At 37.2% G+C, this 144,179-nt stretch overlaps 1 protein-coding gene across 1 annotated transcript; it reads left to right on the top strand.

Annotated features, from left to right (window-relative positions):
• The first annotated feature begins 34,605 nt into the window (after nucleotides 1-34,605).
• On the top strand, nucleotides 34,606-81,579 carry PAPSS1 (3'-phosphoadenosine 5'-phosphosulfate synthase 1). The gene is made up of 12 exons (XM_085325672.1): nucleotides 34,606-34,842; nucleotides 41,074-41,188; nucleotides 43,736-43,971; nucleotides 44,424-44,562; nucleotides 46,443-46,561; nucleotides 51,634-51,747; nucleotides 52,512-52,623; nucleotides 54,848-55,053; nucleotides 57,287-57,422; nucleotides 58,857-59,125; nucleotides 65,229-65,458; nucleotides 74,740-81,579. The coding sequence occupies exons 1-12, from the start codon at nucleotides 34,783-34,785 to the stop codon at nucleotides 74,876-74,878; spliced, it is 1,875 nt and encodes a 624-aa protein (XP_085181798.1). The 5' UTR covers nucleotides 34,606-34,782; the 3' UTR covers nucleotides 74,879-81,579.
• Nucleotides 81,580-144,179: the final 62,600 nt, after the last annotated feature.

The raw sequence follows: 144,179 nt of genomic DNA, 5'->3' as shown, positions 1-144,179 counted from the left end.
TCATACATGCTTTAGAAGCTGCAAAATAAAGGGAACTGGTTCAGTTTCTTTAAACCAATTTCTCTTATGACTGAAGCCAAAGACTGACTTTATGTGTGCATACATACAAATCACTCACTCCACCCTCAGAGCTATTTCTACACAACAATGTTGTTTGAAAATACACTTCTCTTATATGCAACAACACTTCAGAACAAAAAGAAAGAGTAGGAGTGCAAGTACTTGACTGAGGGTGTGAAAGGGACACTGGAGACTGAGGAACACAAAAAATCAGTCCTAACTTGTCTTCTAAATCTGCAGGTTTGAAGATCAACATGGTTCGAGGAAACTGCTTCAAGCAAAAGTCTGGAGAATATTCTCAACTGCTTGGAAAAGAGGTAACATTTTTGGAAAGAGCTAGTAGATCAGAAGAATGATGCTAAGCAGCTCAAAATGGTTTATTAAGGCTTTTCTCGAACATCATAAGAATGTCTGGATATGACATTAAATAGATGAAAACTAAGCTGTGTACAGCTATTTTTCATACAGTGAGCTGGCTGCCAAAGTAATTAGCCCATTTGTTTTGCTACTCAGCTTTATCTACTTTATCTTCTCTTCATGCTTCAGAACAGTTTTCCGCTCTAACTTCTCTGATCAAATCTTTGTCACATAGCTTCCTTTTAATTTTCCCCCACTTTAATGGCTTTTTGCAGCAGGCCCAGCTGAAGCAGAACAGTTCTGCTAAAGCTTGGAATAGCCCTTTGAAGATGACTGCTAGCAACCATCCTCTTCGACAAAAAATGTACAGCTTTCCCCCACCCTCTAGTAATGCAAAACAAAAAGCACCTGGATTTTAATGCAAAATAACAGTAACAGAACATGATCTCTTTCTGCCTGTGCATATACGTCTGCTTTATCTAAGAAGGAAAATTTTATTTATCTGAGAAAAGAGAAAAAATAGAAGGAAAAGGAAGTACAGTTGAAATATGAATAGAAATCCCAAACTGTTAAGATTTTCTCCTCCCCATTTAATTTATAAGCAATATAATTTTGATCTCATTACCTTACATTTTAAGATTATATTAGTATGAAGGCTTTTTCTTAGCAAAAATTATTTTTAAACCTAAGCAGCTGACACAATTGCAGGAGGGACAGGTGGCCTACTTTAAAAAAATGTGACTGCTGTTATCACCTGAATGTCAATTCAGTATGAAACATACAGTGAGAACTATCACACTACGATACTCTCTTATCTAAATTGCAGTATGGGCTCTGACAGTAGGCACTGTGAGAAGCCTCAGAGGATATAATGACTATATCAATACAAGCTGGGAAATGGCTAGGAAGGAGTAAAGGCGTTATCTTTCTAGTTCTAGCTGCTGATCTACTTATCTTTCCAAAGCACTAGATTTTCATTTTATTTTTCCTCTGGATAGCATAACAAGAGATGCTTTTTCTTCTTTTAAATAAAAAATTCCAGCACCTAACAAGTAGTGCTTAATAAAGTTATGCACTGAACAACAGAAGATTTCTGCCCTGGGGTCAAAATTTTTATAAACGTGTGATGCTCCTCAAATATGTTAGGAGATCTTAACACAATTCAATGTCCGTTTCTCCAAAAGCTGAAAAGACTTGAGGAAAAATACTAGAAGGTATACAAATAGCCTCAAATGAAAAATTAATATTATTTGGGCTAGACTGTAGAATAAGTTCGACTGTGAAATATAGGCTAAAGTCATCCTGACAGTAAGACATCCTTCAAGTAAAGGAGTGAGTCATGAACCTCAGAGGTCTGAAAAAGCAAAAGACAGAGTTGATTCATGTATTAGTTCTGAATTTCAAATCTGACATACTTCTTTTGATATTCTGCATATTAGGGCAGAATATATAGGGCTTTATCATGTCGCCTTTTTTCTAGAAGGCTCAAAAGATATATGAGTTTGGGGAAAAGATGCATGTAGACCTCTTTCCCCCCTGTATTTGAAATGTACCCAGAAGTAATCCTAAGCTTATTCTTATGCGGTAGCGAAATGGCCTGGTTCTGCTTACTGGAAGTCAGAGCAAAGAGATTTTGTGTAAAGACCCCATTTGAGGAAAAAAGTTGATTAAGGGATGATTTTTTAGACTGAGAAAGTACTTCCTTATGAGTCTGTATGCTGGTTTGTATGATCATCATATGGATGTGACTAGATGGCTTACAGTGGGCATGAAGCCAAAGTAAAGGGATCTGGGTAGTGTTATGTCCTGCCAAATGTGCATGTACTATGGTAAAAATGTGTTCTAAAGTGCCTTCTCCTTTGATTCAAAATTTTTAATTGATTTGAAGGAGGATGCAGAAAGCGTGAATCATAATACATGGAGAAGGGTTCTTGCTATAATCTAATCAGAAAAAAAAACGCAAGAGTAAAGTGTCTTGAGAAGAGGGGCAGATCTCAGAGGAGATGAGGCGGCTGACAGTTTTCCATGAAATGTCTCAGTAGAAATCGCCATAGTATAATCTTGACTTTCAGACTACAAGTTTATATGTAGGGAGACCTTGAAGATGTCTTCACTGTTAATAACAGGGAATTCTTGTTCTGCTCATGTAACTACACAAGGAGTCACAAATATGGTTGTCTCCAAGACTGCACACATTAGGAAAGGCAATTGAAAATAAGATGGCAATGGAAGATGGAATATTCGACAATCTGAAGCTGATAGGACTTTTGTATCTAGTAAGAATATAATCAGTTCTGATTAATTATGCTCTGAGCTAAACTGACATTGTGCCAGTTCACAGATATGCATAATTATATAAAAGTATGAAAAGATCTACAGTCTGGGTAAACTGTGAAGAAGGAAGCAGAAATATAGAACCAGAAATAAGATGTTTCTTAGCTTCCTCTCATAATATGAGGAAAGGCAAAGAGTATTGCGCTTTGGCTGGAGACTAGTGCTCATTTCTGAGTCAGCAATAACTAAGTAACTTGCGGAAACGCTGCTGATCGTATAATTGCTGTGAGAAAAAGTGTTGGCATCCACAGCCCTGGCAATAATTTCCCTAGTGAGTTACTGACCAAATGTAATTCATGAAGAGAAGCATCTTTTATAACATGTTCCCTGAACAAAAAGTATCCTCTGCTGATCACCTGATAGACATAAATTCAGGCAAGCACTTTTCTAGTCCATCTGGAAGAAAGCCCACAATACTTGTGCTCTTTTATAAGGCACAAAAGGCACTGTAAATATCCAGTATGCCCTGCTCTCTCACTCAAATATCTTATTCTTACTCTATTCAATATTTGGATTTTCTAAACATTATTTTAAATTTGTATTTATTTTGTGAAAAAAAGTTGAGCAAAAGGCTAATCAGAATCACAATAATTATTTCAACAACAGAGAACTATGCTGTAGTGGACAGTCATGGCTAAACTGGATATTGTAGCTGTAGAAAGAAAATAATGACAGTCAATTAGGATCCTCTTCTATGCCCTTCTTCTGGGGCCTGGGACAAATGGAGGCTGTGGGATGACATAATTCACAACACAGTGAAAATGTGTTTTCTCATTGCCTGAAAGTCTTAGTTGTAGTCTGTATAACGATGCTGCAGTGATTATGAAAGTTAGTTAAGATTGTATTTAGAGATAAAGAGATTTCTTTCTCTTTTAAAGTCTCATGTTATTTAATTTGAAGTATCTTTATTTACATCTTTACACATTATTTTGCTGCCATATGGCGGACTAGGAGAGGGATAAAGTGGAGATCCTCTCTAGTACACATATTCTTGGTTAGATTTCTAATGCTTGTTACAGATAGAAAGATGGGTAAAACAGATTATTGAGCAGGCACAGGATACCACCTTCTACAGCAAAAAATATAGAACCTGGGAGGTAAGATAGAAAACAAGTGTTTTGTACCCCTTATGTCTCCAGAATTGCTCTTGCCTAAAAGAGCAACAATGCCTACACTGGGCATCCAGAGATCAAGAGAACTGGAACACACCATTGGCCAATGCTAATCACTTCTATTCCACTTTTTTTCCTATATATCACTACATTCCACATGCTGATGATAATAGCTGTACAGTTATGCAGTTTTTTTGATGCAGATGCCAACTCCTAGGACAATTTTTGCTTCCTGTATACTTCTCTTAAACTATCAGAACATCTAAAAGTCATTAGTACAGTTGTATTTTAGTCTTTATAATGGATTTGTGAAAATTATTTTCTTATATGGTAAAGTTTTTATGCTACTATAATTCTAATAATACCAGACAGATAGGGCAGAAGAGAGATGCATGCAAATATTGCTGACTGAGACCACCCAAAGAGGTTTAAAAGAAAACTGTAGCATGTTCACTAGTTTCCAGTTCAATTACTGGAAAGAAGGTGAACTGCAGTTTGGATACATTTGTTATATTTAGCTATATTTCCCTGGAAAATTGTGCCTTGCCTCGTGGCCTAAACTCTTAAGTAGAGAGTACTGCCTCTTAAGAAGCTGTCCCATTCAGTGCCAGGGTTAGCTGCAAAGGGAATCAGAGAATCCCTCAGGCAGGAAGGGACCGCCGGAGGCCACGTAGTGCAACCCCCTGCTCTAAACAGGGTTGAGGCTGAGTTCAGGCTGGGCTGCCCAGGGCTTTGTCCAGCTGTGTCCTGAAAACTCCTGAGGCGGAGATTCCACCGCCTCTCTGGGTAACCTGCTTCAATGCTTAATTAGTCTCACAGTGAAAACTGTTTTCCATATATCCAGTCAGGACTCCCCTTTCTCAGTTTCTGACTGTTGTCTCTCACTGTCTCGCCTACCCCTCTGTAGGGAGCCTGGCCTTGTCCACTTGGTAACCTTCTGTTAAGTACTGGAAGGCTGCTCCTTGGTCCACACTAAGCCTTCTCCTCTGACAAATTTATTCTCTACTATAACTGACCAACTACTTAAATTTTGTAAAGTGTTTGGGGAGGTACTAGATTAAAAGTTTCTGTTATAATGTAAAACCATGAGGTTCTGCAGGTCACTGACAAAATCCTAGAAATTCCACTGTATTTCTACATGATAAAATATTCTGAAATATTTTTTTGTGGATTTTATTAAAAAAAAAAAAAAAAAAAAAAAAACTTTATTTCAGTCCTTAGGACACAAGTAGGCCTGGAAGTGATGGACCATAAACTCCAGCTCTTCTTTGTATTTACCTAGGAGGAAGTTTCCAAAATCAAATGAAAGAAAAAGCCTTTCTTCTGTAATTTGTGATTAAGCATGAAAAAGGCCAAGACCCACAGCCACTTTTAAAATGTGAGATTGAAAATTGCTAGTTACATCTTATTTATCTAGAATTAAAAGCTATAGAATAAGATATTTGTCTCACATTGGCTTTTCAGTATGTAACTAGTTTTAATTCTGACCAATGGTAGAATTCAAGCCAGTCAGGAGTTACCAAACTCAAGGTATTGAGGCATATCATAGAATCATAGAATCAGTAAGGCTGGAAGGGACCTCTGGAGACCATCTAGTCCAACCTCCCTGCTCAAGCAGGGTCACCTACAGCATGTTAGACAGGGTTGCATCCAGGCGGGCCTCAAATATCTCCAGAGAAGGAGACTCCACAACCTCTCTGGGCAACCTGGTCCAGTGCTCTGTCACTCTCACAGGGAAGAAATTCCCCCTCACATTCAGGCAGAACTTCCTGTGCTTCAATTTCTGCCCATTGCCTCTTGTCCTGCCACACGGGACAACTGAAAAGAGTTTGGCCCCGTCCCCTTGACACCCTCCCTTCAGGTACTTGTACTCATTGATAAGATCCCCCCTCAGTCTTCTCTTCCCCAGGCTGAAGAGGCCCAGCTCTCGCAGCYGTTCCCTATAGAGCAGGTGCTCCAGCCCTCTGATCATCCTCATAGCCCTATGCTGGACTCTCTTCAGTAGCTCCATGTCTGTCTTGTCCTGGGGAACCCAGAACTGGACACAGTACTCGAGATGAGGCCTCACCAGTGACTGCTTCTCTTCTACTCAAATTTGCTATAACTTTCCCTGTTGGTTATTATTTCCATCATTCTCTTCTGTTACTCCTTCCCTGAGCTCAGCAAATTTTCTGATGTTTTCTGTGTATCCTCCCATGTGTTCAAGGTTTGCATGACCTGTCTTCTGTTCTTAATGAGTCCCAAAGTTCTTAAGTGACAAAGAAATTTGGAGTTTGTTGAAGAATAATAATTTAAACATTTAGATCAGTAAGACAATAAAGATATATATACATAACTTTAATATTTTCCATCCTATTTGAAATAATAATATATAATTGGTATAGAGTTGATTCTTCCATACATTCGATTATTAGTAATACAATATTCAATATTTTTCATCCATATGCCTCCAGGGCTTTTTAGAATGGAAGGTATGTATAATTATCCAAATTATCAGATAAAAATAGGATTGAACAGTGATTGCTTTTCCAAGATTCAGCTGCATATCAGTAACAGGATAAGGATTCCTGACTTCAGCTCACTGATCTATATGCTGGAAGTAGACTTCACGAGACTTTCTATCAGTAGGAAGTCTAGTGTGTCTAGAATAAATAAATCTTGGAAAACTGAAATAATCTGAGAATGCAAGTATATTAGCGGTAGAGGGAGTGAGTATGTACACACATACACAGATGCAAGATAGGTTAGGCTTCTGATACAGAAAATCTCAGAAGGAACCTCAGAATCACAAAGGTTAGAAAAATCCTTGTAACATGACTACATGTTGTAACATTGTTCCAAACATGCTACACAGAAAGAAAGCTATGTAAGCCTAGTGTTATAATGAACTTTGTTAGCCTGCCAAAAAGAAAACTGTGCAGAAGATGGGAACCCTGTAAATAGAGTGTTTATCTTAGGATTTTTAAATAGAAGAATGGGATTCTATTTCTAGCTCTGCATTGTGATGTTGGGTAAGCTGCTTTTAGCTAAATTTTATGGGTATTCACTGTTTCTGAGGACCCATTTACAAGGGACCTGAAACCAGCCCCTTTTATTAGAGATTTTTTGAGTTCAGGGCTGTATTTTGAARCACCCAAATAAATTCATAGATACATCTGGAGAAAACGCAAAACAAAACAAAACAACCTCCCCCAATCTTCCTCCCCACTTCTCGGCCTATTTTTTAAATAACTTTGAGATTATCACCAAAAGTGAAAACCTTCTGGAAACCTGGCTGTACCTCTGCACACCTGTTACTGAGTATCAGTGAAAAGTTAAGGTTGTATGTATATATTTATTGACTTTCCAGGGTTTTGTCTGCATGATTATATGCTAAATAGATTGTTCTTCTATACAGGTATATTGCTTTTATTGTTCCAGCTTCTGTATAGATTGTAATCACTTTATCTGCTTGAAACCCTCTTATCAGTTTACAGAATTTAACACTGTAAAGTAAATTGCAGCAGCCCCTTTATGTTTCAACAATATATCCTATACAATTTCTAAAAAGAAAAACCTTGACATGCCTCCTACTAAATGCAAATAATGTCAGTAGTAGCAAAGGGAACAATATGGACTAGAATACTTAACTTTAAATATTTTAACTTTAAAATTCTTAACTTTTAAACTATTTAAATATTTCAGAGGTTTCCATCTGAAGGCTTGTATGGCATGGGGTTGTGTGTATTTCCTAAAATTAGACCGACTGAAGCACTGAAAAAAAAAATTCACCTTGCTAATGACCTCAGGTTTTGTCAAGGTAATAAGCATGAGTAAAAAGGAAGACCTGTTCTCACTATAAACAGGAAAACAAGTTTTACAACAGCAGCATTTGCTAGTACCTCTAAAATTAACTCTAGGCCAGGCTTTCCATGATAAATGTCTTTTTTCAGAGTTAACACAGAGGAACTCAACCTATAAAACAGTACAAGTGGAAACAAAAACATAAATTTATAATAGAAAATGAATACTCTGTATAAATTTTCTGGCATATAGGATTTCCATCTCTTCCTATGATGGAAACATCATAGTAATGTAATTCATAGTAATGTAAATCATAGTAAAAGTAATTTAGGGCACAAACAGATAACTATAAATCATAGCAGAGCTTAGGTTTAGAAGGCACCTCTGGAGGCCATGCAGTCCAATCTCTTATGAAAGCAGGGCTGAATTCAAAGCTGTATTATGTTGCTCAGGGCCTTGTCCCATCAAGTTTTGAACATCTCCAAGGATATAGATTCCATAACTTCTTCAGTCAAGAAGTTCCAGCCCTTAGCAACCTCTTTGGAACATTCTTCACCTTCTATCTATTTGGTCTTTTCCACTTTTACTTCTAAGAGTCACCACTTGTAATCATCACCATAAAATTCCAATGTGAACTAAAACTTATTTTACAACATCTTCCATAGTATTTTATACAAATTCATTTTACTAAAAATTGCAGCAGGCCAGGAACATACACATGCTAAGCTATTGCATTTTTGCTGAATAAGCAGTAAATCCCGTAGACCACACTAACCACTGCCAAATCTCTAGTAAATGCCAGATCAAAACATTAATTGCTTTTGATCATAACCTTGTTCATGCAAAACAGCATAAGAAAACCCCACTGTCAGGTAGCTGAAGTTGAAGAAATAGCTGTGATAGATAGTTTCAACATTTTATAACTGATTTGCTTTCTTATTTAAATTGAAAATATTTGTTTGGATGCAAAGCTTTCCTGAAGTGGCTATACAACAAACACCACAAGAAAATGTTAATATATACTAAAAATATAACTAAAAGTAGATATATAAAAAATTAACTGTATATACTCTGTGTATATTTTGCATGACACATCAAGTGCAGAAAATAATACAGGTAGGGAAAGATGATTTAACTTTTAAAATTGATCAGTTTTAAGAGTAATTTATTACCTTATGTATGTGACCAATATAGTAATTTTTTGGTTTTGATTCTCTCAAGTTTTGTCAGCTTCTGGAGACAAGTTGCATCTCTACAAAGTGGATACAACAGAGCGGTAAAAATGCCTTTATTCTGAAGAAGTAGCATTTTATACCTTCAATTAGGTTTGACATTACAATTTCCCTGATGCCAAAGTCAATTAAACAGGTTCCTGCACCCCTCCTTCATTTTCACCTACATGCTACAATATAATGCTGCCTTTCTTGTGCCAGTACAACTGTTTGTGGCTGTCCTGTAAACTAGTTCAGTGAAATGATCCAGGTTAAAAAAACCTTTTAAACTGGATTTGAAAATAACAGGGTGTAAGAAGAACATTATCTTCATGCCAAATTCCCTTTGTGTGAGAGTGACAGTGGGTAAAAATGAGGGGAAAATGAAGCTCCTTTCTTTAATAAATTGAGGCTATTCTTGTGCCATTCAAGCCAAGTTCACAAAGAGAAGATTCTTATTGCAGAGAACAAGCAACATTACCAGTGCTAATGTCTGTATAAAGTTTCCACATTTCTTTTTCTAAATTACCAACTTCTTTAGTCTTTACTAATACCAATACTTCAGTCTTTACCCTCTTTCTTCCTTTCCTATTCTCTTGACTATTACAAGTAGCGTTTGGATGCTACATGACATTCTTCTGACAGAAATGGTGCCAAAAAAAAAAAAGCACTTTCATTAGGGTTCACTTCATTTCTGAAGCTGAGCTAACATTAGCATTGCATTTTGAAGAAGTATCCAGAATTTTGTTAGGCATTAGAGATATGTTGTGCTATAGTGCCTAAAAACATGGTTTCCTGAGATGCAAATTTGCTTATATTGATATAAAAACACAACGCATCTTAGAATAAAATGGGGCAATATTTTGTAACTAAGTTTAAGCACTGCAAACATGGAAGGGAAATCAAATATGAAAAGATAAAATACATGGACACAAAGGAATCCAGCTTCAAGAGAACTAAAAGATCTATCAGTGTTCTGTACAAGAATTGCCAATTCACTTAATAATGATTTCCCTATTCTTCTTTCATGTACCACTGCAATTAGAAAATGTTAGGAAATTACTTATTCTTGATACTCAAATAACAATACTGAACAAACCTACAGGCACTGTACTTAACTATATTAGTAGAAGGTAGTTTAGCACACTGCAGCAGTAGAGATCATCAATATACTTTGTTATAATTCAAGTGAAATACAAGGAACTTCATAAAAACCTACCAGACTATGGTAGTGTGAATTAAAGACTCTTCTAGTCCTATCACACCTAGTCTTTAAGAATATTCACAGTTGTTCTAGCAGAGCAGCTGTGAAACATCAAAAGATAAAGTTTCTGCTCTATCTTTAGCACAGGAGTTTCTAGTAGGAATTTCTGTGGTACATGCACTGCTGTTGCTTAGTAAGCTCCTTCAAAATGACACAAGCAAAGGGACAAGAGCTGTCACTTCCACTGGTGGCCCTGCTATCACTGCTGCTGTTGCCATAGCTAGCAGTATCTCCAAACCCCTAACAGTAAAAAGGAAATTAACTAATACTTTCCAAAGCTGTGACTTTTCTGCTGATACTGCAAATAAAACTGAACTATTCACAGTGAAGACAGTTTGAGCTTTTTTTATTTTTCTGTCCACTGTAATAGTGGGAGTGGAGAGAGGTAAAATTGACAAGTGATTCGGAAGGATATTTGTAAGTTTTAAAGGAAAAAGTACAAATTAGACACATTCCCAGATCCTAGCAATAGCCTTGCATACTAACTCTCTAGGTTTTAAGACCCTGTACCCTACTGCTGAGTCATTCCAATACTACACAGAACACCCGCTCATAAGGGCAGTTGGGTGATAGTAGTTTTAATGCAGAACACAAAATGCATTTGAAAATCTCCTCGGCACAGAAGGAGTAGAGGAATGTGGTTTAAAACACTGAAAGCAGCCAAGGTCAAATGAAAGTGTAAGTGTGTATTGCTTTATTATTTAATTTTTAACACTAATGGCCATACTTAGGAAAGGGAAAGTTTGTATTATATTCCAAATAACCACATATTGACATTATACCAACAGTTTACCCTAAGGGTAAATCCTGGTTACTTCATCACTGAAAACAAGTTTGTAAATAAAGAACTAGCAAAACCTGTCAGACTCGTAGTTTGGCAAAATTTATGGGTTTGATAATAAACTAAGAGTAATGTCTAAATATTTATTTTCTCCAAGCTTAAAGAGGTCGTAGAAAGATACATTCTATGGTATTTTGGGAACTAGGCAAATCTTGACTATGATGTTATCTTATATTGGTGGGTGGAAAACTCTGCATATATACATTCTAGAATAATTTTTTGAGATTTCACAGTAAAAAMCATGAATGCTGAGTGTGTGGTTGACATAATGTACTTTCAGAAGATGTTGCTGTTTACAGCAACTAACCATATGCGCTGGTCTCTGCACACTTCTTGAGATTAACCAACTAGCTTCCAGTTAGATATCTATGTAAATTTGAAATTTAAGATACATACTGGGGCTTCATGATACCCTAGATTCTCCCAAAACTTGTTAATTATGTACATTGCTTYAGTTACATGAGTTATGTCTCAAATATACTGCTTTTTGAATCAAGTCCAAATCACATAGACAAGTCCAACTGTCATCATTCATATCAATATTAATTTTTAAGGCCTAACTGTAATAGTATAAAGACTGATCTATGCATTTTTCAGAAGTTAGATGTCCACAAATAAATTAATTTCTATGCATATTGCTAATCGTAGAGTCAAATCAGTATAGGCCATCGAAATAACTGCATTTCCTGATGTCCAGTTTTCATTTGTGCTTAGTAAGTACACAAATGCATAAATATGACAATGCATATGAAATATCTCCATTATGGAAACACAAGTCTAACTATCAGCATTGTTYAATATCTTAATTTATCTTATTTTTTCCCAGAAGAAACTTCTAGCTGATAGAGTTTATGGACACAGATTTAAAATGGAAATGAACCATGGGAAAAGAATAGCTGTTACTGTTGCCTAAGCTTAGCATTGAAAAGCAACTTTTTTTTTGATTCTTAACTTTGTAGTTATAAGAAAGATAAAATAGCTAAAAGTGGCTATTAGCCTGTGAATTAGTGGGTAGCTTGTAAGATTTAAAGAAAATAATCTGTATTAAATTGGTACATACGCTTGCAATTTGTTCTTCAAAAAGAACAGCATGGCATTTTGCAATAGCTGGCATATACATAGTGGGTATGTTTTATATCTGTATTGATCCTTTGTGGTGTCTTGTAAAAGAAGCCTGTAAATTATTAATGTCTAAAGCAAATTAGATATTAGGAAAAAAACTTTACTGAAATCCATTTTAAGGGCACCAGAATTGTAATGTCAGCTGGCTTAGCTATAGTGATTTCTAACAATCATTTGGTTGCTAATAATACTTCACCCATCATGTAAAAACTACTTTCAGCCACTGAATATAAAAGCACTGGTGCAAAGTAAGTTCAGATGACAGGCCTCAGAAGGCACCTTAATGGGATATTTGTTTGCCCCAGAAGTGCTAGCCTGTTTATGTCGTTTCAGGGCAGGAAAGAAACCCATGCGGATATTAAATGACCAGTCCTAAAGGCTTGAGACTAGTGTTCAATACAACGAATAGTGTTTTACCATATGCAGAGTACCCTGAATTGGGGCTGCACTGTAAAGCAACTTAGCAAATACTGTGATCTAGGTTTGCAATTTTCAAGGGGAATAGAATCAGGCCTTAAATGGGTTTTAAGTGACTATCGTAGCATATGGAAGGTAGTTCTGAAGAAATTAACAAACCAGTGAAGATGCAATTGAGAAAGATTTTCAAAAGTGATTAGGGATTTTCAGTATTGGGGTATGCATCCTGGAACTATTAAAGGGTTCTGATTTCAAGAGGTAGATGCTTGGCTCCCTTTTAGGACCAGGACTCTTTCAGCTGGGCACTATAAAACAGTATGGCTAAAGTCACTAGTCTAATTGAGCTCCTCAATTTAGCAGCGCACAAACTAAAATAACTCTGTACAGTGATTATCTGAATGATTAATTTGTAAAAATCTTGTTTATAGAAAACATCTAAATACAAGAAAGAGCAATATTCTTTGGATACACTGATAATTAGTCCTCTGTCCTGATTATGAGGGATACTTGAGTTTCGGGAAAGGTACTGACAGCTATAGGCTAGGAATAAGCATCTGTTACAGTCTTTCATCTTGGACTAGGAGATTACTACACTGCCATTTATACATAACTGGTATATATATTTTTTTTTCTTGTTCAGTTCTTGCAAGCACCTAGGCCATCATGCCAGGCACTGTTCAACCAACAGATACAGTTACGCTATATTCTTAGGCTGAGGTCATTCCTGAGTGGCATATAAACTAGGTAGCTAGTACAACTGTTGTAGCACAAGAGCTCAGTGCCAGCAAGTTGTCCAAATATTTACCTACCTTTACAGGCTGATTTTACAGCTGACACTGAAGTGCACGCTGCCATGGCTACACTGCTTCCATTAGCTGACTTAGTTCATCTGAAACTAGCTCTAGCTTCTCTTCAAAGCACCACAGACATAACTTCACAGTTCTACAAAGTATACGGCTTGAGTTACCAATACACATTTTTCTTTTTCTTTTTTTTTTTTTGTTTACTTTCTCTAACATATAGGATGTTGGTGGATCAGCCCAACTATATTAACAAAGGAAAAAGGCTTACACATAAAGCTCAATTACCCCATGACAATTGTGAAGGGATTATATGCTAGAGTATGCAAAACCAACTGGATTTAAAGGTGCTTCTCAAAATGCCTTAACACCCTTAACTTCTCAGGAAATGTCACTGCATTCCAAGATTTTAATCTGTGTTATGGAGAGCCTTTTGGAATTTAGAGTCTACAAGTAAAACCTGCATTGTTTTATTTTTTACCTTCTCGTTATATATTGCTTTAGATCTAGCATAGCCTTTCCTATTTCTTTAAAATATTACAAATCCTGTTGTTACAATTAGAACTGTGCCATTGAACTGGTAAATGAATTACAGGCTGGAAAACGGTGTTCAGCTTTAGACTGTCCGCTTTCAGTTTACTACTCTGTACCAAATTCAAATACACATGTATTTACTCAACCTCCATTTTAGTGCAGCATATCCAAAAAGACATGTAAAGAGGGAGACCAATAAAATGTATTTTAATAATTATAGTACAAACCACTATTTTTCAGTTGCCCACAAATTCTCATGTAACTTGCCTTTCATTCAAATGGATCATATTTATTAAGATAAAAATAGATCTAGCTTATTAAAATAGAGATGGTTTATCATTTGACTTAAATGTCTTACTGCAAACTTTCCTTGGATTGTCTGATTCCACAGGTCCTTGACTAAAACCTCCTGATTATTTAAATATTAAATATTATTTATTACTAAGCATTAAGATATGTATATACATTCATGTAGCCAACTGTTGAAGGATTTTTTCTAAAGCTGTGCTCCAAAATTATTAACGTTTTATAAGAAAGAGATGCAGACAAGTATCCATTTCAGACTATGAAATTCATCTTGTCTAGTTTGAGCTTTCTAAAACTTCAGTATTTACTGTCATGCAGGCTTCCTTTAGACAATCTAAAAAAGAATTTAATACACCTAATCCAAAAGCATCTTGGATAAATCAATCACTTYTCTCTTGCAGCTATAGAAGTAGACTAGATAGCTAGCATAGTTTAGATATGTAACCTTTAGACAACTACAGTTAAATGAGATGAATCCCACACAATCAGGCAGATTTGAATTCTCTGAAGAACATGTTTAATGTAGGTTTAATGTAAGTTTTTTCTGTGTCCTGAAAGAAGTACTGAAGTCTAGCTCCATGTTAAAATAATTTAACACTAAAATTAGCTAACATTAATGAGCACTCTGTCATTTAAAATTTAATCTGATTTTTTCCTCACAGCCTTGGGCACCCACTAAATTGTTGGTTTTGGGTGGAGTCTCTTATAATATGGATTGCTGTCACTGGTGCTTTTCTGAAGAAGGAAATAAAAGCATTTCTCTTGACTGTTTTTAAAGTGGTGCAATCTACAGATATACACCATGTTGTGTTTTGTTGCACTGATTACCATGTTAAGAAGTTTTTAGGCTAGATTACTATCGGCAGGAGTATTACTTGAAATAAGAAACCACAAAAAAGCTATCTAACAAGTAACATTCAAAGATACAAGGACAATATTCCTGAAGCCTTCCTTTCCACTCCATACAGTGTCTTTCTCCTTTCATTTTCACTGCTACAATTGTAAAAACTCAAATATTCTCAAATTATTTTAGAAAGTGAACTGATATGCATGACATACCATAATTCCATTAAACCAGTGTTGACTATAAAATATATGGTGTAAAGAATATGCAATACTATTGGAAAATTCCACTCAGTTCCTTTGAAATTTAGAGCTGCGATGAGAACTGTTATGGGTATGATAAATCATATGGCACACTCACAAATAACCCACACATACGCTCTTGGATAATCTCAGCAAGTTACTCAAGTAATTACAGTTGGCTTGGAGGTTTTAACTGTTTCTAGTATTGTTCCCTTATCTTAAATTATAGATGAGGCAAATTGTGTGCTCTTTGCTAGTTGCAGCGTTCTTTTGCAGAAGCGTTGAACTCCAGGTTAGCATGCCTACAAGTAACTACTTTTAAAATAAATTTGTAGCATGTTCACATAGAACAGACTTTACAACAGTTATCTCACAGCTTATTCTGATGTTTGAGGCACATTATCTATCAATGCTGCTACATGCCTACCTACATAGCACTAAGATTTTGCTTAATTTTTAGATACATGGTACTTAATTGAGGGAAGAATTATTAAAACTGACTAAAGTGAGATGACCTAGCTCCTCTAATATTAGGAATAGATTATAATGTAGTACTGTAGGATTATCACTGAGAATCCCATCCAATGCATAGTAGCCACTTCAGAAAAATGTTTGAAATTTACTAATTTCTGTAGTGTAGTGTCTTACACCAATTGTTTTGTTTTAGCTTTTCACAAATCCTAAGCAGTGAAAATACACGAGATTTCGGCAGATTCTATTCTATGTTTCCTATATAAACTAAATGACTTTCTTATAAATGTAGCAAAGAAGAGAAACTGCATTACATTATTAAGTCCTCTCCTTCTGGAAAAGTTTACCTCTTGTTTCTGAGAAATAAATGTCTTAGACCTTCAGTTAGCACCTGAGGTATTCAGATGCATTAAAACAGTCACGTAAACTTCAGTAGACCCAATTATACGATGAGAGATCTCTGGTCTGACTAAGTATACTGATAATGCTCTAAAGGAAAATCACAATACAGTATGTTTACCTGAAGTGAGAGTACAATTTTGGTTAGGGTGGGGACCTCATAGAGAACTGCAGATACGATGTACTTCAGAAAAAAAGATGCAGTAGTCAACACAACCTGACAAATTTTTAGCACCAAAAAGAATTGGTTTTCAGAAATAATTCCATCAGCTGCATTAGCAGAATCTGGTTCTGGAAGGCATGAGACAGGATAATCCAGATGATGGAGAATTTAAACAAGGAAAGGAAATCTTCCTAATCCCCAGTATTGGTTTACTACATCATTTGGTTAAATTAGATCATCTGTACCAACTGCTACCTTCTATGCAATCCCAAATGAGCACAAATACTAATCCTGATCTGTCTTCCTTTGTGTTTTGTTTGTTTAATGTGATTCACTGTTTAAATTACTTTTTAAAAATGTTTCTTGATAGAATCATAGGAAAAACATTTAGTGGGAGGAAAATAATTAAGAAGAAAACAAGTATATGAGATCAAAGGCTTCCTTCCCCCCTCCCCCCAAAAAATAGATTAAAGCGGATCTTGATTTTATCTTGTAAGTACAAGTCAAAGATAYATTGTTAGCATGATTTTGCTTTCATTTAATGTTTTTGTATTACAATTAACTTGAAAATACATCTCCCTTTAACAATATCTATTTCTGTATAGCAAACATGGATTTTAAAATCTTGGTGAGGGAGTGGTAGGTGGCTAAGTAAATACACAGAAACCTCAGTGTTGTGTCATGTAACAAACTGTAATAGCGCTTCAAAGTTTTGGACAGATTTCCTTATATTATTGGTTTAGGGTGTAGCTGTGTGGAAAATTGTAAATGTTGTCTTTTGGTATTTACTTTACAACCCTTTGTAATCTTCGGTTATATTTATAGTTTACACTGGGAAGAAATCAAAATTAAAGGGGCGTGTTTGAACATCCTTTGTAATTGAGTGTTCTTCCCACTTCTGCTTAAAATAAAGGCAAAGCCTGCGTGTTTGGTTGTCCTAGGAGACCACCCGAAGAGTTGACAAGTCGTGACCTGAAGTGAAATTGGAAGACATCTTTGTGGAAAAGCAGAAGTTTTAGGACAAGGCAAAAAGAAGCCATGGCTAAATTGGCTCGTTTTTGTGAGGGGAAAGGGGGTTATTTTGTTTCGAATTGGGAGATTTAACTAGAAAGAGGAGGGAGAAAGGGAGTTTGTCTTAGCTGGGGATAATATACTAGTGATCAAAGATTTTCCTAAGGCGCTGGGGTTGCCACTCACTCTTACTTCAGCAGCGCAGCGGAGCGGTCCATGCCCATAGCCCACTCCCGGCCAGACGCAGGCAGAGGTTTCGGGCCTCCGGGCAAGGCCGTGGCGGCCCCGGGCCCCTCCGCCGCCGGCTCCTGCTCTGTCCCGGGGCTGCCCGCGCCCGCCACGGCGCTGCCGCGGTGCCGCTCGGCGCAAGTCCCCAACGGCCGCGGCGGCCGCGGCGCGGGACGGGCCCACAGTGCCCTCTGCTGCCCCCCGCGCGCTGCCTCGGCCGCCCAACGGCCGCCCAACGGCCGCCCCGCGCTAACGTGCCGCTCGCGGGAGGCCTCGCAAACGGGCTGGCCGGGGCCCTGTGCGGCGGAGCCCAGGGGCCGCCTCAGCAGCCGCTGCCGCAGGCCCGGCCCCGGTGGAGATGCTGGCCCAAATGAATTCTGCCTGATCCGGCCGTGCCGCGGAGATGGGAGAGAAGGGCGTCCCGGCGTGCTGCAGGAGGTCGCCTGGGTGTCAGCACCGGCATGGCTCCGCCACCGGCGTGAATCCTGTCAGCGGCGGAGGCAGCGCATCTGCAGAAGCCACGCAGAGCCAGAGCTGGGCCTGCAGGCAAACAGGGGCACCAAAACGCAGAGCCCCAAACGGTGTGAAAAATAGGCCTTAAGATACTTTATATTTAGGCTTTGAAAATTGTTTCCACCATAAATAGGACGACCCAAGAACTGCTTTTAGATGTTAACTTTCCTCTGTTACTTACAACATGCTCAGGGAAGACTTACAGAGATGTTTTTATTAGACCAACGACTGTTGCTGACGAAAACAGCTAAACCTTAGGGTAAACGAAAGCTTCAGGTGTGTGCAGCTATGGAAAGGTGTCATAGGTATGTAAGTTATAGGAGCTCCTTCCCATCCTGCCACACACTCTCCAGCTAAGGCTTCAAACTACCTAGGGAGTTCCTTGAGGAACAAAGTGTATTTTAGGGTGGTATATAGGAGCTTTAGTAAAAGAAGTTCCATCTCCATTAGTATGGTGAAAACAAGCCCTCATTTGCTATAGTGGAAACAGAAGTAGAAATGGTCAGATAGAAAAACAAAGATTTACCAGCCATAGCAGCTTTAGAAATGTCCCATAACTGTGTAAGAGCAGCTGAGTACATGGTAAAAGAAACAGAGTAGTCGTGTTTTCTAAAACTTCAAGTGCGTAGACCTTTATCACCAGCTAAACTCCATCCAGATAATCAGGCAGATCACAACTGCATTTCATTTAAATTTTATTCCTTTATATTTGGACCAAATTCTTGTCATTCTCTTTTGCTTCCTTCAAGGCTTAAGCCTTTTCATCTGTTTGATAGAACACAGGATCAGAAAAGGTTTCATGAGCTGTGGAGTCCAGTTCCTTCTTGCAGCAGTTCAAGAGGTCGTATAATCCCATTTGTAAATCTATCAAGCTTTGTCATAAAAACATGTTTCTTTTTTGCCTCCATACTCCAATTGGGAAGCTGTTTTGGTTTCTAATGTCCCAAACAGTTGGAAACAGTTTTCTAATTTCCATGCTGTATTTTCATGGCAATCTTACATTCCTGTGATCTTATGCTAATAATACTTTCTACCTTAAATACCTTTCTTTTCAGTGTTTTTTCTTATTCTCCTTTATCTCCGGTATATTTGCAGAACAATAATACTCCTTTTCTCATTTTTTCCTTACTATACCAAATAAAGTAAACCCCTTTAATCTCCCCTATCAGCAGTCTGCCATGTTACATTATTCTGGAAAGGGACACACTGGAGTCTTACATAATAGATTGCATACTTGCCTGTTTCTAGGAAAACCTTCCTTTTTCATATTTGCATCCTCCTGGTAGCACATAGTTCTGCTTCAATTGATGAATATACTGACTTTTTTACCCAAGTGTTTTTTCTAAACCATGAACTGTTAGTGAATAGCAGAAAATTCCTGGTGCTAATTCCAAAGCATAACCTTGTTCTTTGTGCATTTTAGCTTCATACCCTTTCTGTAACTGAAGTTCAGTGACCTTTATGATACTCTAAGCTAATTTTCTAGTTTGACACTGCCTCTGAACTTTGTAATCAGAAAATGTCGTCAGCACACGCTTATGCTGTGCCAAAATTAGCTATGATACTGTTTACTATTTTTAGTCTCCAAAATAATCCTGGAGAATTCTGCTAGTAACTTTCCTCCAAACATACGCTTTCCCATTCAACACAAGAAGTTGAATCTTTATATCTTTTCCCCAGTAGTGAAGATAATGCACCCAGAAATTTGTGTTTTTCTCTCACTTTGTATGTGATTTAACTCTGATTCCAGTTAACTTCCTACCTGTAAATTCTTACTTTCTCTGACATTGTATGCTTCTTCTCATCGTACATTGATTTTTGATGGGCTAATATATCAAATGCTTTAATAAGCCTTTTAATAGGCTTGTTGGGCTTGCCTTTACTAGAAAAAGATGGGATTGTTCTGTATTTGCCTTATCTGGAAAAAAAAGATTACTAGGTAATTCTCACATTATCCACTTTTGGTTAAAAATCTTACATTCTTCACTATTTCTCAGCTTTCTCTGCTATATCGTTCTTCTTTCATATGGTGTATGTTATAWAACCTTGTAAACTAATACAGTGAGTTTAATCTTACTGTTTACTTGGTTACTTCCTGTTTTCTCCCCACACTCCCATTTGTTAATCTTCAGTAAAATGATACAATACTTGCCTTGTTCCTTTTATTAACCTGCCCTCTGCTTTTCAGTTCACTATTTGAAATCAGGAGCCGCAGTTATGGATTTTTCAGATTTTGTCATTCCAAAAATAAACTCACAGAGAAGTAACCTGCTATTAGAAGCAGAACTGAACTGCCTAAAGGAACAACTGTACAGGCTAGTTATGCCAGCAGATCTAAGAGGAAAGATTACTTTACTTGTAGGTGGTGAGAGAGAAGGAGGAGTAGAGAGAGCAATTGTGTTCTCAGAAAATATTACCTTTTCGTTGTTCATGTTTGGCCTTCTCAGACATATTTTCTAAATAGCACATGCTGGTTTTCCTTGTATCTACACCAAAATAGGAAAGATGCATGATAATTCCTTAGCTGATTCACCCACCACTTGAACACCTTAAGCACTGAACTGGTTTAACATCTAGCAGTCGCTGAACAGGAGAGGTCTGGCTTTCTCTTCTTTCTTTCTCTTTTTCTCCCTCCCATTGCCTCCTCCTTTTCTCCCTCCTCACCTTGCTCAYGGCCAGCTTGTATTTGCTGCTTCCTTGCCCTTGTTCTGGTTCCAACTAGACTCTTCTGTGAGCTGCAGCTGATCACTAACATAGCAAAAATACATCAAGTATGTATTCTCTGCCATACTCCTTCTTGCAGTAGCATGTGTCCACTCTAAGATCCAAGAAATTCACCTTATCTTTATTAAACTAGTTACTGTGTTGGATTTTTTGTGGGAACTTAATTTCAAAATTAGATTAGAAAGACTGGAGAAGGCACGTACCTTACACGTACCTGTTACAAAAACAGTCATTTAAAATTTTGTTAAAGGTAGACTTTCTACTAGTGGTGATGACATTAATGTTTTTAAAATTACTTAGGAACTACTACACTTTATTTAAAACTCATTTGTTCTTTTTGAAAGGAACTCTGTTTAAATCAGTCATGGTAGAAAGGTTACCCTCAGTGAGTGGAAATCAGGAACATAAATAGGACTCATTTGGGATGTCTGCCTAATAATCACCAAACCCACAGAGGGTAGATCTAAACTAGGGAATAAAAGGAGGAGCCTCACTATAACTGTATCTCTTTTAACTTAACCACTGATATGCCTGTTTTTTCTTTGTCATTAGAAGTCACTGTGATTTACCTTAACAATTACTAATCAGTTTAGTCTGAATCATTCTTCCATGTTGTATACTATGTTCTTAAAAGATGTTACTTTTTCAGTGAGGTTATCTTGGCCTTCTCAGATAAAATTTCTAATTAACATTTGATGTTTTTTCTCCTGTGTCTACACCAGAACAGGAAAGATGCATCAGCTGCATGGCATTCTGACTGACCAACATTCTGGAGAATGTTGACAGAATTTGACAATGACACAAGCAAAAAGATCAGGGTATTCCCATAAGGACTGGTACAAATCCAACTGCATAACAGATACTTGAAATGGAATTTTTCCCTGTTGGCAGAGCACTGGAGAACTGAAACTTCTAAGGTCTCTGAAACTATCTCCCTCATAGCCTTTRCTTTACATGAAATATAAAGCCTGTGTTTTAGATTCTCACAGCATCCACCTCAAACTCACTTTWAAAAATACCTTTCCAAGGTGGAACAATATTTTCATTGTTTGTCCTGTGCTGTAGAAAGTAGTCATGAGGGAGAACCGCAAGAATTCCAAGAGAGAATCTGAACTCCTGTTTCTTGAGTAGGGAACCGGATTTTTATTTGCAGTATCCACTGGAAGTGAAGTTGTTTAGCATTCCCAGTAGTGACTCCAGAGAAATGTGATTTCTACTTAGTAAAGAAAGCACTTCAAGCTAGTACTTCAGTAAAGCATGGATTTAAAGTTTGGCTCTCTACCTGGAAATACGGAAGGCCTTCATATTTCCCATTAGGCTCTGACTTTTCCATAATTGTATGTCTTGCTCTCTAACACTCATACAACAAATCCTTGCTTACATTTACTTTGGAGTTGTTTCTCCTGAAGCCAGAGCATCTGAAAAGAAAGAGCAGCCTGTCTGATGCCTTCCTTTTTTAACAGTGATATTTGGAGAGATGCATTAGCTTATTCTTCATCTGTGAAAACAGTGTCTCTTGGTTGCTGTTTTTTTGGTTAATGTCCTCCTTAAATGTAAGTAGATGGTCAATGGGTAGCAAGTCTGGTATTTCAGACATTAAGGCCTCAACTTTCCTAGGCATCAGATAGACTGATGAAAAGGGCCAGAAGCCTGTGCATTCCCTTATTGCCAAAGACTGCATTTTGCTTCAAAATTTTTTAAACCACAATGAATGAAGAGCTTCAAAGACCTCTGAAGGGATTACAGATTCTGAAGAGAGGACTATCTAGATATAACATAAGGGTTACCATAAATACTAGTTCTATAATAGAGTCTTTCAAGCTAGTGGCCTGAAAATTATGGTCTTAGATGGAAAGGGTGAGGCTGAAGTGAGGAGCTAAGGAAATCATCCAAATTTGCCAAAATATATAGATTCTGGTAAGTATGGCATGTAGAGGAGTGTATGTGAGTTGTTTTGTATGGGGACTGTTGATMCTGTGTTTTCATTCACTCAGTAGTTACTTTGCTGTATTATCCCAGAACAAGATGGGTGTCTTTTTTTTTCCTTTGAGCTGCAAACTGTATCCAGTGGGAAGCCATGGAAAACCACCTGATGAATCTCAGCTACATTCTTCTAAGGAAATAACATGAAAAACTTCTATTGTTTGAAGTGCAGGGGAAGGTGGGAAAGTCTAGGAAGAAAAGTTTGTTTGTGTTCTACATGGTGAACAAATTGTTCTTCTGTATGAACAAATTGGCAGCCAACACTGTGCTTTAGGCCTTTCRTGACATAGTATCTGTACATAAGAATCAACTGGTTTTACATTTTCATTTAATATAAGTGTTCAGTTTCTATACCTACATTTCCTCTATATATACAAACAAAGATTGTTTAAAAGACAAGTTTGTAAGTGGCTCATCTCGGCTTTCTTTTCATTTTTCTCTTCTTGTCTTCTATTTTTGACAAGTTAGCCCATCCCTGCTTAGTTACATCTCTGGAAATGACCCAGGGAGCCTACTAAATTCTCTGAGAAAGAACATGTTCTCTRAGCTAAAAAAGATAACATTAAACGGTACTTTTACAATTTCAAATTACCTAGGAAGATTATGGAGGATATAATCATATGTCAAATAAGAATAAAATTTTATAGGGTGCTGTGTAAATATACACAGACTGGTTCTTGATGTGGTTTCCCACTATAGTTGCTCTAGGTTTTCATCTGGTGCAATTTTCACTGACATTAACTACAGGATCCACAAAACCCTTTATTCATTTTAAGCTCTACAAAAAAACAAAACAGAAAAAATCATAAGAGAACAGTCAGTAGCTAAACACAGTCTCAGAAACAAGAACTTTCGCTGCTAAATCTTGTCTCCATACACTGGGGAATGGCCACTATATTTTTTCTGAAAAATTGTATATGTGTAGACAACTATTTAGGACACATGTAGATGAAGATTGTTCCGGGCACATGAGGCAAGGTGAATGTGTGTGTCAGCAAGAAATAAAGAAAKTTTGTGATACAGATCAGTTTAACTAGTTCAAAGGTACTAAACATCTGAAAGATGATTCTGCTCAGGGTCACATGGAGTTACTCCAGCAGCAGGTAGCCATTTGTTCATGTTCAGCTTTGAAACTCTATTCTGAATTAAGTCAAGTAACAAATTTACCAAACTAAGGGACTAAAATCATGTGAGTTGAAACAAAGTCTAATGAATCTGCTGTGAAAATACTATCGTAAATCAAGGAATTTTAGTAAAATGGTCAAGATACCCTAAAGGATAAAGAAAAACTTAATGAGCAGAAATGAAATTATTCAGCTAGAGGGCACTTTATTTCCATCCCTACCTGAATGATATTTTGGGTTAATTAGAGGAGTTTGAGATCAGAAACAGTAATAAAAGAAAGAAAACTGTATTTCCTATCATGACCCTTCCCCAATCATTACAGATTACCTTTCTATTATATGATTCCACAAGACAACCTTTCCCTTGCCCTCCAAAAAAGGGGTTTTTGAAATATGAATAAAATAGTCCTTTTGCAATATTCCACCTTGTTCTAGTAATAAGACTACACACTTCACTCTGCTCTGCTGCCCAGCTCCTGCAAAGAGAAAGTTTTACCTCAAAGTAGTGAATGTAATTATTAGACAAATAAAAGAGGCCAGAACTTTATTTAGAAGCATTTTGGCTTAGAACCTAATCAACTAAAGTCTTATGCTGTTACTCTCCCTATTCTGTAGATTGAATTCAGATAACGATTGATTGATTGATTGCAGATTGAGTATATAGATTGTGTTTATAAGAGYTAAGCTAACTCTAAATGTAACTATTGCTTCTAGTCAAAACAACCACAGTTTTTATTACCCTAAATCATCAGTAACTATTTTAACACTGGAAGTGTTGCAATGATGTTTATGGCGCACTAACACTTGTCTCTAAAATTTACTTGGAAAAAACAAGTTTACTGAGAAGATAGATCTGTATATGAATGGCTTTACATTTCAAGTAATTTCATTTTGATGATCTGCTTTGATTTCCAGATTCATAGAAGAATGAAACGGAAGGCTTTGTATAAGGGAAAATTTGGACGTGAATATGGTGATGATTCTGCCAGAGGTACACTCACTTCACAAAATCAAAGATTGCTTTGTTTTCTACCTGATTTCACTTCTTCCTTTCTGCTTCTTTGTCCTTCCTATCCAAATGTTCTCTTTTTTTCAAATTACTATGGGCTTTATTTTTCTTTCTCTCCTAACATMTTGAAAGATGATTCTGCAGCACCTTTCTCTTGAGAACAAAGGCATACTGTTGAAATGTTCTTTTTGCTGCTTGGCTGTATTTTATATCATTATAATCCAACTCTGAGTAATAATGGTAATATGTAAAATTATTTCTCAAAATAAAAAATCTCCCAAGAGCTCTTTAATTACTATTAGGCATTCTGTTGCACATTACTTGAGTCTTTTGTATGAATTAACATGTAATACATTTTAGATGCTGAACTTGGATTTTCAAGACCTCAGACAAACATAACATTTCTAAGGATTTAGAATTGCCAAACAAACTGCAGTCACATCTGTCCTGACCAAATGAAACAATGCAATAAATGACTTAATGCTGCCACAAACTGGGTCAGTCTGCCCCTTTGGACACTTAACAAATTGTGCCGTTTGCTCCCATCCACTGGGCCTAGTATGCTTTAAGCTTCTGGAGTTTGAAGAGACTCCAGGTGCTTCATCTAAATTTGTATTGTGAATTGCAATGTTTTATTTAATGCTCCCTTCTGAAACTGAACGTACAGTTCCACAAACTGACTCCTGTGCTTGTTGTTGACTCTTCAGATTTCTTTGTTGTTTAAGCACACTTCCAAGAAGAATTCCAGTTACAAGAACATTTTGGGCAACRTTTTAGTTCTTTGAGCATACATAAATGTGAAAGAAAAGAGTGAGCTGCAAAAGAACTAAAATATGATCTCTCCTTACCAAATGTATTGGTTAGAAAACAACATTCAAACRCAACGTGCTTTGTTTTTCACAGCACAAGAAATCTATCTATTCAGTGTGACAGGATTCCTTTCTGCTATTGATCTACCTAGTTTCGGTGAAAATGCCAGAGTAGATGAATTCTTATCCTTTTTAAGCTTTCAGAATCTCTGCCATTAGGCTTCTTCAGCTTTGTCATCAACTTCCACAACTAGGTGATATGTGGCTTAAATGCCACATCCTTTTTCCAAGATTTGAAAAAGTATGCTATATTGCGAGTATCTCCTTGTCCAAAGATAATAGTCAAAATGTTATGATCTTGTGCCAACTTCCCTTGGAATTCTGCTTCAAAATGCAGGTAAAGAAATGTCATACAGACAGAACCAGTGTTTGAACTCTGAGATGAATGCAGTTCATAATCAGACAGATTACTTAAATCTTTGTAATTGTTACATGAGTACTAATGTGTTCCATACAGACACAGTATATTCTTAACAATGTTTAACAATCATCTGATTTATYCAGTCGSATAGAACTGGATAGAATTGGAAGGATTTGGAAAGAAATCTGAGTTTCTTCTTTCACCGCTAAGAGAATGGTAGGATGTAAATATGCCTTTATTTATTGAAGAATTTAAAAATGGCTCTAGGTGGATAGTGAAACTGAAGTTATCAGGCTCCAGCCTTTGGTACTTTGTCTCTTTTCCTCGATATGAAAGTAAGCTATTGCATTTTATGCAAGTTAGCAAATCTGTATTTTTTGCAAAAATCTATGAAGAATGATTAGGCGTTCTAATTTGAAGGCARTGAACTGAAAATGTGCTGTTTCCTAGAAATTTCTGAATGGGAAAAAATTTAAGTTTTGCTTGGCAGACAGGTATTAGCCAGTATTCTTCTCCAAAATGCAAGTTGCTATGCTGGGACCTGCTCTCTGAAGATGTCTGATTTGACCAAAAGGCTATGCTTGCATTGCACTCTGCAACAACTGACTGCTGTCCTCGACCTTATCCCAGTATTGATTGGGTTTTCCATTAAAAAGTTACCCCCTTTTTAAACCTCCAGTGGTGGATGCTCAAACTGTGCAAAGCCAGATACACTATCTGCTCTCCCTGAACGGAATGTGAGATTCTGGCAGCAATCCCATCTGGTCTGCTCTGTCAAATGGAAGAGTTGGCTCGAGAGATTACTCAGTCTATTTCAGACAGTAACAACAATTCCAGACCTTTTTCCAGGGGTGACTCTTGTGATCTCTTGTTTACCTCTATGGGTTGGGACCTCCACTGATTCAAAAGATTAATCCAATCAGACTGCAAAACTCAAAGGGCTTGAAAGATCTATTTCAGAAACCTTTTTCCAACAAAGCTCTCATTCCCTCTCTGTACATTGCTTAGAGTAATAAAAGAGAACTTTTGAGGAGTCAAGAGAGGAGCCTAGGTGACTAGACAAATAGATCTCACCAAATATGTGTCCACAGGGAAGAAGAGCAAAACTCTCTAGCATTTATTTTGTTTTCTACTCTTTCAGCRTTGCTGCTGTGTCTATCAGCATAGTGTATTGTTCTCAAACAACAAAGGGAATGAAAGGAAATAAAAAATTACTCTAGCACTTAGAGATTGATCCTGTTAGCTCCTGGGCTGAAAGCCTCTTAAAAAGGGCTAAAACCTTCAGCTCCTTTTGATTGAATTAACAGCACTAATAATCTGTTCCAACTTAAGTCAGTGAGAGGTCTGGGTACAAGCCCATCCCAGGCCGTGTTCTGTATTGCTCTGACCAAATCCATGCTAAGGTGAAGCTGAGAAAAGCACCTCTGTGAGAAAAGTGCCACTTAGGAAGTAAGGTAGCTGTTAGTTAATTAACCAACRAACTATTGCTGCTACCACCTTTAACATGAAGATGGGCTGCAAGAAGTGACCAGTTCTGGGGGWGAAGTATTACAGAAATGGCTTGCAACAGCAACAGCTGTGCTCATAATCCCAGCTGACAATGAATCTCACTGCAGACTGAGGCAGTTATGCTGGGAAAATACAAATTCCTAAATTTCTTAGAGGTGTCTTAGACAAAGCATTTCAGTTAAAGCTGTTTCAAGCTTACACATCTGGCAAATATTTCCATATTTTTAACCTTCAGGAAAATGTCTGTGGTTTGATTAAATATTTAAGATTAGAGAAGAGTTTAGCCTGTTCTTCACTTGAGCCACTGGCTTTAAGCACCTTATGAGATAAAATGGAAATATGTGTTGAGTCTCTGCCAGCTTTGACCCTTGGGTGTTCCTCACTGAAATGTATTTTATAATGCAATGGTAGTAAATGCCATCATGGTAGAATAACTGTACTTAATGTATATGAAATAGTAATGCATAAGATATATAAGTCTTTGATTTAAAGCATTTTGCTCAAATTAAGTAGATATAAAACAGTAAAAAGTGATTAGTCAAGTAGTAATTTTTGGAGTAAATTTTGGAATAGAGAGTACTCTATTTTTCAAGGATGGTGAGCATCTGCTCACTTTTTTTTAGGAGTTCTGGGTATTGCTCCAAAACTTATGTCAAAAGGTTTGGAACAACAAATAATGGATGCATGATGTATAAATGTCTTTTCCYCACTAATACGCATTTCCCGATGTTTGTCCTGTTTTCTAACAGATAGACCATACTCTTTCTAGAAGCCTTTAATRTACATTATTGGTGATGATTCTTATGAAGCTACCTTTCCAAGTTTAATGATTTTGTAGTAACTCACCAATATATCTTTTAGAACCCAAGTGCTCAACACTTATAGCCTGTAAAACTTTCCATACAGAATGTTTTTTCAATCTTTCAAAGTTATGGGCAACATTCTGTTTATAAATTATCACGAACCTGTTGCTAGTTCCATTTAGAAAAAAGTAATTAGAGCTTGAAAGTCTGTATATTTTCCAAACTGCTAAAAACAGTTGAAATATCTTTTCTGAAAATGTTTTTAGAAGAAATAATATTTGGGATAAATATCAGTTACATTCTTAAAATGTGCCATAGTTGCACTGGTAAACAGATAGTCAGGCTGCTACAGTTGTTTCCAACAGGTAGGTAAGCTTGTGATACAGTCCTCTATTTAGCTGTCCAAAAATCTTTCCAAGATGAGATTGAGATTTTTCTCTTGAACTGTACTTAGCAGACGGATCTGCATATTGATGGATAAATTATTAAAAAGAACTCTAATGGTTCACTTTCTATTTGCAACAAATCAAATGACTGAGGAAGAAATTATATTATGAATATTTTTGAGAAAGGGTTTTCCTCATTAATGAAAATCTTTGTATTTTAAGAGCAAAACTATTATTAAGTTAAATGACATATGTAGTGAGCACCAAGGGGGAAGTGGTAGAATACTTGTACTTGCTGAGAAAGCAACTCAGTAGCACAGAGACATCAGAAAGTATTCTGTAAATCTTCACGTACAAGATACTTTCMTTAGTTAAAAACCATCTGCTAATGGGAGGAACATCCCTTTCAACAATCCTTGTTTCACAAAAACAGTCCTAGAAACATTACATCCTGAGATTGTTGACAAGTRTGAAAGTACTCTGTGGTGTCCTTTTCTGTAAGAAAACAGTTCAAGTTCACTTTGCTTCTCAGCTTGTCTCTCCTACTAGGCGAGATATATATCTGTTATATAGATATCATATAGATAAATAATATTTAAGTTTTGAACATTGGAATTAGGAACAGATTTTTAAGGTTTTTAGGTTTTAAAGTTTTTTTAGATTAATTATCTAAAGACATAGAGAAGCACATAACAGATTCCAGGTCTTTAGGTGTATGCCAAGTTCCCAGTCCAATTATCTATAGCTCTTTTGAAAATGTCTGCAGTCGTTTAAGTGTGTAGAGTCATTTCTTTTTTTTCTTTCCCAGAAAATCCAGTGCTTAGCCTTCTTGGAAAGTTTACTCTTTATCTTGTTAATGAGACAAAACAAAACAAGTAAATCCAAAGCAGAAAAACCCCAAACTGAAGAGCAACAACTTTAAATATTTCTTATTCGTTGAATGACCTCTAGTGGTCATTTTGGATTTTACATCAGTTTAAATGTCTGCTCGGAACATTCTGGAGATGTGTTTTTATTGCAACACGAGGCACAAGAATATCAAATTTTTCAAAACTTTGCATTATGCATTTTTAATCTGCAGCTGGAAGGCTTTCTGGGTTCACCATTAAAATTACATTTTATTCCACTTTTCAAAGGGARCATTCTATTAACTCTGTAACAGTTTAAGTCAGAGGTTTAGTATCTGCACTGCCCCTTGCAGTCTTTCTTTGCAAGCCGATACCAAGCCTGAGGGTAGTCCTCCCTCAGCCTACCTCTCCTGAACTTTGTCAGAGACAGCCTGGGACAGCTGCTGGACAACACAGCACTGCTGTGCAGACTGTTAGCTTGTAAGGCATCTGTACAATTGCTCAGAACATCACTGTTACCTGGCAGCGGTCACCAACCACAGTCTCTCGCTACTGGCCAGAATAGACCACGGCTGACCACTTCATTCTGAACACTGGTGGCATAACCTAGAGCRCAAACTCTGCAGATGGCATACTGGCAACATAATTAGGAAGGGAGTTGTAATCCTCAGTATTGTGGGACATGGAAGAGATCTGAGTTGAACGTTCAGCTGTATTTCAGAAATGCTATTCTCATCACTAAGAATTTTTATTAGCATTTCTGCTGATCTTTCCTTGGCTTCTTTAAGCAGCTGGGCCAGATTATTCTTCTACTGGGATGTATGTGTCAGTTCAAATATCAGAGAATTTATTAAAAGCTTTTGCTAAAGATACCAAATGGGTTTCCAGAAATATCTCCTATATTATGATCTTTCTGAAATAGTGAATTATGCAGGACTTCCTGCATTTGAGTATTTTGTATATAGATGAGCGTATTTTGTTTGCAAACCCAAGTGGCAATGCAAGTGAAGCATCCATACATTAATTTGGTTAATCTCAAGTAACAATTTAGAATTGTTTGTGGCTGCCATCTCTTCCACCATACAAACCTTGTGACAGAACAAAAACAGCTCCTCCAACAGTAGGCCATTGAGTAAGAGATTAWTAGTTAAGAGCTGTTAGAAAGAAATTGCTACATGGTCCCACTTTCAGTGTTGAAAAATATTTGAGAAAAGTTTGAAAAACTGCTTCAGCTGTTTAAAAGGCATTCTGAAGTTCTCACTAACCAGAATGATGTCAGAAGAAAAATGATTTATGTGAGAAATAAAGTTTGGAAACAATCCTTACAGAACAGTCAAGAGCCTTTTCTATATAGGCAACATCATCTACATTAAAGATTATATCTTTCTCAAATGAAATGAAATGGTGCGAACAGCCTGTATGACTGCCTGAAATACGCTGTGTTTTTTTCCCCCAGTAAAAAAGTATTGAATAGATTCATGTTCACATGACCACGACTTGTAATCAGCATTTGATCAGAATGCTTACCAGAGGAACAATTACAATATAAAAAGAATTTCTATCCTAACTGTTCGTTTAGGCGAAAATGGCAACAACAGATGGATTCTACAGAATGTTCCATATACTGTTCTTTTTCACAGAAGTACGGGGCTACGCATCTTGAAGATAATTCTRTGTAAGGGATCTCTGTTTTTTTAAGTCAGTCATCTACAAGAAGACAGTCAATCTTTAACATCAGAATATTTTGACTTAAACTGTAGTCAAGCCTAATCTTGAGAGGCATCTGTAGCTTTTGGTCTCGGTGCATTTTGCTGTCGGTTGTCATTGGATGATATCAACGCTGATACTTCCCCATGTCAAGAGACATCGATGCCTGTTGACTTCCGTACCTATCAATAGGGATCGGTATTGATACCTATCGATACCTAGGCACTGAAGACTATCAACACGGGCTCTTATTGAGAGGCTTTACAGAGTGTCAATTTCCACGCGTATCACTAGAGAACAACATCCATCGATATCAATTTCCACTGATATGCATCGATACCTCTTGATCTCAACCAGATCAATGCCTATTGATTTCCACAGCTATTGACAGGGATTGGTATCTTTAGGTATCAATACTCATCAATCTCAGTGATACCAATCACTGCTGAAAGCTATTGATAGTTCTCAATCTTAACTGGCATCTCTAGCTTTTGCTCTCAAACTGATTTTGCTCTCAGTAGGCATCAACAAATAGCAACATCGACTGTTCTCAATACTGAGAGGCCTTAATGAGTATTGATTTACATACATATCACGATGGAACAATGTCTATAGATATCAAYCCCTTTTTGTAGGCTTCCATACCTCTCAATCTCAAGAGGCATCTACAGCTCTTGGCCACAGGCTGCTTTACCATATAGATAATATTTTAGTATACTATGTACACATATGTATATATACACTGTTTTATAAGTGTAAGCATACTCATGAAAGGTGATYTGTTTCAGGAATGGCTGTTAAGGAATGTTTTTTTTTTTTTTTTATTACTTCTAAGATCACATCATTTGTCTGACCACAAGTATGTGTATCTGCAGTTGTGCTTCATATTTCATGAGTATATGGTCCGTTCATCAGCTTTCTTGCAACGTTTTATGGAAGGAACTATGTAGCAGACTTTGCCAGCAGTCTGTTTTGGCAGTAATGTGTATGCATTTTAATTGAATTTTCTTCTCTTGTGATTCTCCAAACTGTAAATACTTAAGATAATGCCAAAAAATTCCCATGCTAGGTTAGAACTCCTTGCAGTCACACAGCTGACCAAGGCTAAAACTCCTAAGCGACCTTTTAAAAAAAATCCCAGACTGTCTTACTCTAAGTCAATACATAAATATTAGAGGGATAGCAAATGTGTCTATAGGAAGTCATTCACATAGTTTAGCAAGCTGCCTGTGTGTGTTTTTTGATTTAATTTACAAGTCTTGCAAAATACCTTCCTGTTACCAGTGTCTCACAGACTGCAGAACGATTTATACCAATCTGTATTAAATACAATGAGAACAAAATAGCATAGAATTGAAAATAAATGTGCAATGACAAATAAGATACCTAGAATTAATCTGAAGCCATATAAAACGGTATTATTCAAAGCGCAGTTAACCAGCCCTGCTTTAGATATAACTGAATAGTCAACAAAGAGAGGCTTTTAACTCACAGTCCAACAGCAGCATCCTAGTTCTCTTTCCATGCTTGAGAATGTGTGTGCGAGAACAATTTTGCTAATTAAAATCCAGGCCCTGTCTCTGTCACTGTTTGTCATGGTCAGAATGTCCCTATACAACAAGGGATCATCTGTTCAACAGTTCTTTTCAGGATAGCACGCTGTACAACCTTATTCAAGTCAAGCCTAAATAAATAGCTGCAATGGTTGTATTTCTCAAGTTATATTATGTTCATTCTCTCTGAGTTTCAAATTATCTGGGCACATTTCTAATATTCCTTTTCYGCCTTCAGAGAGGTCATCTATGTAGGGGGCAGGTTTAGCTCAGTTGGTACAGCGTGGTGCTGCTAATGCCAAGGTCATGGGTTCAGTCCGCGTATGAGCCACACTGAGGGTTGGACTAGATGATCTCCAGAGGTCCCTTCCAACCTTACCATTCTATGATCTTGCATAAAGGCTTTAAGCTTTTAGCTTGAATACAAAAGAGTACTTTAAACTCAACACCTTTGGAAGGATATCTTTGTGATATAGCAAGGRCAACCATTCAGTTACAACGAATGCATTTTGTTTCCTGGTTGAAATATCTGTGAACAAACAATCCATAAATTGATTACAAATTGGTTAATATTTACACAGTAAATACAACTCATGTTAATCAGTATGGCATCATCTCCGCCTTAAGATTAGCGCATGAATGCTAAAGCAGTTCCTTTCTGGAACTAGGAATCTGAGAACTGCTGATCATAAATTCACATGAAAAGCTATTTCCTGGAACACAACACAGCATTAGCTTAGCGTGTTGGGGAAACCCTTGCAAGGTGGGAGATCTAACTGGAGCAATCCTCGCCTTCCAAGTCACTCCGCGACTCCACCGCCACCATCTCCCGCTCTGCTGCTTCTTGCAGTTTCGTTATCTCCAACTAAAGAGGCACGGCAAAGCCCTGGCTTTCCTCAGAGACTGGGAAGCAGCTCTCGACTTCAGCTAGGTCTTCGGCTCCAAGCTCTGCCAAGGACAAAAGGGACAAACCAGCCACCCCGGGGCTTTTCTGGGTGGCTCCAAGGGTCACGCCGCCTCTCCTTMTGCCGTTGTGAGCTACCTGGCAGGGAGGGGAGCTCGGGGTTACTGGTGCCAGCCGAGCCAGCCGGCGCTAGGAACAAGCACCTGGCTCCGCATTACGGAGCTGTCCTCTGGTGGCCGGAGTGCCATCAGAAGGGCTGCGTGCCCTCCCGGCCCTCCTTGCTCGGCGATTCCCGGGGCTGGCCAGCCCGCAGAGGGCCTTCAAGCGCACGGCTCAACACGGCCAGYGCGTCCTCTGCACGCTGGGTTGCCTGTGTCTTGTTCCCCGCCTGGGAGCTTCCCTGAGCACTGCCGTTTTACCAGGAGSTCTCCGAATAAACACTCGGAGGAGAAGAGGAAACGTTTTTTGTCTTTTAGGCACAACCGGAAGAGAGCTGCCAGGTCTGCATTTTTTTTCCACGGCACCACACGCCAAGTAATAGTGATTTCATGATGCTGCCCAAGCGCAGTGCTGCACCGCAGCGGATGTTGGATGAAAGCGAGTTTTACTCGCACGCAAAACACCCCGAACCTGAGGCAGGGGCTGGCGCCCGCGCCCCCCCGCCCCGGCGGCGGCAGTAGAGAGCGCGCTGAGCCGCCCAGAGCGGCAACGGCGGAAGTGGCTGCGACCCGCGACCACCTCCCACCCTGGCGCGTGCGTCACGGCGCTGCGCAGGCGCGCGGCCCGTTCCCTGTGCGCCGCTCCCCCCGCCCCCGGCTCCGCCTGGGCGTGGCCGCTCGCGGCGCCGCTCTGGGGCGAGCCGGGGCGGGGCGTGCGCTCGGCTCCGCTCTGCGACGGCTTCATCCGCCCGGAGCATCAGCCGGGAAGGCTCGTCCTCGCCCCGCCGCGGCTCCTCCCTCCTCTCGCCGCTCCCGCACCGGCCCCGCGGCCATGGAGGTGCCCCAGAGCCAGTGCAAGAAAGTCAAGCTGAGCAACAGGGCGCCGAGCTGGGTGAGCGGCGGGCGGGGGGCGGCGTGCCTGTGGGCAGGTGGGCGTGCGGGGCGGCCGCGGGGCGTGCGGTGGCGGCGGGAGGGGCTGGAGGAGCGGCCGAGGCTGAGTGATGATGTGGCACAGCGGGCTGCGGTGGGAGACGGGGCTGCTCTGCCCCGCTCCCTGCCCGGAGCCGCCCGGGCGCCCGGGGATGCGGCAGGGCGCGCGCGCGCGCGGGCGGCTGGCGGTTGGCGGCGGCGCGAGACCGACCGTTAACGGAGCGGCCGCGCGGGCTCCCTGAGGCGCGCGTCGCTATGGAGCCCGACCGTTGACGGAGCGGCTGCTCCGCGGCCGCGCTGGCTGTCCTTCGCGGGCCTCGGGGAGCGGGGCTGGGCGGCGGGAAGGGCAGGCATCCTGCCCGGGCGGCGCCGCGGCGCTGGCGGCTTCGTCCGTGCTTCTCGCGCCGTCAGCGCTGCGCTTCCCGAGCTTCGGATCCCGGTCTACAATGTGGCTATTCATAAACCTGAGATGGCCAAACACTGAGGTTCTTTGTGTTACGGGTGTAATGTGGAAAACTGTCGAGGCAGGACTTTAAAAAAATTAACCAAAGCCCTCATTCTTTTTGATAAAGATAGGGGAAGATCAGTTTACAGTGAGGACCAAAATAGAGCTATTTAGAAGACCAGTTGCAGGCCTTTACTAAGAACGTTTGATGTTTTTGGTAAGGTAAAAACAGTTGAATGATTATTTTCAAATGATGCTGAGCAGAAGCAGGTAAGAGATAAAATGCATAAAACATTTGCTATGAAAGTACCAGTGTAAAGCAGTCTTTGAARCCTTGCTGCAAGCAGTACGTGCCACAAGTTTCATATTAATATAAGAAATCTATGAAAGAAAAAGTTTTCATTTTTTACTGCGAAGTGAGGAATTTGATATTATGCTAAAAAGGGTTCAGTAGGTATTGTGCCATTCCAAACCTCTGCCAGTGTGTGCAAGTTCAAACTTGTAAAAGAGTAATTGGTAAGTTTAATCCTTTGCTTTTCTGTGAGAAATCAGATGTTACGAAGAAGATAGTGATATAGGTCGCATTTATGGGACTGATGAAGTGTACTAAAAAGTTATTCTATGTGATCTAATTTGCCGGAAGCAAAGCCGTGATGGTTTTGTCCAAACCAGAGAAATGATATGTTTAAAAATTAATTAATGTTAGCTTGTTTGCTGAGTTTTGTTGAAGCTGACAAGCTCTGTAAGTAATGTTAAGCAATGGAGAAAGTCTTTCACTTCTCCCTTTTTCTGTAGGAGAACTCAGCTGAAGTGCCTTTTTTTTTTTTTACTCAGAACTTTACCAGAAGAAAAATCCTACAGATTCACATGCTCCCCAAACAAATGTTCTGGCTCTTCTGTCTTGATGTCTGTTCATGTGAGAGCAAAGTCAGAGCAACGTTTTTTACCCTGATGGACTCAGCAGCTCCTAACTAGAGCCTTGTTCTCCAAATTTTCTATAGGCATCTAGCACCATTCACAATATACCTGTGTCTGTGGAAACACATGTTTTTTCTGTGCTTGCCAAGCCCACCCAAGCTGCAAATACTGCAATTACATGAGCTTGGTAGGAAGATTCATGGAACATTTTAAAAATTTCTTAGCGTAGCTCAAACTATGGAAGTGCTAGGAAATGATGCAACAAGAACTTGCTCCAGTTTCTGTATCTGCCAGCATATTCATCTGAGGCATTTCTGGCTTTTAATACCATTTCTTATAGTGTGCTGTCGCTGAGCTGCTTGTATCTGCAGTTACTGTAGAAGGTTCTGGCTGCTTTCTGTTGCCATGATTTGTGAAACTGTCCCAGGATTAGAACATCTGGCAAAGAACAGCTAGTTTGTGTAAGTGGCAGGGGAGTGTGCAGTTGGCAGACTRGGTGGTGCTACATGCAAAACCGCTTAGATGATTTATTGCATCAGTATCACTGTAGCAAACTGCTTCTCCAAAGCAGTTGTAAGGATAGAGGTGAGAATTCTCCCTGTTGTAAATATAGGTGGGAGAAAATGTAGTGTTGTAGGCTACTGCAGAATTGGTGATTTGTAACTTTTTCATGACTAGAACATCTTATTATTTGGATATTTTTTCTGGACTTGTCCTTCTTTCCCAAGTGCAGATATCCAAACTGAAGCACAAATCTTCAAACCAGAATTTGATCAGTAGTTACTAGAAAGCATTCTGGGCAGATCTTTTACAAATAGGTCCCAAAACTTCATCTAAATATGTGAGAAAACAGGCTATCAGGTGAAGTGCAGCAGTTCCAATATTCATAGTAGTAGAATTTTATATAAGAATTATGTCTGTTCACCTTCTTCATGTAGACTGGATATTTCCTGCTTCCTGTGTCTATCTGAGTTGCTGTTTGTCTACTGAGGAGAGCAGTTTGAAGGGGGAAAAATCCCCTATACTATCTGGTGKAATTTACATTATTTTTCAGTAATGATAATGTCATGCATTGTCATCAGGGTATTCCTGGCTCATAAGAAACACACGGTGAACAAGTAAGCAAGTGGCCTAGAAAATACCTGTGATGACTGGGAAATGAAGAAGTCATTTGTAACATAGTCTTATCTTTAGTATGACACTCTGTATTGCTATTAGCTTATGGAAGCTTAGCTTGGGGAATAAATACTATGTTATTAGATCTGTGTTGTTAGAATATGAATTTGGTCTCCACTTCTTGAGTATATATGACTTCTGTAGAAATTGTGTCTATTCTTCTCACAGCTTTTTTGCTGATACTTCCTATCTCAAAGCTGTCTTTCATGCGAGTAGCAAGGATGGTATGTCAGCCTTCTTGGCTGTGCTATTACTGCCATAATGCAGCACAGTGGGCTGAAGCAGTATTTAACATGATGAAGAGGGGAAATATTAAAATGCGATGTTTTTGTAAGTACTACAGAAGCACTTGATATGTGAGATGAGGAGGAAAAATTACTTTTTGGGCAAAGCAGAGAGGAAGCTTCCGATAGCTGTGAAAAAGCAGATAAATAGACCTTTGAAATGGATTATTTTTTTTTCATTAGGAAAAGAAATTCACAAAACCTCCCTGCAATGTATGCTTTCAGTAGAGATTATTATAGTGAATGTAATTAGACTGAGAAGAAGTTTAAGTAGTTGAAAATAGCTTGTTTTCTTATAAGTTTTGTTTCTTTTAATGTTGATTATATGGATCTACAAGAGGAGCAGTACTGTGATTATACAGTGTGAAATGAAGCGATTCTTTATTTCATGCTGATCTCCAAATAAAATTTGATATCAGAAYGTTCCACAATATCTGCACTCAGCAAGATAGCTAAGTGTGTGCTATCAGTTATAAGTTCTGTTTCATTCGTCTTTTTGATAATTGTTAATTTCATCAATTGATCCTCATCCAATTTTATGTACAGATTATTTGAAGATTGCCTAAATAACTTAAGAGCACAGCTGGTGTCAACCACTGATTCCTGCTCCTTGATGTTTTTCTGTGCCACTGCAATACTTACAGTGATTGTGTGCATTGGGGACAGTAGATAGAACTTAGCTGTTCAGGATCTAGTGTCCAGTTTCTGCTGCTCTGTGGTGATAGTGAGCAGTCTAGTAGCAAACTGTTCAYGATTAGGAAATATTACTAGTTTTGTTGCAGCAACTGAAGATGACTTGCTAATTTATTAACTCTTCAGAGAACTTTTATAAATAGCTGTTTCCTACTGGAAGATGAGAGATTTTGCTACTTCCTTTCGTGGGAGTAAGGTGGAACTGTCTTGTCTGCATGCCTATGTGCACATACACAAAAGGCTGAGCTGCTGGGAATAGGTGTGTTTTCAATGGATACAGACTGTGTGCGCACTCTGTTAGTGTTTTTTTTCCTAACCATTAGTTCCTAGATGCTTGCTTCTGAAGTACAGCTATATTGTCCCACTGCTGAGCTTGCTGACTGATCTATTGCACTTGTTTCACTTCTGCTCTAGCCATAGATTGGCCTTCTCATTGTGTTTTATAGTCTCTGCTAACTGATGCCTTACCTGATGCTTTTTTCTTTTTTTTAAAACTCAGAATTCCTGAAACTCTTTTCTGTTTATGCAGTGCCTAGTATAATATGGTACAATTGGAATTAATGATGAAACAGCATTGTTGTTAATGCATAAATTTGGATTGTCATTTATGTTTATTATCACAAAGCGAAAACTGTGTGCRTCTCTCTTTCAATTTAAAGTTAAGCCAAAGTGTTGCCTGTTCCCTCTCTCCTTCATTTATGCCTCCAAAATTGGTGAGATTGTCCCGAGTTTCCAGTGATACCTAGCGCAAAGACTTTCTACTTTCTTTAAACGTATGTTTGCAGCAAAAGCATGGGCTGTTGCTCGGTGCTAAAAATGAGTTCTTGGTTCTTTCCCTGAAACCAGTCTTTGCCATGTTTGTCTTCAGAAACCTTATGATTGTGTGCTATGTTTTGGCTCTGAAAACATATGTTCCATTTAAGTTGCTATAAAATGACCATAAAATGGTTGAATTAAAAAGCTTGTTTATGTCATTGTGGTAGGTAAGCAAATTCTGTGTTATTTTTCAATGTTTTCCTTTTGCAGTGCATTTCTAGTATTTTCCTTGTTTTTAATCCCACAGTGCGCATTTATTCACTGAGATCTCTGATCTTACGTAGTACATAATTGCTTCTTTTATAYGGAGAAATGTTTTTTTAACTTTTGGTTTTAGTTGGCTCTATTGTACTGACTTTATCTGCAAAATAGTTTTGTTCTAGGAGACAGGTTGTTCTTGCTGGTTGTGTTATCTTCAAATAACTTTGTTTTATGTGGTTATAACCTGTGTGCAGATGGTGGTTGCTTGTGGGTTGATAGTCAGTCTTCCTGTCATTTTAGATACTGGTCCTTCACCATTGGGTCACAGAGAGTCCATAGTTAAAAATTTGAACATCTGTTTCTAGCTTGAGTTTCTGACTGCATCAGCTACAAGCCCAGCTGTCTATATTAGTTTAGACATGCAATCACTCAAATTCATATATCCCAATTAAATAATGGATAAACTAAATTTTGGGGTTCTAATTTGTAGAAGGAAGATGTATTGTTTTCTCCAGCATTTACCGAAATCATAAGATCATAAGTAGATACTATTCTTTTGTTAACCCTGTTTTGTAATATCTCCTCTTAAAAAACAGTAGCTCTCTGTTAGTACTCTATGGATAGTGCCTTCCTTTCTTTTTTTTTCTGACTGAATGTCATAAATATCTAAGTTTTACTGTGCAAAAAATGCTCTCCTTTCCAGCTGCACTGATACAATGATGGAAGAGCAGGTAACACAAATATATTACAGTATAGTAAGCAGGTAGAATGAAAGCAATGTCATGCATGCAGCTAATCTCTACCCCCTCTTTAAAAAACTTTTTTTTGTATGTTTCATTGCTTATACTCTGTTGTCTGATTATCTAAGATCTTTATCTTAAATGAAAAAAGCTTATATGTCCAAATTCCCATAGCACTTACGGGAAGCTGAGAATGATCTTCCTGTGGATTCCTGGCCTTAGATGGTGAAATTTCAATGATAGCCATGTTGTGTTACTTAAAACGTCTATACGGCAGTTTATTATGCTCAACAAATACTTTAAAAAATGTCCTCAACATAATTTGTTTTTAATAAAATAATCTTACAAAATCCCAGCTTAGTAAGTGTTTTTTAAAAAAGTCACTTAGAAATATTACTTCCTTTAAACACTCAGGACATRTGGTAATTGTCTATATTTTGTTGATTGAAGATACCATGGGTAAAGGCAAAGTAGTTAAAGGTGTGACTGCTGAGCTGAAACTTGGACCACACATGCATAGCTTGCAATGAAAAGGYCTATTTTTATGGCTTAAAAGGAGCCAATGTGTAGCCCTCTTAGAAGCCTTTGCTCTGAGACAAGAATCTATTATCCATTTATTAGATTTAAATGACTTAAATACGAGTTTTAGCAGTTCATCTCAATGGATTGATTTTCTTAAAGCAGTGGTTGACTAAACTGGTAACTCCAAGTTTCAGAGAAACAGCACAACATGTGTGATGTATATTGAGTGGGTTTTTCTAACTCTTTGTGCCTGTTGACTTACGCTGCAGCAAATGGATTAATATTGTCTGTTCTTTAATTGGTCTGTCTCCAAGTGTCTCTTTGTGAATAGGTTTTAGTGGGCTTTGGCAGCTGACCCTTCCAGAAGTCAAAAACCTAATCAACAGTTTCTCTTACAGGGAATGCAGAGGGCAACCAATGTCACCTACCAAGCTCATCATGTCAGCAGAAATAAGAGGGGCCAGGTGGTAGGAACAAGAAGTGGTTTTCGTGGATGCACAGTCTGGTTAACAGGTACAGCCATGGATTTGAGGTTCCTTGTGTCTTGTTTTAGTTTCTTGCTTGAAAAACTGCTGAGCTATAGCTCTTCTGGTTAGCTGAGGAGCTCTGGAGAAGTACAGAAAGGAAATACGTTTTCTATATTTTGAATACCTTTCCCCTCCCTGCAGCTGCGTTCCCTCTCCCCCCCCCCCCCCAATTTCTCCCCTTTTTAAGGGAACTTCATACAAAGTTGAATTTTCARAGTATCCTAGACCTCAATGCTTTTCTCATTGTTATCTTTAGGCAGACTAGTGAGAAATTGCTCTGGGACAGATAGTGACTTTGGAATCTGTTTTGTTCAATTGTATGGGAACATTAAGTTTACTTGGCACTGTCTAGCATGTAGTCCTGTCTGACATTTGGAATGGTGAAATGGTAAGGGTCCCTTCTCTTCAGCTCTTGTCTCCTTGAGTTGAAATATTATTTCAACATAAGCCTATGTGTTTGGATAGCAATTGCAAGCTGAGGCAGTGCATTTGGGATTTTTTTTTTTTAAAAATCAGCACAGTGTTTTTTCCACTGAATTCTTTTGGTTGTGAAAAGAGGTAGGGGGAAGAGTAAATAAATTGAGAGAATTGTTTCATAACAGTGGATTTTGTTCACTCTTTCAAAATGATTTGGAGCTGTAACAGACTCCCTTTAGAGTCTTAAATGAAAATAAAGTGATAAATAAGAGCTATGTTTAAATAGTTTGCAAACCGTTTAGTGCTTTCTTTTATTGAGATACGAAAGATATTTGCAGAGTATTAGAAATTCACTACACTAAAATTTGTGTTAATGAAGGTGTGGTAAAAGAATAATAATTACAACAGCAGTTGATAAAACATTATTGGGAGCCCAGATTTGAACAGAAGCCTGTTGTCATACATTTCTTTGGTAACAGAATGAAGCCCTTTCTCTCCCTGTATCTGTCACATAGCTCTAGCCTGTGTTCTAATTCTCAAATGACTCAGGAGGCTACTTCTGTTTCTCCTGCCAATTCATTACTATCCTTTTAAAAAAAGTGACAATAAAAATGTATTCTCAGCTGTCTACACGATAACATCTTCTAATCATTCTTCTTTTTAAAGAAATGTAGCCTTAATCCACAATTGTCATTTTTAAGGAGAAATAAGGGTGCGAGAAAAGMACAGAAAAGTAGGAAGGCTAGGGTATTAAGAGTATGTTCGGGAAGTTAGATTATTAGAGATGTCTGAAGTGCTAGTGTTAGGAATTGAGAGGAGCCACTGGGGTTAAAATAATGGATACTGGCCATTGTAGAACTGTGCAGACACGATTCTTCAACAACCTTGGTGAATTTTTACAGTGAAAACTGAAATGGTGGTTTATTTCCGTGAAGATTCTCCCCTGGATCAGAAATCGTGGGATATCAGTATATTAGAAAGTTAYCACTCTTCATTTTTAAACTAAGTCTTACTTGAGAGCTAAATTCTAGTGAATGATGTATGCTTTTGAGTCACTGAATCCTAATAGGTAAAACTGAGAAATGTATCAAAATATGGAAAAGCATGACTCTTATGTGTAAGATAATATGCAATTTTGAGGGGATAAATTATTCTAAAAGATTTTTCAGCTAAAATGTTCTTTTTAAAGTTTACTATTATACAATCTTGCCTTTTGTATTTCATTACATAATGAAATGTGTGGAGCCCAGGTGTTGCATAGACAGAATATGCATTTGAGTGAATGGCAGACTAGACACAATGATAAAAGTGCAAACCAAAGGCAGAATCAATGAAAAGTAAATTATGAAATTATTAAAATTCTGAGATGCAGGTACACTTAATTGCTACCAAAAAAAAAAAAAAGTTCTGTTCCCAGCCTTGTTAATCTCTTCCCACCTTGTGCAAACTGTAGTGGTTGCCCGCCCAACCTTGAGATGATTCAACTTGCTAAATCATCAGCAAACTAAACACAATCCAAAAAACAGTGATTAGTGAATTCAATAGACTAATGAGCACCAAAGGTAGTAGAACAGAGGAGGTAGGATGTTGTGAGCAGGGAGAGAGAGGCCAAGAGAGCAGGACCTCCTCTTTTAGCAAGCTGATACTGGCCTAAGTACTGCCATGCAATTTCACATATATATGTTGCCCTCTTCAATGTAGACAGGTAAGTATTCACATGAGAAACTCAAGCTGTCTGAGGAAGAATAGATAATTTTTTTTACATGATAGATCRTTATTCACAACTACTGATTTTTTTCAGAGTTCTAGGTGTGGACCAAACCATACTGAAATCCTTAAGATACGTGGGGTGTTTTTAGATTTTGTTTGTTCTTGGGCTTTTTAGAGATAAGCGTTGGTTTAGTCTCTTGTTGTGTAGGACTCATCCTGGGATATGCATGCCTGGGTAAAAGGCACTTACTTGTATCTCAGCTAGGTATCTCCAGAAAAGCAGAATCATGCATTGCTGCTGATGCTTGTTGCTTTATCTTTTGTACCAACAGTGGTAAGTGTACTACAATTTGCCCTAACTTGTTTCTATGCTTATTCTGTGTATTATTCTTTTAAAATATTTTAGGTCTATCTGGTGCTGGAAAGACTACAGTTAGCATGGCACTGGAGGAGTATTTAGTATGCCATGGCATTCCGTGCTACACGTTGGATGGTGACAATATTCGCCAGGGTCTTAATAAGAATCTGGGTTTCACACCAGAAGATAGAGAAGAAAATGTCCGTCGGATTGCCGAAGTTGCTAAACTGTTTGCAGATGCTGGTTTGGTGTGCATCACTAGTTTCATCTCTCCCTATACTCAGGTAGATGACCTACTGTATTCTGTTCTTGCACTACTGCAGTGCGTGGTAGTGTATGTGCGTTGCAAATGTGAGAAATATCTAGCTAAAGCATGGGAAAATGCAAAAGACAAAACATCACCTAGAACTTAGAATTCCAGGAATCGTTCACAGAACTTAACTGGGGTGAAATACTTATTTGTATTTTATTTGGGACATTTACACTATGTAGAGATAATTCCTCAAACTTCAGAGAAGCTAAACTTAGAGTMTCCACTACTGAAACTTGAACTGCCCATCAGTCTGTTAGGCAGAATTACAGATTAGGAACAAAAGCAAAAGATAGCCCAAGAAAGACTCTAAAATTGGGAAGAAAATAAAATCATGCAGGAATGCATCTTCYCCCCTGGTCTGCCCCCTCCTCCCCCATTGCTGTGAGGGCAGTCTTCCAATATTTTTTTTCTGTATTCCTTCAGGATCGTAATAATGCCAGACGAATTCATGAAGGTGCAAGTTTGCCCTTTTTTGAAGTATTCGTGGATGCTCCATTGCACGTCTGTGAGCAGAGAGACGTTAAAGGACTCTACAAGAAAGCCAGGGCTGGAGAAATTAAAGGTGAACCTCAGTGTGGTCACATCCTTCCTATATAAGCAGGTGTTGTAGTTAAACTTCTCATAAATGGATGCATTGAAGTCTGTGGTGTATCACCTTGAGAAACAGCAAGGACTAGGAACAGGACTGAATAGGAAATCTGTGGCTTTTAGCCAGGGGCAACTGGCTTATTTAACTGCACAGGACAGCAAAAGAGGCAAAAGCATCTATCCTCATGTAGATGCCATGACATCTGCTCAAGCTTGTTCAGTTGCAGGCTCTTATGAATGAAGATTAATCTATTTAGTTTTATGTGTCCATTGATAGAATCAGATTCTTTTTTAAACTAAGGTCTATAAAGGATTGCAATGATAAGAGTTACTAACTCTGTCCTTCCAAGAGATAAAGTTCAGTCACAACTTTCTTGTAAAGACACTAAAGAATACCTTTAAAGATGTCTGACTTTTATTTTGAGATTAAGGTTCTGTATTAGTGTCCACAAATACAATTTATCCATCCCCAACCTCAAACAATGATTTATATAAAGCTTACCCCCCCCAAAAAAAAACCTAAAATGTATGATCACTCAATACTACTATTGTTTTAAGCACTTCTTTGCTATTAATTGTATGTAGTTTGCAGAGGTTGATGACACTAATCTTTACCTGTATTAAAAAGCAATGCAGTTTTGAAAGGAAATGAAGTTTCAGGAATGTTTCATTTTTTTGAATGGAGTTTGCAAGTGTTATAACAATGACGTTGCTGTTAATCAAGGCTGATCTAAAACTCAAGAAATCTAAGATATTCCACATAATTGGTTGTTGGACGTTTCCAGGGCTATCAAATACATAGTGTGAAGAACTAGGAATAAATATAGCTGAGGTGAGGTTTGTTTGGAATCATAGAAGGACAGCTTGAGATGACAAGATTACAAGGATGTWGTGCCTTACAGAATCATTATTGATGCTACGGAGCTTCCTTAACTGTTCTTGTTAATTTTCCAGCCCTGTAATGCGTAACTTAAGAGGTGGTAGTGAGAGATAACATGCCTAGGTAAGTTACAAGGGGATATAGCAGTTGCTGTGTCTTGCAACCTAATTAATCTGTAAAAGAAGAAACTTAAATGACCATGCCTCTTCACAAGGAGTGCCAACAACTGTTATCTTTCTTTCCTATAGGACAGGTAATATGATGCTTTCTGTTCCCCTACTGTCACTCTCCTCCAGTCATTACATATGCTTAAAGCATACAGTTTTGCGGCAGATACTGGCCTTTCTTTATAACATTCAGTATTGCAGCAATTTGATCTTTTATCAKCTGGGGAATTAAGCTACTAATTTAGAGAATATTTAAGTCTCAGGTGCGAAGTTCATACTTTGCTTTCTGCATTTGCAATTGTGAAGGATACAAAAGTTCATTTGCTGCAGCCTAGCTGATGTGTTTAATGCAGATCTGATCCTGTAGTGCGTGTGTGCTTTGCCATTGGTTCCTTGGAATGTGACTGTGGGTTTAATTTTTCCTTTGTGTTTATGCATAGCTAGCTAGAGGAGATTACTAGCTAAATAGGATGAGCAGCTGTCACTCTAGCTTATATGGGCTTATAGAAGTCAGTATGTGATAGATTTACAGAATACTTCTTTAGCTTAACTTGTTACATTAGGATGAGTATACTTGCCAGGCTAATACAATAGCTGATGTAYGTACTGTAGAATGATGAAGCTGGATGCAGTGATGTGACAGGGCTGGCAAATGGCTTGATAAAGCTATTGATTTCCATAGGTTAAAACTCTTTTTTTCTCTGGCCTGTTGTGTTGGATTATATCCAGGAAATTGTRTATGAACAATACTAAGATGCAGTCTGTTTTTTGAGGAAGTGACGTAAGACTTTGTGTTCTGTTTTGTAGGCTTTACTGGGATTGACTCGGAGTATGAAAAACCTGAAGCCCCCGAGCTTGTGCTGAAAACTGATTCTTGTGATGTGAATGATTGCATACAGCAAGTTGTAGAACTTCTTCAAGAGAGGGTGAGCAGGAATGCAACTCTATCTTACATTTTTTTCCCCTGAAGTATTAGTAGCTCACACCTGAATGTACCGGCTGGGAAATGCAGAGTGTTCTGGTTAAAACTTGTACCTCTTTATATTCCATCTTTTAAACTCATCCTATTGTGTGTTTCCTTTTTAAACCTAAACATTGCAAAAACATTGAACAACATTACTGATGTAAGTTTTGGACAAGAGGAGAATTAATTTATATTCATTGTCATAACTGGAATGGTGTCATAGTTGTTACAGAACTGATGGTGAGTGCTGACTTTTAAATTGCTTGCCAGCATTTTTAAGCACCTCAAAATCTTTCATTTATTTGTCCTTATAGCATACATGTGTTAGCAAAATATATTGGAAATGTGAACAGACCACAGATGCAGTTCCACAGGAGTTTGAACTGACCTAAACAGCGATTGCTGTGGTTCTGTCTATTCTCCTTTCTTTATACGGCTTTTCTTGCACTAGTAGAAGTGCTTCTGCAATTGTGTAATGGCCTATTCAGGAAGCTGATCTTCCTGACACGACTGGGTTGAATTAATGGTTTATAGCTTCTATAAAGGTAAGTTCTGTTGTCTGGTAAGTGAATTCAGCTAGTTAATGTAACTGTCTTTTTTTTTTTTTTTTTTTTTCCCTAACTGAAAGAAAGTAGTAATGGAGTGACTTTATCAGTGAAGTTTTGTTTATCAGTGAAGTTTTAAAACATTGTTCTATCATAGGTAATACAATTATTTTGTACTGAGAGTTAGAATTTTTTTATAATACATGCAAGGAACTCTTAAACGCATTTATCAGATCTTTTCCRAAGATGCATCTTTTGATCCTTTATGGAGCAAGGAAGGGTAATCACACTAACAGGAGTAGYAAACAGCTGTTGAATCTGGAAAATTCTTGTGTAACTTGGTTTTGAAGGACAGCTGATTTAGCTTTTCTGCATGTAAATACAGCATGTAAAATATGGAAGTTCTTAGGGACCTAGAATGTGAGTATCTCCTAAAGCTGCTAAGTCTTGTGGAGAGTCATAAACTTCCTCTTTTTAAACTGCTTGAAGTAATACATTAGTATTTGCTTACTCATTTTTTTCAGTCAAAATGGCATATGTGGCTTTTGAGCTTGATAAATTTGGCTCTCAATCTGCTGATATCTTCCAATGGAGTCACACAAGCCTGATGTAGATGTTTGACTGTAGGGATTTCATTGTTTCTTTCTTGTTTCTGCTGTCAATAAATGCAGCTGATCAGCACAAAATTCATACTGTATAGTAATGAAATCCATTCAGTTTTTAACTAGTGAAATATTCTTTGAGGAAATCAAAGCAAATTTCTGAGCAGCCTATTGTAAAGGGACCTGCTTTGAGTAAGAAGTTGGACTAGATGATGTCCAGAGGTCTCTGTGGTTTTGTGATAAGGCTAATAGTGKTTTTTTTTGTGAGAGAATTGGGAAGAACGTGTTCTATGTAAAGAATATGTAAGACTATACTGGTAATTTTATACTTCTACACTGAAGATTTAAACACAGAGTAAATACRTAAGCCAGAGTGAGCAGAGACCAGTGCAAGCTTTAAGTGCTATCAAAAAAACTCAACGTGAAACTTTAGTAATTCCCACATCAATAAAACATGAATTTCTTCTCACGCTTACAAAAGTAAGCAAGCCTTCTGTGTTTTTAAATTTGTGGATTTCCTAATTCTGAGATGTGTGTTTGGATTACAAGTTGTTTTCTTTTGAAAATATACTACTGAATGTAATATAAATCAAATTCARTACCTCAAACTGATTTWTATATATATATATAAAAAGCAGRTATAATTTTGGAGTTATTGTTAAAGAACAAACTTCAGTTACATTGAACTGTATAATTATTAGCTACTGTGGTGGTGGTGCTGCTGCTATATTGTTTCTGGTTTGTTCTCTTGTTTTTTTATCTTCTGTATTCTGGGAAAAAACACAGGTAAACTTTTGAACCACAGCCAGTCTGTTGTTTGCATGGACTCCAGAAAGGAAGCAATCATCCATTTAGATCTGCTGATTATATAGATATTTCCTAGATGATTTCAGTCAAAATGAATTGGCTTGAGTAAGATGTAGTATTTAAGCTGAACGTGGCTTATTTTGACTGAAGCAAATATCTAAAGGATATTTACAGCAGAAAACCAGCAGTGAATAGCTGTGGTCAGAAATTCCTCATAGAGATGCTCCAATTGTGCCAATGGCTTAAGTGAATTTAAAATGAACCAATATGAAGAGAGAGGCCTCAAGATGGAAAACCTTACCCCATATGGCAAAATTGTGACTTGCTCTTCATATTGCAGTTTTTCCCCATACTTAAAATACTGACAAACTTCCCTGCAAGCTGTAGATAAGTTCAGTGGTGATTGTACTCAAGTAAGTACTTTTGGTTTTTTCTTTCCATATATAAGTGAATCAGTGGCTTTGCACCTTACTTAATACAAATTGGTAACATCGTGCACTAATGTAAATTGTATGGTACTTGTGAATGCTTATCTACTGGGAATTTACCTGCCCTTTCTTTACTGACTTTAAGTACATTAGCATCAACAAAGAATGCACCACTGAAGTTCACGTGTTCTCATAAAGCTTCTAGCTTATTTTTTATTGTTTTGCAGTTATTTATATGACTGCACTGAGAAATATTAAGTATTGAGGAGCACTGTTTAACTTAATCTTTGTTGGAATGAACCTTTGAGTAAAGTCACCACTTTAAAGTGGTCAGTAGGTGGCCTGCTAGCATAGCATTTTCTTAAGATTCATATGGTTTCATACCTATGGAATTCATAATATGGATTGATACAAATTCATACCTACAGATTCTTCCTGCAGGCTTTTTTAATCTGAATTGTTTTTCAAAATACTATTTCTATGCCTGCTACGGACCCTAGATTTACTAGTTCTATAAATTGTCTAAATGCTTAGAGAATTAAATGAGCTTGCATGACTTAGTGCTCTGAAATGACTTTCTGTGCTGTCTCTTTAAACCAAACCCTTAGCAACCTCTTTGCACTCTCCCCTCCTGCCCTCTTCCCCTCCAAAAAAGTTTTGTGATTCTAGATCAAAATCCTGTCAAAATGTCTTAGGTTACTATCTATACTGGGGTGAATTACAAATGTTTGTGTGGTCATGGCTGTTGTGGGTTTCTAACCTGATCTTTTAGATAACAATGTAGAGACTTCAGCTGCTTTTCTAGCACAGCTGGGTTTTCTGTTCTGTATTTCTGGTCTGCTTTTCTTTGATGTTGCTAGAACTGTCTTCAGCCTATCCACATCAAAATAATGCAGTAGACAAATTATTGACAGATACTGCATTTTGGAGCTGCAGTTTTCTCTATTGCTTTGCCCATAAATGGGATACTAGAAACAGGCTAGTATTTGACAGGATCTTTGTAACAGCTTAATTCATTTCAAGCTTTTGATGAGTTTTAAAACTAGGACATTATGGCATAGAAATAAACTGGGCTCTGGAGCAGAATCTTCACTGAAGTAGCATGATGCGTACTTAATCGTTACACTTTGCTCGTAGGTCTGCTGTTCTTTACAGCAGGTAATACTTGATTTGATGTCTGGACTTTACTGCTGTGGCAGGAATCTCCTAGAGCTCCCCTGGCCATAATTCTGCTGCTCGGGGAAGGGGGGGGGGAAGAGAAAGAGAGAGAGAATAGAAAATGAGTTTTGCCTTGCTTACTATCAAATAAAATCAATTTTCCAAATGAGCTCTGATAAATAATAGATTGAGCTTTCCTTATGAAACACAATTTCTAAGTTCTGGTTTCAGTTATTCTTTTTTATTTGTCTTTGGAGATATGACTTACCTAACAGCTAGGCTCACCAGCTCCTTTTTACTCCTGCAGTTGTTTTATCACCTATTTATTTACATTATCCTGCTTTCTTTGTTTTACTTTCCGTGAAGGTAGTGCCTTATGACTGATACAGTGCTTTTAAAATGCTTGGACAAACTTTTTGTTTGCTGTGGTTTAGGCATAGCTCTCTCGGTGCTTCATTTACTGGAAAAATAAAGATAACTTCTGTATTTTTATTATGGGTCTGTGTATACCTTACTGTAAGAATAAGCTTTTTTTCCCCAAAAAAGAAAAGCATTACTTTTCAGAAGGATTCAAAAAATCTTTTTAAAACACTTACGCTTTTTAAGAACTGTCAGCTGTTTTTTTTTTGTTTTGTTTTTGTTTGATACTGAATATCAGTGGAATATTTGACTAGCCTTTGGAGGAGACTCTTTAAAGGTTTATTGTGATGGCTTTCTCTTTTAGCAGTCTTTTTGTTCAATGAAGTTGTTCATTTTGTATGTTGGAGTAAGACTGTCTTGTTTAAAACCAAAGTAGGAAATCTGAATTTTTTTCAAATATGCAGTTGATATTCTGGTTATAAAACTAGATTCAGTTCATTGCTTATTTACCTTACATATTTTACATTGCATGTACAAATTACTTCCTGCATTTAAATATGTTTCGCTGAAGTGTTGTTCCACAGATTGGATGTTGGTGTTACGTCATTAGCTGTAGGAAATGTATTCAGTTCATACTTCTGTGTTGAAAAAGTTCTGTTGAGGAGACCTTTACCCTCCCTTTTATCATTGCTGACGTATTTTGTGTAGTCAGTTACTTAGCATCAAATGCTCAGTCTCTAAATGCAAATGTGAAAGAATACAGTATCTTTTTCTGGAATACAGTATCTTTTTCTGCTATCAATAAAGTATACATTAATGACTCATAAAAACTGCACTTAGTTCAACTGTTAATATTTACAGGCTAAATATTTTAAGTGTATGTTGTACTTAAAGCTTGGAGAAAGCTTTTTTTCAGGATATCTCACTCTAATTAGTTACTCAGACAAGCAGTTTAGCTAGCAGTATATCAGAAACTTAGGAAAGTGCTGTATTTTAATTGAATAGAAGTTACCTAATGCATAATCTCTTGCCACAGAACAGTACAACATAAAATTTTACTTATTGACTATGTGTTCAGCAGCTAAGAAGCATTCCAAGCAAGTGTTATATTCTGATTCCTCCTTTTTTTTACAGGATATTGTACCAGTGGATGCCTCTTATGAAGTAAAAGAGCTTTATGTGCCAGAAAATAAGCTTAAGTTGGCCAAAACCGATGCTGAGTCTCTGTTAACCTTGGAAATAAATAAGGTACTGCGTGCTCGGTCATCTCCTATACCCATCGCTTGCTTATTGTCAAGCAAATACATGTTTTAAGCTAGGGAAGAAAATGTGCATTGTAATTGTTTCAGTGTAATTTAAGTAATAAAATTAGTCATTCTCTTTGCAAAAGATCCTTGCACAAGAAAACTCTGTCCTTGCCAAAGACTTCTGACCAAGTCTCGGTAATGCACATGTAGAAATAATAAAAGCCACACACAAAGTCACAGTGTGACAGTTTAAACTCCAAGGGAGGAAATTCCCTGTAAACGAATACTTCTTAAACTAAAATAAATATTCCCAGGAAAACTCCCAGAGTTATCCTATAGTACTTTCTGCAGTAAAAAAAATCCCCTTTCTAATCTTTGTAAGATTAGATCTCTTRTTATTCACCCCCATAATTCTGATAGTCTTGTCATAATTATGTGTTTTCTTTTTCACTTGGTTAGCTCACTGTATTAAAAAACATGCAAGTAGAACTCTCCAATTCTACTAAGTTGAACAGTATCMCACCTTTAGAAACAGAATGTACTTTTTTGGCGCCTGCCAAAACTATATAAGCAGCGAGGAACAAGGTGTTCCTTTTTGTTACTTGAAGAGAGTTTGAACTAACTTGTTATGATTAAAAATTGTAAGAAGTCCTACACCTAGTGTGTCCCACATCTTATGGATACGTATCTATTATGATTAATACCTAATACTTACCGTGGGGTTACTTTTGTCTGCTTTAAGTATTTTCACCATTTCTTTACAAGGTGGACATGCAATGGGTGCAAGTGCTAGCAGAGGGCTGGGCAACACCGCTGAATGGCTTTATGAGGGAGAGAGAATACCTGCAGTGCCTTCACTTTGACTGTCTCCTTGATGGTAAGGTATTTCCATTTGTAAAACTAATCAATGTAATTGTATATTATGAAATGTCATTGATGCTCTGCTTTTTAGTGTTGAACTCTGGTAACATGGTAACACTTTATCAGATTTGTATACAAATCTGAGGTAAGAGAACTGAGTTAAAATTCAGATTAAACTTGATATTTTGTTTTTTAATTCCTACCATCATGTCACAATTTGAAAAATCAATCTTTTTTTGGTTTTACAAATCATAATTTATTTTAGAATGCTCTCATTCACTTTTTAAAAAAGCTGAAACTTAGAATAGACATTCTATTCTTGTTTTGAAGAAGTTGATTCTATTATTCAGAACAGCAATTTAATTGCTATTTAGCTCTGTATGAGGAATGCCAAAAGATTTGTTCTGTAACAGTGGTGGAAGTAAGGACAACAAACTGACTTGAATACTGGAGCTATTGCAAGAATAAAACCAGAATTTGAAGAGGCAGATTGAGTATGGACAGCTTTCATGTGCAATTGGATTACTGACTTTATCTTGTAAGATATTATTTTGGAGCCCAAATGTTGGAAAAGGTCACTTGTGTTCAACCTCTACGATCCAGTCATCTTTCATCCCTCTTACTTTTTTCAGTTCCTTTTTTCATAAATCTTGCAAAAGCTGTCCTGTCCAACAAAATGCAATCTTCCCCTCCCCCCCAGTATATCCAAGTTTGCAGCGTCTTTGGGGGAATGCTAATATTGTTTTCATTACACCTGCCTTTCATTTACTTGTCAAGATGAAATTTATTCCTCAGATGACGTGCTATGTTTTTGACCATTAAAATAGCTTGCAGCTCCTTATATCAACCTTAGTCTTCTGTAAACCTTAGTCTTCTGTAAACCAGAATTTCTTAAAGACTTTTAAGGCCTTGTAAAGGTGAGTGTTTGAGATAAGGCAGTATTTCAAGTTTGTAAACTTCTCTTGCATCTGTTTTCATTACCTCTTAAATACAACAAATAAAATACCAGTTAGGAAAAATGAGAATAGGTAATCTCTCTTATAATTTTCAGGTCTAACCTTGAACAGAGCAGTTGTATATCTTTAAATGTTGCCAGATCTCCTCTCTGCAGGTATCTACTGTGAAATTTATGTACAAGAACACTTTGGTGACATTTTTAGGAGCATGGGTTGACTTAAACCTGCTTTGCTACTTGAGCCAGTAGCAACAGGGTTAAATCAATATAGTGTCCCTCCCTGCATAGTGTATTAGTGCTGCAGTCTAAGAGCAGCAGTTGTTTTCCAGGGTTTTGATTCTAAAGAGAGGGAAATTGTTAAATACCCTCAATGCCTGCCTGCCTTTGGACCTTGAAAGAAATATCCACATTGATTTCTGCATCATAGAGATCAGTGCAAGCGTGTAGTTATTTAAACTTTTCTTAAATGGTCTCAAGCTGACAGTGCTCAGTGTAGCCTAAAGAACTTACTTAACTGCCTTGCCTTGGTTTCCCAGTTSTACAATTGCTGAAAAAAGATGTCAAAGGTATTATATAATTATTATTACTCACTCATGGAATTTTAAAAGCAACCTGATATCCTTTCACAGTTGAAAATTTTCACAGAGTGTTTATCTACTTTGCTCCCAAAGCAAAAGTCTTTTTTTCTTCAAAGGTGTGTGTGTGTGTGTGTGTGTGTGTGTGTGTATGTGTATACATATATATATGTACACACACACACACACCCATGTTTCTTTTTCCTTCTCTGGCTGTTGCCAAACTCAATTTTTGATCTAGTTGGTTTGAGTTCAAGTTTGAACATGCAAGACTGATTTTTTAGAAGAAGATATGCAGCACATCCTTCATTTTGGATTATGAAGGAAGGAGATAGAACGAGTTAGTGGTATTCTAGGTGATCTGTTTAAAAAGATCAGTTGCGTGTTTCTGCTTGCAGTATAGCTTCTTGTTTAAGATTTTCATTGTTTTGGAAACACAAAAATGTAATATAGTCTAAGTATTTGCATGCAACTCCAAGTTTGCTGTTTTTAGTAGTTCCTTTGTTCTTTTTTCTCAGTGGTTGCATAGCCTTATAGCATGTGGAACTTATGCAAGAGTTCTTTCTAAAAGTTGCTTTTAACACTTTGAGATAAATGCTTTAACTACCTGTTGCATGATATAAAGCCTTGGCTGTAACTCGTTAAGAAGGTAGATTTTCATGATCTCGTTGATGGTCATACTAAGAATGAGGGTTGTTTTCACTCTGCAGGAGGAGTTATCAATCTGTCAGTGCCTATAGTGTTAACAGCTACCCAGGAAGACAAGGAAAGGCTGGATGGATGTACGGCAATTGCCCTGGTGTATGAAGGACACCGTGTGGCCATCCTCCGTAACCCTGAATTCTATGAGCACAGGAAGGAGGAACGTTGTGCAAGGCAATGGGGAACGACATGCAAGGAACATCCCTATATCAAGGTGTGCTTTTAAAAGTTGAAGATCTAGTCCTAGTATTTATGCTGTTTATAGAGCTTCAATTTAAGTGGAGATAATGTCAAAGCTGGCACCAGTCCTAGACATAAAGCTTCTTTGAGAAGCTTTCATTTGAGCAGAAACAAAGACGATTTTTTTGTTCCGTGCAGCTGTCGAATAGTCTGCACTTAGTATGAAATTATAATGTCAAGTATGTGCACATGAAATGAATTCAGAGTGTAATGTAGAATCTGTGCAACAGAGGAGAGATCTTTGCCCTCTAGTGTATTTAGGAAATACATCCTTCTGTGGACCCAGGTGGGTCATCAAAGCTCCTTAATCAGCAGATATATGCATTATGAAGACAAGAAAACATTTTCCTTGCATGTGGAGCATGTGAGAATTGTCTAGYTTAGATGCCTTTGAAATAGGCCCGCTTTCTAGAGAGTTCATAATTTAACTTCTTGGGGAGTTATTTCCTCTCCATTGTGTTCAGTCTGTCTTTTTTTTAATCTCGACCTTTTGTGTGTCATGTAAGAATATTCTAATTAAAACATACTCATCATACTGCAGTGTTTGATTTTGAAAACTGATGCAAGTGTTGCATTRTGGCTCTACAGAGAATGTGTTTCTCTTCCTGTTTCTGGTCTTTACTATGCCTTTTTACATCTCTGACTCAAAAATCAGATTAAAAAAATCAAACAAACCTCAAATTGTGAGCTATAAAGAGAAGCCTTTGCGTTTGCGTTCAGAAAGTACCTGTATGACTAATAGCCCTACACATGTGAAAACTGTGTTTCTTGACTTACGAATATTTTTATTGCAATAATATTTTACTAACTGAAGTTGTATTCAGAATATCTGGAATAGGGCATCTCTTGCTAGAGACAAGTAAGTGTATTATGGAAGACTTTCAAAGCCCTTGATGTGTTCCGGGCTGATGAATATACCTTTATTGAAAGCTTACAATAATGCAAATTTAAGAAATTCCAAGAAAATCTAACGCAGCGATAATTTGAGCGACTTGTTATAGTACACAGCAATTACAGAATGACATGGCTGAAACTAATGTAGAAAATGAGGTCATATTCTCTGATCTATAGTGGTGTGTGTAATAGAATCATTACTGTACTTGAATCTGGTGCATTTAAATTCATCAGAAATCTTTCAGTGTTGGAGAATTAAAGTAGTACAGAGTTTTCTCATGTTCCTCCTCCCTTTCTCACACCTTTCCCCCCCCCCTTTGGTAACATGTTAAAATATGGTGTTTTCCTTGTGCGGATGGTGGCTGCAGCATCATCTAACCTCAGCAGGTCTTGTATCTCAAAGGAAAAAGTGCTAATTTAAAATTTTAACAGCTCGACTTGTGGATTTAGTAGCTAACGTTTTTAATGTTATGTCAGTAATGTTTGGTGTAATATTTAAGTTCCTTAAGACTGAAAAATGATCAGAAATTAATTGGTGTGAAGCTTGGATTTGTGCTTCCAACTCCAAAAGCAAATGCATTTTCGGAAATTAACAATTTCTGAGTGATTTCTATGGCCATTGCTGAAGCATGTTAAGTAGCTTGCCATAAATAGGTGGAGTTGTTAATTTTTTTTTTTTTTTTTTGAGGGGAGGTTTGGGCTTTCCTTTTTTTTTGGAGGGGGAGAGCTGGGTTTTTGATATATTTTAAGATGTTACAGGAAGTGAGTGTAGAACACATGTTGCTGTGTTAAAGTGCTACAGTGAAACAAATCCAAAAGTCATCCTATTTCAAAGATTCAAATTTAATTCATAAATTGACTTTGAATGGTCAAAATTTCTTTAATACTTTGTTACTGACTGTACTCTTGTAAATAAACTGCAGAGAGATACTGGAACTGCATTAGATTTCACCAACAACTATAAAGCATGCAGCTTTATTATACTTTATATATATAATCAGGCTTTCCAGCCCTTATATGTTTTTGCCATATAACGATGCTGATTGAGAGTAGTGACTGCTTGTATTTCTATATAGAAATACTCATTTGTGAAAGAAAGACTTTCACCTACTCAAGACTAAATTTGTACATACCATACATATTTGAACTCTGTTCTAGTGATTTTTTTTTTTTAACGTTACTGCTTGACTTAAGACTCTCAAATAAAATTGCCTCAGAACTGACCCTTTGGTAAGGAGATGTCCTAAGTATTCAGAGCACTGCAGTGTGGCACAAGCAGAGAGTCAACACTAACAAGGACTTTCTTTTTCTAGATGGTTATGGAACAAGGGAACTGGCTCGTAGGTGGAGATCTACAGGTCCTTGATCGTATTTATTGGAATGATGGGCTTGATCAATACCGTCTCACTCCTGCTGAACTTAGGCAGAAGTTCAAGGAAATGGATGCTGGTGAGTAAGTTTTTCTTGCTTTATGTCTTTCTGCAAAGATTTATCCAAATGCCTGCTGCCTCAAGATTGCAGGGGCAAGCACTGTTACAGGGATTTTGAATGCTCTCTGTACTTGATGTGTCTTTGTCTTTTACTGGTATTAACATTTTTAATCTTAGACACTGCCTTGCCTAAGCACACAAGAGCAGACTGGTAATCCCTGAGGTCTGATTTTTATCTTTGCATGCACACAAGTCATTTTCACTAATGAATATTCAAGGAACAGGGATAATGTAAATGTGGTAGAATATGATTTGAAAATCGTCTCTGGGTTTGGCTAAAATTGTAGAGGTATGGTTGAGTACTGCAAACACCTCTTCCTAGGCCTCTACTTCTCAGAGGGTCTGTTAAATAAAAAAGGGAAAGCAATTGGTGAATTGAAGTGAGAGTACAAGAACAGCAAGAAAACAAACCTTGAAATAATTCTTTTTTGCTTTCTTAAAAAAAAATAACCACCCCACAACTGTATTTACTAATTCTTTCCATGTCACTTTTATGATGATTCTTTAAAAAAAAAAAAAAAGGTGGAGGGAGAGAAAGAGATATTAATATTGTGCATTCAGTTCTTTGGAATGTTTTTGATATAGTTTTCTGTCATCTTTCATGCTCTTCTAAATAGCCTATTTTATGTTGCTTCTGGGGAGCAAAGCTCATGACAGCCATGCAAGGAAACTGTTGCAAAGTGAAAGATGTTAAAAATTAAAAATTCTGAGCTGGCTGATAGATTTATATTGTAGAAGAAATTAAGGGTGGTGGGTTCTTGTTTTGGGGATTTTGTTTTGGTAAAGCAATTGTGTTAGGCAGATACATAGTTCATCTTAGATTGCAGAAGAAGAGAGACATCCTGGTTGTGCCAGGATTCTTATTTGACTGGTTTGAAATACTTTGGAATAGCAGTTAGCCTTATTTTGTGCTTACTGAGTCGAAGGTCTGGAATGTAGGAAGCGAAGGAGACCTGTTAAGGTACATTAAATTGCCATAAATTGTTTTTATCGGAAATATGTCCATCCGTTCTCCTGGTAATATGCTGAGCCTTTAAGATAAGTGGCAGAATTTGGTTTCCTTGTACAATTTAACTTTACATGCTCAAGCAAGTTTGAAATCTCTGAAGAAATTATAGATATTGGAGAAACTAGAGTAGTCGTGCTGAAATTTCAAAAATGAAGAAAGCTGATATATGTTTCTTTAGTATGTGGGTTTTTTTTTTTTAGTTTTGCCGATTAAATAACAGTGCATAATAATTCATAATCCTTTAATGACCTGTGACTACAGCTAATCTACTTGTTTAGTAGGGTGGAGATGAAAGATCTTACTGTTTGAAGTTTTTCTGTGGTTGTATGACTCCTGCTAAAATAATTTGTTGTATCTTTTTGTCTGTCTGTCTGTTTTCCATAGATGCTGTCTTTGCATTCCAGTTACGCAACCCAGTGCACAATGGGCATGCTCTTTTAATGCAGGATACTCATAAGCAGCTTTTAGAACGTGGCTACCGGCGACCGGTTTTGCTCTTGCATCCACTGGGAGGCTGGACAAAGGAGGACGATGTTCCTCTCATGTGGCGCATGAAGCAACATGCTGCAGTATTGGAGGAGGGAATCTTGAATCCAGAAACAACGGTGGTAGCTATATTCCCTTCCCCCATGATGTATGCTGGACCAACTGAGGTAGATATATCAAGAGTTAAAAACAAATCAAAAAAATGTTTTGTGCTACCCTTAATATGTTTGTGCTTTTTTTTTTTTTTTTTTTTTTTTAACGGACAGAGGTTACTAATATCCATTGGGAAATGAGACTGTAGAGGCTTTCTCTGTGATGAGACAAATCATTCTTCTGTGAAGAAGCTTGTATATTGGAGGGTTTTGTGGAAAAGTCAGGAGATGATACTGTTTTCAAGCATTCATTCCCTTTATGGTTATAAGGGCATGATGATGAATTATTCCTTCCTTTTTTTTTCTTTTTTAACCTTGGAATTAGAAGATTTATTAACATTCAAGACAATTATTCAGTGTTAAGATACTTCTGTTTTTTGACTCAGTTAAGCAGGCTGTATTCTGAGGCCATTGGAAATGCGAAATAAAATCGAGAGAAATTTCTTATTCTATTCAAGATCAGGACTGTGGATTTTGTTGTTTCTTATAAGCTTATGAATCTTAAAGAAATAGAAAATTCCCTATTCAAAAGCAACTTAATTGAGGTATGGTTCTGTTACACCACAGCAGCATGCAACTAAGTAACCACATAATAAAAAAACCTCTTCCTTTAATCACATTTTGTAGGTCATTTAAAAGACATTTATACCAGATATATTGCTGTAACACAAATGATTTATAGAACAACAAACRGCTGTTAATTTGGTATGGTTATCTACAGGATGGATGCGAGTTTCCAGTCTGTAAAGATTTAATAGTCATGTTTCATAAGCTGCAGTTTAGTATTCTGTTTTCCTTCTTTTTAACGTTCCCAGTAGTTAATTTGAAAGAAAAGGAGCAAGTGTAAAAGAGAAAATTCTGCATCAAAATGCAGCAAATTCACCTCCTTTGGAAGGAAACTGTGTTCTGAAGTAGTATGGAGATCCAGAAACTGGACAGGCACTCCTGGTTGTATTCTTGTACCTCAAATATATGGTTTACGTTGTTCTGAATTGTTTGAAAGTTAGTCAAACACCATCACTTACATTTAAAACAGAGTTCTTGCTTGCTGTTACCCAAATGACAACATGAAGCTTTATTTTTCTTAATTATGCTAGAACTGTTTGGGAAAATGTGCTGCCAACTGTAGTGGTATGCTGATATTTCATGTGTATAACTCATTCTGTGCTTACAACATAAATATTTTAATATTAAAATGATAAACACATCAGAATCCAGATGCTTCCACAGCACCCTATTTGCTTGATCAGCAGTGGAGTCTTTTGTGTCATGTCTAGATGTGGTCAAAATGAAGCCTGATACCAACTGTACCCTTGTAACTCATGGCTGGTTCCTGTTTCCGTTATCTGACTACTGCTTTGCAGACCTCTGTTCATATTAACTGCAAAACTCCCTTCTTGAGTGCTCTCTGTCACTGAGGCTAGTTCCTGCTTTGAGAAGTCAGTTTCTGAGCTTCTTAAAGTTTATTAACATAGAACAATATGTGCAGTGACTAAAATACAAAACATTCTGATCTTTTAGATACCTATCTGCATCTTCCAAGTATTTATCATCAGCAGTTAGTTAAACTTAATTTTTTCTTTAGTGGAAGGAAAGTGTATCTACCAATCTATGAGTTTACGAGGTAATAGTAACAAATGTTTGGTAAAAAAATATTTTGTCCTATAATTTGTTTCGCCTCACTTTTTCTTTCCCTTTAGTGCTTATCAGATGTTTTACTGAAGATCATCTAATTACTGTTTAACTTGCCCAGCTAGTTTACACTATCTAGTTGCTAAGTAGACTCTTAATTTTTCTGTGAAGGTAAGGTTGCACATGCAATCAAATGKGGTGACTTTAGGGTTCTTGCTGCTTGGCTGGTCCCGCACTGAGCCTGTAACGGACTGAATGTTCTATTCAGTGATGAACTTGCAAGTATTAGAAGGGAAAAAACTGTGTCCACAGAAATGCTCATGTATATGCATGTGTGTACAATTGTGGATAAATATTTAGTATTTATTGGGGTCTRTTTAAATTTCCTGTCCTGAACTGTGGTAAGAATGAGTAGTACAAATACATATTTTTGCAAATATATGTAAAAATTTCATTAATGTTAAAAAGATGTTCTGTTTTGTCAACATCTTATATTTCAGAGGAAACTTCTGGAGATCTTGTCAAGGTCTATTAAGTAGTCTAGGGAATTACTGCTATATACTTGCTGGTTCTTAAACTCTGCTCTGAGTATTCATTGTCAGACAGTAAGTATTGAGCTATATAGATAGTATGACCATTCTTTTAAAGAATATTTACTACTGTGAGAACAAATTGATATTTCCTGAAATGATCTCTCTTTGTTACTTGAAGTAACATGATTACAACAGTGTAGTTATTTTACCTTTTATATACTGTTCAATAATTAAATTTTCTGCTGAAAGTATTGCATCTAAAAACAAATCAAGAAAATTCACCAACACTCACTTAGTGGATAACAAGTCTAAAAATTGTAGATTATAGGCAGAAAAATTCCAGATTCAGAAAGGACCTTGTTCTGTCTTGGCTGTGATTTGCCCATAGCAAGTTAGATGTTGTCCTGCTTATAGAGAAATGTAGCTACCTGCATTCCAGCCAGTGAAGATAGTGAAAAGTAGCTAAAACCTCTGTTGGAAGTGTTAGACACCTTGCACGTTATGCCATACTAAACATTACTAACAATCTTTTAGAGGAAAAAAAAACTCTCTCCCCTTACTTAAAAAAAAAAAAAAAAAAAAAAAGCATGTTTTTTCTGGATAATTTGGAAGCACTTCTTTGGTTGTAGGCTGCAGATACCTGCATAGCCTGTATGCAGGTTTTCCTCTAAAGTGGATTTTTTTTCTTTTAAAAAAAACTTTCAGTAATAACTGATCTGTAAGGAAGAAGAAGAAAAGTCAACATTAGGATCTTGGCTCTAGAGCAATCATTTTGAAATGTGCAGTAATGTGGGAAAGTCATTTGCTGATATTTAAAATACTTTGAATATTGGGTGAAAGGTAGTTGGCATCCAAGCAAAAGTCCAGTAAAGGTAGATTTTTTTTGATTTTTTACTCTTGTTCCTCCCCATTTCATATAGATACCTTGAGTCAAAAAATTTGAATATGTTCAGGAACAAGATGTCTAAATATTTACCAAAACCCAAGTTACGTTATCGGTTGAAGCCTTCTGGGATTTTGCAGTCATAAAAACAGAGCCTCACAGAAATTATTTACATAAAATAAAATCAAAACTGTATATTTGTTGATTAACTTGGTTTCTTGAATGAGTTGTTAGTTTAGAAGTAGTAAACAGTGGAGAAGGACTAGACAATGGTAGAGTATTTCTAATGTGCATGCAAGTTTAAACAAGATTGGGTATTGACAGCTGGTAAGTGATTATAGCATCTTCAGAGGATTCTGCAGTGCATTCCCAGCACCTCTGTTCTTGCAGTGACAGTGAACAAATAGCAGCAGCTTGGCTGGGGCTTCTGAATGTGAGCTGCACAGCATAGGCATTCTTAGTGCTCAGAGGCCTGTTCTAGCATTCGTGTGCAGTACACGCCAGGTCTGTCCATCCTTTGGCCTGACATACGCTTAAGCGCTGCAACCCTGTTTTGAGCAACATGCTTAGCACCTGCACCAGTATTTGTGGGGAGGAGTTAGCTGGGTCCAGAGGGTTCTGTGGACTGGATAAGAGGGCATATATGTGAGTTTCGTTCAAAGTCTTGAAAATAGATAACCATTTCTCTGCAAAGAGATTTTTTTTTTTTTTAACAGGAAGATATTGCTGCATTGTTCTTCCACTGAGCTGTTAATGTGTGCTCTATAAGCAGGGGATTTTCTTACTCTATCCTTGCAAAATTCTGCATTTTGCTGCTTCATACTAGCAATGAGTGGGCAGAGCTGTTGCTTGGCAAAATAAAAAAAACTATGCATCATACTGTGATCTCTCCAACAGCTTTTCCTCAGCCCAGCAACATCCTCCAGTTATTTTCCAGAACCTGCTTTGAGGCTTCTCCCTGAAGAAATTTGGACACTAGACTGACTGACAGGGACATACATATGTAAATCAAAATAACATTGCCTTTAATTGGTTCCTGGAGTATTTCTGTGATTAAGAACTCTTCAGGTGACCTAAGAGCAGAGTAGAGCAACTTTCTGGATTTCCTGCAGATATGAAAGTGGTGCTGTGAGTGTTATGTGATGGATGAAGAGAAACTTCTAAAGGATCGTATTAGAAGTTCTGCACTTCAATTTATTTCAGTTACAATCCAAAATGAGTAGAACTATTTTCTGTTTCTCTGCTTCATCTGTTTTAATACTTTGTTGACTTAGAGAATGAGATGTTTGAGAAACATGGTGTTTGCTGGCATTTAGCTTTCTTAGCAGTCACTTCTTGTAAGATATGATCAGTTGATAATCTTATCTTCGGGATTACAAATGCTTCCTGATTTACTTGAACCTCCCTCCCAGCATAGTTTGAAAGGCAAAAGGCAAAATCAGACAGAGAAGCTTTTAATTCTAGCTCAGTTTGGATGTGAAAATGCTGAATCTGAGTAATTTCTTTAAATTGTGTAAATTGGTTGATGAGCGCTAGAGTAGCACTTGTGAACACAGTTTTTTAACTAGGCTTTTTTAACATTTTGATATAGGATGTTTGGCAGCTAACTGTTCATCAGGGTGTCTTTTTTAGAGAATAAACGAATGTAATTCAAATAGAGCAATTTAGGGCTATATCACATTTAAGCTTCCCAAAGCGCTTGCTTTGGCATTGATCCTTTTCTATAAAAGGAAGGGGCTGGAGGGTGAAATATCAAGAACAACTGAACTAAAGAATGGAAGAGTAACAGCTTGCTCATCCTCATTGTTTTATAAAATAATACAGATCATCTTATGAATGAGGTTTTGCAGAAGAGTTTTCTAATTTTGATTTTGAACAGTTTTGAGGACCTCACTAAGCATCTATATAGTAAAGATTTCCAATTCCAAATAGGTGCTGAATGAGCATGACCTTACAAGGCAGACACAGGCGAGCATCAGATTTAGCAGAACGTGGGAGAGAGTTCAATACAGAAACATTCACTGCCATTTCCTTTTTATCTACTTGCAAATTGAACGGATGTGTGGCAGTTTATAGCACAGAGCTCCCTACTCACAAGTAAGAAAGTGTCATGTTAATTTAGAGAATAACTCAATTTAATTCAAATGTGGCTAGATCCCACTGAGACAACCCAATTACCTTGAAGTTATCCATATTTTTGTTACTTGTTAGATTACTCAGAATGGTCGGATTAATTTCTGGTTGGTGACTACATGACAATTAACAAAGGATTTTTTTATGTTAAGCACTTACAGGACTTGACAATATTTCTGAAGCTATTTGTTAAGGGGAAAAATGTAAAAGAGGTGATGCTTGAGGCTAAAAGAGGGGGCTTTAATTTTAACATGAAAGTAGGCATAGACATTCATGAACCTGACTGATGTAATATGGCCAACAAAAATTTAAGTGACTAGTTGAAAGCTAAGCTTTCTTGCTCTTTTGTGGTTGTCATGCCTATCTAAGCTGCAATAACTGTTCTCTAGTATTTTTCTAGGGAAAACTTGATTATTTTACTTAAAAATGTCAGACTTGTGGTTGCTGTTTTTCTTCCTCTTAGTGTATAAACAAAGTATTAATTTTTTTAAAGCAACTTTGTGTACATTTGAGAAGTGACTCTTTGTGATGCGTCACAAACAATTACATTATTTGGTATATCAACTTTAAAATGTTAAGTTTAGGGAATGGGGCTTTAAGTTGCAATACCGTGAAATGAAAAGACTTCTTTAATCCTTACTAAACGATTACTAATATTTTAGTGTTGTTAAGGCTGTTTTAGGATGGCTGGCACACTCAAATTATACAGTTCCAAATGCGGTTCTAAAGTAACTTTTTAAAGCATTCTAACGTACAAAAGAAACAGTGGAAAAGTGTGTCTGGACTGTAAATTCAAAGGTGATTATTTTGGTGTGGCTTCATTATAAAACCTATGTTAGTCTGGGGTGGAAAGTGGTAATTATGCAGTGCATGCATATTAATGGTCATATTTCAACTATTTTCTTCTGTTGACTTGCTTTCTCTGTCTGTGTTCTAGGTTCAGTGGCACTGCAGATCACGGATGGTAGCAGGAGCTAACTTCTACATTGTAGGGCGAGATCCGGCAGGAATGCCACACCCTGACACTGGGAAGGATCTGTATGAGCCAACTCATGGTGCCAAAGTGTTGACAATGGCCCCAGGCCTCCGAGCATTGGAAATTGTACCCTTCAGAGTCGCAGCTTATAATAAGAAAAAGAAGTGCATGGACTACTATGACTCTGAGCAGTAAGTTGTATTTAAGTTTTAAAACTTAGTAAGCTTTTTGAGCAATATCATTCCCCCCCCCCCCCAGTCTTACAATGCTTGTTTAGTTTTTAATTAAATTCGTATTGTTCAAGGATATCAGTCTCTAGACATGTCTTCAGATCTCTAAAGCAGCTTGACTGTAGAATGGTATGGGTACAGTTTCACAGCAGAGCTAGCCTGATCCAACATTAGCTGTCACTGAAAGTTATGCTTTTCCTCCCAGGTACAGGAGTTTGGTTCTGGAACAAGTTGGCACAGGCAGCTAAATCCTCCAAAAACTATTAATTTTCTTTTATGGTTAGCATTCTGCTGGATAACCTTCCTAAATGTGCTTGCTGTGGATCAGGTACGCTTAGGATAGGATAGAAGAGACACAATGGGAGAGTGCAGCAGAGAAAAGAAAGTGGAAATGGGAGGGTGACAAATAGCCATTTGATCTGTTTAACAATGATGTGAAATAGTGCCAAAGTTCATTTTATGTCTCAGTTTATACCCATTCTGAGATTATTTTTCACTCCTGCGTGGTATAACCAAGAGCCCAGGATTCGCTCTGTGTTGCTATGGTACCACGAATGCCACTGCAAAGGGAGGTGATTTGTTAGGTTAGTTTAAACCTCTTCTTCAGGTTATTGAAACCATACTCTTGCTTTCTATAAAGCTATAGTTGAAACCATACTCTTGCTTTCTATAAAGCTATAGTTGAAACCCATACTGGAATACAAACTATCAAGTAAGATGCCTTTTAAAAACTTTAGCATATAGTTTTGTTTGGGCATATTTTGACTGTTTCTTCTAACTGAACAAGTGCACCTGTACATCACAGTTCATCTTTGCAAGCTTGGATTCAGCAACAAGGTCAGGGATGGATGGATCTGTAGAAATGAACATGTCTCATCTCTTGGAGGTTGTTCTTCTGTGGCAAGGGTTGAGGAGCAATACCAAATTTCTCTTGTTCTTCAACTGCTCGTGCTACGTTTACATTGTCTATACAGGTCTCCAAAGATGTCAGTGTGAGTTGTGAAAACTGACCAACAAGTTTTATAAGTTTTATTCATCAGCTGGTCTCTTTTTCTTCCCCCCCCCCTTTTTTTTTTAATGATGAGTTACAATTATCAGTGGATAGTGTGCTGGCTTAACCTTGACTGTGAGTTTTATGTAACTTTGCTTTATGTTTCAGCAGCAAATTCCAAGCACCTGAATTGGGCTGTTTTTATTTTTAATAGCTCCTAAGTGATAYTGTCTCTTCCATAACTAAGTAAATTTTATGATATGTTCTTGCATATTTGGAAATAAAGCAACAAGGGCAAATCTGTTGAAAACTGAGAATTAAAAAAGCTCCACTATATATTACTCTAAAATGTCCATATGTGTTTGGAAATGTGACGATTTGCTACACTGCAGATGTTTTAAAATGAAAGTTAATCAGAGAGGCTTATTAGTCAGTTGTAGTTATAATTGCTGATGATGATCGTCTTCCCTTCTGTACAGGCAGCATTCCAACCTGAGGCTTTCTTCAGTGCTGTGGAGCTTCTCTTTGGACAGCATTACAGCCTTCCCCTTCCCCCCCTGCCCAGTTAATCTCTGTTTAATAGCATCAGATTAGACCTATGTGCTCATATAGACAGTACTTTTTTCTTTTTTCCTTTTTAAGGAGGAATAAAACCAAAGTTAGAGGCAAGAGTACTCCTAATGTATGTGACCAGAAGGCTTTTTTCCTACGTTTATTGCCCCTTAGCAAGCTACCTGCTGAACACTTCACTACCTTTGTGTCATCCATTTTTTGAGTTGCTCCTAGACTTTTTGCTGTGCATGGTAACTAGATTCTGATGCTAGCATGTTGTGCAAATTTGTCACCATATACCATATTGCTAAAAAGGCCATTGTAGTAAATATTAAGGGTATTTGTCCTGTTTCTTTATTGTCTAAGAAATTCAACAATTGTTTTAAAAGATAAGTGCATGAAGATTCAGTTAAAAGTTACTGTTGTATCACTTTTTTTTTCCTACTAAGTTGAAATAGTAGGAAATTGAGAAATAGTAGGAAATGTGAGATACCACAATTCCCGTTGTGTGAAACAAACATTTCATGGCAGAATATTAATTCTGTGATCATTGATACTATGCTCTTGGGGGGACAGATTTGGTTTAGATTGAGTGGAGCAAAATTGTACCTCTGTTATTAGCTGGAGCAAATGACAAAAATATCTGTAGAAGGTGCTTTTGTCATAGACTCTATTACATGAACCCTGATGTCCTTTACGGATGTTTTATGGAGGATTTTTATTTTGAGCGTTTTTTCCTTGTCTCTGCCACTACCTTGGAAAAAAGACCCCACTGCTGTTAATATGCCTGGCACTGTCAGAATGCAAGACTACTTCGTGGATTTCTTCCCCAGATTCTGTCTGCAAGCTGTGGGGTGGAATGCAGTGTGACAGCAATCCTCTAGATGGCAATGCAGCCGCATGCAGGCTGCCTGAACAGAGAGCCTTTATTACTGCTGCTCGCCATGGGCATCTCACCATGGTAGGCTCGAAACAGAGTTAGAGCTTGAGTAGGTACAGCAGGTACAGCTGGCTGCATTTCAAGGTAATCTGTGCAGTGATGAAAATGTAAGACTCTTGGGCCCTGTGATGTTAGACTCTGTAAGGAGGAAGATGGGGAGTAGAAGGTTGTTTGGAAACATGAGAGGATCTTTAGTAGATAAGGACTTTCGAGGCACAAAAAAGTGATATTCGTGGAAGTCTTTCTGAGTTTTTCACCTGTTTTCTGAGAAAAACAACATTAAAGTGTGTGGAAGAGGGTTGTATGTATGCATTGCTTGGGTGTTTTTTTGGGGGGGGAGGGCGGGGTGGGGTATACGTAGCTCTTGATTTCTACTATGGCATTCCCAGTGCTTTGAGGCTTGGAGACGTGACAGCCAGCTATGAAGTTCAGAAACTTACATTGCTAACAGATGCATGGGAGATTATGGCCAGCATTTTTTGCATGAATTTTCCCCACTGTTGAGCTATCTGCCCCTGTGGCCTCTTGTTTCTACAAACAGGCCTTTCTGGACCACTGTAGAAGTGAAATTGTGGTTTCTGGTCTGGGAGAGTTCCTGTTTCCTGAGTTTTATGATTTTTGCCTCATGGGAGCCCTGCAAACTGGATCAGTATGATCCTAGTGCCCTGAAGTCAAAATGAGATCAAAAATGCTGCCCTGCAGCCTGATGACTGCGCCTGCCCTGGATAAGTCATTCACCAGTAATCTGGTCATTCATAGTGCTACGCAAGTTACCAACTGAACAAATGCTAAGTGGTGGGTGTTTTTTTTTTCTTTCTTTGGGTGACAAGTGATGAGGCCCCAAGTTCTGTAACTTCTTTGACATTGCTCTGTTCACTGTGACTTGTGCAATGTTGAAATGTCAGGGGACTATGTTTCAGAAGGTTGGGAGCAGGAAGCTGAGTTGGAGATTGCTGTGGGAACAGAACTGTCTTTCTGGTTCCTGGGTTTTCTGAGATCCAGATTGGCTAACACCATGTGTCTTTCATGGTCTAAATTCAACTACCCCAGAAGCAGGGAGCAGGAAGTGGTTATTCTATCACCAGGTGGTTGTCATCTCTACTCTTTCAGGCTTCTGTCTTTCAGCCTGTTTCCTCTGGGAAGGTGCTTGTGAGACAGCGATAGTCATAGAGATACTACCTGATTTCTTTGGTATCTCTCTAACTTGACAGAGTTGGACTCACACCTAGCATGTCAGCAAGGACCTCTAGGGTTTCCTGCAGTTGGGCCCTGTCCCAATTATAGTGAATTTCCATTTTGCTCCTGAAGGCAGGTCCAAGCTGTGGGGAGGAGGGGAGATCAACCTTTGGCTAGTAGTGAGAGGCTACCACCGTCTTGATCTCAGTGCCAGAAAGATCTCTGACAAATTGGGGCTGCAACAATGGCTGTGGCATGCGGTTGCTTTCCTTGTGATACCTCTGAACATTCATGAGCAGTGCTTTGCAAGAAAAGTGTAATGCTTGCAGAATCCATGTGTGTCTCAGGAGCTAGGAGTGCTAGACTGGGACTGGTTAGATATATGTCAGAAGATGCTGGGTAACAGTTTGAGACTTTCCTGAAGTGACCATGAACTGAGGGCAATCCTGGGAAACATCAAAAAGCCTAACACAGCCCTCCACTTAGTAAACTTTCACACTCATTGCGTCTTCCTGAATGCACACTTTCCTTGAAATTTGAGTAGATCCAGTACCTCTGCTTGGGAACAGCCTAGAGAATGTAATTGTTAATTTTACGGGTGTTTGGGCTGCACTCTGCTCTTTGGTGATGTTGGGCTTCTGTGGTGCTGAGTTGGGGCTGAAGTCACCTTGCAGCAGGTGTATCTACGTGTACACCTGTGTATAAGGAAAGGCAGAGATAACCTGGTTGCCTTCAGAGCTAATAATGGAGCATTGTGAGTGAGGACAGGGTGTAAGAAAAGACTGAAAAAGCATTTATGCTAGCTGTGTAGTAATTGCAGTTGCAGTTTGCCCAAAGTTTCATTCTCATGAAAACACATTTTTGAAAAAATTGTGTCTGAAACTAAGATCTAGGAAAAGGAGTTGAAAAATGCATTTTAAGTGATGTGGTATTAGCACAGAGCAAACTGCATTTAATTTTGCCTTTATCCAAACCAGGATAATAAAAAATCTCTTTTATTGCTGCTCAAGTCAAAAAGCAAGCTTAATCTAATCTTCTGTAGGAAGCTTGAGCATTTCCACTTGCATAGAGTTCTGAACAAATAGTACAGTTGGAAACTGTATGTGAATAGTGGTCCCTTCCTTATCCTAGCTTTCACCATTCTAATTTCATAGAAGTTTGGATCAGTAATTGAATGTGGTCAAACAAGATTTGGAAAAATCTACAAAAATAATTTTGTTTACAATAAAGTTCCAAATGAATGTCTTATCTGTGAGCTGCTGGTAGACTGAGGTGTTGAAAAAAACAAAAACCAGAAAAATCCATGCTGAAACTCTTCTTTCTTCCACCCTCAAAGGAAATAAACAGTTTCTGTATTTCTTCATCCAAAAAGGTCTCTCAAACAGGTACCACAGACAAGTGTAATTTGGGATTGATGGCCTAATAGTAATTGTTTGAGTGTGAAGAGTTTCCCAAGACTTTACAGAAACAGTCCTGCGAAATGCAGCCACAGACTACTGCTGAGAAAAAACTCAGTTAAGAAAGGAAATCAATCTGGCAACTAAAAACCCTCAACAGTGTTTGGGAAATTGGATATTTTTTTCTGTCTTGGTAGAAAAAAAAATCCCCAAACTGAGATCATCTTGGCTAAACAAAATCCCTAAGTAGGGTTACTAGAGCAGACTGTTTGTGCTTTCTGTAAAATAGGAACAAAGCATAGGAACAGGAGTGTTTATCGCTTTATTGTTTATTTGAGACCTTTAATATGGTCATCAACGCTGACTTAATACTATCAAGCCTTACTTAGAGGGCAGCTTTTCCAACGAAGAACATTACTTTCAAATATGTTTGATATAATATCTAAATTTAAAGTGATAGTAAGAGACTGAGATGGGCTCATTTGATTGTTCTCCTTGATTTAGTTATGTGAAGTGAGGTTTAACAGCTAATATTATGCATAATTTAGAATATGCTAAAACACTGTAGAAGCTTAAATTTTCCTGCCACTCAGAAAGGAATTTCATTCACAGCAAGTAAAGTATTTGCTTTGCTTAATATCAATATTAAGCACATTGTTATGTTCTGTTTTCACACAAAGTTTGTTTATGGTCAGGTTTTGAACCTAGCTGATACTAGCTAGCTCATTCAGCATGACAGGCACTCTCAAGGCACAATTACAAGGACTGACGCTATATGGGACAGCAATCCATTCCTCTTCTAGGCATTGTACTCTTAAGTTATGACTTGATGCTCTGAAGCAATTTGCAGGACTGAGAGTCGCAGTTAAACTGCGAAGCCAAACTTAAATTCAGTAGAAATCATGAAAAGAATTACAAGGTTAGATTTCACCCCATGTCAGATCCTGTTCAGGGAAGGTCAAGTTGAAGGAGGAAAACTGTTAAAAGATTGAATGCCAGGTAAGGATGTCTGTGAATTGTCCTAGGAATTAACTAGGTCTGAACGTTTGTCAGCTGAGTAGAACATGGTGGTCACCTTAAAGTGAAACCAGAGTGAAGTAATGATGTTATTTTGTATTTCCATATGTTTGTCTCCAAAGCACATTTCCCCCCCCCCAAAGAAATAAGCAACACTATGCATGAACCGTCTGTACTTCTGTACTTAATCTGGTATTTCAGAGTAATTTTTTAAGACCTTGAGGGCATCAAGCATTATCCTCCACAGGAATGAGAATTTCAAGAAGTTCATTTGCAAATATCAAATGCCCTAATATAAGGTCAAGGTCCCCAAGAATTAACTTGTTAGTACTCCATCTAGCTGAAGTGACTGGTGTGAATGTGGATTATACGAAGTGTGAGTTGGGAAGAGAAGTCTTGCATTAAGAAGTGCTCATCAAAGGCCCTTTGGCATGCTGAAGGGCATACCAACAGGCATGTGAAATTTGGGATTCTCTTGAAATTGTGATAGTGATCTGTAGTGCTCCCGAGTGAAAATGAGTTATGTAGAATCATAGAATCAGTAAGGTTGGAAGGGACCTCTGGAAATCATCTAGTCCAACCTCCCTGCTCAGCAGGGTCACCTAGGGTATGTTAGACAGGGTTGCATCCAGGCGGGCCTTGAAGATCTCCAGAGAAGGAGACTCCACAACCTCTCTGGGCAACCTGGTCCAGKGCTCCGTCGCTCTCACAGGGAAGAAATTCCCCCTCACGGTCAGGCAGAACTTCCTGTGCTTCAATTTCTGCCCACTGCCTCTTGTCCTGCCACACGGGACAGCTGAAAAGAGTTTGTCCCTGTCCCCTTGACGCCCTCCCTTCATAAGATGTATTCAGATTAAAGTGGAAGGGAATAACTATTGAAATTTCTTAGTCACTATTAAGGTACCATATTGAGACTTTGGAGATGTGGTAGAGCCAGGAACTGACAGGTTTTCTRTATGTCTGTGGGTGTCTTCATACTGTAGTTTTCCACTTGCAAATTGGAGATAACAGTTCTTATGACCAAAAAAAAAAAAAGTTAGATGCTTGAAACTTTGTTTCAAACGCTGCCTCATCAGTATTTGGGGCATAAAAAAGCATAAAGAGCTTTCTTCATTGCTGGATTTGCTTGTCATATAATAGTATAAATATCTATTGTATGCAAAAAAATAGAAACCCATTTAAAAGGTTAAAATATTAGTCTTTGAGAGGAAGGAAAGAACTGATATATGAATTCTTAGGTTTTTGCACTTAGTTATGTTCTCCTTTCAGAATCTGATGTTCACTTACAGCATGAATAGTTTGAAGAGGAATTGAACAGCACAAAATCATTGTGTTCCTGTGAACAAATCTCTTAAGGTGATTTTATTGAAGCCAAATTACAGGATATGTCTAATTCTTATGTTCTGRTATCTTCATTTCATTTGTAGGGTATGGGAGAACTTCGTGTGTCTTTCTGAAACCTTCTCATCAGAGAGGGCTAATATGTTTTGGTGCTCAGACTTTGGTATTGCTGCCACATTGTAAAAAGCATGGAGAACCTTTATAGCATTTGTTTTACTGTTTTCTCTTCTAGATCAACTGAAGACTTGATTAATTTTAGAGTGAAAATAACATTTCAGGACTCTCACTTCCTCCACATCCTTTATGGAAATAGTTTTCTGCAGCAAAGGCAAAATACCTTCAAGTAGTAGTAGTGACTAGTAGGCATCTTCCTACCAAGGAACAAAATTTACAGGCACTCTTAATGCTAATGACATAACTTCCTCCCAACCCTGGCTTACATCCACTTTTTAAAGTTTTCWTATGTATGTACTTTATGTTTGGCAAAATTGAAGCATAGTATGGGCGGGGTTTTTTTGGCTTGCTGCCACATTTTTAGGAACCCAGAGTCCTGAATTGGGAGCCAGAAGAAGAAAGTACGTATGGCACTGCTGCTGTGTGAATACATACACTCTAAATAAAAAAGTTACAGAGCTGATAGTTTTGTAAAAGGGAACTGTGGAATGCTTTCTACATCTTGCTAATTTCCATACTCTTCTGAGACTATACCAGCACTTAGAGCCAAACTCTGCCCTCTGTGCACACTTGGCTCTCATTTCCATCTCAGTTATATGCATCTGAGATCAGTATTTGGCTTTTATTTCAAACAGACAAGTAAAGAATGAGTAATGGATACGTGTTGCAAATTGAGCAAACGGCATAAATAAAATTGCCATATTTAATTTAAGAATAAATCATTTTTGCTTTGGAACTCTTGGTAGGGTTCTAGTATTCTTGTCTGGGTTTGACTGTTTCACTCCTGTGAGAAGTAGGAGTTTAACTAGATTGGAGCTTTTGCTGCTTGTCTGAGATACCTGAGAAATTAATATTGATTTACATTGTCATGTTAATAAATGATAGTAAGCCTGAGTCAGGTTTATTCKTGCATCTTTCTAACTTAGATATTTTTCCAAAAAGGACAGAATTCAAAGAAGTTGTTTTCATTATTTCTTCTGTTGAACTTGTGCTTTTCTTTATTTTGAACTATCTGTTTTGTAAAGTGTATATATACATGCATGTCAGGTGGCTTGCAGTGACCCAGCTGCAGAAGCTGGGGAGACTGCCCCTAGATTCTGAGGCTTTTCACCTTCTCTTTTTCTCCAGGGAATTTYCCACCTGCTTTGCTGTGCTTTTCCCAGTTCTCTGGTACACCGAAATGAGCTTTTTCAGCCAACATGCAGTGCTGGAGTACTGCCTTGGCAGGAGGAGAAGGGAATGCAGAATAGGATGGCTGTTTGGCACAGGGCTGAGATGGGAGGTGGAAATGGTTCTCCCTTAACAGCAGTTCCCTCTTCCCTCATAGAGGAAAGATAGGCCAGATAGAAACATAGACTAAATTCAGCCCAGAGGACACCAGTTGGACCATGCTGCTAACCTCAGGAATTATCAAAGCTGTATATTGTAGAGGATGTATATTCTAAAGATTTTGTGGTATTGCTAGCCAAATGTCTGGAAATGACAGTTGCTATCTAGCTTTGTACTCCCAAGATGAAGTTTTACTCAAATATCAAAAAAAGGAACAAATATGAGCAAATCTGCCTGCAGATCCAGCTTTAAATATATTCTTTCTTTTCCCCCCCCCACCCCACCCCTTTCACTCTATCTCCTACCCCCACTTCTGCTCTCCCAGGCATGAAGACTTTGAATTTATATCAGGAACTCGCATGCGCAAACTCGCTCGAGAAGGACAGAACCCRCCGGAAGGCTTCATGGCTCCCAAGGCCTGGACTGTGCTGACAGAATACTACAAATCCTTGGAGAAGGCTTAGGCCTCTTATTAACTGCAGATCAACCTTTGACGCCTGATTTCTTAACAAGAAGGGGACCACACAGTCACCATTCGTGTTGCTTTGTTGTGGTGTCTGTCAGGAAGTTCTCTGAAAACACTCTTTCTCTCTAACTTAGTATCATTCTTTGCCTTTCCTTATGGGTTCTGTTATGTCCTGGCACCTAACTAGCTGCTGGTTTTAATGTCTTCCCTTTTATTACAGTTAATATTCTTTCAGTAGGATTTTAAAATCTTTTTTTTTATATTTTATTGCCTCTGTCCTATGAGTTCTGCAGCTGTTAAATTGATGAAGCTTTTTCACATGTTATTTAAACTGTTGGGTAGTTTTGGGTTTTAATAGTTTGTAGAAGAAGATGTAACAGTTAGGTCCTTTACAAGGGATAGATGCTCTGTAAGTGGGAAGAGTTGATAAGTTTTAAAACTATTGTAAAAGTATACTAAATCTYTTTCTCATCAGCATCTCTAGAAGCTGATGAGCTTATTAATTCCTTGCATTAATTTCTTGCAATGTGTAATCAAAAAGCAGAGTTCTTTATGCAGCATAATTAAACTTCTTATTTTTTGCTTTCTTTGTTTAGTTTTGGAGCTCAATGAGTTGTCTGGTACTTTTCTTCTGCTGTGGACCAGTAAAGTTGGAGAAGATGGTTGAGTGATGACTAGAAGAAAACACCTAGTTTTCCCTTTTAATAGATAACTAATCCAGAGTTTATTTTAACTTTTTCCCATGTACTTGCTGACATGGATGTAATATGTAGTCAGTAGGGGAACATTTTACTGATTTAATATAGCTCTTGTCAGTGTTGGGTGCCAGATATATTTTTTTTGATCCGAATACAAATGAAAAAGTGGGAGACTGAAAAAAGGAAAAAATCTTAGACCTTGGCAGTTCCTCTGGTACACATTCTTAGTTCTGAAGATTAATGCAATGAAATTGCATTTCTCTCAATGCACTAAAGGAGTAATTTTTTTCTTGATTCAGCTTTGCTTATGTGTAAGACAAAAACCAAGTACTTACAGAATTCTGAAAAAAATGAAGCTGGTTAAATCAGTATGTGGAACACTAACGGCTAAAAGAAGATACACAAAAGGAAAAGTGAAATACTTCTGTGATTTTTTTTTTTCTCATTATGTATAAAATACTATTGGGACAGTCATAAATCCCTTTGCCCTATTAGCGAGGAACTTTCCCTTACTCTTTTCACTAAAACTTACTTTTCTGTTGTTAGAGTGTGTACAGGAGAAATTGACTCAAAATTATTTTTAGCATGTTGATACAGGGCTGCTATTGAGCCTGAATGAAACATATGTTCATCTAGCTTTTGGCAGAAATTGTGGTGGGTCACACTGATGTAATGAATGAGGTGAATAGTTCTTGCAGTCTTTGTTTATTTGTTCACAGTAGTATTTGAGAGAAATACTTTGAGTATGATGTTCTTCTCTTCCTCTTGTGTTTCTTTGAAGAGTTATGTAACAAGTGTTTTTTTGATGGGATTTATACCTCTGTAAAAGAGGCAAGAAAGTAAGATGGGGTTGGGAGAAGGCAAGAGGCATACATTTCAGCTAACCACATCAGTTACTTAAGATTGCTTTAGGGATGTGCATCTTACCACCTCAGAATTGCTGAACAGATTTTCGTCAAAATTGACTTTCTTGTTTGATTGTATCAATATATAGAATATACAAAATCCAGGAGAAAGAATAAATTCCCTTGTGTGTAGCTGTTCATGCAAAACTTCAAATTTGAAGTATGAAGGTGAACAAGAGTGATCAACTGCTAAAATGTGATCGGCTGTTGGAAGTCAGAGCTTGGACTCTTTGCTGTCAGGTTTGATTCTTCTGCTAGCTGTGATGTAAGATAATATTTTGGCAGAATGGTAAAYAGATGAAAGTGGGCAGAAGTTAATGTTTTAAAAATGCCATTTGCACGATACGAAGTTAAGTCCAGAAAATAAGTGGGAGTGCTGAACATTAATATGAATCATTCTGTAGAGGTAGTATAAAAGCAGTAATGCCTGCAGGCAAATAAATACAGTGATGACAAGAAACTCTAGTTTTCTTACTTGACTGATTTGATGCTGAGGCTCTGTTGTGATGGTGCTTTGTGAGAGCTGTCSTTGTGGAGCTCTATATTTAAGAAGCCTTCAGGTTTATCCCAACTTTAAACCAATAGCCGTGACATCCTAGTGTAATTCTGATTAAGAACAGGACAGGACCATATGGTTGATTTGCAGGCAGGACTTGCTTTATGCAGTAGCACTTTCCCATGGCATATGTATTTTCACTGCACAGTTCTAATTTTCCCTTTTGTCTAACTGCCTCTTGTAAGAATTACATGAAAGAATTACCCCAGAAATGATTTTTGCCASTGTCTCTCTTTTTTTCTAGTTTTTTTCCTACCTTACCTTAGTGGATAGCAGCATCAATTGGCCAATCCTAACATTGTTTTTCATATTTGATTCAACATTAGTAATGTGCTGTGGTTTCTGAGGCTCTTCTGAGACTATAATTGGATGTCTTCCATGAGAAAGCAATAAAATTAATAAGGCAATGGTGGCTGCACCCAACCTGTCTATTCTCACACTTGTCTTTCCACACCTGCACTTTCACCAAAGGAAGTGAAATGACCTAAAGGACATGTCCTGATGTTCCTTCCCACTCCCCACCTTATGTCTACCTTGATCTTCCTTACAGAGGGACTCTTTTCTGCTTTTCCATGTACAGGATAAAGTATTACTATTATCCCTTGCTTTTTGTACAGTCCCAGGATGATGATCGACTTCTAGATGATCATTCTGATGTATCGAGCATGTGATGTACAAAAGTAATAAGATCCTAGACCCATATGATGCAGGGACAATGTGAAACCAGCTTTCCAAAATACAGAAGGATTAATGAGGTAGGTGGAGATCACCAAACCTTAATCCTTGGGGTTAAATAAGTGCTACATGCTTCACCTAGGTGAAATGATTAGTTCCAGATGACTCTGATTCCCCCAGTACACATGTGCAATTTAAGAAGAAGGCAAGTTTTCTGTAAAGAACCACAAGGCTGAGAATTTTTGTGTTATCTTCCATATGCCTATGTTAAACTAATACGAATATTCAGGATGACATTTCAAGTCAGGATCTGAGGATTAAGATGGAAAAATAGTTGATAAATGCTGAGGATGCTCGCTTCTAGCTGATCTTTTCCCCTATTTTTTTTTCATGGGGGATCTAAATGCTACCAACTCAGTAATATATCAGACACTGGTAGTATAGAATGAATAGGTCACTTTTTTTTTTTTTGACACAATATGGAGATAACCTTCTACATCTGGAATAATTCAATAAAAATTAGAAGGAAGAAATGAGTTGAAGTCTTGGATGTGGGGTGGTGGGTGGGTTCGGAAATAGAACAGGGCTATCATGGAGCTGTGTAGCCAGTACTGTAATTGGTTTGAGTGTGGACTTCCCTTGCATTTCTTATTTCTTTAACTTTCAGCAGGTTACACAGGTGGAACACACGGAGGTTTAAACTTGCTGCCTTTTTGTGCTACAACAGGCCAAAAAGTTACCTTGAACGTTCTGACCAAATACTAACAAAATAGTGCAAATCCTTTTTCCTTCCTGAAGGATTAAAGGTGTTCAGGATCACCTTCCCTTTTAAAAATTGACAGCTTCAAAGACAAGAGTGTGTGTTTGTGTCTCTTTCAATATTTACGCACACCCCTTGTGTCTCCACTGATGAACTCCTGTGCTTTTGTGTTAGACACTGTAGGAACAGAGAACAAAGCTCTCATCTCTGGTATAAATTAGCTTCCCTGTGAGTCAGAAGACAGGTTTACTGCATCCATGGCACAGACTCCAAAGACAAGGAAAGGAAAAGTCACTCCTTTTAATATAGGAGAATCCACAGGAAAAAGTGAGAGGGAGTCTGAATCTGTGTTTAACTTTGCAAGGATGTCTGTTTATCCCGCTACAGTGATTGGATTTACTCTGATACCTGAACACTGGTAAGAAGTGTGAAGGAGTAGTATTCCAGTCCTCAAGGCTGATAAAAAGTCCTTCATCACCACCCATAAAGTAATTGGGGTTTCAGCCTGGGCTGAGTTAGCTAAATTGAATGCTGGAATGAAAGCAATTTGATAGCTCAAAATTATTATTCTGGCTTATGAATTGATCTGAGGAACCTAACAAAATATCTGATTTAGATGCTGTGAGAAAGGAGTGTGACACTAGTTCCATTTCTTTCTTATTTAGAGTTTTATAAGACAGATGAGAGAATGTAGGTTGCCAAGTGTAATTTTAAAGCCTGCCACAGCCAGTTTGTTGGATGTGGGAGTTCTTTGCTGGCAGGGAAGCAGCTATTAGGGAAATGTGATTTAAAGGGAGACTGTGCTAAGGTTTCTGCTCAGCTCTGGTGTTTTACCTTGAAGGAAGCCCAAGGGCTGGCATAGCATGGCCTTTTTTAAATTTGCTTTCTCATTTCACAAAAAAATTTGATTATGAATAAACTTCTTTTTTTTAACTGGGCTTTTGAGGTGTTCATTGAAGGGTTTTCTTTGTGTCTTTTGCAAGCTTTGTGTCTGCTCTTGTGGTGTTAGGATTTTTTTTCTTTACCTTTCATTTTATTTATTCATTATTATAATTGCTTTTTTCTTCTTTATGGGAAAGTATATATATTCATGAGCCAGAATTATTCCTGCAACATTTCCAGAACTGTCTGCCCTACAAACCTCATCTTGATATCATTTTGAAGTTGAAGGGGGAATGCAACCTCACTGAAAGCTAGAAAACAGTGCTTTAAAGCCACATCTGGAATTCTTAGACAATGAAAGGCTCCGACTTAAAACAGAGAATACAGATTTTATATGCCATAAAACTCAAGGAGCCTTGAATTCAATGTAAGGACTGTCATCCAACCTTCATGTTTAAAAACCAACACCACCACCCTTTGAAGTATGACTGTAGTCATAATGCTACTTGTGTAYGTGTAAAAAGAGGAAAGCCTCATCTTTTTGCATACCCTTAAGTGGATTATGCAAAGAGTGCCTGAATCTTTCTTTTATCCTCAGCAAACAAAACAGTTTTGTCTGGAGTCCTGCACTTAGTCTAAATTGTATATCATTAAAAAAAAAACCTGCCATCTGCACTTATTTTCATCTCATAACAGCAGTTACAATGTTAAGTAAAAGGCTTGCGGTCCAGTCTGCAAGTCTTCATTTTTTTCAGAACCCCTGCAGATCTCCAGGTTTTCCATCCAGATGACTTGTCTGAATTTCTGTGGTCTAAATAATTTCTGTAATAAAGATTGATAGTAAAATTTATTGCAGAAATTGTGATGAGATAGATGAGGCCAGTATTCATATGTTAATGCTGTCTGAACAGTGTTGGTGAAAAAAACAAAGCTTTAATTCAAGAGGACAAATCTATGCTTTTTAACACAAACATTTCTCTGATTTCAGTAGCATGACTCAGAGAAAGAGAAAATATTTAGGCCTACATACTATTAGCTTGATTTTATTAACAGTCTTTTCAAAGGCTTAAGAGGGAGCCAAAGAGACACCTTGACTCTTAAACATTGGACACAAGTGTGTGATCTGTTGTAGAATGGTTGACTGCAGTCTGATAGCTCATGGAAGGTTGTTTTCAGGACTGATCATTTGACAGGGAATTTTCTTCTTTCTTTGTGGAATGTGAACGCAATATTCTACAACCTGTGAAAATAGGTATTTTGATCATTTGATTCATTTGCTTTCAAATGATGCAGACAATCATGAGTCAAGATCATGTTTAAGTGTATCTTTTCTCTAGGAAAAGCTTCAATACTATTATAGTTTATATTTAAATGATAAAATATGAAGACTATAAATAAAATATAAACAGATAATTCTATTGTACTGTGTGATAGTAGAGCGGTAAACATGCCATCAGAGTCAGCATCAAAAGTATTATTCAAAATGCTAAGTGTTATTTACACTTCACTAGAGACATTTCTAACTCCCTTGTTCATTATTTCTTCGAAGGAAAAATACTGCTGCTTCTGAGAACTGAAAATCTATTTGCCTTACTTGGTAGCTAGATGCACTTTGAATAACAGTGATTTTTAGTTTTTACTGTTTTGGTTCAAGTTTTTCTAATGCACATTCCTGAGCTTCACATTGAAGGAACTTTGCAAAGAATAGTATATGTTTAAAGTTCTTTCTTTGTCAACATCCTTGGCTGTTTTAATTATAGTAGTTTGATCATTTTTCCCCTCCAGAAAAAGTCTTATAAAGATCAATCTTACAGAGATTGGGTACAAAATTTTAATCAACTTTGAGCAGCTATAGCTGATTTCCTTTTCATACAAGCCTTTGTGCTCAGTGCTGTCCTTTATTCATGTTGAGTGGATTTCTTGTGAAACTTCATATGCTGGGGAAAAGTATCCTTTCAGAGAAAGATGTCGGACAATTCCAGGATAGCATCATTGAAACATTGACAATAAAAAGTCCCTATCTTGTAATAGCTAATTCTTTCAAAAGAATATCATTCCTTTTCTGTAATCATTGTTGGGATGTAGATGGAAATTCAAAGATACGTAGAAAGAAATGAATGTGTTTTGGTCAGTGAGTTTCTAGAAATAAAAAGGTAGCTACTTTTTCATGTTTTAGCATACTTAAATAAAAACAAACCCCCAAAAAACTACCCATAAACCCCCTGATCTACCCAGTTCGTTGCTTACTGATACGACTTAATGGGTAAGAACTTGCGTTCTCTAACTCAGACAGTTACGTTTTCAGTTGGAGCATTTTGGTGAAAGATTTTCAGGTCATTGCAAAYAATCTAGAGCAATCCTCTGTAGGACAGTTTCAAACAATGGCAACATCACATCTTTTTGTTTAGACATTAATATAATGCTATATATAGGCTTCGTCTGTATATAAACAGCTTCTCATTTCAGGCTTTTCTATGTAACCCTGTAACTAATAAAATTTAGTCTTTTGCCCATTCTTGATTTAACTAACTGTTATCCTACAAGCATCTGTAAATCTTGGAACTAATGCTGAGGAAGTAAACACCTTTCCACATTGGTTTTGTGAAGTTAACTCTGGAGGGTGTCAGCTTAACCTTAATCTTTTTAAAATGCGAGCTTGAAGAAAGATCTGACTGACTGTGGAGAAACCATGAATCTGCCTGCATTTAGAGTCTGCAGGGTATGCGCTAATTGAATAGACATCTGAATGGCTTGTATATTCCTGCTTAGATTAAACTCCATTTTATTCACATAACCTACAAGAAAGTTGCTTATGTACATTAGCTGTCTGGGTTTGTACACTACCACAAAAGCAGGTAAGAACCCAGTGAAAGTAGGACAAAAGCTCCAGAAGAGTGAAGACTAAGAAGGCAACATCCAGAGGAATGCCCTTAGGTCAAAGAAGCAGAGCAAAAAAGGAAATTAATGATAGTTGTCTCAAATGTTGACCCGTTCTTTCTCCATTGTTGTGTGTTGTTTTCCCTAATACTTACATGATGAGCAGTGTGGATCAGAGAGATTAAACTTTGTTTGCTGTTAATCTCTTATATAAGCAGTCATTCTTTGGTATTTCAAGGTAAAATTATAATAGTGAGGAAAGCCTCCTAGTTTGCAGTGTGATACAATTAAGCTGCATCTGGTAGCACTTCATTTGCAAAATGTTCACAGAACTGTTTTAACATCATCTGTGGTAGTGATGCACAAACTAGGAAGTAATCAAAAAGGCATATTCATTACAGGCTCCAATGGAAACAAAGCAAAAGGAAAGCCTGCTGTTCTCCAAGCAGAAACATACCAATCCTGTAATGGGTGCTGAGGGATGGTAAACATTAAAGCTTCAAACCAACACAGATAAAAGACTAAAGAAATTGTTTTAACTAATATTAGTCTTAATCGAGTTTCTTTCTTCAAGGGTTGATTGCCTGAAAGCTGCAAGATCAAGCTTGTTCAAAGAATTGAGTATCACTGTTCCTTGTTTTAATACTAGCTTTTCTGCTAAACTTATTTTTAGTTGACTGCACTTTTAAATTGTAAGAGGACAGAAGAGTGCCACATGAAAATGGTAAGCTTCTTATTTTAGCTTTTCCCATATTATCTAATGCAATTAATATTTTCAATCTGGTCTGAAAATGAAAAGCTGAATCTGCAGATTGATAGTTGTTATGTGTAGGCATATCTATGAGCTGTTGTCATAGTCTCTCTGTGGGACAGTTGTCCCTGTAATAATTAGATGCCATTTCCAATGGGATGATGGTAAATCTGCCCTTATTGCTTATGCTCTGGGATTAATTTAGGGGAGATGGTGGCAAATGCTGCACAGGTCTGTGAGAACATGCTGCTATGGGAACAACAGGCTTAGCAGGTTCTGGCTTTGGTTGACTTTCAAGCCACTTGGACTTTCTTTCTGCTGCAGTCTGTGCTGGCAGATACACTCTGATGTTCTGAGGTGAATGTAGATCCTGGCAAACTCATTTTATAAGTGCAAAAACAGGGCATTGCGGTTCTGTTGCAGTTGTTTCTGGACCTTGTTATGATACTGCTTAACGGGCCTTGCTATCTTGTGTAGTAGAGTGACTTAATTTAAAGATTGGAGTATTGATTGAAAACTAGCAGTTCCTGAGCAGTTTTTCACCTTTGTCTTATTTAGCAAAACTGAACGTTCTCCATAAATGCGTGTAGAAGAATTAAAGTTCTTGCAGAGTTCTGCTGAACAAACAGGGCTGTAGTGGTATTCCTCAGAATTAAATACCAGCCAGACCTGCTATTCATGTGTGATGCACTTATTTGTATTTGTTCTGATCTTCTGCCCAAATAAAAAAGCAGGAACTGCATGGGATTTAATTACAGGCTTATTTAAGCTTTCTTTTATGCAGACAGYTGTAAAGCATGTATTTATTTGAGTAAAAATTACGAGACACGATCCCTTCTACTCTCTATCTTCTCTTTTTAAGAAAAGTATCTAGCAACCAGTGTTTGTTTTCTTGCTTTTTTGTTTGTTTCCCTCTGATGGAAATGTATGGTTAGTATAATGACATCAAGCTATTGCTGTTATAAACAAAATAATTCAGTGAACTTAGTTTTTCTTTGTATATATGTCCTAAGCAAAAATATTTGCATACTGATTTGTTTGCTTCTGAGGTACCTAGTTTTATAGTGTTCTGTTTCATCTTAAGGAGTTCTTATTCCCCAGGATATATGTGAAGGAYATAAAATTAGACTGGATTCATCTTTCTGTTGTTTGATATGATTAGTTTAAATCCTATTGTAAATAATAAAAATAAAACAATAAAATTCTGTTCATTTGAATCGGTTATTTGAAATGATGTAGGTTTAATGTTCAGCAGTTTTTCATCCTTCTTTCTGAAGAACTTGTCACATCCTACTTCTGTCACTTAGGTTCTCTGGATTTATACTTAAAAGATATTTATCTTCATCAGTCATTATCCAGATTGACTTGATTTACTTGTGTGGCTTAACAAGTTCAATTAACATTAAAACAGACGCAAAACTTCAGCAGACAGTTTTTTCAGACTAAATTTGCATTCAGTTTTCACATTATGATAATTTTCTCCTTTACTGGGGATGTGCACCAGAAATGCTAGCCCATTTCCACAGGACAAGCTGCCTTCTGTTGAGCAAGGTGCATGGAGAAATCCTGTTGCTAGATGAGTTTTATCTTAACTTCTGGTTAAGAGGTGAGTTTATTACTAATTCTTTACAGTCTGCAGAATTAAYTGAGTAGAGCTCTAGTGCTATATGTTATTTAATAGGAATCACATTGTAAGAAATACAATAAAGTCCTTTTTAAAAAGTGTGTGTGCAATGTAAAGCAAGATTTCTTGGATAATGAGGTGACAATTGAGGCATGTATTTTTCTTTAATGTTGTTCATGTTCAAGAGGTCTTTAACATATTTGTGTGTGTCCGTATATACATGTATATATACAGCTATATAGAGAGAAATATAAAAAGAGAGAAAGTATCTTAACCACAACATATGTTTCAGTTGAGTCTCATCTGTGTTCTTCAGTGACAAAGCCACATATGATCCTTTTTGGGATTGCAGGCCAGTGCAGATATGGAAGAAAGAGCTGGATTCCATGCTGCTTACTCAGMCAACCAGTTGCATACAGTCTGATTATTTTGTGTACAGGACAGGTGCATAGCCTCTGACAGAAATAACATTGTATTATTTTTTTTCTTTGAGATTAAAGGAGCATAGAGAATATTATCTGAATTTCTCACTTTAGTTGTCAAAATTATATAGCTAAACTTCGAGYGATGCATTGTTGATTCAGAATGTGAACTGTCTTGAATTGCCTTCTGAACGTGATTTTTCTTCTTGCTGACCATACAAGAAGAAAAGAGGCTGATTGACTAATGTGACCTTATAAGTAGGTACCTGTTTAGGTGGTTAAGCTAGGAAAGAATATATTTGTCCTTAAAGAGAGCTGCGTTTTACGTTAATGAGTAGTGATAATCCCAAAGTCAACACACAACGAGACTGATCTCTAAGGATGAAATGAAACGTTTGTCCTTCTTATATCCAATTTTTGATTTTAGCTTGTTTGAAAATTAATTTAGCGGTCTTTCTCCTTCCTTTTCAGCAGTCAAATACAGTATAACGCCWATGGGGTGGAAAATGTGACCTATATGTAGTGTGTATTTTCAAATCCCCAAGTTAATAAATATGTAAGAAACAAAAGATGAATGGATGAAAAGCTTCCCACATCCCAACTGGAAGTTGTAGCATGGATCTTCATTGTTTCCCAGTTGATTTCTCTTAATTTAGTTGGGGGGACAGGGAAAGGGAATCTTCTTTTTAGCATAGTGCCCTGTCTGCTCAGAGAAGCATACTCAGTGCGGCTTTGCTTTAGCTGAACAGTGCATGTACAATGACAGAGCAGTTAATTGTGCTGAGAAAAGTTTTCCTGTTAAGCCAAAGATAAATAGACTTTACCTGCTGTTAGCTTTTACCACTATTCAGGATTTCACAAAGGCTGTTTTAAATGGAAAGAAAGCTCTTAATTTCTTTTCTCTTGTAATATGTAGGATAGAAAAATCATGGTTTGAATTACCTTTCTGTTCATGCTAAACACAGTGAGGAAAAGTTTGCTTTTAACCTTAATTTAATCACTTGATGAAACGCTGTTATTTTAAGAGGCAAATTCCACTTTAAATCAGTGGGGAGTTCTGTGAGACCTAAGCTATGAGCTGGAACCGTGTTCCATGCTTAAGAATTTTTTTCTATTTGAACCATTGGCAAACCAAGGACATTACATCCCTGATGATACAAAGGTATTTTTCTCTGTGTGAAGTTTTTATGATTAAGCTATAGCTCAAGATTTAACAGGTGTTGGTTGTCCTTTTCTCTTACGCCAGAGTGTTCTGAATGTATTAATGAGAAAATGCTTCATACCTGAAGGAAGTGGGAAAGCAAAAAATCTCACAAATGTACTCAGTGCTTTTTTTTAATTATTTTTATTTTTTTTAAAAAAAGCTCTTTGTTTTTTTTTTTACTATGCTATGTAACGGAGTTGTCATGAATTAAAAATAATCCAAGAACTGAATTGGCAGATCATACTGGAAAGAAAAGGGTCATGTACAATAGACTGTAACCTCTGGAAAAAGAAATTGAGATAGTTGCTGGAATCAGTTTAGCCTGTGATCCCTGTAGTCCATCCATGGCCCTTTCCCAACTTTTCTTGTTGCTCTTCCATCGACCCAATTTCCCTCCCCATTTTAATTTGTTTTGGTTTTTTATTTTGTTCTATTGTGGCCCATAATTGTGTATTCTCGGATGATTATGGTTCAGAGGTACAAAACTTGTCCATGGAACTCTAGTATTTGCTGAAGTAACGTTTTCTGCACTTAACCAATGTGCTAGCACTAGATGTCCTTCATTTATTTTACCTTTATTTTTTAATTACTTCAGAATGTATGTCATTCAAATACCTTATTTTTCAGCTCTCTTTTCCCCCTTTTTAAATTTTGTATGTAAATCTTTGGGAATGGATAAAGAAAACTTTATCGATTAACAACAGAGGCTATAGAGCATTTTTAGAATCACAGCATAACATGACTAATGGGTATTAAAAAGGAACTCTTTGCTTGGCAGTGTGATGCTTTGCTAGCTTTGAGTGCAGTGATGAAATCTATCTCTGTACAGAAGGCTAATGCAGGGGTTAGTTACCACTTTTGGGGAAAGTATGCTGGTAGAAATGGATGTTGCTCTACTGACTTCACAGGGGCAAAGCAGATTTAAACGTTTGGATTTGGCTCAGAAACTTGATCTGTGGAAGGTCCTTGCAAGTTCAAGTGAAGAACAGGCCTTTGAGTTTAGTTTTTCACATTAGCGTGAGTTTTACCCTGGATGTATGGATTATCCTACAAAAAAGGCCTTCATCAGCTTTTGCCATATGGCTAAAACATACCTACATATTTTTTCTGTTACCTCCAGGCACTGTGAAGCAGCTGGTATTAATGAATAAAAATAGGCAGCAAAATCATGGCATGTGGTTGCTAGAAGGAACAATTTATAACCACGAGTCCTGTGGATTACTAGAAAGAAGAAGGGGAAAAAAACTAAACATATGACCTCTGAAAGCGTATGTGAACTCTAAATTTCATCTGCATCTTCAGCACCTGTATTGCTTAAGGCAACAGAATAGAGGACTGATGAGCAAGTATTAATTCTATTCTATTACTGAAAATTGTGGAGAAGGGAATTTGAGCCTTGGAGTGGTGTGGTGGTTTTGGTTTTCTTTTTTAAACACAACTATTGTAGTTTCTCTTCTAACTGACCTTAGTATGAAGATATTCATAAATTCCTGGAGAGTTTCAGAAGAGATGTTTTGCTTTTTGTGTCTCAGAGTAAATGTAATATAACTAACAAGTTGAGCCTCAGAGGGTGGATGAAGATGACTTACTTAAACAAGAGCTCATGATTTTGCATTTATTTCATAGCTCTGGGTTAGAATTTTACTTTTTGAAGAAATAAAGCTGACCTTCCTTGACTTAAAGAGCAGTGACAAAATGTTGTATTTTAATATTTCAAGAAATGATTTTAATACCTGTTAGTGTTTCATTACTGATAGTTATCATGCTCAATGGAGGAGCTGCAGACTTTCTTTGCACCTTCACTGAGGCTGTGCTTGTGCTTATTTTCCCTTTTTTAAAATGTGTTTGCAGTTTATGTGCTAGTGAATTTCTCATTAATTTCTCATAAAGGCAGTGGTTCAAACGGGGAGGGTCAATATGGGATGCAAAGCCTATAGAATTGGAATTCTAAACAGCGTTATGACACTGTAGTAGAAAAAAGTGCTGAAACTTAATTTTTGGTGAGACTAAAATGGCTAGTGCATTTCTAGATTTTGTAACAGGGAACAGGAGTGGCAAGAGGTAGGGGGTGATTCTATTCTACAGCCTGTAAAAGACTGGCACCAGAATACCATCTTAGGTTTCCCCTGGCAGGGAAAGATCAAAATAAATGTGGAACTGGAAGATATTTTACAGAAAGATGTTTAAAATTCTCCATTTACTGAATTTATTCTAAAAGAAACTGAGGAGATGCCCAAGTTAGGTTAAAGCTGGGGAGGAACTTGAGCTCCTTGATCTAGAGAAATACGCAGCAAGAGCCCATGTCTCAAAGCTAGTCAGAGAAATTCGAATGGGAAAGAAGGCATTGTTTTGTAGTGAGAGTTGTTACCAATCGGAAAGAAATACTAGAGAAGCAATAGATTTTTCTCTCTCTCTCTCTCTCTTTTTTTTTTTTTTTAACACAAAGGTGTTCTAGCCAAGCAAAACTGAGAATAATATTAAGAAAGTGAAATACTATAGTTAAGAGAAGGGGCTATACAAAAGTATACAGTTGGTCCAGAAGATGGTTCCTCTACTGAATATGTTCATCTGCACTATCATTTGTCCTGAATGAGAAGTTCTCTTTCTACATGTGGCAGTCTGGCACTGAAGCGACAAAGGTATGTGACTTAGAGAAGCATTTAGCAGTAACTAAATTCTTCTTCCTTATAAGGTTGAGGGGAACATAAGCAAACTAATGAGGTCAGAAGCAAAATAACGTATTTCCTGAGGATGCTGCTTGATGGAGCTCTGAACTCCGGAAGAGTCAACAGGGGTAAATGCCTAGTGGTTTTGTGGCTTTGTTACAGATACGGAAATCGTAAACAGCAGTAGTCGGGGCACTGTGATTCTTTTGGCAGGCAGGCAAAACTAATGAGAATTCTAGTGAAAATTTCACAATCAAAACCCCTTGAATTATGTTGCAGCTATTTTAAATTGTTTCAAAGCTCAGTGCAGGGGATTATTCTCAAGCTTAGGTTTTTGTTCACCCATCGCTGTTGGTAATGGCCTATTAGATGTTTGGAAATATATATATTATTAACTAGTATTATCCATTAGGCATTTCMATTTGGCAAACATGAAATTCTTGTGTATGAATGGTTCTAATATGACTGCTTTGGCTTTGAGTTTGAAAGAGATGATCACCTGCAGTTCTTGCAGTTTTCCAGTGTCAGTAACTTATTTGCTCTGAATGTCAGACCAACCTTAATGCTTGAGTGTCYGTGGGAGACGCATCTTGATTTCAGTAAGAAATGTATAAGGACAGGAGGTGCTTTTTATTTAGCTGTCTCTTCAAAGCCTAATCATAATAGAAGATGTACTGGTGGAAAAAAATTAAAAATTACTTTAAGAAAATTAGTCTTTCTTGTAACAAAATATTAATATGAGCCTTGAACAAAAAAAGCTGTTTATAAAGGCAGAAATATAAATCTGTGGTAGTGGGGGATTTTAAAACTGTTTAGAGTTGGAGTGTTCTTATTCAAAGGTTCTGCATTTTTGCCAGGCAAATTAAATTCCTAAGCTCCCACATGTGAGGCATTTCTAATTATACCCAGCTGAAACTTAGCATGCCAGCTGCCTGCCCTGATTGCTGTGTTTTTGTTACTGGGGCTAGGTTGGAACTTCTGATTTTTGGAAAAATCTTGCCCCACAAATGGCAAATTATTCCTCATTGTGATTTAAAACAAACAAAATCCTTGAGTGTTTTATGTCAAGTAGTACGACTCTTTCCCTCTCTTAATATATTGATAATAATGTTTTGAAGTGGAAATGCTGCATGATAGAACAACTTACAGTGTACAAAGCCTCTCCCAAATTAAAGGGCTTGATCTCTCACTTGCAGAGATCAATGGTGCGAACATGTAAACTCGTAGTAGAAAGCAGTGATGTGAACACAGAGTGCAAGCTGCTTCCTGGAAATTGCTCATGTGCAAGTTACTAGTTCTGCTGCCTTGTGGTAAGTTACTTCTCTTTCAAGATGAGTAACCTCAGTTAAATGCGAGTATCTGTGGTCCTTTGGGGAGCAGTAGGCTTGCTGTGACCTTGGAGTCCAGCTTATACCACCAGTGTTGTTATCTGGTAGTGGGTAATGTGAGTAAATGTAGACAATTTCTGCATCAAAATCTTGGGGCCTATCTACTCTGTTATGCCAGTTTGATGGTACTATTTGTTACAGTGAGAGTTGCAACAGTGTCAATAGAGAGAGGAAAGAAAATAGTGCATGTCCTTGCATGGTTKTGACACATTCCTGTTTGATCCGAGCAAAAACTTCAACATATTTTTGCATTGCAAACACTGTTTACAGGGAATTTAAGCATCTGTGTTGCTAACTTGACTGGCATTATACGTTATCCTCAGTTAATCAGAGCCCTTTATTAAAATCCTGAGAGTTCTGAAGTATAGATCTGAATATCACCATTAGTGCCACTGGCAGGTCAAATTAAAAAAAGAAAATGTGCATCTCAAACCGCCTAAGCTTGGAGATGATAATTTCTTGGAGTTTTTCAAACCTATCATATGCATGTGTATTCAGGCATGTAGGCATATGCATTCACAACTGCAGGATTGTATTGCATTTGCTATTTAAGGAGTGGATAGTTAGCTGGCAGAAAATGAAGGGTATATAAAATTACACTGCCGTTTTCATTGAAGGTGTGTATGTATCATATCATTGCCTACTAAAATCTCCTCACATCTGAACTGGTATCAACTACCCTGTTCTGTATACTTACCCAGAAGGAATACAGTTGGTTAAATGTGCTATTAATTCTGAAAAACAAACTTACTTTTTGACATAGAATCTGCTATGTTATTTAGAAGTACATGTATTAAGATACCTATAAAAATATAGATAAACTATTATATACTTCTCATATACATGAACTTACTAGCCCAGTTTTCTGTATTCAGTCTCCTGTAAAGTCTGTGCGGGGTGAATTTGGTAATATATCTATTCATGCTTTTAAATTATTGCCTGAAGATAACAAGTTTAAATCTATGGTACAAAAGGTGCTGTTGTTATATCAAATTGCTGAAGGTGATGGGAATTACAGAAATCTCTGACTGTTCTATTGCTAGCATACATTGCATGTACCTGTTGAAATGATGCAGTCAGAGTTACCTGGGAAGCAGCCTGCCAAGGCCTTATAGCTCTACTTTCTGAACCATAGAAAAAAAAAAAAGCAAGATAAGAAAATATGATAATAAGCCATCCTGTGATGAAAATAAATGCTGAGTACATTTGATATCCTGTCTTTAGAACTATAAAGTTTTTCCTCTGTTTTCTTTCCATGCTTGAAAGAGGACTATGCTCTCGCTTACCCTGAGAACAATATCTGAGGAGCTGATTTTATTAATCTTGATAAGACATGCTAGATACTGTTACGGCAGGAGGTCATGAGCTGGATCCATTAATCTTACTACAAACTGCATAGTTTTGTTTGTGAATTAACTAACTCAGGAGAACTTATTCTACTGTATGCAAAATTAATTGAGTAAACAATGTGTAGTCTTCTCTGATACAGGAATTTTATACAATTCAGATGATTTTAAAAAAATCTTAAGACTTCTTAAATCTTTTAATGACTAAGGGAGACTTTCTCCTTTTCTGTACGATGAGAACAGTTTAATCCTTTCCCCAGAAAGCCTGTCTTCTAAAGAATTTCTTTATCAATTCTATCTGTGTCTTGGTATTATGTAAGTTAATGAGTCCTTAGGCTATAATAAATATTGGTTAACTGATCTTTTAAAATTACAGTTTAGATAACTTGTTTTCAACCAAAAGTTGTTTGTAAATGAAACAAATATAAWTCTTGTTTTTTGTTTATTACTCATGAAATTGATTCGTTTTTTCCATAAAAATCAGATCAATAAGACCTGACAGTGGACTGAGAAGTAAACATATCTCATTCATCATATCGGGTCTTGGTAAAAGAGCAACACATGCAAGAGTGCTAAAACTTCAATATCATAATATTGAAGATTCAGCTTGATTATGAAGTTTGAACCTTTTAAAGGCATTTCTATAATAAGTAAACATCTCTGAATCTGTGCCTGGTCGTCTTTCTGATTAAGACAAAGCATCTATTAAGACTAAGCATCCAAATCCAAGTTCCTTAGAAGAGAACTGATAGACTCCTAAGACCCTGGTAAAGTAAAATACTAGGATCTCTCACTGGATTTCCTACTTAAAATTATGAATGTTTTTAATTCATTCTTTTTCATTTGGGCTTAAGCTCTTAAGTGAAAAGTATGCTGAAAAGGTCTTGGGAATCCTGGTGAACATCAGAACCCAGAAAGTATTCACATAGAAAAACAATTAAGAAAATAACCATGATCTGTATTGACTTCATTTTAAAAATGTGAATTAATCTTACTCATTTGAATAATATTTATTTCAGAGATTCAGAAATGCTTTTTCATTACTCAAATAAGTAAACTGTGTACTTTTTTTTTTCTAGGTACTGAGCAAGCTGGATTCAAAGTAAGATCTTTATAATTCCTTAAATTCACTAGGACAAAATTGGCTTCAAAGTAATGGATCGGGTCCTGTGTAGTATATATTGTCCATTCTTGTTGAACCTAATAGTAGTAATTCAAGTTATTCTGTATAGTAATAACAACAACAAGTTAATCAACAGATCATCATACGTCATACTAATGCATCATACACATACTGATTTCCAAAGGAAATTAAGTTCACATTTTTTTCTGAATGACTTCTTTGAGGTTTTAGCACAGTTAACTGATTTGCCTTATAAACAACTGTTCCTACCAATTTTCTCCCTTTTTAGGTGTAAGACAATATTGACTAACAGCAGTTCTTTCTGATTCCCTTGTTATTGTGATCATGGGGAGTATAGCTTTTTTCATCTGGAGGACTCGGACCCCAGTTGCAGATTGAATTTTGCTCTTGAAGCAGGAGTGGTTTGGCTGATTAACACTCATCTCAACCACGGGATAAGAATGTAATAGAAATGTCAGTAGATTAATCAGCCTAAATCTATTACAGTAGAGTTGTATACCTTTTTATTTTTGGAGTTCTTTATATTTCTTATGAGAAGTGTAGACTTGCATCTCTGTGCACTGAGGTTGGGAGTTCCAACACTAAAGGATTTGTTAATGGTCACAGAAGAATTTTCTCCCTTGACACCATTCATATCAAGATTACAATTTTAAAGATGACCAAGTAAACTAGAAACATGATCTCTTCAGGGAATGTAATATTCCAGATTTCTGAGGAAAGAGTGAAACTTTTCTAGAAAAGATAAACCTGTTTATTCATTTTCAAACAAACATGGTGCAGAACCATGAAGCCTAAGCATGATCCCCTCTCTTCCTGAGGGACTGGCTTAGCATATATCTGTTGGTTTTAACACATTTTCTTTTAATAAACGGTCTTTAATGGCCTAATTCTTCAGTTGATTGCCTGACTAAACATAGTCAGTGGGAACTAAACTTGACTTGGAGGAAGTTACTTTGCTAGGCTTGTGGCAGATTAGTTCCTGAGCTCTGGCCCAAAAAAGCAGGACTAAACTTGAGACCATCTTATAGCTTGGATTTATATTAAGTGAATTTGCAAAACAAATAGAGACACAACAATAGAGAATCTTATTCTCTATTTGACAACTACTTTCTTGAGTATTCTGATATACTGTGCCAGATACCTTTTGGGCTTGAATTTTGTTTGGGCTGGCTGAACCAGAGAGCAAACTGTGAGTAATGCATCAAAACCAAAGCCAGGTTCAGCATTTGGCAGCTTTAAAACACGGCAGAGTTAAACTCATATTATATATGAATATTGAGAATATAGCACATCGGCCATTAGTTATTTCGGCATTAAATAGGAATAATTGAGAACGCATGTTAGAAATACTGTTACAAACCCTTCTAGCCACCATTTTATTGGGGGGGTGGAATTGCAGAGACTGAAAACATGGTGCAAGTGGAGAAGTGTTTAGGAGTTACACTGAAACTTTTCAATATAGCTTAAAGGTGAGAAAGGTAAGGACAAAAGAAGTGAAATAATTTCCTGAGAGGTAAGGCAAAAAGTGAGATGTCAACAAGCAAGATGTTTGGCAGGATCATCCATTTTTTTTCAGAGAGCCTCAGAAAGACAGGGACTGAACCATTTGCTTTTTTCACTTTGGCAGGAAGACCTATTTATTCAAGAGCCCATTCATGTCAACAGAAAGATTTCTAGAATTATTTTTTTTCCATGAGCAACAGGACGTGGACATCAGTTGCAGTGAGTAGGCTGTTACTTTGCAAGTGATGTGGAGGATTTCTAGATGAATTAAAGGATAGAATTTAATGGGTCAGGCATCGTTAGTCCATGAAGTTACTGTCTCAGTAATAATTATGCAAGATTTTATGTAACTAGTACAATGAATATTGGTAATCTTTTAACCCGTTTTTTGATGGTGAGCCTTAAACCTTGGTGAAGTTTGCATCAAGGGCTTGAACGGTTCATTCTTACCTATGCAGTGTCTGTGGAAGTCCTCTGTACTTACAACAAATGGCCTTATTCAGTGGTTTGTGTGTTTAATATGGATTGATACAAGRGTCGTTTGCTAATTGTGGAATGGGAAACAGCAAATATGGAACCAACATGCTCTACCTTTTAATGCCCAATGCATTTGTTTTTAAAAAAAAAAACCCACCAAACAAAAACCAAACCAAACCAAAACCCACCTCAAACCTTTTAATGCCATTTGCAACTGCTCACCCTACCTAAATGCAAAGAAGCCTGTGCAGGCCTCTCTAAGTCATAGAATTAGAATACCCAAGAACCAAAGTGCCTAATCTATGCCTTAGAATATGAGGCTATTGAGGCTACGTTGGACTCCTGTTTAAGAAGAAACAGATTGTAAACAACACTATGCAAATTCAGAGATGTCTTAAGGAGTGACACTGTGTAGCAGTACAATGCAGATGACCAGAACAAGACTACTCAGCTGTGCAACATATTTAAGGGTAGTAGAAATTCTTAACAGTTCAAATAGATGAGAGGGAAGTAGAGGAAAAGATGTGATTTACYGATGACACACCAAACTGTTCAAGGTCAGAATAGATCCCAGATACATTGCTTCTCAATCCATTGTCCTAATAATCACTAACTTATAGTGATTATTAATGTGATACATTAATAAAGGACATTAAAAGTAGATACTGTTCAAGAATTACAAAAATGAACCCGTTGTTAGAAAGCCTTTGAGAAAGTTGACTGCCTGTAGCCCCAAAATGCCATAGTGCTGTCAATGTTTGAGATAAGGCAAATAGACTCTAATTGTCTTTGACTTGATATGGATCGGAAGACCAGTAACAAACCCAGTCCTGAACTCCTTTCTCAGGCAAAACKTCTATTGCGATCTCTCTAAATTTTCTCTGAGTGAAGAGACAAAGAATGGGACATATGACATCTTTTCTGATTAAATACAACATTTATTTTAAAACCTTTTCCCTCAGTCTTTCACGTGGATTTCATTGTAGCTCCTACTGATAATTTTCCCGTTAATAATTTGCATGTAAGAGCATGACAGCTTCTGTTGGATCATTCACGGTATTAGAGAAAGATTATAGCAATGGCTGGGTTTAACTGAAGTGTGTCAAATCGTTGGATATCTGGAAAATCTGTATTTTTCAGTATTTGTTCAATCCAATTCTAAACCTATTGGAGTTAATAGTCTTTTTATTAGAATGGACTCTCATTAAGGCATCATCAGCTAGCAAACAATGTACCAAAGCTGCGTGTTTAAAAATGTTTAATGTTAATGGCTTGCATTTTAAAAATATTTTAAAATAGTCTTCAGCCAGAAAAATTGTGCTCAGCTATAGCACAAGAACAATTTGCCAAATCATCAGCTGAAACAGGAGGTTCCAATTTTGCAGATCTTCAGGGGCTCCTGGCAGAGAGGAAAGCTATGTTATATACATGCTGACAAATGAAAGATAAGCAAGTTTTCCATTCACTGGGATTTTGTCAGTTTAATTACCCTCTAGTGCCTATTTGTAATAGGCACTTGGGAAGTCAGTGCTGATGATACAAGTTTAAGTCAGATTCTGCTAGTTATTAGGTAATTGCACATTTTGACTGAATAAATAAGGCCTGGCTTAAAAAGGGGGGAAATTACCACAGCAGTAAAACTTACAAGAAACATCTCTCCTTAAATCAGTTTCCAAACTTGTCCTCTGCAAAAATCCCAGATCAAAATACCTCTTTGCAGAGTGAGTCAAAGCTCTTTACATGTCAAACGACATTGTGGCATTTGCATAATAGACAACTAACAATTAATTTYTTGTTGTCTGCAGTATTACACATAAATTTACTCCTAAGAATCTGTGTTATGGGCTAAAAATGGATTTTTCTATTTAGCATAACCTTCTCTCAGGCTGTGCAATGTGGGATTCAGGCAGGTGCTGTAATGTTTTGAGGATTTTTTTTCTTCCAGGAAGTGGTTGAGTTCCAAAGGGAAATGCTACCTATTTGGTGAAGTATTTATAATGTTCTATTCTTGGGTATTAAGTAGTTGATTTTATTAACACAGGGAAAAACAACCTGATTGCTTTGTGACATGTTAACCCTATAGAGATCTGCCCTTGAGGGGATGACATTTCATTCATGTTAGTAATAACAGTTTTCTTTCTGCTTTTGTTCTTATTTAAATTGTGGTTAAAATTCCAAAGTTTCCACTGTCAGTATTTGAAAAGAACTTTTCATTTTTTTTAATCAGACCCTATTTTTAACACTTAGCACACTCAAATTTTCAATGTAAATTAGCTCCAAATTATTCTTAATTATCTTGTTTGAATTTCTTTCCCCTTTTCTGATTTTTTGTTGTAGTTTATTTTGAAGGGTTCAGAACAAGAGTGCATTGTTAACAGCTGTGACTTTTTACATAATTAATAGCAGAGGGATGCCTCTTTGGTCCCTGACATGATGTAACTTTAAGTCATGCTTTCCTGATTTGCTGGCACAGAAGTCTTTGGTGACTGGACTCTAGCTAGTTTTTTTTTTTCTGTGATGCTTAACTCAGTAGGACGACTTTTCTGATGTGGGCTTCTAGGCACTGTTGCAACATGCATACATGATAACATTAATTCTTTTTGACAATACATTATTCTTCCATTTGACTATTGTTGTTTTCAAATATTTTTCCTCCAGCTGTAGTATGTTAGTTTCCATTCCCCATCTCCAATTTTATTTCATCATTTACTAGGTCTTATGTAAATGTTTTTTCTGTCMTTTATGGAGTTCAGAATATGTACTGGATTAACATCATCTTCAGTCTTTCTTTTGCTTTTAGCTAGTTCTGAGCCAAATAGATTATTAAATATAAAATGGAGGTCCAGAACACTTTTATTCACTGTTACTTCTAGTGGTTGTACTTCTGCTTTTCTTCTGCTTCCATAAAAATTTTTGATTGCAGTGATAAGAGACTTCATTACGATGTCATTTAGGTTGGCTGCCGTGTGCCTGAGAGTAATTTTACTGTCTTTGTAAGAAAGAAGGTGTATCACATGTATGCCTGTGAAGTCTGTTCCATCCAAGTAATACTGAATAAAGGTCTCTTGGCGTGGTGATAGCACAGTTTACTTGTATTAGTCGACAGGATCGGTGATCAGTAAGTTTTGATCTCTTGCTATAGGCCGTAATTCAATGCGCAACAAAGATACTGCATTGAAATCTCTAAAATTAAAAAATGTCCCTGTATGCTTGCAGTGCTCTTGTGTTGTTCCCCAGTGATGTGTTTGACCCCTTCTGGAGAAGGATACTGGGGCCAATGGGCTGTTGATGTGACCCCATGTGGCTGTTCATATATTCTACCAATGTCATCAGTTTCCCACATCTGGATATCTTTGCAAAGGAGGGATAACATGGCAAGTATCCCAAATCAGAAGAATGCATTTCTTAGTCTTCGTTAAGGAGCATCCATTAAAGAGCAACAAAAGGGTAAAAGCAAGAACAACAATAGAAAAGAAGATATAGGAACTCTTACAGTGAAAGAAAAGTGATCTCAGATCTTAATGAACTGAGAAAAAAAGAGAATTAGATGTTATTCCTCCCTGAGTTCTGAAAAAAAGACATATATAAAACTGCAGGTAAAGTACCAGGTATTTTTAGTATGTCTGCCTAGCCAGGTAGTTCCTAAGAATATTCCAGGAAGTATGTGTATTTTAGGAAAGGCAAAAAGAGAGCCTGAGATCATGATGAGCTTCATCTCAGTATTATGCAGAGCTTTTGAAAGAAACTTCAAATGAAAGAATAATTGGAAGATAAATGGAGTATGGAATTAAGTGCAAGAGGGGTTTACTAAAAGTAGCTCACAGCGAACTAACTAAATAGTATTTTTGAAATTGGAATAACTGCCAGTGTTACAAACTCAGAACCCAGTAACAGTCTTCCTGAAATCACTAACTAAAACCATGAAGATGACAGATTGAGTTGAATCAGCCCCAGAGTTGTGACAATTGGGCAGTTATGTCTGTTGATCATTAAAATAAATAAATAAATAAGTTGTCAGGGTAGTCTGTTTGCTGCTATTGGTTCCATTGGCTTTCCAGTGTTATGCTAATAAAACCTTTTATTAGCAGATGCAAATGAGATCTAGTTTAGCAATGGCAGAACTTTTTAACACAACTTCCCCCCCCCCCCAGCCCCTCCATGTGGAGTTGCATTTTAAGGGCTGAATGGAAACCAGGACAGAAGACATGCATAAATGTTCTTAAGGCAGATTTGCAATGCCATTTTCACTGACTTTATATTTTCCTGCTTTCTTGTCCAGCTAGTTACATCCTGTTAACTAGGAGACTCTAACCTTCTACAAATTCTTAGAAAACTCAGATGATACTTGAGAGATAAAAAGTTTAACATTGTAAATCAGCTAAGATTTGGTGGGAAGAAATTGCAAATCTGGAAAAAAAAAGATACAAGATCAGCCTGCGCGACGGGAAAATTCAGTTGGAGCRTGAACTTAATTGCTTGGGTCCTTATTAAGAAATGTGAGACAGACTTAGGAGATCACTTTTTATCTTAAACAAACAAAAAAGGTTCCCTTCTTTGTATGAGTAACTAAATCTATTTTATTATGCCTGTAAAGGCATTTCTGAGATTTCAGATTAAAAATCTATTGAACAAGAGGATGACTGAGTAGTATTAGAATTGTGCAACTGTCACAGGCTGCCAGGGGTGGTTCTTTAGCTGAAATGGTAAAGACTTGTGCTTTGAGGAAAGTCTCACATGTTATTACCATTTTATTATGAAAACTTGTGTGATAACTGCAGTAATCTTATTTGAATTTCATTTGTTGTGATAAATAATAATAGCCAATGTGAATTCAGTGATGCATGTAGAAAACTGTCATRAACCACCTGTTCTGTAAATGGAGGCATGGTAATGATTGGAAAATCAGTCCACTCTCCAGAGACTAAAAATTAATCCAGAAAATACAAATGTCTTTGTTAAAGAATGGCAAGTTTTATAGGGCCTAATCAGTATAGTTAACACTTCTGGTCTTATTTCCATTGCTATTTTGTTATTAGAAGTGAGACCTTTTAGGAAAAAAATGAATTTTAAAAATAAATCTTGCAGTAGGAGAAGCCTTTCGTGTTTCTTACGAGATTCTTATATTTAAAATACCTATAGGAAATGCTTTTCATTAGGTGAAGAATAAGAGAGGGAAATGCTTGTTTGCATGCTCGTGTTTGRCATTTGATGGTAAGCACCAAAAAAAATCAATGTGACCCATATGTCCTAACAGTGCACTCCTGGGTCATTTTCTGTAATACACTGCAAACGATATTATGCATTGTACAGATAACATATACATTTACTCTGTCATGTTTGCCTTTATAGAAAATTATAAATATTATGATTTGGCAGATTAATGTAATTGTTTGTTTCTTTATCTGCTTTATTTTTTTCCACTCCGTGCATGGAGGGTGGAGGCAATGTGATTGGTCCTCTTCCCCTTCCTTACAGCTGTTGTCAGCAAGATGGATGAGAACCGATCATCGTGAATTATTGTCTTRTTTCAGATTCTAGATGACTTGTGAAAATAGAAGCAGATGGTGGACAGTAAAGGAGATATTCTAAGGGCTGCAGTGCCTGTGGCGTCACACTACACACAARTTTTCCTCTTGGCCAATGTATTGGTCATGAGTGTTTCTTAAAAAGATTTCCCCTCTCATAAAAACTGACTGATGCTTGTTTGCAGGAAAATTTTGAGCCTTCAAACTATAGCAGAATCTGAAGGAATTTCTTTCCTTTTTGTCCTTATTGGTTGACAGAATCATGTGTATTTCATCTCAGAGGATGTTCCGTTGCAGCCCACATTTCGACAGCTATGTTCAACATATTGCAGGTAAAGAAATTACTGTAACCTTGTCTGATCCATGCTTCATCATGACTTAGTTCTACAGGTAAGCAGTACTTACCTAAAATCACCTTTGGTTTGAGAGAAAATACTTATTTTCAATTGTTCTAACTGGAAATGGTTGTATCTTTCTGTGATAATGCTAAACAATAAAACAACCATTGAGCTAGAGATGGGAGGAGGGGGGAAGCATATTAACTTTTCCCATGTGTTGCTAAATCCAAGTGTCGGAGTAGAAATATGTTTGAGAGACTTGAGTGACCTGTTTGCTGTCTGCTCTTCACAGAGGTGTATGAAATTGTTTGCAGAAAAAATGTGCATTTTTTTCTCAAATGTGACCAATGACATTGCACACCGTGTACTTCGTGAGACAGCTTTCTTTTGTTCCTCTCTCAGTGAGGTTTTAATCTAGTTCAAGTTTAGATTATGTAGGGACCAAGGAAATTGTTGTCATATGCTTACAGAAGAAAAACAAACAATTTAGGAAATCCCTAATTCTACACTGAATGAAATATAGCAGTTATTGTTGCTAATGGTACTTATGAAGTTTATAGTAGCACTGTTCTCTTTTCATATAGAAGGTCATAAATTTTTTTTTTTTTTTGACTTGGATAATAAGCAGACCTCTATGATTGCATTTAGGCATCTAATTAAGAGACTTAATTTCAATTTAATTTTACTTAGCAGAACTGAAAATTGATCCGTCAGTTAGGTGGCCCAATATGGATTTGAACAATGAGCTTTTTCCATGCCTGATCAAAGCTTAATGGACATTGTTGAACTTTGTCTTCTGGCAGTTTATATGTTGTTTGACAAATACATTTAGATGTGTGTTTATACATCTGTGTACGTAAGCTGCCCTCAGTGCAATCTCCTATTCTTTTGCAATGATTAAATATGTGAATCCCTCTTCAGGGGCAGGGAAGGGGAGGGTTGAAGATCACTGAGGCTTCCATGTAGTCATCAGCTTTCAAACGTGCAGAGAGAGCAGTTTAAAAAGGGATGGAGTGAGTTCTCGGGGGACAGTGGCTAGAAGTATTGTATGATGTGCTAAAATTGGCCAAAAGTCTTGATGCATCTCTTAGCTGCTTTTTATTTTGGAGTAGAAAAAAAAAATGTTGCTTCCAGTGTTATTTTTGCATTTTTGAACAATCTTGAAAAAAAGTTAGYAAAGACACAGATACCAAAAGTGGATAAGGTACTAACTGATGCTTTATTGCATGTGGAGATGAGATCCTTTCTTGACTCCCACTCACTATTCCCTCATTCATACCTCTGAAAGATGTGACAGAGTCTCATGTCACAGTATAGCACCGAGAAGTTAGTTTTGATGGGTTGCTTTAGCTCCCTATTGTTGACCCTCATTGTGTAGGTATGGCCTGCATTTCTTGTTCCCAGCTGAATTACTTTGCATTTCGTAGAATTAAAATGCATATTGTTTGAAAGGATGCAGGTTACTAGGAAATTCAAATCAGTTTGTCTTGCAAACCTGTCTCCTTTATTACTGCACTGTTTCCCTATCCCTTCTGTCATTATTAAGCATTTCTAGATAGTATAAAAAACATTAATTTTGAGTGGGGTTTAATTCAAATTCCTGCAGAACCCACAAGAAATAACCTTCCTCCCTTTTTTTCCTCCAGTTCTGATTCTAATACTTCATTTTTGAGCCCTCTAAGGTGCATTTTATTTGTTCATGATTTAAATGAATGTCATATGGAATGAAGCTAGAGGTCTTTTTAAAAGGTCCGTCTGTTGCATCTGTGCAGTTGCTTTTTCTGTGATAACCCTTGAGAAGTCAAATGTCTTTTGATAAAAACTATTGTTTTCTAAAACAGCGTCAACTGCCGTTTGTTATGTTGCTAGGTTATTAGTTTGGTAGTTGTCAACTCTACACAGGATCTACAGACAGAGTCTGCAAAGAGAGAATAAGAGGAAAGAAAGTGTTTTGTGAGAGGGCCTAAATTCATTATCCAAGTTTGAGAGCTCCATTGCAAAATATGTATGGATCTGGAAATCAGAAAAGGTGGAAGACTACTGATTAGCTCTGTATTAAGTTAATTCTATGTAAGATTTTTCTTTATTATGCCCAGGAGTGCTGTCAAACTATTTGGCCTACAGAAACTTTGTTGTATTCTGTAAAAACTGAAAAAACTTTTCATTTTTTTTGACATTTACCAATATTTCAAGATTAATTAAAAAATTAATCTCAGCAACTTTTAAAAGACTCATCAGAAATTGTTTTTCTTTTTAATATTTAATTATTGCTTCACATTTTTCTTGTGTTCTAAGGACTGACTGATAGAAAATCAACACTCAAAGCTCCTGGTAATTTTATTACAGCTACCTATCAAAGTCTTTACTATTGTCTTTTGTTCTTATCTTCAGCAAAAAATACTTTTTACAGTTTAACCCTAGATCTTTGCTTCCAAAAGCAAAAAGAAAAAAAAATGTGATTGGTTCAATAGTTTCACATATAATACCCTTTCGATAGAATGTTATCAACTACAGTTGCCTTCTGTTTTTGTAGACTTCAGTTTTCAAATCTCAGTTGAAGATGTTTTGGTTGTCCTTTCTTGCCTCTAATCACTTTCACCTACTGATATTTTGGGACTTTATTCCGTAAACTTGTGCAAAATAGCAGGAATTATGAGTAGATAGTCTCAAGACATAATACCTGTTTTTTGCTTGTTAAATGGTTTAGTTTTTTTCTTTCAAAAAATTAAGAAATGTTTAGGATAAATTCAAATGCTAAAATACAAGCAAAAATGCTCAACAAAATATTTAATCCAACTTGATATTAAGTTTTCAGCTGACTGGAAATACGTGAAGAGGTATGTTTGCTATAACTGTCATCCTTGGCAATTTTTTCATTGCAATATGCTAGTGAAGATAAAAGTCAGGTACTAGCAGATTTGAGTTTTCCCTTTTTCTCTTGCCAGATCTTTTAAACTTCCTTACCATCTTATTATATTGTTTTTTCCTCTATTTTCTGCCCTTACATTCCCAGAAAACTATTCTTTGGATCCTCACTGCTGATCTTCTGCTTTCCAGCTTCTTTTGTGTCTTTATTCAATTTGTTGGTTACTGAGATTTGGACTGGAGGAAGTTATTTAAAATGAAATGTTTTTAGGTTGAGGGCAACATAGAAGATGCCATATGCAGTCTAAGAAGAAGGGCTTAACTTAGTAAGAAAGGACATAATAAGGGAGATAGATGAAGAAAGACAAAAATTGCAGAGCCTGAAAATAAATTAATCTATCCTTAACTGGCAAAAAATAAAACAGGTATTGAAATTAATGAGGGTAGATATAAAAAAGAAGGTTCCAGAGCAGAAATATGGAACTAGATCCTGACTGAAATCACTGCCAGTGTTGCCTCAGATACTGTTTAATCCAGCAGCAAAATCAGAGTTCTGAGTGTAAGGTGAAGCTATTTACCAGTTTAATGAGAGTCATTTCAAGTTGTGTGTCCCATGGATATTTGAGGCCAGATGTAGACCAGGTCTGATCAAGTCAGACSTGAGGTCAGGTCAGATTCCACCAAAACTGTTAGTTATCATAGAGCCTAAAAGGTTTTTCTCACCTTGCCAGCAGCTTATGTTACAGTCTTCAGTTCTGATGTATCTGCTGCTTTACTTTATTAATCACCTCATCTCATTATTTTCTCCATGTATATTCTCATCAGGTCTGGGCAGAATTCTATTCAGCGTAAATTTTTGAGATGTGTCTTAGAAATCATTAAAAAAAACCCCACTACCATCTGCTCAGTTTTTGACTACTTGAGCATGGCACTATGTTCAGTCCAATGGAAAAGGCTAAGTTGTAGAACTGGTGATTTTATATTGTAAATTAGGCACAGATTAGACCAAATGCAGAACGTATTACTAGCTAATGCTTAAGTTTCAAATKGTATGGATTGATTCGTATCAGTAAATACCCCCAAAATATATATGTTCTCAATTTTCTTGGATTATTCTTTCAAAGCCTTTGTTTAATGATTATGTAAAGGAACATGGCTTCATTCTTTATGGAGCCTTGAGGTTTTTTTTGTCATAAGATACTAAATTGTATAGAATGAGGGAGCTTTTTCTTTATGCTAACCACAATAAAATTGGAAGAAGTATTTCTATTAAAACTGTCCCAAGCAAAACAATTTATTACAACCATAAAAATACTGTTGATTTGCCAGTTATAAGGAATGAAATTTTAAAGACATCTCCTGGGGTTTTTCTTCAGCCATAGAGTTCAGGGGAGGCTGATGTAATGTTTTTATTTATTTTGGAGGAGCAGGAGAAAATGAGGATAAGCTTCATTTTTATTATGRTTATTGCTCATTAAAAGAGCAGAGAAAACCCTACACTAAGCCTAGAAATTGTTGAAATTCACTTTCACAGGATGAAGTGAAACGAGAAATTCTTTTTCAGAAGCTGCTAATGGGTAGCTCCATGAAATAACACAAACATCCCCAAATATTTGTTCTTATTGTATGTTTTATTTTATTGAAGATTTAATGCAAGATAATGACCATTAAAGGTAGCATTTGTAAAATCTATATAAAGTTATAGTGGGATAACTATAATTGCGTTAAATTCCTTTCACGTAAGGTTCAGTCTCCTAGTTGTCTTGTCTTACGGTCTAGTGAAGATTTCTTAAGTTTTTCAGGTCTAAACCAGTCTCAGCTGCTTTCAGTCCACTTTTACTGTACATGCAACACCTCAAAGTCAAGTCAATCACTACCACAGACTCCAGTGAAAGTGAAATGTGCTTTTACATCTGCAGTTGTGACATTCTTTCCCACAGTCTACTATTCTAATAGTTCTGCTATTTTTAACAGAAACGTCCACATCTGATTCAATAAGCCCAACATGTAAAAATGTATGTCAATTTCTGAGCCATGAGTACTTTAAAGAAGTGTCTAGTTCATTTTTGTTAAGAGACTAATACAAAAATTTTGTATTAGAGCCCGAATTCATTTATGTATTTGGTTACTATAAAAATATTCTCTTTAACTACAGTCATTTTTATCATTTGCTTGGAGAAGGAAAGAAAAAGAACAGCAAACCTCAAACTGGTAACACTTTAATGAGCAGAGAGCAAATAGAACAAGATCACTGGAAAAATGAGAAAAGCTATATCAAACTATTATGATTTTAATAAAAACAATTTAATTCTTGGTCATTGTAAGCTGATGTAGTTGCATTGAAGTCAACACAGCTTTTCAAACAAGTCAACAAAGCATTTAACTTAAAATGTAGGAAGAGGAAATTATTTTTTTCCATATGTAAAGTCCATTTGTGAAAAAAAAAATAAAAAAAATCCCAAACCTGACCCTGTCCCCAAAACACAACACAAATCAGAAAAAAAACTCCCTCCCAGCTCTCATTAATTTAAATTCTCAATCATTCTTCAGGTCATGGCATGTGTTATTTGTTCTCTACCTATCTGCAGCGTGAGACAATTATAGGTGGCCTCAGACATGAACACACTTGTAGGGCTCCCAGTCTTGGTGCTCCACGCCAGTGCAGGGATTGCAGCAGGGAATGGGACAACCTACCACCTCCACTAATGGTGGGATGCACCTAGCTCCCACCTGCAAGAGAACAATTATGGAAGGACAGTTTCAGGCAATGAAACGATTAGCATACTTTAAGCCAATATATTTCAGTGTGAAAGAATTTTCTAGCTAGTTGAAACCCTTTTGTTTCCCCCGTGCTTTATTCTCTAGAAGCAAAGTAAAAACATGTTGGGTAACAGGTGAGAAATGGCATGATCGGGTTAGTGAATTAATAGCTCTACTCCTTCTGGTATCTTCCAGTCCTGAGACAAGAGTAACTTGGTGGCTATTCAGCTGTGCTTTCCCTGTGCCAGATCAAGCTTCCCTGTGATCCATAGCCAGCTCATTACATTTTGCTTTGTGTTTATCAGTATAACATCCCTTGCTGAAGCTGTGCAGTATTGAGCCCCACATGTCAACCAGAATGTTGTTCTCAGTGTGGGAAAGTAGTTGAAAATGAAAAGATTATTATTTTTATTATTATTATTATTATTTGGCATTTAATGTTTATAGCTGAACAACTTGAGGTAAATGGTATGTTACTACTAGGCCAGGGAGTCACCCTGTTTCTATAAAGCTGCTGCTTGCAACATGATAGGAGCCATTGTTCAGCTCTTGGGACAGACAGGGAGTTAAAAGGTGATGCTGTCATCCTCTGCATGTCCCCCTAAGTGCAGAGTGTTACAGAGACAAATGCACATAAGGGAAAGATTTCTGACCATGAAAGAAAGGGCAGATATTTCTATGTAATTAGAGTTCATCAAATCTGTCAAAACTGCATAGACCTGTAGAACTAAAGTGAGTGCAGCTGTGTTCTCTGCATTGCATTTTATGTTTTATTTCATGGATAGCCATAACTATAGGCTACAAAGCATGTATAATTTATACTGGCAACACAGAGTGTCTAAGAAATAATAGTCTAGTGGTGATGTGTGAATCTCAAAATACTCCGAGGTTTGTTCTAGTTTGGATAGCATTAAAAAGTGCAGATGCTGAGTTGAGCCTATTGGACCTCTTGAAAGGGGCTGGGGACTCCAGCACGGAAGACTGTCTCCCATTTTTTTTGGCCACTGCTTGAATTAATTTTGAACTGGATGGACCAATGCCCAGGGTAGTTGTAGCAAATGGTAGCAATCAGCAGCAAAGAGAGCCAGAGAGAAATGCACAAGCTGCACAAGTAATGTAGCCAGTTTCATTTCAGTTTGTCTGGCATGTTTTTTATTATTGGCTCTGAAATCTGTTGGCATGTATATCAAGATATGCAGGCAGTTTGCTCTTCATCTCTCTGAAAATACTTTATGCTGGCAGTTCAGGAAGTTCATCAGCAAGTTACATCTTCAAACTGAGAGTGCAATGTCAATAACTAGAGTCTGTTCCGATCAGTACTGTTTCCACTAGTGCAAGTCTGCCTCCAGATGTCATGCTCTCTTGAGTATTTGACAGCAGTGAAGGAGGGTAGTCTGTTGGCTAGTGTGGAAGAGAGACGTAGGGTGGAAAGTCTTCCTGTCTGTATAGCAAACATAGTTGGGATAAAGGGRTTGAAACAGAAGAACAAGATGTACAGGGTCAGAGTTAAGGATTGTCTGAGAGCTTGACTACAAATTTCCAAGCTTTCTGGCATTTAAAGGAGATGTGTTTTAAAGGACAATATATGCCCAGCCTTAATTTTGTCATACCCTAGGCATTTTTATTAATAAATGCCTTTAGCTTTATTAAAATGGCAAAAATGACTGAACAGTTCGTGCTTGTAGGTCTAGTGAGACCTGTGTCGTATCACAAGTTCTTGTAAGACTTACAGCTCTCCAGGTAATGTCATAATGCTGGCTTCCCGTGAGACACGACATGTAGGTCTCAGGAGATTACAAACTTATCACGAGCAAAAAATACTGGAGCCCTCACAGAAGTTTAGAAGCTTTGTGGCATAGCCTGTGGGCCTTGCAGCTTACGTGAGCACAACTTTCCATACCTGACTAATGAGGCTTATAACTTTCAGCAAAACTTGCACTTAAAAAAGCTTAAAAAAGATTGCATATGGTCAGAACACAAAGGTCCCTAAAKCAACCATCTATTGAAGAGGCCTTATTTGAATCTGTATTATTCAAAGAACTCTTTTATTTAGATAGGAAGATTACACCCAGGAGTTCACTGGAGGCCTGCCTGTCAGTTTCATTCCTGTATAAATGTTGATAGCAAACTTCCTCAGCCTCAAAATCCTYTCAAAGTTAATGATCAGGTTATTTTTGAGTCAAGTAAACTCATCAACCCTTCCTTGTTTCTTTACAGAACTTTAAAAATTGCCTGATGTTGCTGGTGAGTGGTTGTTTATGAGGGTAATTGTCAATAGCCTGAGGCAGGGCACTAATGCAAGGGCAAGGAGGTTATTTTTTGAATGTGCAATGTGATATTTTACATTGCATATTTATTTTAAGGGAGTCAGTGGACAGCGAGGGCGTTTCCTGCTGATCGTTTGGGGTTGTGGTTAGAGGAAGAATTGTTCATTTTTCTTGTGAAAATGATTGTCTGAAACTTGTGATTGGTCCCCTTGAGTGCTGTAGGCCGCATGGGATTGGAAAGCCCAGAAGAAGAAAATAGGGCAGCTGCAGCACTRCGAAAATACTCTCCCTATCAGAGCCTTGTAGCTGCAGAGGCCACTGAAGCTGGTGACAGTGGTTGATGTTCACTGGGAAAGGCAGATTTGTGCATGTAGGTCCAGATCTTTCTGATCACATCCCCTCTTCAAAGAGCACCAAACATGTGGTAACTGCTGTGCCACTTTTTAAGAAAACTATCAGATTTAGGCCTAATTGACTGGACTTTGAGCTGTAAAGTAGCCTGGTCACAGGAACCATATGTGATTCTTGAGAAAAGAAAATGTGACAGGTTTACAAGCTGAGTGGGTGGTTACATGCTACAATTTATTTCATAATGAAAAGTTAACAGATCATATGTGTGAAGTTAAGCCTCTAAATATACAAGCAAAAATAGTTTTTCAGAGGCGATCAGTATCGGAATTGTTTCCATGATTTAAGTGATGCAGGAGCTTTACAGACCCGACACGCTGCTACTTATGTAAGCAAATATGTCTTTGAAGGCTAAAGGTAGACAAGTGAAACAAATATAAAAAAAAATATATAAGGCAATATATAAGGCATGGCAAAGTCTGTAATATTTGTCRGATATGTCAGGGAACTGACACCTGTGCTAGTCATGTTGTATATCCCCAAGTTATTCTCAACTTTGTTCTGTTGGAACTATCCCTGTGTGCGCATGGAGGACTGGTTTCTATAGCAAGTTGGTAATCCCTGGACAACTTTGGCCTCTGAGTATGAGGGGGGGGGGAAAGAACTAGAGAAAGAGTATAATTTTTAAATGGGGAGTTGGGGGGAAGGTGGGGAGAAAACTGGTCAAAACTCTAAATCTCCACATTTTTCAGGGTCTCATAATTAAAAAATTGCTTCTCGGATTACTTCATGATAAGTATTCTTGTCTGGATTTGGTCTAGACGGGAGGTATTTTAAATGGAAAGCACCTTTTCTTCTCTCTCTTATAAGAATTCAGTATCAGGATTATGGTTTAAAGGAAGGTCTCTTAACTACGGAATGATTAGCATGACTTCATTATAGTGGGAAAGGGATTTTTCTAGTTATATTCAGGGATTTTTCTGGTTTCTCTACTTCAGGGGAAGGAAGTAGGATTGCTTAGGAAGCTTGGTGACTGCAGTGTACAAGTTGGTGGGGGAAGGCTCTGATGTAGTCATTCTGGCACATGTGTGAACTGTGAAGGATGCGAATGAGGCATTCCAGGAATAAGTCATAATTTTTGCAACATTTCATGTGCATAATTTCAGTGAAGGGACACAGGCATCAAAGAACCAGAACTGCTTTATTTAGCTGTGATGAATCTGAGATAAGACCCTTCAGCTCCATTAACTCAAATGCATTAAAAATTTAATATGATGTTATATACCCTTTGGAAATTTAAAGCCAGCAAATACAGTTCTGCTTCTAAATGAGTTCGAACATTCGGCTGAGTGATATTACATATAGAAAAGTTCATCTGTGCTAGGTCAAATGTGAATACTGTTCTTTACCTCATCCTCTGTGGTGTAAGCTGGCATAGTTTAATGAAGTCAAAGGCATTATTCAAGGGGTTGCATACAGAAAAACTAAGGAGAGAGGCAGATCTGACATGAGTTTCAAAGCAATGCTTGAGAACATTATAAATGTGCACCTATACGATCAAGTTGCAACCTGCAACCCAGGTGATAGGTTGTACATCCACTAGCTGTTTCTTAGAGTGTTTGTATACTCCTATTGTGAGAGGTTGCAAAATTTCCAATGAATTATGTTGGTTTCTTCCAGAAAGTTGATACATATTGCTGAAAATATGTTTCTGCTCCTCTTGCTTATAGCATAGAGGAAACTGAATTGTTTACTCTCTGTAAGGTTTGAAAGATAAAGCTCTTTTTAAAAGTATTGTATCTACCTTGAGAAATAGCATTGGTGGTAGTTTCTTGTTCTTGCTACCTGCACCATATAGTTGTGGTTTATTCAGTTGTCTTTATTGGAATGTGGTTGTGTTTCRGCTATTATATACAACCTATATCTTGGTTTAAAGGTGAATATCATGCTGTCTTTTTGCCTGGGATTTGTTGGTGGTCTTAATTTTGTCTGGGAATGTTGTTTGAAAGGGAGGACAAATGCTCCTTTCTGAGAATCTCTGATCTCAAATGGGAAACCATAATCATTCCTTGACTGTAAGCTGACATCTTATTGCCTTTTCTTTAGTTTATAACAACTTGTAACAATTTCAAAATAAAGCCAGAATTCAAATCCAGGTTACTAGAAATAAAGTTAGCATTTTAGTAAAAATGTAGTTGCTATTTATAAATCTAACTATCTGAGTAAAAAATARTTTGAGATCAGCTTCGTATGATTATTGTAGTTTTGGATTTTTGTGGCTCCTGTGGTAGAAAAATTGGGAAATCTGTGATAAATGTTTTCACGCTACCATTACTTATAACTGCAACACTTTGGTCTGRTCATTTTAAAGAGTCTGTGATCACTGGAACTGAAGAAGATGCTGAACTGTACAGATTTAAATTTTAAAGCCAATCAGTGACATTATGAATTAATAAATCTCTTGCTAGCAGTCTGTAGAAAGAATATTTTACCACATACCACTGAACTATGCAGATGGATATGTGATTTCTACTGAAGAAGACTCTTCTCACCTGAGAAGAGTTATAGGATTGTGTGTGTATCATATGTCRGCATATTCAGAACAAATTCAGTTAATTCGCACACAGTGAAAAGGGCTTCCTGTCTACAAGTATTATACAAACATCATTTGAAAGGATTATATTATTACTGTGTTTTCAATAATAAAAACTTTGCAATTGTATACAATTCAAAACTATGTATGTTGAAGGCCTACACTTTGATATTCTGTTTTTATTATGCCTTGCCTTCACTGAAGTTGCACTAAAGTACAGAAAAAAATAATTTGATAGAAATATGTCAACTGTAGTATCACTCATGTTCATGGTAAATGAAATCATTACAGAATCTGGTTCAATCTTAGCTGTACTGATCTGTGGTGTTGGCAAAACAAGGAGGAGCAAATTCTTGCATTTGCCTTTACAAACACTACAGACAGATAGAAGTTTGTGTACACTCCTTATAAAAATATTTATTAGCAGTTGTTGAATAAGTATGTGTGGGCTTCAGATGATTGCCTTTACAGAGTAGAATTAAAGTTTAGATTTGGAGATGCATATTGATTTTTTTTTTTTTAATATATGATAAATCATTGACTAAGATCAGTATAAGTTTTTTCTGAATATCTTTATGGAAAGAAAAGCTCTAGAGAAGAAATAGAACATACTCAATAGATAATTTAAAGCTACACTGCTATCTAAAATTGGTGGGCAAAACTGTGTTAGTTTGAGGTGGTCATTTGAGACTATACAAAGAAGATGAACAAGTATTCATTCACTGAAAATAGGAGGTAAAATCAGAGCATGTACTGTTACATATTCTTTTTATGTTATTTTTTGTTTCATCTTCAATACGGATAGTCTTCCCTTAAAGACTGATGCTATAGACCATGTTTGTCCAATTAATGTATCTGTGACCAGAAGGGAAAGCTAGGACAAGCCGCAAGCAGTTGTCCTAACTGAATAGTAACAGGCTTTTGATCAAAATCCCATACATTTTTGTTGTATTTATAAGTTGTTGTATTTTGGCTTGCATGTACCTAAAGCTTTCATCTACCTGAAGTTAGGGAATCAGGATTTCTGTCGCACGTTATTCTCCTGTATGGCGCTGGCTTGGCCGTTGCCACCCACAGTGCAGTGCTGCATAAATAGAGATTAAAGAGAAATTCCCCAAAGTTTTATTTAGACTCTTTAAAAGAGTCCTGTACAAATTAAAAATATTCCCTTAAGCCTAAGGGAAGTGATAAAAAGTGGAGCATGTGGGTCCATCTGGTCAGAGTGATGTAAAAATGTGTTTACTCTTCATTTTACTTACCCTCTCTCTGTTGATATGATGTCATTCCCCGTAAAGGTAGATATGGAGTACTGTGCACACACAAGCAGTATTTTGTATGAGATATAGTGAATATCCTGTGGGAGAGGGAACAGGACATAATTTAAAGCTGGAACCTGGAGTGATTTATGAAGAACATTGTCTTACTGGTTCAGATACTTTCCATATGTTGTTGTAGAAACCCCTTTATGTATTGTATGTATGAAACATATGTAGCAAATTAGTTTCTATATAATTTTTCTCCTTAAAAATGTTTTGGTTTAAAAATGTTAATGTCTTTTTATCTCTGATCTGTGATGTCCCACCTTATTTTATTGAAAGAACAGTTTAATGTGGAAGAGATTTTGAGATGACTCTGCTGAAGTACATTATGGTTGATAATAAATCTAAGGGTGTTCTCAATGCTAAAACATCCTATTGCATTGGATTTATGGCTTGACTTCTGTATCATGCCTAGCTGATAAATAGTATGTCCTATATCATGCTTAAGCCCTGAAGGTCCTGACCTAGTATGGGAGGAGATTTGTTCTTTTACCGGCTGTAGCACATTAGAATCCTATCTCATTTTATTTTAGAATTTGTTGAAGATGGAGCCAGTTATCTTAAAACTATGATACGGGAACACTATTACTAACAACATTACTAAAAATACATCACTGTTTGAAATTAAAATCTCCATTTAATTTACTATAACATAAAAAAAATACTTTCATTGCACTAAGGAGACTTTATTTCACTGGTTGCTAAGTAAGCGAAGGGACATTTATTAATCAAATAAATCAACACCACCCATGGCAGCTTGCCCCTGAAGTACCTGCTGAGGAGAGATGAATGAACAAAGCATGAGGAAAAAATTTTCTGGTCAGTGATGGGCTTTTCTGCTTGCARTTTTCTAGAATTTATTCATTAAGGAGCATTTATTCACCAAACAGTGTCTGCGGAGTTGCTTGGCTTGTAGCTTTTTCAGAAGCAATTTGTATTGAATAATCAAAATATACTTCAGATGAAAATTATTTGTCATTCATGCAAGGGACTTTTTTGTTGTTTTTATGTATGATCCATTACTCAAAAAGTCCATGGACCACGAATAAAACACCTAAGTATTATTGTGGTTCAAATTAATTATAGCATGAATCACATAGAGTATTTCTGTAGTCTCATTTTAGAATCTGTGTAAGGATCTCTTCAGACTTCAGTGGTAGTGAGAACAAATCTTAAAATCCATTTTTTGGCATAAATATTTAGAACGGCCACTTCAAAATACATTAGGCATGCTTTCTGTGCTCATTTTTAGAAATTCTTGCTTCAGTGGCCATTTCTGCCATTAAACTTTTTGCTAGAATATCTGTGGAAAGTGAATTGTAAAGAAGACAGACTCACCTGAAAGTAATCAAACAATCAAATATAATTAAGAAATTCTGAACTCTGTTTACCTATATCTGTAACCCAAGATCTATGTTTTTAGATTCCTTCCCCATCTTCCTTTCTCATAAGGCTTTTCAAATGTCCTAGCTGTGAAGCTGCATAAAGAATATGAGCTTATCAGTACAAAATGCTCAAGTCSTGAGTGTTTAAAATATTTTCAGAGTGAAAGCAACATCAATACTAAAAGATAGTAATGATAATTCTTTCCTTGATTAAATTAATCAAAAATAAGCAGTTTCCTTTTTGTTTCCTCACTACTGCAGCTGTGCAATATGTCACCCCAGCACACAGAGTGATAGTATGAGCACACTGATAAGTAACACGGTAGCACGCCTATGGACATCCTTCATAGTGTCGTGTGCACTCTTAATGTGTCAGTGCCACGTTGTTCCCCAGATTTCCACTGTGTGTGAGCTTGCTTCTGGGATGGGAGAACAAATGTGATGGTAAAGCTTTAACATCTGCTGTAACTAGAATAATTTGCTGGATGAGCTCACCAGCAGGTAAGCCAGCTAGTTCCTCGTGTCTGCTATCATTAGCCAGMGCCACTACTGCAGCCCCCTGAGAGCTGTCAATGTATCTTGCTGGACTTGAGCATCAGTTAGTCAGCCAAATAGGTGTTTTCCTCATGTCCTAAAGGGGAAAACAAGCAACTCTTTCCAAAGCAGCTGTGGAAGCAGCTTCCATATGCATAGGACATAAAGCAAATTTGTGTGACCAGGTCTGTGGTCATTTCATTTTCATTTTTATGTTTTCACTGAATGAAATTTATGCATGGGTAAGGGGCTGAAATAAGGTGAATACAGTGCTTGTCCCCTCAAAATAAGATCTGAGGTGAAAACAAGAGGTAAGTGGATAGTGTATTGGCTCTCTGAGATGGAATTATTTTTACATCATTAAGGGCATCTGTTAATTCTACTGCCCTTGCCTACAGGGGAGCAGCAGTAAGAAGTCAGTGTTTGTGCTCAGGTGCTGGCCTGCTGGCAACAAATTAAAGAACTATGAGCATATTTGTTAGCAAAATCAAAATGAGTCTGGAGTTATCTTTTCCAGTTACTTCTGAGTGCTTAAAACAATTTAGCATCACAGTTGATGATAATCAACACTGATGCAGCTGCTCTCTGGTGCTGTTAGGGCCACTGGAATCACCTTCCCAACCTACTCCTTACTCTAATATCCTTTGGTTCCACTTCCTCTCTCTCACTATGTGACATGAAGTAGAGTAAATGAACTAGCACATTACAGTCCTAGGAAAGCCTCTTCCAGAATGCCTGCCACCAGGCAGACTGCTGCTCTTTGTCACTGATTTGGACTTACCTTCTGCTTCTCTACATCGACAATCTCTGTGTGGTTCTTTTTCATTGTAACGCATAGGCGCTGGATTAGCATATCTTTGTCATTTTCTGTTTCAGGAATGAATTAGCCTTCCAGAGAATGACCCGCTTTTTCAGATTCTAGGATATTTTTGTTTTCCCCTTTTCAGCTAAGGTGCATGTCAACTCTGGCCTCTAGCAGGGATTACACTGTTCCTGATGACATATTTAATGTTGAAGATTCCCAGCAACGGAGAAACTAAGGTGCTTTGCATTTCCTAAACCTGACCTGTCTTGAGACTGAAGTGTGTAGGTAGGATTAATGCTGCCTCTGTAGGCATACTTCCATTCTTCTGACTCTGTAATGGGTCGTCTTCTTTGGGTTCATTCACCTCCTTGGCTGAAACAAAATGCATTCTCAGGGTGGAATAGCTCAAGTTGTCTCAGCTGAAAAGGTGAGTAATTTCTTTGTTTCAAAGATGCTTCATTCACTTAGAAAACTGGTAGCCAAGTTTGAGGTATGACAAACAGAAATTAGAATTAAAGTTTTCTTGTCTAGAAATACAATTTGCATATAAATGTTATCCATCAGGAGTCTGTCTCCAAGRGCTGAAATGTATGGCAAATACTCACTGTGATCTTTTCTGGATCATATATCATCAGTTGTTTACTAGATTCTGTTTTGAAAATCCTTGGTAGCCATAAYAGTATGACAGGAGGGAATAAACAGAGTTTCCAATGTAGGGTAGGCTTTATAGCACTGATACTTAGGGAGCAAAAATGGTCATTTTTGGAATACTGTTGCTTTGGTAGTTTTCCAATAGAATCATAAAATGATTTAAGTTGGACAAGACCTCAGGCGGTCTCCTTGCCCAACCCCACACTCGTATGTGCGTGTATTCAGAAATGCCAAGGTTTACTTCCACAAATGTGTGTTGTCCCTCATTCACAGCAGGTGGCGCTTGAATACCTGAAATGCATTATTTATTTAGTGCTATTGCAGTTTTAAGTCAGAGGTTGTGTATAAACTTGGTAAGTTGCCCTTGTGACAGTAATTAAAAATGGTTTAAAACCAGAGTTATAGCTCATAAAATGGAGGGGTCAAGAAAAAGTAAGAAAGGAGTTGTTGGAAACTATAAAATTAGGTTGGGTGGAATGATTGCAATCTTATTTCCTTGGAATAACCATGATTCAGGAAAGAATGCAATTACTGTTCTTAATGTCCAGTTCTTAGCAGGAGGGGCTTTTCCAAACCGTCTACCTAACAAATACATCTAAATGTAACAAAAAAAAAAATGTATGTTAATGTGAACGGAATCAATATAAGGAAGTAATTAGTTCATGGAAGAGCTGAAATGGCCAATTCTTTCTGCACAAAAGCCAGAAGTGTTAATGAGTTACAATTTTATTTTTGATGTTCTTAATCTTCTGCAGGAAAGGTGCTTCAGTCCTCCTGTGCCAAGCACAGCAGAATTTTCAGTCAAGAACATGCTGCTAACTTCTCAGTTTAATCCAGCAGAACCATAGTGAACTATAGTGAAGAAAACAATTAGGCACCATCTATAATATTTAAGGCAGCACTGAACACTTCAGAGCGTTAATAATGCACACTGGATAGGGCTTCACTCCCTGTACAGTTAATGGAAAAAGTAGGCGCAATCCCTTAGGTGTTCTTTATAGATGGTCAGGATACTGTGCACCATGAATAGATAGAACATACTTCAGAAGCATCTCTTCATACTTCTCTGTTCCCTGAACTAGTAGTAACTACCTCCCAGTGCTTAATAATCTCTCCCATCTTATTTTAAAGATGCTTTGTTTTTTCCAAAATAATTACTAGCAGGAAGGATTAAATGTTAATGGAAAGGCCTGAGGAGAATGAAAATAGACTTTTCAACAAAAAAAAGGTGTTAATGAAATAAGTCTGTCTTTCCATGTCTAAAAAAATATTTTGCAAGCAGAATAAATGACAAAAATACTTAAAGAAAAGGATTTGAAGTGGTACTAGATCAGTGTGGAGTCATCAAAGATCCCTCCTATTTCTATCCTGTTCTTATGTAGCCCACAGAATCATGCTTCACCTCTGGCCATGGGAACTACAGAAACTGGGAAGGCTGTATGTCTTGTGAAGATACCAAAGATGAAACCAAAGCCTAACTTCATTAGTCAAAATAACAAGTGAGATTCTAGCTAGATCATAAGTGTCACACTGAGGCTGGCTTATTCTTGCAAATTAAGATATAAAGAGGGTATTTGAAAGAGGTATACCTAACCATGTTTTGTGACTGTATATATGAGCAGGTATTGTTTTGTTTTTTAAAGGGATTTCTACCAGTGAGTCCATTTTCCTGGATATATCCTTCCTGACAATTTCTCTGACTGTTGTTGGTTTCTGGTCTGGTGATCACAATGCTAGAGAACAGGTAACATATAGAGGTAGTGACCATGTGAAAATATGCTGAATATTACCAATGGGTAGCAGAACTTCAAGCAAGAGTCTAATTCTGTACTAGCTGCCTGCCTGCCAAAAGGCCTTTCTTCTTTGGTTCTAGCATCATGGCATTACTTCTGCACAAAAGCTACTGATGGACATTATACACTCATCTTTGTAAGATCTGTTTTCTTCCAAAGGGGTACCCAATTGGTCAGTCACATTTACAATATCTGATTTATGTGGCACATCTGACCTGCATGTTTAGAAGTTCAAAACACAKGATTATATGTTTGTGCCTAACTTTGAAATACTTGTTCCCTGTATATTATATTGAGATCTGAAATGGGAACAACCTGGTATCACGACACAAGACACTTTACTGAAGGGAGAAGATCTGGATCCCAATTTCCTGGCTGTATTGTAGGCTAAGTAAACATTAATGAGCCTGCTAGTCTATTGAAAACAAATTATTATCTATCATTCTCTTCCCCCCCACCCCCACAGGGAAGAGGGAATGAATAACTTTTGCATTTCTTTTCCTGTATTCTGAAAATCCTTCCTTCATCTGGAAATACTGAGTTTGACTCTCCTGTGCTCTGCACTCTCTACAGATACTACCACTTCTGCCAAGAAGAGGTAATAAATTAGCATTTGGTGTTTAAAAGCACTAGTGTTTAAAACCTATTTGTCAGAAGAATAGGCTATAAATGAATCAGATCTATTATCTCTTAAAGATGTTCTGAAGACAGCTCCTGACGAGCAAAGGACTTCACCTAGAGTCATAGTATTGAATTAATGGTGTAAATACAATTACAGAATATATAACCCAAAAAACTGAGTTCAGGCAACAAGTGATGTAATTTATTGATGATACAATACATTCAATGAGTTCATACTATTGTTGAAAGGGAATTAAATAAAAAGTTCTGTCTGTGGCCATCCTTTGTTATCAGTTGTGCATCTCCTGTGCATAATGGCTTTGGTACATGGAAGATTCTTAGAATAAATGTTAATAAATTCCAACCTAAATATAAACCCTGTACCAAGGAACAAATAGTATACTATGCTGTACAATTGAAAAATTGAGCCTACCACAAATCCCAGAAGCACACATTCCCAAAACAAATGCTTTCCAGCAAATACCAAACCAAAATAACTTTTGAACAGATGAGGTCTCTGGAGCATAGCAAAATACCAGCCCTATTAAGACAGTCATGCAGGAGAAAGTTAGTAAATAGCTCATCATAAACTCTAGCTTCTTCTGTGGCCTCAGCCAATAACCATCCTGCCTGGGTGGTGGAGAGAAGAACAAGATTATTTTCATCTTCGGGATGTGACAAATTCCTCTGTTCTCCAGATTAAATGAAATAAAGCCCTTTCCTGCATCTGGTATAATAAAGTTATGCTATTACTCCCTTCCAGTCCAGATGAGGCAATCAGAAATGAACACTTTTCCCTTACAGCTGTTACTGCTGCTTCTTTTGATCAAAATTGCTCTATGTTCTTGGAGACTGTAAATTTGAAGGCGGAAATGTTTTTAGGCGATAGAATAGACATGCATTACCCTCTTTGATAAGCATTCAAGTCTTTCTCTACTCTTGGGAATTGCAGAAAACTTCTGYATACTTCAAGATCTCAGATGTTGTTCCTTATAGAAGGGATTTTCCACAGCAAAACATACAGGCATATCACGGATATTATTCAACCCAAGTGAATGCACAATTAGAGTTCAAACAAATCAAAATCCAGGATTTTTTGAGAATCTTTATCGATCTCACATTACTAGGTTCTGCTACCCCCTAATCCACAAAGAAATGAATAATGCCTAAGCTATTATGCCATCAGAGTYTTTGAGGAAGTGGAAAGCATCCATCCAAGAAATTGATTCCACAGAATTTGTTCCAATATAAAGCAGTCTGGGAAAGTAACTCCATTASGCTTTTTTAAAGCTAGTTGCCTTTTATCAAGACAGCTTCCTATTTTAACTGTAGAACATTATGTACAGTATTTAAACAGAGGTTGACCTAAAAYATTCAGATAGAATGTATTCAGGACAAATGCTGTTATGTAGACTGCATTCTCAGATGGCTTCATTTTTTCATTCTAAATAATTAGTGACCACAAGCTTTTCTTCTTACTAGCTGCTGTAGAGCACCTCAAGATATTTATCTGGATCTGGTGCCATCTTAGAGCAACAAGGATTCTGAGTACATGCTATGGGTTGAATGAAGGGAGAATTCACAATTTGACAGCAACCTGGAAAGAGAAGGATGAAGAGATCTAGAACTGCATACGTATAGCCTCCTGGATTCATGTCAAGTAGCTTGGATTTCAGAAAGTTCCAACTCAGAAGTTTTAGAATATCTTGTCAAACCTCCTGTAAATCACAAAAGATATATTTTACCCAAATATCCTCTTTCTAAAGTCCAACACATTTATCTAAAGCATTTCAGACTGAGCGGGAGATTAACACAAGACAAGAAAAAGCAATCTTTGTGGCTCTTGTAGTGATAGGAACCTACATAAGTATCATATTCTTCAGTCATCCATGCGACAGAACAACATTCCCCCCCCGCAGGGTCCCTTACAGTCTAACTTGGGGTTTGTTTTTTTTTTTTTTAATAAGGTCTGATGATCTCTCTGGTCCCACATATATAATTGCTATAAATTCCCCTTTGATTCTGTAGGTTCAGGTGTGCTTCATTTTTTTGCCATGTACCAGTCAGCTTTCTTAGCTGTTGCTGGGCACTGGAAGGCTCTTCTTCTCCGCAAGACTCTTGGGATGCCAAGTCTCCAGTCAGCCCGTACAGACAGTGTTCTGCCACAGCCTGCTAGTCTTTGGACAGCCAACGATGATGTCACGGGAAGCTGAATACTTGTTCATATGCCCTGCTTCACTCGTTTTTAGATTTGTCATACCACTGATTGAGGAATAAATTGATATTAGCCCACTATCTTTTAATTTAGACTAAGGTGTAGTAATAGTCAAATGCAAGTATCAGTAGAAGAATCTTGTAATTCAGGTCTGGGTCCAGCTTCTACAAAAGTGAGGGTTGTTCCGACTGGAGTCTAGGTTCAGGCAGTGAGCAGGAGATGAGCAGAGAGTAATTCTGCTGAGCACAATGTGGCAATGGTTATAATAAGGGTTGTAAAGTAAAGGAAGAATCAAGATATTTCCATTTAAGTAAACCAAAGAAATTCTTTACTGAGGTGACTAGATGCAATTTTTTCATGCAAGATGGGTGCTTATTCTCTCACTTTCTTCATTTTCTCCTCGTAGGCCATATGGAATTTGTATACGTATAGTATAGTATACAATAACTACAGAGTGAACCAAAATCGTCCATGTTTTATTGATCCTCTTCTGGAGGAGACTTGTCCAACTGTAAAATTCTGATTTTTTTCAACTCAATTAGTACTTCTGCAATGAAAAAAAAACCCCAAAATATTTCTCAAAGCTTTTATTAGGGAGCTATAATGATAACAGCGAAAATCTGTATATTTCAGAGGGGAATACGCTTTCTAAATCTAAGGTCTGAAACAGCTGACTCCCATGTGGTTTCCAGGGTTGGAGGTTTTCAGCCTGGGATTCAAATAATTGCAAAAAGTCTGTTTCCTTCCAAATTTTACTCCTTTTAAAAATTTTGCTTAATTTCAGATGAGTCTTGTTCCATGTACTTAGATATACTGTTGCAAGAGGAGCAAAACAATATACTTCATATGAAAGCAATCTTTTTGATACATTTCTGCTATATTTAACCTGTTAAAGAACATTTAACATAAAGAACATCAGAATAATGGAATGATATGATTGATTTATTCTTGTTTTATCAAAAATGTAAAATCTAAATCCAGGCACAGTTAGCAACAAATACACTTCAATATGTATACATGAATTCTTTTTGGTGTTCAGTATCACAGGTTTACTTAAATATAAGGAAAGGTTATGCAAGAAGAGGCTAGACTAGAAATAATGAGTCAATATATTTAAATCGCTTATGGTACTGCTCTTTTTTTTCACCCCTTCCTCTCAATCTAATGTCCTTTAAATAACTATCACATGAAAATGTTTGAAAGGATGCATTAAAATCAATATATTCGATATATGTATCATCCTGCCCTTTTATGAGTTTCATTCATATACATATAGTAAAACATGAATATACCAGATCTGCAGGAGCACAGACCTTTCCTTCCAGTAGTTCCTGCAGAAATAATGTATTTGCTAACAAAAGCAGCAAGAAGACACATTTTATGTATGCAGAAGGAGGGAAGATGACCTAAAATGATAGTGATAATTTTCGGCATTTTCAGTCCATTTTAATCTTTTAATATTAATCCAATCTTAAACTTTGAAAATTGTTTTCCCTTAATGTTTCTTCTCCTCTGCCTTGAAAATGCACTTGTGTACATGAAGGCCAAACAAGTAATAAAATAGATAAATTTGTTATGATTTTTATCACATCACTGCAAGGTCACATCCTATGTATTTCTAAGGCATGTATTGAAGGAACAACCAATTTTAAAGCTTACCTCAAAGACAACATAGAAGTATTTAATATTTCCATTTAATGAAAAAAGCTCCGGTACAAAAAAAAAAAATAAATTATGAAAAAAAAAAAAAAAAAAAAAAAAAAAAAGTAGTAGTATTTCCTACTAACACTTGAAAATAGCTATAACTGTTAGCAATATTATTTTATTTTACAACTCATATTCCTGATATTTGAGATATATGTCAATACTTTAAATGTTTGTATGGAAACCCCTCAGCTGCCTATTTCTAATTGGGTTTATTCCAGTTTCAGTGTCAGAAAAGGCTTATATTGTATATTTAGTGTATCGTATGCTTCATCAAGCCATCCCTGACCCTAGCGACAGAACCTTTTAAGCAGATGTCTCATCTATCTCATACTTTCATTTCATTGATTTAAAAATCATGTTGTTGGGCTTTTTACCCCTACAGTTTTGCAGTTAATCTCTACTGATTAGTTATATCTCATGATGAGTTTGGTGCCTAGAATGCCATGAAGTTTCCTCTTTTTTCTTGAGTGAGGAATAAAATATCAGTGATTTATACCTGTGCTTTTGAGGAAGCAAAACTAAGTCTGAACCTTMCCTTCCCTTCCCTGCCCTGCTGTTCCAGAAACTAGCAAACACCTGTTTGCTTCTACTCCAGGGCCAGCAACATTGTTCAGGGTTAGATACTCTTAAAAACGAGTATGATTACAAAGTCTACAAATTGTTCCTTTGTGGGTAGTTAAATCAATAAAGAGAAATAATTAATCTGTACTCAATTTTCATTAGTACTCATTAGAGTCCCTTGTAGAGCAGAAGCAAGAGCAAAAACACTTGTTTTACACCAACAAAGAAAAATTGATCTAAAGATGCGGGGTAGGCAGACCTGAAACTTTATCTTGTTTAAAGCATTTACTAGATTTTAGGGTTATGATGACTATGTGCGCATTATGACTAATATATACAGTAAACTGAGTATAAATTGAGATATATGTATTTACTTTGTTGCATCTGGTACAAGTGCATGGTTATTTGTTCATGTTTATAAAGGTATGTGCAGATTATAGGAAAGAAAAAATAACATGGCTATCTTACTATAAGAGACGTAAGCTTTGGACTTTGAGGGAATGAGATAAAAATGTTTACTTTGTGTATGTGTTATATGGACTAAAGTATAAGATTCATCTTGCAAAATGCACTTTTAAGAGTCTATTTTGAGGTAGGGTAGCATTATGTGAAGGGTACTTATATTTTCTCCTGAAACTATAGTAGAGGATCCTACTGGTAATATAAAACAGTCAGACATGACATTGCCAATGACAGGAAATCAGAAGCAGATACGTCAGGAAGAAATTTTCCATTCTAATTTTGTGAGGCAGCAAATAAGAGATAAGCAGTGGTTTACATGAGGACAATCCTGCTGAAGGCAGTAGGTGGAGGCAAAGTGCAATAATAATCCTATTTTGATGTACTATAGCCTCCAGCCCAGAGGCATCCCCAGCTATTCAATGTAGGCACGCTGCTTTCCATCTAAGATCTTTGGAAGTTAGTGTGCTCTCTGTACCCTTCAAGAGGTCAACAACCATTCAAAATGTGCTTTATAGAAGAAAATGCCAGCTTGTTCCCAAGGCCAAAAGCAAATGAAAGACTAGGCTTGAAGTGTCCTTTTGGATAAAGGAAAAGGAGGATTTCTGATGTGGCTGGAGGATTTGCTGTCTACACATATCTCTCAGAAATACATATAGAGAAAATAAGAATTTGGTGGAAGSGATAAATGGCAGGCTAGTACAAAGTTCATGACTTGGATGCCACTTTTACTATGACTTGTCTTTGGAAAGTCGAACTGGCTGCTACTTTTGTGGAGAGGGAGGGAGGAAAGATTTCTAGGGTATTGGCAGTTACTGGAAACATTGCTCGGACACATGATCCAGCACATAAGAACTAAGAGAGTATAGGGTAATCCATGATATACATGTATTTAGAAATGTCGTCTTGGCACATATGTTAAAAAAGGTATTTGAAAATGCTTTGTAAATGTCTTTGTAGACTTCAGATTTATCCTGGTTTTGCAGGTGAAAGAAAAGAGATTTAGAGCATTTCCAATGTAATTTGGTTTTTGGTCAGAACATCTAAAGAGTAAAAGAAGTAGAGAGTTTCTCAGACTAGCCAGGGGAGGAAGAATTGTCATCGTTTTCCTTTTGCCAAATAGCTCACAGGAGGAAGGATGCTTTGAAGACATTTTCCCCTGCAAACGTGATGTAACCAGCAAGCTGAAGTAGACTGACCAGATCACAAACAAGCAGCCAGTTCTGAGAAACTTTGGCAGAAGAGGGTTGGAGCGATGTGACATCTCCCAGCAGGTAATACCAGAGAGGCTACCTGCTGCACTGAGCTACTTARCCTTTCTGCTTGTTCTTCTGTCACTGTGTTAGGAATGGTAAACTCCTAAGACTTGCAGGTTTGGGTTAGGAAAACGCAGGTGGGAAAGCCCTAGTCTAGGCATCCAAAGAATGTCCAGAAATGTTTGTAGGGCAGCAGCCAAGGCCTGGCGCTCCAGCTCAGCCAGAGTGCCATACCTTTTAGGGGCAGCTTTTGGTATGACTGGTTGGGGTTCAGCTGTGGAGTGGGGCCAGGTGTTCCCCATCTCCTTTAACAGCTTTCAGCTGCAGCCACTCGCAGCAAGTGCTGCAGTGTGGGAGGCTGAGCAGTGAGGAGAGCATTTGTGTGCACCCGGAGAGAGGTCTGTTGGTTTTTGATTTTACTTTATTTTAGTCCCTGCTATGATTCCTTCTGAGGTGGTGGAATGGGTTCTATCTCTCTTGGAACTATGAAACTGGGTTAAGTGTGTTCTTAGACTTGCTGCACTAGGGTAGTACAGTAAGGGGTTCTTGTAGTAGGTGCCCAGGTTTGGCCTAAATCTAGGTTTTGCTATATTTCTTGGAGGACCCGTTTTTGTCCTGTTCAGTCTGTGCAAGTTATTTGGGCCTTTTTAGGGTTTGGATATAACAGGGAGGGGAAGTTAGACAAGTTACATTTTATTTCCTTTCTAACCCCCTATCTTGTTTGTGATTGTGTTGTTTGTAAGTGACTGACTAGAAGGAGTTTAGAGAGGATGCATTAATACTTAAGTGCATTGTGACAAATGATTAATGTTTTTAAAGTTCTCTTTTATTCAGACTAGTCTGGAGCTCCCTAGCCTGGTTTATTTTTGATTATGGAAATTCATTTCTGTTAAAATCACTCCTTTATTGGCAGGATCTGCCCACATTTGGTTAGACTAAATAGTTCTAGAAACCACAGTGTTTTTTCCAATTGCTTTGAATCAAAGTCACATAAGAAAAAATAAATAAAACCCTTTTGCTGAAATTGGGCTGGATCTCATTAATACAAAAACAATTATATTAAGGAGCCTTTAGTGTGTGACTGTGGTGCTGTGCTGGTCACTCACAGCTTCAACTAGATTTTGTGAAAATACTGTCCTGATTCTTGAGATTTCCCTACTTGCAGCTTTGTGGATGTCCATGACCTGGAGGCTTCCACCTGCCCTTTCTTTTTGTTACTCTCTTGGTGATCAGCAGTGCCCATTTGTTCTTTTGGTGCCTTATGAAGCCTTGCTTTTCAGTAGGCAAAGCTAACAGGTCAGAAACGAGAAAAATCTGCGTTGTTTTGTACAACAACAAATGATGTTGTTATACCTGCTTTTACTGAATGACTTTGTATTGATACCCCTAAGATGGGTAATGTTTGCTGTTGTCAGTGATTGCTTTATAAATCCTTCACAGTGTTTATCTGATCTAACTTGTGATTATATATGCCACTGAATACAGAGGGATTACAGCAATTTAAAATGGGGCTGGCCATTTTAGGTTTATTGAAGCTATGACGTTTTTTGCAGATTCCTCCAGTAATGGAAGGGAAGGTGCAAATTCTATTTAATACCATTTTAAGTATTGTTCTTTGGCAAGAACTGGTATAGGATCCCTGGATGAGATTAGAAGGCTTTTTTTAAATACACTCATTACACTGCAGTCCTGTATACCACCCTGATACATGAAAAGTTGATAATAGCATTCTGTAGATTTATAGCAATACTTTTCAACTTCAGGTCAGGTTCTCAAACCCTTTGCTCCTGCCTGTAATTGTATTCAAGTATTATGTGATGAATTTACAGGGCTGGACTTTAGCTCTTATGAACAACAGCCAGATGTTGTAAGTTATAGCATCCCCATGGTCATGTATTTATTGGCACACTTCATTCTCAAGTGTTTTTCTAGTTCTTGGTAAATAAATGTATTGGCTATGCTCACCTGTTTCATCTGTGTATCTGATCAGTTCCTGTGCAAGATTATAGTCCTAAATCACATCCCGTGTATTTCTTTTGCTGGTGGTTAATCTTGGCATGTTCTAACTTTCTTAGTAATTGGTATAGCTAGAAAGAGATTGCAGAAACATTTTTACGTGGAACCACAGATTATCTACTAAAATGGTTTCTTTCTCCCATTTTGTTAAAGCAGTAGTTCAAAATTCCTGCTTTAGCCAGCGAATGCTGTACTAATTCTTACACTATATTGCAGATAAGGAAGAAATTACAGATAAAGTCTCAAGAACATTACATTTAATGTCTTGGTAAATCGGTAGTGTGAATTCAGTAATTTACCCTTCAAAACTTTATTAAGATTTTAAGTTCCTTTATTGACCTATGCTTCAACATGAAATAGCCTCTTCATATGGTTGATGAAGCTCTGAGAATGGTACCCTAAGAGAGGAAACTTTAGATGGGAAGTTCAAAAGAACTTACTTTTGGAAAATGTACTGTATTTTATATTGCTAGGTACAATCCTCCTATCTGTAATTACTCCTTTTAATGGATGTTTCAGGTTTGGAAAAGGAACAAAGATTTGTCATGCTGTATACTTCATTCTGAGGCTTTGAGTTTTATAGGCAGAGGCAGTAACAGTGTATTCTGATGTGCTCAGGTGATATCTCTACTTGGGAGATAAATTCTGCCTTCTTGCAAAATAGCTCTAGATCAGATTGGCCAAATATAATACTGTATAAGAAATGTAAAAGATACACCTTTCTGGTAGCCTTAGCATTTCTAAGAGATACTCATCAAAGATCTCTAAATTCAAGGAAAAGAACTGGAATGTGAGAAGATTTCTTGTTCTCTCGTTCACCAGTGCACAAAGGGTGCGTTATGATTATACTGGGAGCTGTTACTGCTCACAGGTGAGCCAGATCTGAGCCTGAAACAGAAGGCTATTACAAGAGCATGTGGTGCATACCTGAACACTGCTCTTGAACTTTTTTCTTCATTAAAAATATCAAAACTAGTATCCTTTAGTTTTAATGTGAATCCAAGTCTGGCTGTTTTCACAAAGTATGTACTAGTTTCAGAAGTTCTCTCAGTATCTATTCTGTACAGATACAGAATAGATGTCGTATGTTAGAACTTTGAATCCTTTCATTCCCTGTGCCTGCTTCCCTAGATGAAGTACGCCAATTCAGTTTTGAATCTGAAATCTCATGGATCAAGGTCACAAATCAGAACCCTAAACCCATATGTGTGTATGTACACACACACATGCATGTATGTCCTCTATATACTACATGTATGTGTGTGTATATCTACCACATCCATGCAAGCTTGTGTGTGTGTGTATATATATATATATTTATATATGAGTTTATGTAATTTGCTGTAGTGATGTATGTAATTCTCAAACTCTATGGGGGGGGGGGGGGAACCCTAACCACAATCTACATTTTCAGTTAAGGTTGGTTATGCCCTGCCGTGATCAGAGGAATGAATGCAGCCTATGACATATCAAGCCATGTGATTTAACCTATTTTAGACATGTACAGCAGTAGGTCTGCAGCAGAGCAGACTTTTGCTGCTGAATGTATTCTGAGGCTTCTTCAATTTCGTTTACTGTTGTGGCTTTGCTGCTCTCGCCTAGGATAAAGGTAGCTGCTTTGGTTGCATCTGAAGGACTTCCATACAGCACAGTACAAGCACACTGTGTCTAAGTTTCTGTATTATAAACTCTAATATTTCATTAATACTTACAACGCTTAAGATGGGCTCATTGTTGAAATTCAGTACTTTTAATGTTTCCCCCACCTCTAAGCCCTCTCAGAGTCATTTGATCTACCTTCCAGATGCTCACTCTTCCTCTGTTTCTTAAATATCTGTTACTACGTGATCCATCTTTAAGATACCAGCATCCACTGTTGTGGCACTGACAATCTCCTTTAGCTGTTAAAGCCACCCATTGCATAGATCCTGKTTCCAGCCCATGCATCAGCAGTGTCCTGCGTGTCAGCCATGTGGAAATCACCTGAAGTAGCTAGGGTTAAAAGCTTCAAACAAGAGGATAAAATTGCTTTGTTTGATATTGCTTGGTACTCCTCATAACCAATGATCTATCTATAAAAATATTTTTCTAGTACGATTTTGTATGAGTTCTAATTACAGAATTAGTTGGAACAAATCTGATGTTATGTTGGAAGGTCTTTCTTCCTTGCAGTTTTTTATCTTTACTCTCCAGCACAGCCCATCAAGACTAAAGTGTACTGAAGGGTCTGGAAGAACATATTGATGAGGAAAGATAAAAATAACTGAACATGGAAAGTTAGTGACAAACAGTTTCCAAGGTGGACCATGATGGCCTTGTATTTGTTACATGTAAATTCTAGAGAAGGAGAGGAACCTATCAGACAGAAAAGAATGGGGAGTGGGGACTGTAACAGGAAACAGTGGGTTTGAAAAAAAGGAGAAAAACTCCAGACAGAATATCTGGGGGTGGGGGGGGGAATGTCCTAATGACAACTGTGGAATAGTTTTTCCTAACAGTTGATTAAAACCTTGTCTTTTTTTTTTTTTTAATGGATTTGAAAACATTGAGTGTGTATGGAAAAAATAATCTTGCACAATGAGGGATGAATTGACCTGAGTTCCAACCCACTCTGGAATTTAGAATGCATTAACAAAATGAACAATTCAAATAAAATGTTACTGTTTTGATTTATTTTGTTTGTAGGTTTTAGGAGTTTCAGAATTTCATCAAGCCTGTATAACATGCAAGCACAGAACATAGTATGCCCCTCTTGCATGAGGGCCATGACTTATGCAGAGATGCCTGAATTAGATCTGAATAAGGTAGCTTTATACCAAAAATAGAATCCAGTGCTAATGCACGTCTACCATCTGGGCTTCTCAGGATGCCTAGGTTAATTCAGGCACAGTTTTGAGCTTGAATAGATATGCTGCTGGGTACCTGAGATGAGTCAGACGATTGTGCCTCGGACTGCATCTGTGTTAAGTGTTATTTGCTGGATTGTCCAAAACAGTGTTCTAAGTTATGCTTGCTTGTGATGGCTGAAAGTTAAGATGATGTGGATGTATAAACCAGTAAGTGAATTACACTAGCTGAAAGCAGAAAAATTCTCAGGTTTGATATAGAGAAGCTTCTTCCCAGGTTTCATACCTTACCTTTTTTTAGATGCACTTGCCTCACCCAGAATGACTGTTTAAAGTATTTGACTATCTATTTCCTTAGGCTATGTGCTGTTTTTCTTTCAAGTACCTGAAGGCAGAGGTTTATGTGCATGTAACTAGAACTTGCAAGAAAGTGCTGAAGGAAATAAATCCTCAAGGATTAAGTTTCTGTCTTGCAGAAGGTTATAACAGGGTCCCATTCTGGAGCCTTATACAGAGAAAGAGCTGACTGCCCTGATCTAGAAGACCTTATACCTTATGTGTCTTGTTTTGAGCGCTTCCTTTCATATCTCTGGTCCTGTGTACGCTRTATTTTTTTCGTTCTATCGGGGCTTAGCTACTGAGGAAAAAATATATTACACCCTATTCTGGTCTCCTGTAGGATGTCTAAAGCAATTAGGAACGATTTTACCTTCCTGATATTTTTGAATGCAATCAATCTTCTCTTTCTTGCCATGCTTTTAGATGTGCAGTTGAACAAAGTTCCCTTCTAATTTGTTGTGCAAAGAAGCTTGGCCTCACTGTGTAATATTCTTTAGCATCATTCTGGTGAATAKGCAGTTATTTACATATGTGATTGCTTTGCAGATGTAATTCATGGGAATCCACTAATTGGGCATATTCAATTGTTAGAACTCTGCCTGTGTTAATTTTCGGAATACCAGCTGCAAGGCTTGATGCATCTACCTATCTGAATGCTGAAATGAGAACTAGTTTCTGCATTTTAACAAAAAAGCTGTATCTTCCTTAAAAAAAAAAAAAAAAAAAAAAAAACTGCCGTTCAAATCTGTAGTATGATCTTCCTGAAGCTTTGATTTCGGGGGGGGGGAGGGGGGAGCTATAAGAGAATTGACTTTTATAGACTTTTATAGTAAGGAAAACAGCCTCTGTGTTCACATTCTTTGTTTTGGGTTTTTTTTTTCCCCTTTTTTTCTCTCACAAGCATGACTTACACTAYATACCACAGGAAGTCCAGCCTCACTAACAAACCGCATTTTGGGACTGATCGAGTTGACGRCTCTCCAGTGTGGTGTACAAAAGGAGCAGTGGAATACAGCACACTCTAATCTCCATCTGAAACTGGCATGTCTTACTCAGAAATCCTTTTATTTTCCTTTGGACCCCCATGAAAGTAAAGTTTATAGAATAATGAACTCCAGGAAGGAGCTGGAGCTCATTTACTGTTTGAATAGTACAAAAACCTTCGTAATGGRTTGGCATTATTCAGTTTGCCCCAAAATGGAACTGGTGCAAAACTGCTTTTTTATGAGTACTTCAGTTACTTGTTACCCTTAGAAGAGATTAATTTATAAAGTGCTCATCTTTCTCTTTCATAGCTTCAAAACTGTTAGTCCACTTGTCTCTAGGTACTGTGTATAACACAGTGCAAGCTGCCAAGAGGAGGAACATAATGAAATAGTGTGGCGTTCAGTTAACAATGGCAGATCAAATGGAAAGTATTACTAAGAAAATATTTCCTAGCTATTCTCCAGAATGCACAAGTGTGATTAGGAAAGAAAACAAAGATATATTTTCTGTAGCCTGTTGTAGGGCATGGTTATCTGAAACAACCTGCTTAGGGTGAGAGATAATGCTTAGAAAATTTAGCCCATTGCTATGAAATGCAAAGCAACTATCTTGGAACTTTTTAGTTCCCGTTACTCTATTAATTAACGCTCAGTCTAGTGTTTTTGTTCTCCCAAGACTGTTTTGAGATAGTGAGGAGCTATTGTTGGTATTTAGCTGGATGARGAACTGAATTTTAGAGAGGTCATAAGAGACTTTGGGGCAAGGAATTTTACCAATTTTCTCTGAGAGTAGTACCTGAGAGAAAAATAGAGAAAAATCACTACTCATCCATCTTTTCCTTCTCCCTGTAGGAGAAAATGACACTGACAGGCCAGATAATGTGGGAATTCGGATACTCTACAGAGATAAAGCTGTGGGTTTGTGTTATTCACAGCTACCTTGAAAAAAGGGAAYGTAGGCTGGGTGGTGAGAAGCGGGAAACGAGCGTACCTTCAGCGTGTGGAATAATGGGCCGGTTTGTTCTGCGGTGGCGTAGCGCTCGGGTCCCTGCTCTGTGCTACTGCTCCCGGTTCTCTTTCTGCTGGAACTGAAGCTGCACCACGAAAAGTCTTGAATACACCATGCGAGGAATCTTAAAATGTCCTCTTCTACAGATGCTGTTGCCTTTTTCATTTTGTTCTTTTTTACTGTAGCTTCAGCTTGGTAACTTGCAAATGTGGGTGCAGTTTGGGGAATGTGCTCCATATGCAAAGCTTGGTATTGTCCACTTTACAGAGCCCAAGTAGAAAACATGGAATTAGTGTTTCGGGTGATTTAAGAGTCTGCTAGTATCCTATGAGATATTTTGGAAACATAAGTGATCTATTCATATATTTCATACTAATGATGTTTTTCCCACTATTGTATTAAGCTAGTGTTTCTCCTTGTGGATTTTCTCATATCAGATTGAGATTTTCTTGATTTGAATTTTAAAATATATGAGACTTTTTTTTAATTGAATAGCTTTGCGCAGTTATATGAACCCACAAACAAATTCCATATGTAAAAYAGATAACTAAGAACACTTTTGTTTATTAAAATTTGTATTTGTGATTACCCACCTGCAACTTAAAATGGCATACCAGACATGGAAAATGAAATCAAAACAGCACCCAAGTGAGGTTTTATTAAAAACAAAACAAAAACCAAAAAACAAAACCCTCACCAGAATCTTGTCTTCTTTGGTTTGAATAAATCACTTATTGTTTTCTTTTAAAAAAATAATATTACATCATCCTATGGAATAAGGGGGAATCTATCTGCATTTTTAAGAACCTAATTCAGTCCTTTAGTTTCTGTGGTACAGAAGATGACCAGATGCTGCCCGTTTAGTTGAAAAAGGCCACTCATTTATAATTTCCTTGTTCTAATGCTACCTGAGTCAAATGACTAGTTTCATAACTAGATCTAATTATTTGGCACGTTCTTTTAATTCCTGTTATTATGCTGGTTTAACTGATGTACCAGTTTGATTGAACACCACCTGCAATGTGTGGAAAAGTCACTATTTTTTTGGGAAACAATTTCTTAGCACTGTGGTGCTTGCATACATTAATTCCTTGCTTGTTTTTATAACTTACAGCAAACAGCTTACATATAGGACACACCTTAAGTCTATTTTAAAACATCTGGTACTCGATGAAAGATGGTAGATCAACTTTGCTKTTCAAAGTACATCATTTTCATCAATGCCACTGGCAGTTAAAAACAATAATGATTCATCAAAAGATTTTTAGCCTAATAAAGACATTGCAATGGCTTCCCTTCAAAAGTTTTCATTACTCTTACAGCTGTTGTTTTGCTCCATTTTGTTTTTTTCAAAGAACCAATCTATCTGCAAATATGGTGCTTGAAGACTCGGGAAGAAGTGACACCTCACTTATTAAGAATGTCTCTGCTTTTTTATTGATTTTTCAATGTCGTATTAAATTCAGAGCTACAGAACTAAATCTAATTGGATGAGTATACATAAGAGAGTATGATTAATGAAAAGCCAAGAACAAATGCAAGTGCTTCCCTGTGCAGAGAACCAGCCTAACACACTTATCTGATGTTTTCCTTCTCTTTATCTCCTGGGACTCAGATACTGTTTGTGGATCTCCATTCCTCTGTTTGGTTATTGCAACAGTAATTGTTCAGCAATTGAACTAGGGGTTATCTATCTTGTAAGTGGCTGGGTTGTTTGTAATTACTCCAGGAACACTGTTGAAAATGGAGTGAGTTTTCTACTGCTGTCATGATTCTGGAAATACTCCTGTAAATGGGCTTCAGATGCCCAAGGACTCCAGGCTAGGGCTGTTCAGTGGGGCAGAATTGTTGCTTGGATGTCAGGCTTTGCACAGGAGAGACTTAGTGGGCAGGAAAGCTTGAGCTGTGATAACAGAACCACTCCTTTCTGATAGTCTCGTAGATAGCAAGTATGATGTGTGTGTGTAGAGGGGGAGAATGTGGTGTGGTGGTGGTGGAGAAAGGTCAAGTTCAGGCAGTATCCTAGTTTGGTGTGCCATGAGGACCTCAGGAGTACAAACTGGGCAATGCTAATGATGGACAAGCAGCTCAATTGTTATTGTTGGTCTTTCTGGAGCTTAGTATATATTGCTTAACACCAATAAAATATATATTTACTTAAATGTTACTGTCAGTTTTCTATTATTGGAGTTGACGTGCTTCAGACTATTACTTTTTCAGACTGCACTGCTCATGCTAAAATCCGTGCTCAGAGTATTTGCCCTGAAATGTTCTGTCTATTACAGTATTGTAAAAAACAGTGCTATAAGGCATCTTGAACTGTAATCTATTTTTTTCTTGGTCTCAAATTAAGCTTAGCTATCCATTAAAAAGAAAAAAAAAAGACAACGTTTCTTACAGATTTAGCCTGTTCTTAAAAACCTCCAGAGGTGGAAATACTACAGCTCTTTCAAGCATCCTATTTTGATTTTATACACYGTCCTCCAGGCCCATTCACAAAACCTTATAGGTCAGGTAGTATTCATAACTGTAGTTGCCAATGAGCTTTCTTGTTGTGCTCTCCACTCATGTGGCGTGTAGAGCATGATTTCTCTCTTTAGGCRTGAATTTTTTCCATTGGAAAAGCTTCCCACACCTTGGAAAGCATTAGTGCAATTGTAAGCCTATATAATGCTGAGCTAAATTCATCCCTTGATGAAGTGTTTGTTACAGATAACTGTATTCCCTTCTCTGGTTCAGCTTTCAGTCATCTTAGTTAGCTGAAAATTTCAGTTGCCTCCACTGAATGACTCTAGATCTCCAACTGTGTTTGCTCAGAATGTTTTCTTCAAAATATTAGTGACGTACCTGTGATAAACAGGATAATTAAAGATTGCAAGAATTGGGAAGAATAATAGCGTAGAACTGAGACACTGCTCTTTGCAATAAAGCCAGATTTTTGCAGGTACTCCAGCAGAGGACTGAACAAAACAGAACTGGAAATGCTCATCTGAGAATATTGACTAGTTGTATCTTTAGCTACACTGGCATACCAGTGTTGGAACACAGATAGCAGTGCATTTCTTTAGCCACTTTAGAGTGATCTGGAGGGAAGTAGTACAATAAATTGGAAACAGATGGAAAGCGAATTATGTTTAGTCATAAGATGTTCTATATAATAGCATTAAATCAGGTGTCTGACACTGATGGTTTTGCCTCAATAAGAAAAGGAAACAACACTTAGGGATTGAATGATTGTTGGTGGTGAATTATTTTTATACTTTTCTTGTAAAGATACTTTTTTGCCTCTGCTTCTTTGCAATAGAATTTGCATTGCGAATTAATTTTTAAACAATCTTATCCAGAATATCATTCTCGATAGGAGTTTATTCCATCAGATTGACGTGCATTATATTTAAAAAGCGTTAGTAGGTTGTGTAATCTCTAATGTTTTCTAGTGGAGGTAGTGAGCACTATTTTATTAAATTGTTGAACAAGAAAGCAGTCCAGCCTGCATTAAATAAACAATAGCTGACCAACTGAAAGGTCCTTAAAGAGGTGATCGGTTTGGAAATAGAAGACACAGGAATGTAGCTCGAGTATTACAAACTGGCTTGGCCTACTTTCACAGTTATCTGAAATGCGTATCAGATWTCCCAAATCAGCAGTGGATTTTGTTCCTCCTGTCAGGTGCTATCACATCACTTTYCACTAGAAGTACTTTAGTGTTGGTACTAGTGTTAGTGTTTAGCATCTTTTGACACAGATTCTGAAGTGCTGAAGATTTTTATGTAATCTTTCCTGGCAGAAGGAGAYCAGTTAGGCCAAAACTTTCAGAAATTACCTGAGGTATTACTCTGCTTTTGGAGATCCTTCCTTGGCAAACTGTGGGGCTGATTTGAGGGAGGGCTGTGGAAGTTTAGGAGTTTTTTTTGTTTGTTTGTTTTCTCATGCAGACATTTTGTATGTTACAATAAAATCCCTTGAACAATTTGTAGTTTTTGAAAGTTATTACTTAATATTTTAATATTATAGTATTTGCTAATGAATTCGTTTTATTGTTACACTAACACATAGAATTGTGTTCACACTAGTGATGCAATTTAAGTAACCATAATCTTGAATCCAAGAGTTCATTTCCTTAGGAACATTTGTTCCAAAAATAAGAAATTTGTAACATGGTAATGTCACAGGGCTGTTATTCATCAAACAAAACAGTGTTGTATCTATTTTGAGCTAAAACAGCAGAGACAAATTGGTAGGGTGAGCAATTTGGGGGCACTTTTGCTAACATCCAGATCTCTAAAGTAGTTGTGCAGCAAAGTTCTGTTGCAGYGTTGGTCTTGGAAGAGATTCTCACTCTGAGATACATTGAGAACATGATGCTGACTGCTAGACTTTTTGAACAGTTGCTAGCTTTCACTAATCAACATTTGATAGATGTAAAATATTCATATGGTATACATTTGTCCTAGATTTGTGAAAATCTTGTCCTGAAGTCATTGAGTTTTTTTTCCAGGGAGAAAATACTTATTTCTATGCATGGCACATGAATAGCTTCCAAGCCTCAGATTCTCCTTTTGAATGGGCTCATGCTGTCCCATCCTTTGTATTTTATCAATGGCTATTTTTGTTAAGGAATAATTTCTGTATTCTGATAAAGCAACATGGCTTTTTTTGTTAGTCGTAGCCTGTGAAATTACTATATGCATGTTTTATCGTGGGAAAGGTAGTGAGATTACAGTACACTTTATGGATTGCTAATATTCAATGATAAATCAATATTTTAGAAAGAAACAGGACGATGGAACAGGAAGCAGATGCCAGAGCACGTCACAAGCCCATTTGGATGTGTTCTAGTAAAGAGCAGAAAATAGATTTTATTGATATTCTTGTAATTATGGTAGCTTGATAAAGCTTATGACCAAAGCAGTAGTTTAGTTTGTACCAGTTGTGTCTTGCTTAGTTACAGTTTGAGATGAGATGACTATTGGGTAGCTCAAGTAAAACTGAACATGGTTTTGTACCATGTCTAGGCATTTATCTAATTGAATACATCCTATTGAGCTYATCTTCTTAGGCAGACTGAACTTGTATTTTCCCATTTATATTTTTTCATTAATTTCATTTATTAGTTTGCTGAATATCTTGCCTGTACGTCGARTAACTACTCCACACAGAAAATAATGGAGATAGAATATACTTTTAGCAATTTATCCAAATACAATGTTTTCAAAAGTTCTTACTGTTCCTTAATCCTATCCTGTATCATTGACTTCTTTAGGGTCAAAAACAGCACATATATTGTTTTGAGGTATAACTGCTTGAGGTTTTTGTTTTACCAAGTTCGATAGCATTTATGGCTCTGTAAATCCCACCAGTTGCCTACGCACTTTTTTCTTGCACATCTTTCTTGTAGATTTCCAGAGAACTCACAGTTCTCCTGGTAGTTCAGGAAAGTGTTAAAATCAGACACTACATTCTGCACAGGRCGTTTAGAAACTTTGCGTATATGATGGTTGTTCTAATTATACAAAATATTTGGACACTGTCTTGACTACAATATAGTAGCAAAAACGTAATTTTATCTCTGTCTTTAAGATGATATAAAAATAGCATGCATAACTATAAGAATGATTCCTAAAGAAGCTGAAACAGTACATTCTCTGTAAAATTCTGGCTCAGAAYAGCTGTTTTTGTGAGAACTGATGTTAGCAGCTAAAGTCAGACATAAAGATCCTTCTTCACTTTCTTCTAAGCTTTTCCTCAAATGTTTGCAAAACTAGCTGTTGCAACAATACAAAGATTTCGCAGTTATCAAATCCAACCCAGAACTCTCATTGATCATCGCTTAATAACATAACAGAGAAGTGTGAAAAGTGTGAATAGGGCTTATTTTGATCCTTGAAGACTAAACATTTATTGCCTTGTGGCCTATGACTGTGGAGGCTTGACTTAGTGCTGATTCTTTTTTTTTTTTTTTTTTTTTTTTTTTTTTTAATTCTATGGAAATATCCTTGCTTTACACCTTTTGAACAATCAGGTCAGAGCCTCCTGCTGAAGGGGCTTTGCCAGATAACACCAGCATAGGAACTAACTGGTCTTTGCTGTTTGTACTGGATTCTACTTTGTTCACCAGTTTCCATCAAATGTAAGAGTGCATGTTTTTCCCRTATCTTTGAACATGAAATTTCAGCTGAATATGTTTTACATAATTTATTGGACTGAATCTTTGTTTGGTTGTCCTGTCACAGAGGGTCTGCAAACACAATAGCAATGGTTCCTAAGGAATTTATTTGATGGTGGAAAAATTCCTGAGTGACACAAGGCATTCTCTTTCATCCCTCAAGTGTTCCTAGTCCTTATGCTTCYGCTGTAAAAGAAACAGTCCTATTATTTCTGTGATTTAGCTATTCTGTCTTCTGGAACAACTTTCTGATTAAAAGCAAAATTCTGCTAAGGAATAAATTTGTAGCATGGAAATAAAAGGAAATTAAGTGACCATTCTTCCCCTTCCTTTTACAGCTTYTGATAGATTTAAATTCAATGGAATAGGCTGACAGTATGTTTTTTTCCAAGTGAATTTGACAGAGATCAGCAAACAGAAGGTAGTGGTACCATATATACTGGTAAGAATGATTTTTAGGGAGGTGAATATAGAAGTAATAGAAAACTTTAAAGTTGTAAGAATTTATGGCATAAAAGGTTCATTAGTGAATCTGATAAAACACTGAGTACTTCCTAATCTCCAAAATTACAACGTGTTGGAGCTGCATTCAATATACATATTAATATTGTATGTTGATTGGCCTAGGGATGTCAAGATGTTGCTGTAGACAGTTTARTATGCAGCTGTGTTTGAAAATGTGTGCTGTGCACTAGAATGTGTAAGGGTGAAGGATCATATGGAAAATATTAAATGCTTTTATAGAAATCTACTATGCTGTATCATTTAGAATAGTTCTCTGTACTAGTCATCCTGTGGAAAATTACTCATGCAAATAAAAGAAATGAAAAGACTAGGATTATTTCCCTTAGAAACAAGATGCTAAAAAGAGATGTAATAAAACAATACAAAAGGTTTCAGAGAGAGTAGTGCAACAAGGGCACATTCATGAAATTTCAAAGAAGCAAATGCAAAACTGATGAAAAGAAATACCAAAGTAATGTGTGGTTGCACTGGGAACTCCAGCACAGTAAGTCATGAAAAGCAGGAATTTACTGAGAGGCAAAAAGGAGAATGTTTTTATAGATGAAAAAAATTACTTAATTATCTGAATTGATTGTAATAACTGGGAAAGTTATATTCCCTACTCCAAGGATTATTTATAAATTTGTATCCAACAGTAAATGGATGAAAAGCAGATACAGTCCTGGGAGCACGAAYCTTCATCAGGCCCCAGTATGCCTGGCCATTTGGTTTTATTTTTGTATGCCACCTTTTGGATACGTTTTTTCCTGCACAGAGGTCCAACTTCATAAGGATAGCTGRATGGCACATTTTCTCCCAGTGGCTCCCAACTGACATATTAGGACGTGTTGCTGGGAGGTAGAAAGTGTAATTTTGAATCTTCTTAGGCTGATGAGTGGATTTAGGGTAGGTTTTCCACCTTTTTGGCAACCACTTTAACTGCTTTGYTCTTTTATGAGCAAAACATTAAGACCTGTTAAATTCTCTAAGAGAATATTTGTAAATATCTGCTGCAGGAGTGAGCTTTAGGTTTTGTGAATGAAAATTCTTCTCTAGTCTTGATTCRGATAGCTAAGTTTGAGAGAGGAAGAAAAAAATTTAGACAGTAAACAATCTACATTGTGTAACTCGTAATTTTAGATTAGGGGTGAGACAGACAAGGCGTAGACACTGCATTATGTTACTTGCAGGTGCCTAGAGCCTTTATTTGAGATGTTCCTTCCTCAAGGTTCTGGACCTCTCTCTGAGCTGTCAGGTGCTGGTGACTATAAATGCTAGCATACTGATCTGCCAGACTTTGGGCCTGATCTGCATTCCAATGCTTCTTAAATTACAAGCGTCTGCTAAGTTTATACTGCAGTATAATTGAACTTAACGTTTTAATGTTAATTTTCTATAACACTTAACCCATGTATAAAACCAAATTCAAAGCCAATTCTCTTAATCTAAATCAAAAGAAAGTGAAGCTCTTTATAGAGGATCTGATCCAACTTTCTGTGAACTCATTTGCAGTCTTGCATTGATTTCAGAGGTAGTTGCAGGCCGTAAGTCTACAGAAATAAGAAAAAAAGTAAATTCATGTAGAAAAAAGAGCACGTACACATTTTAATAGTCCTTAATCCCACTGAAACACTAAAGAGATTACAGAGCTGAACTGATGCAATAGACGTGTGCTTGTTAGGCTTCCTACATCATGAACAAGGCAGCAATAATWAACAAAATGAGTTGAGGTTCTATTTTCTTACTGTGTTTTACTAGAAGATCTATTTATTTTTAAACCTAGCTTTATTCTATTAAAAATGATAACTTGGAGTTAGGAAGTACCTCCAATCAACTACTTCTGTGATTAAAAAAGACCATATTGATATAAACTACTTTCCTTCCTGAGTTGATAATTTTCTTGTATAACATTGTCCCTTAATGGCTAGGCTTCTACTTTAAGTACAAATACAGACTAGAGGCAGACAGCAAAAGGAACCAAATAGCAGATTTATCAAACAGCAATATGGATAAAATAAAAAATCCATTTGGGAGTTTGCACATTTCTGCAGCCTCAGGGCTGCAGTATACATTTCTGTCAACACTGTTTATGTGAAAAATTGCATTGACATAGTGTAATTGGTACAATAATGTAGCCATTACACAGTTATGTATGATAACACATAATCTTACAGCCATATTTCTGTAAAGGAACAAAATGCAAAACATAAGATACTTTACTTGGAAAAATCCTGTGGCACATTGCAAGCCAAATTCTTTCTTGCAGACCGTAGGTGCCTCTGTCTGTGTTCACCCAAGATTATTAGATTTATGTTGTCAACTTCTGTACTTTGCCCACTAAAGAACACATAGGAGGTTAATCAAGAACTGTGTGGGTGAGCTTGTATCCAAACTTTGTGGTTAAATTTCAGAATTTCTAATTGTTCACCACCTCAGCAGGAAATCAAGTGAAAAAAGATCATGCAAAAATTACTCCTTGATACAGAGTATTCAGAAAATAGTGATTACTTTTTGATAAGCTTATTATCCAGTCCATTTTGACTTGTTCTTTAAATATATTGATTTAAAAGGTTGCATGTTCTAATAAGTAGAAATGAGGAAATAATAAGGAAAGTGAGGTGAGGGACTGTAATTTTTTTTTTCTAGTTGTATCTGACCAAAAACCCAGGTTTCTATTCTTCCCTCTTGAAGAAAATTTTTCAGCTGTTTTTCACTTCTGATCAGTGTTCTATTTTTCATAATGTTAAGGGCTTTGTGTCTGTTACTTTTGGATTGACACTCTAGGTCATTGGGTAGCTGGCAAGTTAAAAGACTATCAGAAATCTCAATGATGTAAAATGATGCAAGACTTGCACAGAAGAAGAATATTGAAAATGAGAAAATCATATTTTTTCCAGAAAGATAAAGAGCAGTTACATAGAATTTTATTTTTGCTATTCTTAGTTTTTTAAGCAATCAGCTGCAGCAGAAACCTATTACCTGTTTCTTTGTAAACAACAAAATGTAGTGCTAGAAAGATGTAGATTTAATTAGAGAACCATAACTGGTTGTGTTCAGCTCTTGCTGTCCTTGCTTATTTTTAATCATTACTTCAGAGATGTATATTATGAGATCAAGTTTGCCACTCTAATCAAATGATTCCCAGCATTTGATTCTTCAGGTGTCCTCTCAACTCCAGAAGAAACGGTGRTGGGCCGTATGATTGATATCCTTCAGAATATATGCCTTTCTCTGCCTATGTTGCTTATAAAACATCTAATCCATTCTAYGCTTCACTCTCTGCTCTTTCATTTATCTCTGTAAAAATGAGATAAATGCCCCAAATGGTTTTCCCACTGTTCCAGAAAAACATACAGCTTTTTTTTTCCTGGGGTTGTTGTCTTCTCCTCTAAGAGGAAAAAATAAGAACATTATCTTTTCTATGGATTTCTCTGGATTTGGAAATGCACAGAAGTTCTTGTTCCGGAAGCTACTTTTCCTAAGAATTACAAAAATATATAAAAATCCACTTTCTCCTCTTTTACCTACATATACCTCCATACTGTTACCTACATATTGTTATTTTGGACCCAAACATGCTCTGACCAAAATTTAGGAGACTTACGCCAACGTAAGTCATTACTTGGCCACTGGYTTATATATGAGCGACATTGTGATACCTGAAAATATTTGGTAATATAATAATTATGCCTGAATCTTTAGAAGCCTTCTCAAAGGAACCAGGAAGCTAATTCCCACTGAATTTCTGTGTGATTTTAGTGTCTAGTGCCCTGTGGATTCTGTTATGTTGTTTTTCTCCAGGTATTGAGAGACTAAAAAGATAGTTAAGACAGTTCATCAGATATATTTTGTTTTCTTTTGTAGGAAGTCTRTGTGCCGTAAAACATTGTCCGTGTATTATTTAAAGGTTGCAGGTTTGTTACAGTTAAAATATATTGCAAATGCTAGACATATGTTTTTAATATACAACAATAATATGTTACATTAAAAATACATATTTCTTCCACATGCATTTTTGAGAAGTTGACCAAACACTGTATGCATCAGGATTCATCACTGTCCACATTCCAATGTCGCAGCTAGACACACATGCCTGATTTGGCTATTTTCTGTAGCTGTATAGCACAGAAACTGAGCAAGGTGCATATATCCAGTTTGGTGTCACGTTAGTGTTAATACAGGTGTACACCTACAGAAATGTATCTATTTCCACTTAGCAAACTGTTGTACAGCCTGACCTGAAAATATTCTGCATTTATGTTTCCTTTCTCTATTCACAGTCTGACTTTTTCAGCATTCCTTTTCCAGTCTTCTCCTTAGTTATATTTTATTTTATTATTATTTTTCTTTTGCTTATAACATATACAAATGTTYCCTTGTTCCATGAAATGGAGAGAGAAAGTGAAAAGATGCAATAGGTCAGTTTAAACTTTTCAAGAGCTTCAAAGAGGGTGATCCATTTGTAGCAAGTAATGCATTCAAATGTTGCCCTTTTCCAGTTTGCAATCTATTTAAGTGCAAGATTTTGATTTTTATGAATTTGTTGCTTGCTTTAAAATTGCTCAGAGAGCATTTCATGAAGAAGTTTTTGACATGTAAGTTGTTTGCAAATTATTTGTCTCTCACTATTTATTACTTTTGAACTGGTGTTAATTCATGCCGAACTGGAGAAAACTAAATTTTGGGAGGGAAATCAATGACATTTCCCAAGGGTGCACAAGCATTTCTGGGCTGAATTTTCCCCACAAACAAATATTTATGATTCTGATAACTCTGTGCAATCTGTGTGTAGCTAGTGTGTTCTGGTTGATTTTATGCACTTATGAGATTTCTTAATTTATATTAAAAAAAAAAAAAAAAAAAAAAAAAACTCTTTCAAATGTATTTCTAATCCTTCTGACCAGGACCTCACCACATTCCTTGCACACCAGGGATAAACTTTGGAAGTTAGTTGTTGAGATGGAAATAGGTTGTGACAATGGGCTGAGAAAAACAGGGTTTTTTTCTTCCTATCTGGAGGCAGGAGGCTTGAAGTAGTGGAAAATTAATAAAGGCAGAACAAAGGAGCCAGATGTTGTAAGGGGGACTAGGGAAGATTTAAAGAATACGTTTAGCAGGAGGAGAGAAGATACAGGCATGGCTTGTATAATGGGAGGTGATTTTGTCAACCGAGGTCAAAGACGGTGAGCTGAGCCAGCCTGAAATAACTCTTGCTTTCAGAGGACAAAGTATTTTGGATGGTCACGGATCCTCTGGGGACTCTCTCAAAAATACTGCAGTATARTGAGTAAGGACAAATGGTGTTAGAATCTTCTTGTGTGAAGCCTGTTTGTACGTCTGCCTGGTTATGCTTGCAGCACTCTCCAAAGGATTAAACAGCCCAGGGTAAAATAATCCAGATTCTCCCTCAGGCTTAGGGTTCTGAGAGAAAGTCTGCTAAAATTACTGAAGTATCTCAGGGACTAGTCTGGGCTTGGGGGTTTGGAGAAGATGGCATCTCAGAAAAGAATTTGTGCCACAGAAACAAAAAGGTGAAAACAGTATGACACCCTA

Source organism: Rhea americana, unplaced genomic scaffold (genome assembly GCF_003343005.1).
Source record: "Rhea americana isolate MKP2758 unplaced genomic scaffold, rheAme1 scaffold_99, whole genome shotgun sequence".
In the NCBI taxonomy this organism is placed as follows: Eukaryota; Metazoa; Chordata; class Aves; order Rheiformes; family Rheidae; genus Rhea; species Rhea americana.
The sequence above is the reverse complement of the archived record's forward strand: the minus strand, read 5'-3'. Positions and strand labels throughout refer to the sequence as shown.